Source organism: Nyctibius grandis, chromosome 4, assembly GCF_013368605.1.
Source record: "Nyctibius grandis isolate bNycGra1 chromosome 4, bNycGra1.pri, whole genome shotgun sequence".
In the NCBI taxonomy this organism is placed as follows: domain Eukaryota; kingdom Metazoa; phylum Chordata; class Aves; order Nyctibiiformes; family Nyctibiidae; genus Nyctibius; species Nyctibius grandis.
Window position 1 is genome coordinate 76,453,235 of NC_090661.1, and position 144,179 is coordinate 76,597,413.

A 144,179-nucleotide genomic window follows, 5' to 3' on the forward strand; every position below is an offset into this window, starting at 1 on the left:
CATACAGGCACATTTGCTGCCATAGGGTTATATGGGAGATGCCATGGTCCAAGCATTATTTTTATTATTTCAGGGAAGAGCATTAAAAAATTCTGTGAGAAAATGTAGGCTTACAGCTACATGATTTTGCAGGCAACCACGTGAGTAAGAAGGCAGGTCAACTTTTTTTTATTATTAAATTGCTAGACAGACCCAACAGCTATTTTTCAGTATTACGACTTCAAATTTTAGTTTCTTCAGGACTCTTCTGCAGGTCAAGAGTAGCTGGAAGGCATAAGAACTCTAGCAGTTTATCAGCATGGACTCTTATCCCTCAACTGTTACACTGGATGAGTTTAAGAGAGACTTGTGTTCCCTGCCCTAGTGATACAGTACATTTTCAGAGAATCGGAGCCAAGAGAAGGCCAGATGATGATTTCAACAAGAGAAAACAAGAATGAGTTATTTTCTCTCTCAATCTGGAATTACTTTAGTGGAACTCATCCCCAGTCTATGTTCTGGAAGCTAAATTATAAAACAAGTTCAAAAAAATACTTTCATGAATTTAAGTGCAATTAAACAAGATGAAACTTCTAGCAAAGAAAATCCCTAACGAACTGATTACTAGAAAGTATACCAGGTAAAGGACACATACTGTCTTTTACCGTTTCTTAATCATCTATTACCAGAGACATTATATTGAGCTAAATGGACCTCTATTGTAAGAAGGAAGAATCAGCAATAAAGTAGACACACAAGGCGAGGCATTTGACTGGAGTAAGTTTTTCAAGCCCTGCAACAAATTGGATCATACTGACTTCACACTGCTCAGAATCCAAACAGTAATAAATGATACCAAATGTAGCATTTGGTATTGCAAGATAGGGTCTATACTTCTAGAAAAACATAGAAAATATTTCCTACACATATGAAAGGCTATAAAATGAGGAAAAAATCAGATAAGGTATTGTCTTTTTAGGGGGGGCATAATCAGTCACTGAAAAATAGAGATGTGTGGGATTCTTCCTCTCGCACTCCCTGAGGACTTTATAGGTCAAAACTTATGCTGGGAATTGATACAGCAATGGTCCAAGGGATCCGAAGAGCTCACACCTCATGGCTCTCTCCCCGCTGCACAGGCCAGATGAAACCTCTATAGTGCAGCGTGTTTTCTGTATTATTGTTTCTGCCCTCGTTAGGATGACCAAAAACAAACTCCCACAGCAAGTTTTGTTCCTATGCCTCTACTCAGTAGCTTATGCACAGATTTATACGTGAATTAACAATCTAGCCCTTCAGCTCAGGAAAAAAGCCTTTTGTACTTCAATCTCCAGAGATTTCTAAATTCAAACCCTGCAGGTAATCAGTGAGAAAGCAAAATTAGAGCTTTCCAGACCAGAACCTGAGTCCATTTTCCCCCACTTCTACAGTGTATTACTAAAGCTGATCAACAATATTCTGACAAAAACGCTGATTCAAGAGAATGAAAAATATTCCTTGAGAACATGTTTATTCTGCTAAAACCCTCCTCAGAAGCCAGGCAGGCAGGCACTCCCCGCTGCCCGACCAGCTGGCTAGCCTGGCTGGCTTCTTTCCAGCTTGCCTACCAGCCGGCCAGGCACCAGGCCAGTGCACCAGGCAGCCCCCAGATGGGGAAAAAGCATATTTGCAAAAAAAAAAAAAAAAAAAAAACAACACACCACTGAAACAAATTGTTCTGTTTTGCCTGAAGTTCCACCATGTCGACATTCTGTTCCAGCATGGGATGAAACAAAATGTCAACAACCCAGAATCTTCCACAAAACAAAAATACCCCTTTCTGGTCAATTTTAGTCACAATCTGCATGTGTGCTGTTATTATTGCCTCTCCACAAAAATAACTGTCTTACAGTGTCTGCTTCAATTCCACTTCAGAAGCACAGACTTAAAGAAAACGAGTATTGAGGAATTAGTCCCATGTTGATTAAATTAATCAAGTTTTTATAAATAACATACATAATAAAAATCTGAGTATCTGAGAAAAGGGTTCAGTATTTTAAGACTGTTACAGTTAAATACTGCCTTCTGCAAGACTTTTATAAAAATAGCTCTTTAGTCAGCTACTTGGTCAATTCTGCTGCTTATAGGACTAATTTCACAACACTACAGACTGTAACCAGAGGGATATTTTACAAGGACTTTGTCATCATGCATATAGTGTTATTCTACTGCTCTATTCCCTGGAGAAATAATAAAGCACCTAGATTTCTAATTACTACTATACCAACCTAATGAGTGACCAGTAATGTAGCCTGTTCCCTGCTATTTGTAAAAGGAGCTCCTCCAACTGAAGAGATCCAGTCACCTTTTCATCTTTCTATATATCCTAATCGTATTAGAAATGTAGTTGCAAATATCATTATAATTAGAGGATAAAGTACTAGAAGTTAAATGCATTACCTCGAGCCAACACATTTTGAGTCTTGATAAGGATGAAGTCAGACTTCAGTAGATAATTCATTCTCACAGGCTCCTAATTTATTTCAAGTTGCTCTATCAGCAGTTGGAGCCTTCTACCCACTCCCACTAGATCTAGTTTAAGATCAAAGCCAATTCAACTGTCAGGTTGCTCAGGTGATTTTTTTTTTTTTTTTGGTAAGAAAATTGCATTCTACATGTACTTCATTCATATAAAATCATTTATTCAGCAAAATGTGGCAGGAGAACTGGACAGAAATGGAAACCAGTGATTAATGTTACTTTTTTAAAACAGGTCAAAGGAAATCCTCCTTGTTGTAGATATATCTATTGCAGTAGTTTTCAGTCTGTTTTCATTAATAAAAAAGGCAACAAATTCAGTCATCTATTTTTCTTAAAGACATTGATCTCCTATCAATTTTATGCCTGTGTTGCCCTTAGCACATGATTTTGAAAAGGCCAAACACATAAGTACTTTCAACTACAAAGCCTTTCCAAGAGACATCAATACATACAGCCTCAGTTTCTTACTCAAAAAATATTGAAGTTTCCCCATATAGATTTTTAACCTGATGAATCCAGCCATTTTTCTAAAGATGGCATCTTGTTTAAAGCACAAAACCAAAGTAGTTGTTCTTAAATAACTGCTTTTAATTCTTTAAGCCGAAGAATTTTTCTTCTCAAAGGACAATAACAGCCTTTAATTATGTTCTACTTCCCCTCCCTTTAATTCATCCTCTCTTCAAAACAACTCAAGACACTTCTGGTTCCTCTGAAGGAAATTCCTGTATGCACTGAATTCATGCATTCCAATTTAAAAAAAAAAAATCTCACATTAACTAATGGACACATTAAGGAAAGAGAAAACAGTGAATCCATCAAACAACAAAAATAAATGATGAAGTATTAATCCTCAGCTGAAGAATTTCTAGGCCAAGACTCATGACTCATCTTTTTCAATGAAATAGTTTGTGAAGTAGAAATGATATTTTACTACAGTTCTTATAACACCTTACATTATATTCTACTATAAGTTAACTACTTCACCCATCAGTTTCCCAGCGTTATTTCTTACATTCATTGCAACCACTTTAGGTCCTTCTGTTTTCAGGAAGCAGAACGAAGGAGGGCAGATGACCGATTTAGAACAAATCAATAAAAGAAATGGTAACCAACTGTCAGGACTGGATGTTATTCCCCAGAGTTTATAAGGGATTAAAAAAACCAAATTGTCAAATCATTAACTGTGACATGCAGAATGCCATTTAAATCAACTATAAGATTAATAGGGTGGAAAGCAGTAAGAGTGGCATGAGTTTAGAAAAACAGTTGCAAGGAATGCAGGAAATTGAAGTACAGAAATCTGATCTCTGCATGAGTAAACTGTAGGATTATAGTAAAGCACAGAATTACTAAACATAGATATGATAGAAAAGGAGAGAGTCTAAGACTTCTGTGGATGCAAGTAATGCTCAACCTCTCTCTCTCCTTTAAACATTTTTAAGGAGCTTGCAAGAAGGTGAATAAAGGAGATATTGTTAACAATGCATTTCGATTTCTACAAACCCTTCAATAACATTTATCATCTAAGCTATCTTGGGATATGAGAGAAGGTTATCTGATGAAGTCTGAAGGGCAGAATAAAGACTGCTTTCACAATAGAGAGCCATAATCATTAGAGGTTACCTTGCTGCAACCTGTGGTATTCAATATATTCATAAATTATATAGAAATAGCAGAATGGTAAGGAGTTTTTGGATTATTTGAAGCACTCAAAGTTAAAACAGACTGTAGAGAGTTGCAGAAAAATCTTATCCTGTACGACTTGGGATAAAGAGGCACATCAAATTCAGTGTCTGTAAATGCAGAAAAACATACATGAGGAAAAGATGGCCTCATTATGAATAATGGTGGGGTCTAAATTAACTCCTTCTGCCCAGAAAAGACTGGGTAATTTGGAATAGCTGCACAAAACACAATCTCAAATAGACGAAGGATTAAAAGAGTAGAAAACAAAACATTACAATATCTGTCTTAATCCCAGTCCACCTGTATCTTGAAAACACTTTTGAATTCTAGCTCCTCACCTAAAAAAAGAATAAAAGTGAACCGGAAAAAGATTGATGCAAGTTATCAAAGCTTCTGTAAAGGAAATATTAAATGAATTGGCAGAAGAATTGCAAAGGAGAGATATAATAAAAATCCATCTAATCATGACAAGCATGGGAAAGGCAAATAGTGAAGGATCACTTGTTTCTCTTACTACAGAAACTCAAAGGCCATTAGCTTTGAGCTTTTTGGTAGACATTTTAAACCAAAGGGAAGCATCTTCCTCTTACACCAGCAAAACTGTGGAACTTAATGGCACAGTGTGCTGTGGAGATAAAAAGTATGAATTATCTTAAATAGGTAATTAAACAAATTCATGGAATAAAAGTCCATCAAAACATATTAAATACATTGATGTAAATACTAGGTATGTTTCTAAAGGCTAAGTTGCCAGAAACTGAGGGAAAAGTATGTTACAGTATCTGTTTCATTCTTGCATTCTTTCAGTGCCTGCTACTGGCCACTATCAGAGTAGATATACAGCTAGTTGAACTGCAAGTACTGTCTTTCTGATAGTCATCTGCCATCTTTATGACAGACTTGATTTGGATTATCTAATTATTCCTCTCTCCTCCCTACCTCAAACTCTGCCATAGTTATTATATATTAATTTCTTTTTCCAGATAGAATTTCTCTCTGCCTATTTATGTCTGCACAAGAGCTATGTGCTGTCTGAGAAGTGGACCAAGCCTTTGCCCTCATACTCTTGGATTAAATGAGTTATTTAATGAGCACATTTAGATCTGGACCCTTCAGGACATGATCTTATGGTCAGCCATTGTCACTGAAAAGAAATACCAGAAAGCACTCAAAATATTTTCCATACTGGCTCACGACAGTTTTCCATCCCATTCTGTTTAGAAACCCTGAGTCAGCACCTGGAGTACCTTGGGCTCTATGAAGATGACACAGAAGCTGAAGATCAGATCCTTGAAAGTCTGAATGGGATTCTCCTGGCTCTTACTGAAGATAGCTAAGTATCACTCCAGACCACTATTTAACCATTTGCCCAATCTGAAAACATTCACCAGAGGTTTTTGTCTATTGTGATAATCTGAATTACAAGAAGTGATTGCTGCTGGAACTATAGCTACCCTCAGCCTGGTTTGTTGTTTTCCTTTCTCTTTGTATACTTGCAAATCTACCTGTGACCAGATAAAGCTACAGGTCACTAAAACACCTGAAGCTGCAGAGAAATTCCAAATTCAATATGCTATGCACTACAAACTCCTAGGATTAAATTGGGGTGACCCTATCAAGTCAGGAATTTAAAAAGTAGTTCCTAATCTCCTTATAATAAAGTCTTTAAGATCTCTGCACATTCTCCTGAAATGATGTGAACCTGCATTTATTTGAATCTCCTGGCAGATGGTGATTTACTACCTTAAGGATAATTAGCCATATTTTTTGACAAAAAAAGGCTAAGGGAATTAACTGTTCTAATTGCTAATCTAATGAAAGATGTTGTGCCTACCTACAAAATTAATTGCTGGGCCATACTTCAGGAATAGAATCTTAATCCCTGAATTCTCATGCCTTATGCAAGCATCCTTCTATAGTCAGAGAAGATTAAACTGCTTTCCTCTTTGCTTTGCCACCTATGCTTCAATTCAGCATGAATCAGAATAATCAGCTGGAACTACACTTGCTGCAATTCAGGTAGATGACTGTTCCCATATATTTAGACAGAGACAGCCTTTAAGCACCCTTGTTAAATCAAAACCTTGGATGCCACAGATATCCACTTAGAACTCTAGGAAACAAAGCAACATTTAAATAAAGCAGTTGCAAACCTACTGCAGGTACTATTAACACTCTTATCATTACAGACCAGAGATCCTTCAGCATACTCAGAGAGAGTGGGATCTTCCTAACTTTGGCAAAAATCCTGAAGGGCAATCCACGATGTGCAGTGAAAGCAGCCCAGGTGCTTTCAGAGATAGCCAAGAACGGTATGTTGTACTAAAGTGTTACTACAAGGCATATTACAGCACATTAGCTGTATGTTTCCACTCTTGAGTTTTGTTTCACAGCTACCAGCTATTGGTCTTGCCATTGCAATTGTTCTATTTCAACACGGCAAAAAAACACAAGTCCTTCTCCTTTACCTACACAGAGGAAATGAAGAAACCATGTATTGAAGCAGATTTGGTTCTAACTTTGATACCTTTGCTGGAGAGCACAGACCAAGAAATGTTGCTTCATGCTGGGAGGGCCATTGGCCGTATCTGTTATGATAATCGTAAGTATTGGCTTGAGAGAATTCTATTTTCCTTAGCTGTAAGGCATTATCTTATAAGGCATTGTAACCTGTAACTCAATTTTTTTTTTGAGACCTGAGCACACAATGCATTTCAGCCTCCAGTTTGATATACAACTCACACAGCTCACAGACACCAAGCTGAATGCACCCCAGACACCTCCTAAACTTTGGTTTCTCCCTATATTTTTGACTTCAACGTGACACATCTTTGTCAGAACTGCTCTGCGACTACAAGAGTAGCAGAGCCTCACACATATCTTAATTTTGCAGAACTGCCTTGGGCCCAAATCCTGAATGGCTTTATCTTCTTCCAAAGTAATAACAGCACCTACAAAGCAAAGCACTTGTTTAAAAAGTGTGTAAGAAAAAACATACTCTAAAAAATACTGAGATATTTATCTATGCAAGGAATAGTCTTCTCTGAGGACCATTCCTTGCATATAGAAGATCTTTGTGCTCCAGATTTTTCCATAAAGCCAGTACACTAGCTTGCCTGCTGGTCTCACAAATTAAACCCTGTTCATTTACTTGCCCCAACAGTTTAAGATTTTTCTTTTACCTTTAATTCCCAGACTGACCAAAAATATTTATTGCATATTGGAGGTAATATGGAACTTTGCACCTAGTATCTTCTATCCATTTCCCTGTGCCTTCAACCTACCTTCTCTTATCTTTCCAGTGTGGACCTGTGTAGCTTTATCTAGACAGCTATGGGTTTGCCTTCCTGCACTGTTCCTATGAAATCCAACCATGATAAGTACCTGGTATAGATTCTACTAGCACTCTGCAAATTAGATGCATTTGCAAAGAAATGCCACGTAATAGTTTAAAAAAAAAACTTCCCCATATCATTACATGCAAGGCTCATGCAACTACTGTAAACCAGCATTACTACAGCATATGGCCATATTGCAAATCTGCTTCACTTCTGTCAGAACACAGGCTCAGCATAGATTTGATAATATGACTGTGACTATAAGATATATGCTTTAAGAATTTCTATTACTAACACAGCAATAAATACATCATAGAAAAATTAACTTCAGTGATTCCCTGATTGAATTACAATTGTATATGCTACAATAGTATCCAGACACTTTCTGGTGTCTGTCATACATGCCGCCATCCAAGTTGCAGTCTAGCTCTCAGCAAGACACAACTGCAAAAGCACTATCATTGTACTGTTAAGAAACCATCACTGTCCAACTTTGTATTTCATAGTTCTTGGCATTCTCAAAATCATTTTAGATATTAAGCTTTCATTCATTACAAGACAAACCACAAAAAGAAAAGTTATCAGTGTTTTCCTCAGCAATTCTGCATGTGGATGGAGACAACTAGTCTCCAGGACCAAATTAATTTTTACTTACTGTACTTTGTTGACCTCCCTTAAGTCACATGAATTTACGCCTGCTTGAGAACCTTAGAGGCCTATAAAAATTCCAAAGATACCTTGAATTCAAGCACTCCAAGACTCCCTACGTGCTGAGCAACCAACATTCAAAAAACTGGAAGAGGATGATTCCCCTAGATCAACTTTAAAGCAGTCTCTCAGTGATATCTCATAATAGCCTAGGTACTGGTAAAGTGTCTTGTTTTACAAATAATTTTTTTTTTTTTTAAGAAACAAAAAAGAATCATTATTCTAACATGCAAAAAGCAGGCACATGGACATTTGCTATATGATTCAGAACACTGCTGATCACTGAAAACAATCGCCACTAGACTATGCTTTATTTTGAGTTTCCTGTCCCTTTCACCTCCCTGCCCTTCAGAACAAAAGCCACAGGATAATAAGGCTGAGATTCCCATTTTATGAGATAAATAAGCCAACTATCTGTTCCTCACTCAATTGTCGGATACATAGCATGAGATACAGTCCATCAGAACTTGCTTTAGGAGCTGTGCTAGTAGTAGAGATGCTCACACAATTGCCCTTATATATTTTTACAGTGGCTTAATTCCTCAAGTCAAAGCAGAACCACGAGGTTTAGCAAAACTGTCCTGAACCTGCACTTCCCAGACACACACATTAGCTTGAACCCACAGCACAAAAGCCGTACAAATTCTAACATTGTGAGAAAGAACCAGATTATCTGGCTGCACAGCATCTCAGCTGAACCTTTTTTACTGATTTAATTGGTCCCTATTTAATCACCTTTAACTTCTATGCTTACTATTACCAGGGGATCTTCAGGAAGAGCTGGTGAAGGTAGGAGTAATCACATCACTAGTCCGAATACTAACCGATTATGCAGAGAGCGAACCACTTATCCATGTTGATCTGTTGGCCTTATGCAATCTTGCAGACCTTGGTAAGTGAATGTTTTTGTATCTTGGAGGAAAATATCATCTTCACACTGTCACTGCCTTTCCATGTACATGCACAACATCCACAGGTTTGGCGGGGGGTGTGTGTGTGTGTGTGCGCGTGTGTGTTTTTGTTTGGTTTCGGGGGGGTTTGTTTTTGTTGGGTTATTTGGGGAGGGTGGGATTTTTGGTTTTGGGTTTTTTTGTTTGTTTGGGGTTTTGTTTTTAAACACTACTGATATCTAATCAGGACTGGCCACAGTATCTGTGGAGAAGTAACTACTCTTTCCTGGAAGTACCAGCAACTGATCCATTTACACAATTTTCAAGCCAAAGGCCCTACTTTACAAAAGTTATAAGTAGTGACAGAAGAAAAAGACTAAGCAGAAAAATATTACCACACTTTGTATATGGTCTGACTCTACAATTTGATCTACTGCTTCCTGCATTTAGGCAGAGAGGCAGGCAAGGGGGTATGCTATCACACTGTCACATCATCCTCTAGTGAGGTCTACCCTTTATAGATCTCTTATATTACTTAATACTATATTCCATTCTATGTCAGACAGCAGCAAGCTTTAAGAAAATTTGATCTTTGTTAACGTACATCTTGTAGATGTTTAGGATCTCAGCTAGACTAGAACCACCTAATCAAGGCAGAAAATATACTACTACAGCAAACTGGCATGTGCCAATTTGATAAATTAAATAATCACACTACAGATGGATTTATAAGAGTCAGTGGTATTAAGCCAGGATTAATTTGGCAGGTATTATAAGGTCATAGCTACAAGAATCACACAAAAATAGTGTTAAAGAAAGAAGTAGGGGGGAGAAGGGATGGAGTAAAGTTTTGCTGTCTCAGTGCTGTCCAAATGAACAGAAATGTCTATAAAAACAGAAAAAGCATTCAAAAACAAAGTAGTGTCTAATCACTTCAGATTATAGGGAGATATGCTTTTACCATTTAATCAAAGAAACATTCAAAATCCTGATTTTATCATATACACAGATACAGCCAAGGAAGCTCTAAGCAAGACAAAGGTTGCTGAACAGCTGGTGAAACAACTGAGAAGAGCAGAGAACCATGAGAGGTTAGAAATTGTCTTTGAGGCCCTGCAAGCACTTGCAGAAAATGGTAAGGCCCCTTTCAGCTTGAGGGAATGAAAGGAGACAGGGTACTGGTACTTAGCTTAAGCTCTGGGTTCTGAGTTTGCCTTGGGATCCTATTAATGGAACCAGCAATCTCTTCAGTGGAAATAAGCCATAAGAACATATGAAATCCTGGCCTGAGCAAGACTTTGAAGCTTAATAGGTGAGGCAACAAAAAAAGGAGGGAGGGAAAGCAGCATTCCACTCTATTTTGGTGGATCCATAAGATAGCAGATACACACCATGGAGAATATGAGTTTGAAACAGGAAAGCAGACTAGACAGATTGTTTTTTATTAAAAAATGACAACCAAATATCATAGACGTCTACTCTAAGCAGTGGTGTAACAAGCACTGGACAAGAATCCACTAAGAGTGTCTAGATAGCTGATACAGATTTTAAAGAAATGAAAACTCATGACTGGCAATACAATAGATGTCAAAGATCAATGCAGAAGCATTGCTCGTTCTGCCTTTGTGTCATCCTAGCACCAGAATGTCTGTTTCAAACAAAACCAAAAAAGTGACTGCACCTGAAAAAGGACTGGCTAAAGATCAAGAATTTAGCTTCCTAGTTTGAACCACTTCAACATGGACTCAAGAAGCTTTTAGTGTGCTTTTACTGTGATCTCTACAGATGCTCTGAAAGTGCAGTTGGTGGAGGCAGGCGTGCAAGACGTGCTGTCCGAGATCCTGCTGAGGCTCCAGGGTAGTTCACAAGCTGAAGATACATGCATTGTGAAGGCTGCATCTGATCTCATTGTCTCTCTGCTTCTTGGAGGTAAAAAAGGGAATACTGACAGTCCAGATACATAAAGAAACAACATCAAAAAGTCCCCTTAGCAGTGGAGTTGCCATCTGCTCTGTTGCTTTCATTTCCTTAGCAGGGACACATCTGCAACCTGTTTCATAATCCTTAGGGGAATTCTTCTCAGACACCACACCTTCACTTTTTATAGAAGCCTAGTGCTCACATTGCCATGCTTCCGTTCAAGTGTATACATATGTTGCCTTGAGTTATCTAATACCACTGTGACTGCTCCTGCACAGAACAAATGCAAGCAGAAGAACTTCAGGCCATAGTAGCTGTACCTGTGGTTGTCAGTTCACATCCAGCTTCTATACCTTTACTTTCAAAGCTGGCCTAAGAGCCAGTTTTAAATGTAAAGCTAATCATCAGATTAAGTTAACATGGCATTGAACTACTCATGTTTCCTCATTGACTATTCCAAATCTGTGTACATACTTCAAGCATTTGGATCAACAAATGAAATGTAAGAACTTTCTTGTAATATAAGTTCTGCATCTATTAGGAACAGACTACACACATTGCTGACCTAGATATTTCACTAAGTCTTTAAGTTGATTTTGTGAACAACACAAAAACGATAAAGGCCTAACAGCAACTTAGCTTAGGTGGCCCTGCTATATTGTATTTTGGGCAATACAGATTAAAGAATAAAACATAAAAAACTGGACACCACCCCCAAAGCAACCAAGAATTCAAAGGTCTTAAATTATTAACTATGATGACAATCTTTAAGTCATCACTGATTTGAACCTCCCCATGGACAGACAGAACAGTTCACTCTAGAGCTAATTATAAACAGACATGAGATATTCTATTTATCATGCCACAGATACATGCAGAATTTTTTTGCTAAGGGATGTGGCATCATCTCCCAGAATGTTGGTACTTGCATCACATCCAAACACATGCAGCTACAGAGACAGGAGCAACTGCTATTGCTAATTTTACAAAAAAAAGTAATTGTAAGGTTGGTCATTCTCTTACCCTTCAAAGACAGAAAGCCACTGTTTGTGAGTGTGTGAGTGGAGAGAAAAGCAACACTATTATATTGCATTGCTCCCTGGCTCTGAAGCAGTAACATTCTACTTGCATATCTTTTAAGTTACAGATGCTAATGATATTGAAGTAGCTTGGGAAAATTGTGAAAAATGGGGCGGTCAGGTATGCAAGCTTTTGCACTTTTTTTTTCCTGAATCACACATTATTAGAGGGGAGACTCTGGAAATGTTTCATAGCAAATACATTTGTTAGAAATATAAAAACATACAGTTATTGATGTTTCAGGTTTTAAGACACTTTCAGGAAGGCAGGTTACTCAGACACATCAGGGGAAAAAAGAAATTTCAAGCCATTTCATCTTTCACATTTTCCTATTAGAGACAGCAATGAGCCTTAATACTATGCAGAGAGAAACTCAAACTTTTATAAACAGACTCTTGGAAGGCATGCTGTGCTGAATCAGTCAGCAGAAGATACCCCACCACATTTTCTGTCCTTTCTCACTGATAGCTACTGTACTGGGTTCAAACTCAATTAACAAAAAGGATCTTTTTCAACATTGCTCAACTTTCTGCATTAATACGTGCTTAATTATCATAAAAGATTCCCTCACATCTGTCTGAATGCTTAGCTGGTCAGTCTTATGGGTTTTTTTTAAAAGCAAGCTATCATACACACATCTCCACCTCCCCCCATATCCTTTCTAGACTCCCTTTCTTCCTTGTCTTACACCTTGCTCTGAATCAGCCATTGTGCATCACAGTTTTACAAAGGCCACAGAAATGTCCTCTGTGCCTTTAAACTGGCTATCTTCAATTTATTCAATTGAATGGCTTGCTTTGTCACTCACTCTTCTGCCTCCTTCTTCCCCACAACCCCATTAGATTTTTCGTGTGGAAAAAGTGAACAATCCCTTTCAGGCCTCAGTATGTGCCACTGATGTATGCACAGCCTTTAATCTAAGAGAAAAAAAACCCTATGGAAATCTGATTTCAGCATCAAATGACTTCTGAGGCAGTGAAAAGATGACAGACAGCTTTTGCAGCTATGAAAGTGGCTGTTCCTATCAGACTTTAACTATGAGCCATTAAATTGAAGGTTCTGCTGCTATCCAAGCAAAAATACATAGGAGAGAGAACCAATTTGGAGCTCTGTGACAATCAAAGCAAGGCAATCACTAACGGGCTCTGCCTATCCGCACTTTACTACAAGAGAAAAAAATGCTCTGCCATTCTTCGGTTTGAAAGGTGGGGAAAATAGAGAAATTAAGTTCAATTAAGGTCAGTCTATATGAAGATCAAAGTATCTTGTCTGCAGAATTTTGTCAAACCAAAAGAGATGGTCTGTTCCTAGAGAACCTACTCCTAAAGAGGACTGGACAATTTTCCTCATATACACTGCTCTCCAAAGATTAGGACCAGGCAAGAGAACATTTGAAGAATCACAAGCAAAAACATCAGCTTTAGAGAATGCATGCATAACTTGATATCAAAGGATTTTTGCATGAGTAGAATTCAAGTTATTTCAGACTGGCAGTTCTCATTAAAATACCCACTTACATTTTATAAGCATTTGACAAATTCTTATTTAACATATGTAGTAATACAGGGGAAAAATACGCTACTAACTGAAATGCTAAGAGAGTAAAGAAATAGTAGGCATTGGTTCAAAAGACAACATGGAGGAGTTTCTGCTACTTTGGGATGGAAATAATATTCAAACCAGCAAAGGTGTTAAAATTATTAGAGCCATTTTTAAATGGTATACACACAAAAATTAGAAGCCTGTACATCTTAGGCATGCAGTTAGTACCATGAGAAGCACCTAAAGGTTGTGTGTTTGTATGAAGTCTATATATTTCCACAGGCAATTGCTTACCCCAGGTGAAGTTGTGGTCTTCCTCTATAGTGTTCACACTGTTTTGCCACGTTTTAAAAATATTATTCACACGTAACAGCACAGCAATAAGGAAATGTTGACTGGTGTCAGGAACATGCTTCTCTTGTGGTATAATAAACTGCATAAAATAAAATACAGAAAAATGTTTGCCAAATGGCATCTTCAAATCACTTCCTTCAGGAAGGATGCAGACCATAATATGGAGGGTTTTCTTTTGTTCTTTAGGAGAATACTTTCTCATTTCCTATCAAGGTAAGCTAAGGAGTTTCTGATAACAAAAGGGCTGTCACCTCCGCAGAGCAAGTTCTCAAAGAGAGAGGGAGACATACAGGCATGTACTGACAAAATATTGCAGAGCACGTACTGGGCAAAATGGTAGTCCTTTAGAATGTACAAATCTGCTCTTTCACCAGCATTAAACACATGAGAAATCTCTAGGTCAACTCATATTTTCCTAGCTTCATATGAGCACTACACAATTAGACTTCTCATTTCAGAAAGTGAGTTTCTCAAAACAGGAAGAAAAACCTAGGCCTGATTCTTTCCATGATTAGTCAATGACAAATTATTTGATCAACTACAAGGAGTAACAGCAGTACAAAACTAGTAATCAGACTCACCATTGCTGGATAAGATCCCTAGTCTCACAGTAGTCTCTTGAATCAGTAGAACAGCAAAATTGGAGTATTAAAGCTATCCTGTGGAGAAATGGAAAATGCCACCAGTATTCCAACCACATATATAGTGGAAAATAAAGCAGGATTGAGGAAGAAATTGACTGGAGAACACATGGGTTTGAATTTGACAGTGACTGTCCCTAGAAAGCACTCTCAAGCTAAACTTTACTAGAGGGTGTCTCATCATCAGTTCACAGGTGGCCGATGTCCACTTATCTCTAGAGTTGAAGGTTGTAAAAAACAATGCAAAAGCTACAGTTTAACTCTTACCAAGACATGAAAACAGTCACAGCAAAAAATTCCACGAATTCTCAATTTGCATGATTAATTTCTGCCATTGTGTTTCTTATCTCTCTCAACTGCTTGGTTTTGCCTCTTTCTTCAGACGGCAACTGTGTACGAATGGTACAGCTGGGAGTCATACATCAGCTTCTGGATCTTTTGGAAAAACATGTAGAGAGTGGGGATGTGTCTGTTCAACATGCTGCACTCAGTGCACTTCGAAACCTTGCTATACCAGGTACAGAGTTTGAAGACAATTGACTTACTGTGATTCTTTGTAAAGATGGGTCATTTAACAGAGATCTGTGCAGCTCTGTCCAAGTCACCAATTCCAGTCCCTTGTATTTTGAGGGGCAGTTGACCTTTTTTCCCCCCTGCAAAGACATATATATTCAAATAATTCATCAGGACTTCTCATCTACATAAAGGGTCTAAATATAAGAAAGTGTGATCTCATTGCCAGCTGCTGAAACACAGAATCACAGAATGTTAGGGATTGGAAGGGACCTCGAAAGATCATCTAGTCCAATCCCCCTGTCGGAGCAGGATTGCCTAGACCATATCACACAGGAACGCGTCCAGGCGGTTTTGTATTAACAGCATACAGCAGCTCAAGACAAAAATGCAGAACAGGGTTTATAGTTTAAAATACAGAGTATGGGGTGGAACTATCATATCACAGGTAGCAGGGATTTAATAAATTTGCTCCTCTTCTATAAAGCAAATATCCATTGCAAATTTGGCCTTTGTAACGCACTTAAAAACTACAATATTTAAAGGGGACTTATCAGAAAGATGGGGACAGACTTTTTAGCGGGGCCTGTTGCAATAGGACAAGGGGTAACGGTTTTAAACTAAGAGGGTAGATTTAGACGAGATATAAGGAAGAAATTTTTTATTATGAGGGTGGTGAAACACTGGAACAGGTTGCTCAGAGGTGGTAGATGCCTCATCCCTGGAAACATTCAAGGCTAGGTTGGACAAGGCTCTGAGCCACCTGATCTAGTTGAAGATGTCCCTGCTCATTGCAGGGTGGTTGGACTAAATGACCTTTAAAGGTCCCTTCCAACCCAAACTATTCTATGATTCTACTCTTGTGATCTTTTGTTAATACACATTAGAAAATTGTGCTGCTTCTCATCTCAAATTTACTGCTTTCATGTGAAAGTGCAATTCGGGCCAAAAATGTTTTGCCAGAGACTTAAAAGTACTGCATCCTGCAACACAGTCCTTACACTGCTATACAGTACTCCACAGAAGAGCATGACATCAATGTTATTTTCTGAAAATAAGAGAACTTGAAGATATCTGCCAATTTCATTATGTAAGCTAGCCAGCATGCTTAGTTTAACAGTTGTCTACATAATCATTGCTTTGAACAAGTGAGAGCCCCAGAATATACTAGTTGCTACTTCGCCTCCACTACTTCCTTTTAAGGCCTGATACACTCATGTCTTCTTGAAGATAGCTCTCTTCAGAACTTCACCTATTTCTTTCAACTTATTTTTCATATACTCTCAAGCAATTTATTTAGTTTGGCTTATGGTATTATCACATTCTGGATCATAATAGTCAGCCATGTCTGTCTTTTTAGTATTTTCGTAAACACATTTCACACCATAAGCCTCTCACTGCTTCTGTGTATATTTTATTTCTCTGTGAATAGATTTTCCACCACCACTCACATCAGCAGAGGCCTGTGCAAATTGCTTTTTAGTGCTAATGGGAGTATGCAGTATTTCAGCCAAGTTACAACCTAACACAGAGCTGTTAGAAGATAATCATAGAACCATGAAAAATCATGGAAAGCCATCTAGCTGAAATTAGGAGAGTAATTTAGTAGGCAAAATGTAACTATCTCTATCAGAATGAAAAGGTGGATTTTTTTCTATTAGCCTAGGGGTGTCCCATGCTTAGTTCTCATTGACTTCACTCCCACAATATGCACAATAGGATTTAATTATTATAAGCAAAGATACCAATTAATCTCATTAGAAAGACAACCATTTTGGTGTAGTTTCCCTTGACAACAAGCAGAGATGATAATCTAACTCACAACAGAAACCGTTACTCAACAAATACCAAGGCCCACTTTTTGCAATGCCAAGCCCAGGCATTCCTTGGGAGCTCGTTAACAAAGTAATGAACATAGCTGATCTTGCAAAGATTACAGGATCTAAAACTCCAGAAAAACGTGGTTGCAACTTACAACTTCACCCATGTATTACTGCCTGCCACACATAGTACCAATAGATCTTAATGTTCTTTGCAGTTGTACTTTAAAAGGCTCAACTCTGAATTATAAAATATCAATGTATCAATACAGTCTATTTTGGTTATCTATTCTGTTCAAGTCTATCGCAAACCATTTTAGATCTTTCCAGGTGTGTAGGCAATGCATAGCACTTAAAATGCTATTCCTACACTGTGTTTTTCCTCACCAATTTTTAAAAAATATCCGAATATGGATGCTGTAAGACATTCCCTCACAATAATACATCGCTTCCAGAAATACAAACTCTATCACTTTCAACAACATACAGTCTGCTACCTGGGGCGGGGGGGGAGGGGGGGGGGAGACTGAGTGCAAATCCAAATAAATCATAAAATAAAAATTAAATATGGGCCAACACTTGCAAATGGGCATAGGGGAAGCCTTCAACTAATTCAAGTAGTGACCTTAGAAGAGAACAGATGCTTATAAAAAAAAACACAATTGAAAAAAAGTCATCATGCTCTAGTGACTGGAGTCAGTCTGTGCCACTGAAAAAAAAACATTAAGAGCAAGTTACTTAAGTGCCTGCTTCTCAATTTGCCCAGTAGAAGGAGGAAGAGCAGAACAGTTGTTACCCTAATTTCACTTTCCTGTCGTTTCTTCCCCCCCCTCAAAAAAAAGGTATGCAGAAGAAAGGAGAAAAATTGCTGGAGGAAGCAGCTTTTGGTAGCACAGTTAAACAGCATTTAAGACTTCTTCCAGACAAGCTTCTCATTATTACCAGGGATTACTGCACTAATGACTGGAGCAAAGACACAAGAATTAGGCAGCGAAAGCACAGAAACAAAGACATGAACAACAGGGGATCAGTGAGCTGAAATACAAAAAGAAAATTCATCCTCAAGAAATATGGCTATGTAAATCACTTCTGCCATGCCGTTAAGATGAGCAAGCATAGGAAAGGCTTGTCATGTGAGCGGGCAAGTGGATGGATAATCTATTACAACTAGAAAAAGGAAGAGAAACAACAGTGCTGTATTTATCCTCTTATGTACTTCATTCCAGGCAGGGCTGAGATCAAAAGTAACCAAAACATCATAATAGCAATTCCTAGTAAGTCCTTAGCTCAAGAGAGAAGCCAAAACGCTCAGGTAGTCCTGACGTCAACTTCTGAGTGCTCTAACAAGTTAGATCTTTTGCCAAGAGCATAATGGAGCATAAAATTCAGAACAACAGTTATGTCATATCTATATTTTCTGATGCTTGTGTAGTTACTGAGCTTCACATCAACGCCTTTTTTTTTTTTTTCCATTTTCTAGTTGTTAACAAGGTTCAAATGCTGGAGGAAGGTGTGGCAGAACGGATTCAGGCACTTCTAAGGTCAGAGATGCCTCCTGTGCAGTTTAAACTTCTTGGAACACTACGCATGTTAGCAGATGGTCAAGGTAGGGAATTGCTAATGTTTACCAATGTCAGCTCTACACCCCCCCTCCTCTCCCCCTGCAACACAACGCATGTGCAAGGAGACTACAGGCTAAGTGTCCTGCTAACCTCATTCCACTGAATCTGGAGAGGTTCCAACAGAGATGATTGTCAGAGACTGCATGCCTTCCATACTGACCCAGTCAGCCTCAGAGGTAGATGAGAAACAAACCAAATGGAAGAATCTGCAATAGTCCGTGAGAAATAGCAAAGGCCTAAAAGGAAGGTGTTTTCTACCATAGATACATCAGCAAGGCATGAGCATGATGCAAAAGACTCAAACTAAGGATTTACAGTGCCAAATCACAGGAAAGCAAATCAATAGAAGAACTGTAGAATATAAAAGGATCAAAAAGAGCTGGGGTGGAAAGAGGCAGGAGAAATTAGTTTCTACCAGTCACCCAGTCTCTATACAAATTCATTAGTTATATGGAAGGGGAAAACCCTCTCCTCTCCCCTCCTACATTCCATGTTGCACTCATTTACACCACTGCAGACACCAGTCTGATATGGCAGCTACTTGCACCCTTTTTCAAATGAATATGCATGATATAAAATTTAGATCTAGCACTCATTAATTTGCACTGATTCTAGTCCAGTAAAAAGCTGCTTTAACTTATATTTCACCATGGTAGGAAGTGCATATTGCAAGATATACAGAAACCCAGCCTCATCTTCCTCTCAGGCTTTGAAGGAAGTCACTAAAAGGGCATTTCTCTGAAGTTATAGCTGAATTGTGAGAAGGGAGATTATTTAGCTTTTAAAATTAAGACATCAGAATAACATAGATCTAAATTACCAAACACTAATTTTTTTTTTTTTTTTTTTTTTTTTTACTTAATGCTATTTATCAGACCTATTATGAAGTCAGAATTTGGCACAAAATGATACAACTTCTGAATCTGAAACAATACAGATATCAAAGTGTAGAGTAGAAAAAAGATGTAGAAGATTATTCAGTGTTTAGCCATTTCTGCCTATGAGCACACAGTTCTCCCACCTTTAATTACTTTCTATTCTGTTTACTCATGAGCTAACACTGCCCTTAATTAACTCAGCCTGAAACTCTTACGAATACACATCTACTAAGAAGTCCACGCTAAATTAGTTAATTGCATTATCTAGTATAAATTAATTACTCTGACAATCACTGGGCATGCTGAGGCCTACAGACTAGAAAAGGCAGGTTTCTTTTTAACTGTAGAAAACTGCAGTCAGATCTGTCAGCTTCATTACACTAAAGAGTTAACATTAACTCCTAGGTTTTCCACTGTTTTGCTTCAGAGGAGCAGAAGAATTTGTGCACTTCAACAGCCAAAGGACTTTCAGCTCAACTGAAAGTTCAATCATACACACAATTTATTCCAATTTGGCATTTTGTAAGTTAAAAGGTCCTCCTGTTCCCATTAAGAATAACTAATTGGGTTTTATCTCAAAGAGCTCTATTGCTGGTAGATATCAGGAAGTCCCTGTCAGACTGGGTCAAGACACCTCCTTTGAACAAACCTCTTAAACTGGTTCCATTCCCACCCTCTTACCTCTTTCAGCTTTCTGTGCTAAACTGGATTACCGTGATCTCCTCAGAATAACATGTAACATCTGACCTAGAAACACAAGCCTTTCTGTTACAGGAGGTGATATGCAGGTGGTTGTGCAATGACAAGTAACTCTTATCTCAAAACAAACATGTTCAACTAGGCTAGAAGGTCCCAGATTCCTTGTGGAATTTTGACCTGTGGATTGTTTCTTAGTGTATTAGACAAACAAAAAGAGGAAGTGTCCATCCTTCCTCATCTCCCTCCCCAAAACAGAAAGAGTATAGGTTGACTTACAGTTTCTGCAAAATATCCGAAGTAATTATGTGGTTTATCGACACCGACCTTCTGGTGCGTACTCTGTTTGACCCCTTACAAAATACCTCAAAACAAATGCAACACACAAAGGGACAGGTAAAGAACCAGCAGCAGGGTGATTCCCGTATCAGCCAAACCTATCACTCCTCTTCCGAATGTTAACATCAGCTATTCCTCAAGTCTTTGCTTCAGCAAAGCTCCAAGAGACAAACTTCTCAATATCTTAAAACCATGCACACTTTTCCCCAGATTTTTCCCTTTCTGAATTTGCTTCCAAAAGGAGCAAGGATCTTCCTGGTTACCCTGTTTCAGGTCTGGAACTACTTTAAAAGACTGGAAAAAGCTCTCAGACCCTTTATAGACCTTCTTAGGGAATGTACACTTCCCATGAAGGCCTTCACATCTTTTCTTCTTCAGAGCACACAATGCACATTTCACACTCGTGTGCTCTGGTCCTCCAGCATCGAAGGGTGAGGGGCAGGCATGGGACAGGACTCAAGATGACCACCTTAATTAACTACATGAGACTCAAATTTGAATTAAATCTTATAACCACAGTATATTTTTTCAAATAGAATTCTACACAAAGAGTGAGCATCTGTCCTGTGACTACTTGTTGCCTTTCAACTGCTACATCTGGTGCCCAGTTGGAAGTGCTGTGCATTTATATCCTCAGCTCATGATCAACTGGAACATGTGGAAACAGTGGTTTGGCAGTTTACAAAACAGCTCTTCTGTGCTCAAAGCCAAATGGGTGAGCACTCAATTCCTACAAAAAGGCAGCTTAAGTTGTGCACATTACTACTTTCTTATCTTCCTCCTGGTGCCCCTCACTTAGAAGAAAATTCCAGTTGGACCAAGATGTAGAATTTCAAAGTCTTAAGCACTGAACAGAATCAACTAACTGAAATTACTGAAGCAGTATTTACCAGGATGCTCTCAGGGATGAACCCCTGCTTAACATATTTGGTTAAAATAAAGTATCTCACAGTCCTCAGCACCCTTGTATCTGCATTTTTCCTTTGCTTAGGAAATCACTTTCCACCAGTTAGTCACTTTTGATCCACAGCACTTTAAAGGTGCATTATTAAACTGCAGTAAGACTTGTGTGGAACCATGTGTTAGACTGATGCAATATTGACAGAGCATGAGTAAAGTTCCTTTTGCTGCTGAACTTCTAAGAGCTTTGGGAGTAGTCTCCCTTAGCAGCAACCACCCTTAAACCACAGCATATCATTAGAGCTCCACTTCTTAGGAAAAGTTATCTAGTGAGGTTTTTTCCAAATGTCAACCACACTGATTAATACTTCTAGCAAGTCTTAAGATACGGTTCCTGAAACACAAGGGAAGGAAAATTAAAAGGCTCCTCCAAACTCTGCGGGAAGTTTTGATGATGCCCAATACACAGTTCAACACACATTCTTAAGACACGCAGTTACAGACATGCTGTAATTCTGCACTACGACTTGGCTTCCCACATGCTACCAACAGTAATTATCCCCATTACTGAGAGCACCGAAACAGCAAGAACAGACTCTGAAGAGCCCGTTGATTACATCTGTGCAGGGCTCAAAGAGCAAGTGCAAGAAACCAAATGGGAAAGGGACAGTCTTCATGGAGATTTCAATATAGCAACAGAATATTTGCTTTCAAAGATATGAAGCTGCTCATTTTAAGCCCTGCTCCAGTAGCCTCTCAAAAAAGGACAGGTCTATCAGAACAGCTTACTTTGTTCTTTACCTCCCACAGTTGCCCTAGCACAACTGACATTCCTCAGATAAAGATTTCCAAGATCCCTTAAAAGACCAATTCTTTAGTTACAGCTCTTAAAGGATACCAAGCTCAATCCTGTGGCCCTGGCTACTTCTACATTCATATTTCTGTGACAGAAAGACTCAGAAGTCCGATTTTGAATGTCTCCTGATGATGCTTTTCTTTTCAGCTGATGCAGCTGAAATCTTGGGCCAAGACCCCATGCTGCTCAACAGACTTGTACAGTGGTGCAATGCTAACGACCACACTGGCGTTCGTCGAGAAGCAAATCGGCTGCTAGCATCGATCTTGCGTCACAACAGATCCCAAGTACGAGAGCTATTGGTCTGATATGTTTCTACTTTATCCTTCTCAAATATTTTTAAAGCTTGCCAATATAGCTATGGGTTAAGCGTTAAAACAGCACATACAGCTTTATCATTAAAAACATGAACGTTCACATTAAAACCCCCCTCTACTCTGCCTCAGTACCAATAAGGGGGAGGTAAGCAGGAAAGCAGTGCTCTCCATAGCCAGAGATGCTGCACAGAAACGAGCAACATGGTTACTGACTGTCACTTGTCAACTTTTATCCTGTTTGAGTAAGGCTTAACAAATGGTAAGTAGGTAAAACCAATATTCATGGAAACAGAAAAGCTTCAAATTTCAAATTAAAATGGCAAAGATAACCCAGACCTGTCCAGAACATGAGTCCTCAAGGAGCTCCAGAGAGCCCGCTTATCTTCCTAGTGATGGATGAATCTGGCATGATCTGTATCTGCTGGCATGCTAGGACAGGTTTCCGTTTCTTGTAAATCATGCTATTATACACAGGCATCCCAACCGTGCTTTACTTTGAAGTAGTGATTAAAAAAGTAGATACTATCTGCATAGGCTTCAATAAACTGATCTTTGCTAGTTTGAAGGCTTGAAGTTAAAAATTAGAATAAGGTCAAACTAAAACTCTTGAGACAAAATATATCTGTTTTTACCTTATAGATATGGATGTACATAATTGAAAGTACTGATATTCCAAGTAAATTAGACCAACCCTAAGCAGACATGTATGATCAGTACCAAAAGAAATGTTTTCTCTAGTCTTCAAATGTCATCAGTTTGCATTGCAGCAGGCAAATCATTTCCATCTATTCAGAGGCTGAAGAGTGTGATCTCATTTCTCTCATCATTCTACTTTATTCATGAGTCAGATTTCCATCGTGATATGTACCTTTGCTTTAACAGGAAGTGGTCAAAGCCATCCAGGAGGCACAAGGAGTGAAGCATCTGGTTTCCATGACAACAAGCGAACACACTGCCATGCAGAACGAGGCTCTGAATGCCTTGGCAGTAGCATCTGAAATCGATTTAGGTATTTTTCTCCTAAAAGCATTTATCTGTGCAAGATCCTAAATTATTAAGAAACATTGTCCTGCTGTTAATTCTACATAACTTGTAAGAAAAAGCATGTTTCTTGTCTAGATTTAGCTCTTCAGCATGAAATAAAGCCATCCAGAAGATAACAAAAGCAACAGGCTTCAGGAATTGTCTGAAGATTTTTTGTTTAGGGTAGAGTCAAGTGATCAGGTTGTGTGGACAGGCACAATCTGTTGAGTAGCATGGTATGACGCTAGAAATCCACACAAAGAAACAGAAGGAAAGTAAAGGTGATACAGACTAGAGAAAAAGATGAGAAAGTCTAAATGAAGACAAAATTAGGGGACAAATTATGGACATGAATGGTCAATGAAGACTATAAATGGAGGACAATCTTCAGAAGACAGACATTTGGATGCAGGAGAGAATAAGGCAGAAGCATAGACAAAAGGGCCTTGTAGAAGCTGCAAATGAAACAAGTGAGAAAACTATAAAGGCTCTAACTACTTGTACTGAGCTAATCTTCAGAGAGTGAGTATGATTTTTTTCCAGATTTTTCCTGTATGACTGATCACATTTGAAAATGGGTCTCGACTTATTAGAATAAAGACAGTCACCACAGAAATCCACATACATCAAAAGATAAATTGAAAAGAAATAGTCAACTTGAAATTTGGAATTTTCTACACCAACAAGCAAGACAGTAAAGAGCCTATTTTACTGCTTAGTCTGCCATTAAGACTGTCAAATTCAATTGGGCACCTAATGTGAATCAACATTTCTAGCACTGATCATTGCAAAATTTAATCTATTATGAGGTTATTTTATACAATCTATAGTATACAGGTTCTGCCTTACAGAATAAGGCCACTAAAGGAACAATGTATAGAAAATACAGAAATTCTCCAGTACAGAAAACAGATGCCCAAGACATCCCTGTACAGCCAAATTAAAATGAAGTCAGTCAGGAATTTTATTTTTAAAAAGCAAGCATGTTCACTTTTTAGCTTCTTTGCAGGTAACGGCTCAGGTATTTGTTTACTTATTTTTCAGAAACCCTTGAAGAATCTTTTAAGGAATCACAGCTTGTTCAATGCTTACACAAACTTCTACAAGATGATAATACAAGTCCTGAGGTGAAATATAATTCAATGGGTCTTTTGTGCAGTCTTCTTAATTCAGGTAACTTAAAATGAAGTTGTCTGTGATGAAAGGATGGATATTTGTCACAAAAACACAAGTGTTTTCTGTTACTGAAGTGTGCTGCTTGCAATGTTGCAGTCAGTGAGCAGTAAAAGATATTAAAGAGGTTCATTCTTTATTGATCACCAAAAAATCCAGTCAAGTAGCTTCTTTATGAAAAGCTGATTAAATCATCAGTTGAATAAAAAAGAAAGGCTTTATTCCAGTGAGCCAGCGGCATAATCAAGTCCTGAAATAGCAAAATTAGAGCTTTGGAATAAAGGCGTCTTTGTCCCAATTCACCATGCACAAATGTCTGGCAGTCCCATGTCCTGTATATACCACAGCATTTTTGCATTCAAAGAAATAAAGAGTCTGTATCATCTTGCCCAGGCAGGCATACATTTGTCCTGCCTATGCTGTAAGCAAACCAGAAGCTGAGATGAAACACCAATTTTAGTAATGCTGCCTTTGCACAGCAACTTTTAGTAGAATGTACGAAGGATACAATTTCAGTTTCTCTCACTCCACGGTTAAGGGAAGACTTAATGTTTCGAGCAAGATCAGACTCATCCTGGATGCGTGGCACTAACTGAAAACAACCGCCTTGAAACCAGGAATCCAAAGATCTCGTGCCAGTTTTGCATGTCTTAATACATAAAACATGTAAATTGAAAATAATGATTGTGCTCAGGCATGGATCCACCCCAAGGGGAGCTGCCATGTCAAATCCTGGAGCCACCTTATATTGGCAGACAAACTGGATTTTGCAGTATACTCTATTTTTTTTCCTGTAGTCACACAGATACTGAAACAGGGATACGCATTTGCATGCTTCAGTGCTATTAGAGAGTATTGACACAATGTGATCCATAAGACTTTTTTCCAGAGGTGTATATACTTAGCACTTTATAGACTAACTGTAACACTAAGAGCTGAGTCTTACTAATATGAAAGGCTAACAAAAAGCATATATGCAAAGAAATGCTGGAACTTGTCCTGTATTACATTTTCAACAAAGTACTTTTCTTCAGTCAATTCCTGGAAGTCAAACAGGAGAAAAAAAGTCTTAACCTGTTCAATACTTTCAATGGCTGAAAGGGTATCTATTAAGAGAAATGTATTTAAATTAAAGCAGCTCATTTTAAACAGCAAGTACTCCAAACATCTTACAACAATTGTTAGGAGCTACTATGCCATGGCACGTCACTAAAAGTCACCATTTCATCTCCCATTCAGGTGATCTTAGACAAGAAATAGAAGAGGACAAGATTAAAGAAACCCTCGAACAACTCTGCAGTCACAGCAATGCAAATGTGGTCAAGGAAGCTGTCACAACATTACAGGTTTTGAGAGGAGAGACACCCCACTAGCCTCCCTTCTTCCCCATAGCAACCCTGCACTGCTCCTGAGGCAAACGCAATAAAACACCAGCTTTGCCAATCCTACCTTGCATTTGTCATGCTGCTGCATAACCAATACTTCTAAAGCCCAGGTACAGCTCCTGCTTTTAACGCTGTACATACAAAAAAAAAATACTCATTTGCTCATCTATTTGGTCTACACATACTTGCATCACTGCTGCGCTTCACTGAGCTACTAACACACAGCGGTAGGAGTAAGGCCTGTCAAGCAAGTGGTCTTAGAAAACATCACATGAGAAGCATCAGGCAATTACCACTGCTGTAATACATTTTTGAGCTGTCTGGTTTTGTTAAATCAGGATATCACTTGCAATAACTTCCTACATCAATGGGACTTTAAAATCATTACCAAAAAATCTCAAACTTATGTCATGCAACCTAAAACAATGGGGTTTTAGATTAGATGGGAGCTGTAGCTTAAACAATGCAAAGGGCTAATTGGCACCAATTCAACCTCTGCACATTGTGAATCAACCTCTGAGGCCAGCTGTTAACTGAACATGTCAAAATCATGACAAAACTGTACCTTTAAACCAACTCCCCGTTTAATTTCCCATTTTAAAGCTCATCTCTGAGTTTTTACCTGCTAGTGTCAGAAGCTATATTCCTGAGGCCACAGTCTTGTCCTAATTTCAGAGTTGCTGCTATTGTAACCTGCAATGAGACTCAGTAGAAGCAAAGTTTACAGGAAACTGCAGTCAGTGTCCATACAGTGCTCAGACAAGATACAAATTAAAGATAGTTAGAAATGACAAGTGGGCATGCGTCAAGATTTGGAGGCAGCTGGCGTTTTCTCAAATTATCTCCAGTAAGAGAACCTGGGTTTAACTTTGGATAATGAAAAGTTCTAGTAAAACAAATGTCTCTGACCATTTCTGCAGAAACCTTTCATATTTAAAAATGGTCACTTGATAAGAAAGGTAATAACAGGATCTATTGCACAACTTGTTCTTACGGGAACTTTCTGAAGCAGTTGCAAATAGGTTGCAGAGTCACATTGCCAAGACCTAGGAGATCAAATTCAAAACCCTGTAGTGGTAGATACAGAAGTAGGGAACAGTGACTTTTTTTAGCCAGCAGTAAAAGTTATTGACAAAAAAACAGAAAAGTCATGAACTTTAAAAAAAAAAATTGTTATAAAGCAGGGAACATTTAAAAGCCAACAAGGCCTCCTGTTCTCAAACAATTTGAGTATAACTGGCTTATGTCTTTGAACAAACATTACAACTTTGTTTCTACAAAAGCTTTCCCACTTGCAAAACTCGTTAACACTTTAGCCCACTACATTCGCCACCAAATATCACTTTTAGGAGTACTCTTGAGAATTTCATAAAACCACCCCAGACAAGACATTTGGTGAGAACAGACAAGCAGGTTTTGACCACATAGTAAAGAGAAAGAAAACAAGAGCTGAACCATGTGCAGTTTCCTCTAACTTAAAGCACATGGTGATATGAGCATCCTACACATTTCCAATGTCAAAATGAGAAACAGCTTTAGATAATCTCAACTTCAGAATAAGATCTGAGGTTGTGGCTAAACCAGGCATTAGTACAAGATATATCAGGATCTATTACAATTACCTACACCGCAAATAACCACATTCAAGTTAAGTCATTCTTATCAGAAATGATTCAGCTTTAACATTCTAGAGTATCTAACTCCAGACACTGCATTATTCTAATATAGCCATTATCTATTGGTTAAAGGTTTCTCTGATCTTATTAAAAATAAAATCAGGTTTTAATGCATTAAAGAAATGTTAAAATGGTCAAAGAGGCAGACACAAACCTCACCTTCAAACTTGGAAGTTACTTCCCTTCTGCACTCTTAAGAGTAGTTTCAGGAACATTGCTCACACATGACAAACCACAGACTGTGCAAATCACCAGAGCAATAACTGTGGATAATGGCAGTCCAAGTGCAAACAGCAGTTTTAACTTTTTGAGTGTCCACAGATTTAATAATTTCTCTACATCATTCCACAGCTCTTCACTTGTTCACGGCTTTCCATTAACAATGGAGACAAAAGCACCAGTGTTATCTATTATTCATTAGCCCAGACTGAAAATAACAAGCATTAGTTTCAGCAAAATATACACACGAACACCAGCAGACCTTTACCATTTCTGTAGTTATCCACAAACTGAAGCCTCAGTAGCCAGTCTAAACTTACAGGGGGAAATACTAGTGACTGGAAGCAAAGAATCTTAGAAATCAAACTCCAAGAGTACAAAACATTAAATTTTATTTAATCAAATTTAAGGCTTGAGAAAAAAAATATACTGAAAGTCACCCAGCAAAGCCATTTCAGAAGAGACAGAACCTCCCCTTCCACTGACTAAACAATGTTCAAGCTGCATGATAACTCACAGGTGGTAGGCAGAAGGAAGAGGAAAGAATGGAATGAGGAGACAAAACCCAAAGCAATTCTACATATAAGCCAATTGCCACATCAACTTCATTGGACTGGAGGTACAAGTCTATCCACCTGTCACTGTACGAGGGTCACCAAAACTAAAGACCCCTTGGGAAGAAACATTCAGGTTTTCAGGAGGTGATGGAAGATCCCTTGGCCACTGCACTTTTTTCAGTGCTTATATTCATCCTCCTCTTCACATACAAGGAAACTATGTCCAAATGCAGATATATTAATAGTAACAAAAGGGCAGTTGCACTGTCAAACATACTGACAAATAAATACATTGCTTCACAGAAATAAATTGTGCTCATTTCTGAGAAATAAAAGTGAACACACTGAAAAGTTTCCTTCTCTCAGTCTACTTATTCAAGTCTGATCTCATATTTGACATCTTCATTAGAAACCTTGTTTCCATTGTAGTGTTTGTGGAGTTGTTCCAAATGCAATCACTGAAATCACAACATCAACGATTTATCAAACTTCTCTTCATGAGATCATTGAATTGCTTCTCCATTGAGGCTTTAGAGGCAGGCTCACACCCAACTGCTTTTGCTGACTTTTAAACCATAACCTAAATCTTTAGTCATGAAGTCACTGCAGGTCCACAGAGAAGGTGCTAAATATAACTAAGCAGAAAGTGGTAAGAAAGTATTCCCATTCCAAGTCTGAAATTACACAAGCCATGTGTACCACCAATGAGGGTGCACTTTAAAATGTCTAGGGGTAAACCAGCCTAGAGTCCCAGCATTTTAAAAGTGATACTAAATAAGCAGAGAAGTTTATCCACAGTGAAAACAAATCACTGCATGAATTTAAAGATCCTCAAATAGGTTGAACTTGCTCCCTTGAATTCAGTTCCAAATCACTGGACCATTGATACAAAGCTGGTGATAATATGGCCAAAGCCAATAAGAACAAACCGTGGAAAGACAACACTTCAATTAAATTCTGTTTTGCATACAAACAGTACTTCAAAAAGAAACCAAGTATTAATTTATCTTCAGGCAACTTGGCAAGATTTGCAGACACGGGAATCCTGATCCATGACACTGGCTCTTGTTGGCAGCTAATTTCAGTGCATGAAATCCACAGATATCTTTGACACCATGATGATTTTTCACCAACTGCTGAAATTACTTCCCAGCATTAGGAGCTCTCTGTGGGAAAAAGTGGCAAAAGGGAAATGTTCTCCCTAGATGCAATTTTCAATGCAATGTTTTACGAATAAAAAGTTACAAATAGAAAGCATCCTTCTCCAATTTTACATACATCAAATTATTACATATAACCTTAACAAAGTAAGTTGGTTGATGAGGTGGTGTAAATTTTCAAGCACCAGAGTTTAAAGCAACGGCTGCTGGACCCTGCTTTACTGCTTGAAAAGTAGCAGTAACAGCAGGAAATTTTTGGCTGCTCCTAACAGACTAGATTCAACAAAAGTAATACAGACCTCAAATCCAAGGCTCTACAGAAGAAATTCTCTTGCTGTCCCCTCAATGATCTACTGCTATTGTTTCCTTGTATATCAAAGCTAAAACAAAAAAAAACCACAAACAAAAAAACCCAAACAAAATCACAGTGCACTTCTAGTGATTTTACTCTCAGGTTTTTCAGATGAGTAATAGCAGACTGTTCTCCGCTACTGTAAGGAAATCAGCCATCCTTAGACAAGCTTCCTTTTCCTGTTGTGTCTCAATCACTGGCCAGAAAAAGAACTATGAAAGCTGAACTGAAGTACACAAGAAGCACAGCATTGTCTGTGAAGTGCTTCATAGATTAAAAGCTAGAAGGATGTTTGGACAATCAAAGATTCTTACTGTTGATCAGCTTTTGCCAGTGAAATGTTCGTTAACACATGCATAATAGAAAAAAGGACATTAGAGAGAGATTTAAAAATTTGGCTTCCTAAGAAAGCCATATACTTATGAAATACAAGTACTAATTCCTTCAGGCAGGCTACATGTAGTAAAATATCATTATAAAAATATATACTTTTCTAAAATTTACACTATATTAGGCACTGTAAATAAACCTGCTCTCCCTGAAAAAATGGGTGTCACTGGAAGCAGTAAACAATGGTAGTTATACAGCCCACAATAAAACTGACAGCTACAGCTACTTCCAAGAACTTTTCAGTCACATACTTTTATCTTAAAGCTAAAAATACTATACCAGTCTTTTAGAGAAGACTGGAACTCTTACTGAACTACAGATCCATCTACAGAACCCCCAAGAAGGGAGGATGGGAAGAAGAGTTCAGTTTTCTTCTGATAAAAACAAAAAATTTACTTCAGCAGGAGTAGTTCAGTTTGATGCAGAAAATTACTGTGAAGAAACCATTCTGCTTCACCATACTGTGACTGGTATTTGAACCATGTACCAGAACACAAGCAGAACTGATAATTCAAATAGCTTTACAGAAGATTTAAAAATTCAGCAACTCTTAATCTGTCACTAAATGTGTATTTCCTCATTAAAAAACAGATTTCAGGAGGTACCAATACCGAATTTAAATGTTTTTCATCAGTCCTGATATTAGCAGTTAGGACTTGAAGATCAATATAGCAGCTGAGAGAGAAACTACAGGAAAGGCAAAAAACTAATCAATAGCTACCATAGCATGCTTGCTACCTACTGAAACAAGTTGCATTTTGAAATTTCTGCAGACAGCACTTTTAAAAACTATTACTGATCAATAAAAAGCTAAAAATTTTAAGAGTTTTTTCTTCTATAAATAAAAATATTTACATTTTTCTTTCAGACAGGAAACTGCATCAGGGATTCACACCCCCTTGCCTGAAATGGAGACTTCTAACATATAATGCTACAGATAGTCTTATTTTTCCCCTCTTGAGAAGACGCTTGCATTTTCAAAATGGCGTGGGTTACTCAAGCCCTGATGCTGAACACAAGTTCCTGCTCCTGAGACATCTACGTTATTCCCAAACATAAATATCTCTACTTCTGCACAACTGAAAATCAATTAAAGAACGAGAGAATTTGTGACTGTTGTTTTTCCAATTTCCAATATCATGGCGATTGTGGTTGCTGGGTATCTTGCCAAAATATGACTGCATGAGTCTACTGTAGAGATTAAAACAATTTCAAGATTCTGAAGAAATCAGCATGCCTTCTGAAAAGGTTACATTTTGAGACTGACGACAGTTGGGAGTGAAAACAGAACAACCTTCACAGTAATCCTTCAAGGAAAGATTTTACAGCAGTTTCATGTCTCCTTGCTACAATCTTTAAAATCTGTTCTGCCAATGTCTTGGGAAATTCCATTTCTTCCTCGGAGATCAATGCTGGTGCACTGAGTTGTCTCGTTAGAAAAAAAGGTAGACAGGTGCGTGTCTGGAGATTTTTTTTGTGCCAGCTTCTAACAAAAAGCATGAGCTGGGTAAAATCCACATAAGGCTTTTAATAACAGGAATATTTCATGGTCTGTGCATTTCTTCCACCTTGGTGTCCAACCAATAACCATAAAATATGCTTTTTTGCAACACGTGTCTGCTGTTATATTCAGAAGGCATTACCTGCCTTTACAGCTTCAATATCAGAAATCAATGTCCTGGCTAGGAAAATCCCAAAAATCTAAAAAGACAAAAAAAAGAAACCATTTGTGAGATTAAACACTTGTAAGGTACCTGTCTGCAATAAGTCTCTAAAAATTAGAGCCTATTACCATTAGTCCTTATTGCAGAATGAGAATCTACTTCTTAGTATTCCTATTACACTTTACTGAAGACAGTGCAACTATTCTTGTGAATAAAGATATGCATTCATGAAGTGTTTGCAGGTTCACATGCCATTTCATAACCAGGATCACCTGTCAAAGCATGGCTATTGCTAAAGAGTAACAAAGGCATCAGAATCTTGCAGGAAATAAAACTTACGAGAAAAAGATGCTTTCATGTAACACTTCAGGACCATTCAAAATAATAAGCTGCTAGATGCCCTAGAGCTGGAAGAAATCCACTCTACCCAAGTTTACTTGAGTCTTGTAACACTCACACTTACCTGTTGCTAAAGTTACAAATCAGGCATTTTCATTCATTGCACAACTTCAGATAATCCATTCAATTTTCTGATTTTTTTTTTAATACACACAGAACATACAATTACCTGTACTAAAATTAAATTCTTGACACAAACAGTAGTGAGAAAAGTCCCAGATTATTCTGAGACATTTTAATTTGAAATTTTAACATTCACTCAAGTTCTCAGGGAAATCTTCCTTTACAAATTGAAGATAAAATCATAACTCAGCACATTTCCTGAAACATTCTTAGTAAAAGAACAAAAGACTGGGGTGAAGTTTTGCAAAACCCAAAAGATTTGTTTTAGAAGTACGCAGGTTATGTCTAACTCTCAGTCCCACCATGAAATAGTTTAATGCACAAGATCCAAATTGAAAATACAAGTGACTGTGAAAGTGGTTTCACAGAGACTCAGGACATGAATAAGAAAAACAACATCAAGTTATCGTCAGTCAACACGCTGCCAAAATATTAGACTTCATATCTTGAACATCTTCCTAACTGAAGGTGTTCTCAGGACAGCATCTCTCAAAGCCACGGAAGCACTGTCATTAGATGGTGATAAAATACCAAAACCCAAGCAACAGAGTGCAGCACTGCCATGGCTGGGAAAAGGTATTCTGCCAGCACTCTATGCTCAACTGCTTTCAGTTAAATGGAAAATACATTCTGTAGCAGATTTACAAATTTGTTATTTCCTACTGAAGAGGAGCAGTACCACAGAGCAAAGAAGTTTAGTTAAGTGTTAACAACTGCCACAACAAAAGCAGGATCCACCCTGAAAGAAGTAATCTGATAAAAGAACCAAAATTCTTGGTAAATTGTTTCTTTGATACACCAAGCACTGACAAGGTACTGGAAGAAGTCACAGCAACTCCTTCATCTGGTTCTGCTGATACCAGATTTGCAAGCTGTTCACCAATTTCCCTGCTCTTCCATTCTTAACTTTTTTAAGCAGTATGCTACATGTCACTTACACCCAGCTGCCTGGTATGCTCAGCATGAAGGTCAGAATTGTATTTAGGTCATTTCACATTTCTGATAGAAAGCTGTAGTTCAGATCTACTGCAGTAGATGACCAGAAGATCTCCCCTCCCTCATGGCATATTGAATTCTAAGATATATATTATTTTATCATATTATTTTATATAATAATAATATATTAGCATATTGCTATATTAATATACAACAATATACATCACAATCATCATATACTGTATGAATTATAATTGCATTTTTATAATGACCTTCCTTGCTTTGAGGAACATAATTTCAACAGAATAAATAAGTTGATATCAGATATTTTCACTCTAAGTCTCCAACCCCATAGTTATTTTTTTGCCATATTATTCTCATACCTAAAAAAATCCACAGTGTCAAAATATTTACCTCTCCATAACTACTTTTACCTTCAGCAGGTCTGTATCTGCAAACTCAAAACTTTTTTCAAAGTAGCATAACAAAAGCAACTAACCTGGAGCAGTGAGATAGCTATGAAAACACCTGCCACAATGTAGATATTTCGGGGTAACCACGCTTCAAGAGCAAGAATACATCCTTTGACAAAAATCTGATCATCCCATTGACTCTTGCTCTGAATGTAGAGACGAAGAATATTACTTTTCTGCTCAAGTTTATTATAAGATCAATCACATGATATAGCTAAATTAATGATTTGTCACTTATGCAATAATGTTTTTAACCAGACTCCAGAAATATATATGCCCAGATTTAAATCAGGGAATGTTGGACATTGATGTTAGTATCTTCCAGCAAATCCTGTTATTAAAATACTTTAGAATTAGCAGATAATAGAATTCAGAGTTAGACTATTAGAACTAATAATTGAAATGCACTTTTGAAATGCAAGTCCTACCTCTTTTTGAAACATACCTTTCCCTGTTCCATCAGTTGTTTTCTCCACCCTCCCACAGTACAAGTTTACTTTAAACAAAGGACAATCACTACCACACTCTATTTGTAATACAATGTAGCACAGTCTATTAGTTCCCAGAATTTTAAGCTGACGTATCTATCAGCAGTTCCACCATTTTTATAGTTTTGCCTATGCAGGCACAGAACACGACAGAAAGATCCCAGCTCCTTACCTTCTTTCTGATATCATAGCCACACTGGGTATTCACAACTTTTTGCTGCAAAGCAAAAAAGATTTATTTTAAATCAATTGAATTCTACTCACTTCTGTTCACAGGAAGCTTTTCTGTCTTTTAGATTCACAGATAAACAAATCAGGACTGTCGGAGCCAACCATTTGAAGCAGCATTTTTAGTAAAAATGAGCAAAGCACTAGCAGAACACCAGAAAAGTAGTGACAAAACAGAGGTGTGTACTAGCAGGAAAACATCCTCCACCAGAAATCCCAGCTTCTTCTATCACTTGGCTTTCAACTAGCAAGGACTTTTTAACATGAAGCATAGCAAGTGTACTGTCAGCATACAGATAAGACATCTGCATTTCCAAGATCAGTTTAATGTTAGCTATTTCACATAACACCTAAACACTGAGGTAACAATAAAGGTACCAGGCTGATTTATTTACACCTGCAGTGGAGAAACATGCCTTACAACTCCATCATTTCAAGTGGTATACAACTTGCTATCCCAACCAGTTAAAACAAGTAACAGTTGCAAGCTACTTGAGCCCCCTCAGTTGATAGTTCAGTCTCACACATAAACCAGCTCCAAGATATACCCAGTATTGAAGACAAGACACTCCAGTTGCAGATCCCAAGTAGGAAGACCATAAACACCTTCCAGATCACAACCCCACACAACCCAATGACAGTATTTATCTCCAAAGATGTAAAGACATTCCTTTTAAGGCACTTGTTTTCTGTGAGACTTATGAAAACTTATGCATTACACAAACATAGCATAATTCACACAATGCATAGTGAGTTATATTGAAATATTAGGAGTAAAATCTCATTAATAAGATTTAAACATACTTATGTCTCCTTAAATACAACACCAGCAACAGAAAAAGTTACAGTGGAATAGTACTGCTCCAAATTAAAGTAGAAAATAATTACTGGGGAATCTGAACATTGAATATTTCCCTGACAAAGTCTTTCCTTGGGTGATTTCTGAGACAACCAAAAGCTTTAGTATAACCTACCAATGGCTATCTGCTCCATATGAGGATTGCTGGACTGACTTTGAACTGTAACTATTCCAAATAACACTATAAAGCATTACGTTTTAGTTCCTACCTCCACATTTTGGCTTCCACTGAAAGGGTCAGATTCCTAAAGTTTAGTAAACAGATCTAACCAATAAACACCTAAATCTTGCCAAAAACAAGAGAACTGACTCAAATGCTTTAAACTGGGTTTGTGCATGAGCACTTCAGTAGTTGCCGATAAACAATCGGCAAATGGAGTTGCTCCTACTTGTCTGGCAGAGGGGTGGTGCAACATTAATTCTAACTGGGGCAAACATGCTGCTTAGACAGTGCTCTCAGGTCCTTACAAGCTAGGTAAGAGAGGCCAGGAATTCAGGGAAACAATGCACTGGGAATAAAAAAATATCAGCCAGCAATACTTGCAGACTCAAGCCATACAAAAATAGCTTGAGTTCCTGGTGACAATAAATTTTCAGCTGTATAACAGGTTGCCACATTTGGGCTCTAAAAAGGATGGAACAGAAACATGAAAAGAGTTTGTCTGCGCAAAGTAATTTTTGATCATTTAGAAGACCTTTTCAAGCTCTAGTCATCACACCATATTCAGGAAGTACTTCCTTTCACAACTCTCAAACAACATCAGAGCAACACAAAGCCAGGAAACAACTTACAGCAGGATCAGGTATACAACAGGAAAAAGGAACACCACACTTCTCACGACTTTTGCTTTCACTGCTGCAGTTAAAGTATATGTTAAAGTCCCAGTCATCTGGACCTTGAGCACCACAGCAATGGTTCTGCAACAGATAAACAAACACTTAGTATTTGGGGGTATTTTAGAGACCATTTATCTACTGAACAAACTCTCTGGAATGGTATTTGTTCATCATCTTCACATTCTCTATGGCTGTGCAGAATCAATAGCAACATCAGAGTAAAAAATGAGTAATCAATACTGTGGCTCTAAGAAATCAAAGCAATACATTTGGCATACTGCTCCTGGAAATAGGTATCAGTGTGACACACAAATTCATAAAAATTATCACTTTAGATGTAGTTGCTAGATGCAATCAGCATACATCCATAAGTGGTGCAACAAAACAGTCCATACAAATGCTTTGTACCCCATTATTTCCAAGTCAACCAAAACCAGAAAAACTACGAAAAAGATCTTTTACATTTGTGACTCCACCCTTAAATCTACATGAGTCAAAAAGTTTTCTTCTCCTTGTTTACTGTAAAAAGTGGATCCAAACATTTGTAAACATACTTCCCTTCTTTTAAATGAGAAGGTTTTCATAACCAAATGAATTAACTGGTAAAGTCTCACTAGCTCAAACGTCAGTCAACTCTAGAAGTATTTCACATAAGTTTCTTGACCTAAACAGTGTAATGTAATTACTGTAATTGCAGGTTGGGGAAATCCCAACATTCCAAGGAATGTTCAATTCCTGGAACTAATGAATGCTAGTTTCTTATTAAGTTATGTTTTGCAGTTTACTGGCCTGGATATTTAAGGATGCAAATCTTTCTCTATAATTTGAGTAGTTGAAATGTTATACCATCACATGGATTTTCCTGATACCTCATGAAGCTCCATCCTCTTGGGATATCTCTAGCATCTCTCCTCTGCCCACTGCCTGTCTTCACAAAACTTGTATTCACCTGTCTGCAAGACCGCCAAAACTTGAAGCCAGTAAATGGCTTCAGAAGTTATCAAGTTGTGACAGACAGATGTGAACAGAGAGTAGAATTGTTTGCATGTGTTTTTCAGAGGAAATATGACTAAAAAGAGCTGAACAGAATGGTGAGAATAGAAAAAAACACCAAGAAAAAATTATTTTAAGTCACTAACACATTTCCTGTGAGGAAAGGAAAAAAGATTCATTTTTGTCTTTCTAGTCTCTCCTCACTCACACATCTACACCTTTGTAAAAAGCCATACAACCACTAAACGTGCTAAGCTACCTTAGTAAGGTACAGACTATGAGGTCACTTACAGGCCTGAAAGAAATATAATTAGCCAGAGCAAGGAGCTGCCTACAAAAAGCTCTCTGGGTCCCCAGGCACACACGGAGAACAGAGCAAGACAGCCTAAGGAGCATGACTCCTTAGAAGATGGGCTTCAGTGAAGCATTTGAACACACTGCTGCACCTTCTTGTTCAACCCTTGCAGAACTACACTTGCTAATCCGCATTGCATACTTCCCCTCCTTCCCCAGTACTTTCAGGTATGGATCAATGACAGGCCGATTTGAAGATTTTTCTGGTCTTTCCTTTTTCAGGTTTCTTACCTTGTTAATCTGGCTAGTGAACTCCTTTTAGTAAGCTCAACCTTTTATTTTCATTGAAAAGTAATTAACTGGAGTTCAACTGTAAATCAACTTAGCGTATTAGCCTTGCTGACTGCACTGAAACCAGATAAACAGAAAGAGCAACAGAGTGGACAACACGAGACAATTACTGGTGTTGGTCACAGCCAGCAGGAGCCCTACCTTACAAAAAGGTGCCCTTAGCACTGAAAGCTAAAGCAAAACAGCACTGAAATCCATCTAGGCACGTTAGTTAGTGGATGCTTCAATATCAATGCACATAACGGTGAATGAACAGGATAGGTAAGCTGCTGGTAATACACAGCTGGCTAAACTGGTATCCACTCTAAAACATGGTTTGCTATCAAACTGAGCTGTGAGCACAGATTTCTAAACGTAATCTTCTAGAAGAAGGAAGACAGACAAAAACAACCTTGTTTCATAAAAGGGCAAAATATACAAAGGAGACAACCATTTTACTTCTTCATGAAGTACTCATACATGTACTCTGTTTCTTTCCATATATTTTTTTTTTTAACCGCACACAAATAAATAAAAATCAGAGGAGTCACCCTCACTGGTTGTTTCCTGAGCATAGTTACAAAAGCAGCTGATTGAATGAAAGCCACCAGGCCCTTACTAGCACAGGCCTTGTCATCTTCTGGTGTACATCACTGTCTTCTAGTAACTGAAGATTTTAGGACCACAGGAGCGTAAAATTGTTCAACCTTCCCTGACAACTGCCTGACTAGAGACTAGCCTTTCCCAGTTAATAAAAATCTTCTTTTGCTTCAAGATGAGATACATCTCAGAAGATAAAAGGCCCTGTGCTGCATCCCTGTACAAGACTGCAGTGCCTTTTTAAATAAGAGTGCAGACTATCAGTTTCACTGCATTATTTTTTCAGGATAAAGTTTTTTTGTTGCTCACTTCTCACTTAAACTGGTGCAACACTGATCAGAACACGGGAGCAAGTCAAGAAGGTCAAAAGGCAGACGGATGCTTGGCAGAGCTTCCATGTTTGCAGGTAGAACAGCACTGTATCTCAGAATATCTTGCATCCCTAATGCTTTCAATGCAGAAAGAGCAAAACAGCACATCTGTAACACAGCACTATTAGCTACAGAATACGATAAATCTGTAACTGGAAAACTGTAACTTTGGAAAACTTCCAAATCTACATATTCTCCTAGAATGCATAAAAGAAGTGACAGGATATGAACTTACAATTTTCTGTAGTGAATCAATGAGGTTCTGGAGGTCAATGTCGTCTCGGTAAGACTTAATGTTATTCTCAAAGAATTCCTTGACCCTGTCTCTCACCCAGTCCTGGAACAGGAAAGCCAGAACTGCCACTGCCAGCTCCAGCAGGAATATAAACACAATTGTTCCACAGAACTGTTAAAAAAAAGTCCCAAATTAGAAAACATCCATTCATTTTAAATGCATCCCCGCTCCACCAGAAATAGACACAGAATTAGGTTAAAATTCTCATTCAGTACAGACACTGTGAGAACACGTCCTGTTAAATGAGAATACAATGTAACTCTACCTCTCGGAGGTTTCTTTATCTTTTTTTTGTCCAGCTTAACTGTTTTCAGATCTAAAGCAAAGCAGCAGCCTCAGTATAAACAACAACCATTTAAGAGATTTCACATCAGTCACTGAAGTCCGCAAGTTTTGCCCACCAAACACTTAGAAGAAATATTTAAGTTTTTAAGGGATTTTGTTCTCCCTAAGCCACTATACTATCTCCTCTCAGTAACTCCTAACTGACTAAATATGTTCCAGAACATCATGTTTTGTGATATTACATACATAATATGTTAGATTCTGGTATACATACTATAACATCACTGTATGACAGAATAAATGAAAAAGGGAAGAAACGTCTTCCAGAAAGGGGAAAACACACATAGATTTTGACCCACACTGCTTTTAATACCATTACTCAGAGGCTTGTCAGGGGACTAAGGTTACCACATACATTGTAACAAACGAAATTCTATTAATTAATTATCTGGGTTTGCTACTAGTTCTTTACTCATCATTCCCAGCTTTCACACACATAATAATCCACTCATATAATGATGTTACTTACAAACTTCAGAAGGCAGATGTTTTCTCTCAGTGCTCCTACACAACCAGCAAATCCCAAAGTAAACATCACTATTCCCACCACTAAGACAAGCACAACTGGGTCCAGACCATGAAGACCAGTCACCTTTGTCAGATCAGACAATACACCCTGAAAGAGAAAAACAGGATAACAGAAAAAGGTGACCACTACAAGCACGTTTTTCACTTAACATTCTTTCTGAATGTCCATGATTTCCACGATTCCAGATGAATTGGTTATAAACCCTTAAGCTTGCCAACAGCAACCCACACAGAAAAGTCTTGTTGTAAAACAGTTATTGACGATACCAATTTTCTTCACCCTAGCAGAGGAAGTATTAATGCAAAGTTATAGCTATTAATTATTTTAATAAGTAAATCCAGGGCAGTCAACTTCTCAGATTACATTCTCCTAGGTCTATTTGCCAAACAAACTTCCACAAGATGGTGCCAAAAGCTCAATACTATCACTGAATATTCATTTAGTTTCAAGGCAATAATGCTTTATATTAAATTGAAATGCATCAATCAGAAGGACACTCAAATTTCAAAGTCTTTATGAAGTTAAGAAAAGAATTTTTCCAATCCTAACGTTCAGGTGGCAGAAAGGGAGAGACATTCTAACTACAAAGCAGGTTATGGGTGATATTTTAAGGGAGGGAAACAAAATCTTGTTTTGGTTTTCAACGGAAGCAGATTTTTCCTCTCAGTGTTTTAGTTATACCCCTTCTAGTGCTGAATAGTCTTAGGAATGCTCCTCCAAAACTTTGCAAAAATACAGAAGTATAGTCTAATATTCCCCTTTCACCTCAGATAAAATTCTTACACCATAAGAAGTTATCTATTCCCTATAAGATACTTGCAATTTGCCTAGTTTAGCAGCAATATCTTCTTCATTAACTATCCAGAGACACCACTTATCTTGACAATAATCTCACCTATAAAGCTTGTCTGCCTAAATCTTAGGACAGAATTTCTAAGTCTATGTAAACATAATGCTAACACAGTGAAGCCCTTATTTCTAGACTAGATTTTAAAGAAATTAAGTTTATACACCAGCTACCATTAAAATTCCATCAAATACATATAACACAAGCTCCTCATGTAATGTGCAAAACAAAGATACAACACAGAAGACAGAAGGGACAAACAGCTGAAACTCAAAGTTAACAAGAACAATTTGTAGGGACATCCAGGCAGCTTTGCAATAGTCTAAGTGTTCATCATACACTCATCAGCAATACATAGAACATTTTAATAAGGAAATACTTCCCCTTTAAAACAGAGATAAAAATCAACACAGCACAACATCCCATCATTACATGTTTATTATCTTTTGGTTTTTTTCTTTATGAAGTATATTCAAGCTAACTACTTTTAATATAACAGAAAGATATCAGATAGACTTGTAAAGTAATTCATATAAGCAGTCTAATTCTGTCAAGGGAATGTAAATTCTCATCTTGAGACTTGGGTATTTGTGCTATAGTTAGGTGCAAAGAATATACATCTGAAGAGAGTACTTTGGAAAAATCTGTATCACTTCGTATTTAAATGCTTACTTAACAAAAATAGTCTTCAAAATACAGCATTAGAAGAAAATGCACACATGGAGAAACTTCATCAGCTGATGAAAAGACACTGATCAGTAAGTACTGTAGCGATGGGAGTTCTTCACCTTTCATAATGCATTCCATCATAGATCTTGTTAGAACTGTTAATTCGGCAACAGCAAGACAACAGAATTGGTTTTACTAGTTGAAGGGATGAAAAGAAAAAAAAAATTTACTGTAGAATTCAGAATTGCCTTGCAATAGCTAGTGACTAACAGTTGAAACTGCCTGTTAAAAAGTGGTCACCGCTTATAGATTTCCCAGCATTCAGAAAGTCTTGGGAAGCCAAGACTTTTCTGGTTAGTGTCACTAGTGACACATTTCCATTCTTACAAACTGTAAGACCTCACAGCTAACTGTTGATCTTGGTCTACTGGGTTAACTATGAGAGTTCCACCTAATTAAACCTTGGCTCTGACCCCAAAACCAAGGAAGGCATGCCAAGATTAGCTAGGCTAATTCAGTGTCTTTGTAGAAAAAATACACTACAAAACCAAACACTGTGTGATCAGGATGTTGAAACTTTCACACATATTTCCAGCCATCTCCTTCCCACACCCAAACTGAAGCTTTTTTTCAGACAATCTCACTTGCTCGAGCAACATCTTTTGGAAGAAAACTTCCTCTGATCAAAGCATGTTATGAAGAACAGTTGGCAGGAACTGGGCTCTATTATTCACCCTCAGATGTTGCTGTCACAGAAACTGTCACAACAGTTTCTTCATGTTCACATTTGATATTTACAACATTCTCTTTTGAAAAGAAGGTTGTGGGGGTTTTTTTTGCCTAACAAAAGATGCTAAGTGAAAAAACCTGAAGGAAGGAAGGAAGTAAACATGAGAATTAATTCAAGGTACTACCTCATTCCACGTTACTCATCTCTCTAAGGATGCTTCTGCCTGTGCCATCTGCAGGATGGTAAAAGCTCTTTGAAGCACTGGCTGCCCTTTACAACAGCACCTAGATTTCCTACAGGTATACAGAAATCTGACACCTCAAGTCAGTGTCCAAAAATCCAAGAATAAAACTCAGCCTTCAAGTGTTCCTTTCAGTCACTCAGAACAGCGAATTAAGAGTTCAACTGTACATGCTTAACTTGTTTTCCACTTTCTTTTAATGTTTCTAAGCGTTACATCACCATCTCAGCTGACATGTGTTGGCAACAGAGGGCAAATATGGATTGTCTTTAAAAAAAAAAAATCTCTAATACAGCCCATTAACAAATGCCAAACCAGTTACTGTTTTGAAATACTAGGGAAACTACAAAATACATCTGACAGAGTTTATTTCTTATAATAAAGTTCCATAAACTGAATGTTGATTGTCATAATATCACACTGCCACTGATGATAACTTAAGTTGCATGCACATACCTTTAGACAGTTTACATACCTCTGTGTACAAACGCAAAGACCAGCAGACTAAAGAATAGGTACACTTAATCATAGAATACGTTAAGGCTGGAAGAGACCTGCCTGACACAGGGGAGCCCAAAACTGGACACAGTACTCCAGATGCAGCCTCAAGTGTGATCAGAAGCAGCTGCTCCCTCAACCACTGGCCACACTGGTGCTAATATAGCCCAGTACACTGTTGGCCTTGACATGAGGGCACACCTGATATTCAACTTACTGATCAACAGGAGCTCAAGGTTTTTTCCTCACAAAGCTGCTCTCTAGGCAGCCAACCCCCCAGCCCATACCACTGCATGGGGTTACTCCATCTCAGGCAGAGGATTTTGCATTTCTTTATTTAAATAAATTTTCATAAGGTTCCTGTCAACCCATTTCTCCGTGCTTTTGAAGTCCCTCTAAGTAAGTCTTGCTTTGAAGTAGATCGACTGCTCCCTCTCCATTATTAGCCATGAACTTGCTGGAATGAAGTTAGGCTGACTAGCCTCTAGTTTCCCAGATCTTCCTTTGTGACTTTCTTGAAATGGTTTTACCAATAAAAACTCTTTTCCTGATGAGAAGGATCAATGTTATTCTATCTTGCTTTTATTAACAATTTATTATAATTCACTTTCTCTTAGTGTTTTTTGCAATATCTCTTGGGTAACAGATATTAACATCTATCCAGATTTTATTGTGTAGATTTTTAAAATTTTATGCAATTTAACTTTTACGTGACTGTTCAAAGTAACAAAATCCAGTTATAAGATCATAAGTATAGACCAATTAGATATACCAGTTAAAGAGACTGGATTTGACTCAAACAGGTAACACAAATCAGGACAGGTAACATTTTTACATATAGTATTTTCAGCATTTCTCACAAACCAGCATTCTCATTTCAATATATTATCAAAGAGATGCACAGGATTTATATATCCAGAAAAAAAAAAAAGACTGCTGAGGAATCAATCTGAAGTGTAGTCCTAGTGGAAAAAAAAGACAAGAAAACACAGAGAAGTTATAGGGACCCAATTTACTTCATGCTGCACTAAGAGACAGCATGTTCAAAACTCTTCCACCACCTGTAGTTCATCTTTGGGTTTACCACTGCAGTACAGCTTCCAAAATGTTTTTCTCTTACTTCACCTCTATTGTTCACTAAAATGTTTATCCGTAAACAGACAGATACATACAGGCACTATGGCTGAAGAATAGCACTAGTATGAAAGACTGTCCACATAGCACGGAACAACAGACATGAAAAATAATGTTCAGATTTCATAAGCCATTCAGAAGTTCAAAACCACAGGAAAAGCTCTGAAGCACTTATTTGCAAGACAGATCAGAGAGCAGAAATAGTTCAGGCAAAATTTAAGGAATAAAACCAAAAAGAGTCTGTCTTTGCCTTCTAGTAACTTCAGTGCACCATGAAGTCCATCTGGCAAACGGAGGTAGTTGTGAGCTAGTCATTTCCAACCACACAGATCCTATGTGCTTCTTTATAGAACAGAAGATAATGTCTGAACGTGAGAGAATACAAATTCAAGACAAATTTAACACCCTCCCTAAAGGGTTGGAAAGAAAATCCTTTTATAACAACAGAATAGGAGGTAGATGGATTTGTGTGTGGAGACAGGCTGCTTACTATATATATCAATGATATCACTAATCCAGTTGTGAGAATGTGTGCATGCACATAGGGAGCGGGGAGAAGGAGAATAAATACCTCAGCATTAAGATCATCATAAAACTTTCACTTCCAAGAAGTGGAGGAATCCCAGAACCTCTCTGTGTGTGGGTAGCTGCTGTGTATAAGTGCTCTGATTAAGGAAATGTTACACTACAATGGTAATTAAAGTGTTCCTACTCAGCAGCACAACTGAACAGTTAGGGCACCTGTCCTCCACTGTTAACTTGTCACTTTTTCCTACTGCTTGCAGTCACATTAAAGCCATGCTTTTACATTCATAACAATGGGGTGAACCATTCATTTCCATACCTATACCACCTCTTCTCTTGTAACAGGAGAACTCTGTAGATACATGCCCACACAGACTTCCTCTGATTGAGGAAGTTATTTAGCTGAAAGAAACCTTTGCCAAAATTAAGAGTGTTATTCAGCTAGATCATGTTCCCCAATTTTGTTCCTCTACAAGGAGACACAATCACTTAAGCAACTCCATGGGGAGTAAAGTGGAAGACAACAGATGGCCTGAAGATTGGAATACTTCAGAGAGATGGTCCCAAAGATGCACGTTGTTTGGTTTGGGGTTTTTTTAAATAGAGAGAGATATCTTTTACATGCCTCCCAAATGTTTCTTGTTTTTATTAAAAAGAGATGGGTAGATAAGTGTATTTTAGAAAACATGCTTTCAAAAGAGAACCAGTTTATAAACACTATTAATAAAGATAAAATTCTCCCTAGCATCCTGCTCTTACAAATTTACAAAAAAGGTCTAAAGATCAAGGGCCACAGCTTAACACCTGATCAGGGACAAGAATGAAACTCCAACTAAACTCAGTTTAGAACATTTGAACATGGTCCTGAGCTCAGATGCTACATTTAACCTTTGCTGCTTCCTGAGGAAGTAGTTTTAGTAGGGCAGGAGAAGGCAGTCACCAAACAAAGTAAGACCAGTCATTTCCAGCCTTACCTTTTCACTCCATGCCCACAGACCAGCCGCAAGGAAGGCCACCCCAGCTAGCTAAAACAAAAAGAAAAAAAATGAATTAGATATACTAATCACACATTCTCAAACACTTAGCCAGTAGCACTGTTGCTCAAGTAAAATAAATATTGTCTGTAATCTCAGACAATAGTAATGGGACATTCCTCCCCATGAGTCAGTCTCTTGCAAAAAGGATTTAGAGTGCTTTTATTCCATAGCATTCTTGCATTTTATAAACTACTTTAAAAAAAGTATTTCAATTTGATTATTCATGATTACTCAAGAAGCACACAGCACTAAATTAACAATTCCACACAGTAGCATGCAAGTGGGAGTCATCCTTGTCCCAATGGCTTGCTCTAAACCTTTTGCCTCCACACTAATGAAGATTTCAGAGTATTTAATGCATTTTGAGGTCATTCCCTGTTTAGTCATTTTATATAGTAGCAGCCCCAAACAGTAGCCATGCTTGACTATTCATAACTTCTCACTGTCAAGGCTCATTATATTAGACTCTTCTCTAATTAGATAGTTTGTCTTCTGAATCCTTACCTTGTTTAAGCCCTTTTGAATTAAGCTAAGGTCCATCCACTTAACTTTCAATAAGCAACAAATCTAATTGACAACATACAAACCCCTACACCAATTCAAGTTTGTATAATAAACATTTCTGAATTATATTCATCCAAATGAAGAGATCCTTATTCTAGCCTTTTATTCCCTTTCTCCATTCTCAGGCAGTTTGTCTTTAATATCCAATTTCAACAAACTAAAATGTCCTGTCTACAAACTGAGGGCAGCTCCCCCTCATTACTTAAAATAGCATTCTACCCTGCTATGTTCATATAACCTTAAAAGACACTGAGGTGCTGGAGCGCGTCCAAGGAAGAACAAGGAAGCTCGTGCAGGGTCTGGAGCACAAGTCCTACCAGGAGAAGCTAAGGGAACAGGGGTTGTTTAGTCTGGAGAAAAGGAGGCTGAGGGGACACTATCACTCTCTACAACTAGTTGAAAGGAGGTTGTAGCGAGGTGGGTGTTGGTCTCTTCTCCAAAGTAAGAAGTGACAGGATGAGCGGAAACAGCCTCAAGCTGCACCAGGGGAGGTTTAGATTAGATATTAGGAAAAATTTCTTCACTGAAAGGGTTATCAAACACTCGAACAGGCTGCCCAGGGAAGTGGTGGAGTCACCATCCCTGGAGGTATTTAAAAGATGTGTAGATTGGGTGCTTAGGGACATGGTTTAGTGGTGGACTTGGCCGTTTAGGTGTACAGTTGGACTTGATGATCGTAAAGGTCTTTTCCAACCTAAATAATTCTATGATTCTATATATAGGACTGAGGTTGCACCCCCACCCCAGCCTTACACACATTGACAAGTAAAACCCAACAACTGAAAAAAAACACCATGAAAAAGGGGCCCTTTCCTCTAGGAAATGCAGCACCTCCCATGAACTAAACAGGCATCACAGGCAACTCCCCACAGCACAGGCAAGAAGCAAAAATAAGACCCTCTTACAGTCACACAAGAAAATATATGTGTAGATTTTAAGTACTGCTGGGGTTCACTGCCTGCTGACCCTAAACTGCATGCATTGAGGGCAAATGAAGTTGTTCTGAGTTTACTCTGCTGGGGGTGTGGGAGAAAGGAAAGCCAAAAAGGGTTGAAAGTGTCATCTGTGTCATTCTGTAAAAGTTACTCAAACTATGTTAGACACTTCTGTCTAGGCATGAAGTATTATATGCCATATTTTAGGGCTTAAGCACACATTAACCAATCAAATCCCCTACTAATACATGGAGTTACAACTGGGCAAAACAGTGCTAAATAAGTTAAATTTCCAGATGTTACTTAATAAGCAACTGCACAATGACTACCCGTCTCAGACTCTGAATAAGCTAAGAACATTTAAAGTGATGATTTGGATCAAAGCACAACTTTAAAAATACTATTAAAAACCACATACATATAAAACAGAATATTGACCCAGATTACCCCTAAATCTTAACCCAGTGATTTTCAGATGAAGAAGCAAAATAGAAAAAAAATTTGAATAATCAAACTTGTATATCATTAAGTTACACAGTGCATGCAATTGATGCCTCCTTCACCCCTTCTAATTCCAAATACTCCAGGAACACTGGGAGACAGGTGAATACAGCTGGTATAATTTGCAGTAATCAGGGTAAATTACACAGTAAACACAGCTGGATCTTTGGGAACTTTTTCCTCAAGAAATGAGGAAAAAAAGAATTGGGAAGACACACATCTTCCATACTATATACAAACTAATGTTAATGTAACACTAATACTGTGCTTTTGAACAGACAAATAGGGTCCTCTTCAGACTGGCTGCCTTTCTTTATAATTACCATCTTAATTAAATTGTAATAGGTTCTTGATTAAGTTCACTAGCATACTTCACTCTCACCTCTGAACACGAACATTGCTCTCATGTTTTTATAAAGTGTTCAGTTTCACAAAACTACACTATTTTTGTAAAGTTATTTCCATGAGCACAAATGCAAGCTATCTACAAGTAAAATGAAGTTTACCAGCAGAAAAATAATCTCAGAATCAATGTGGATAAATCTAAAACTTGATTCAGCTAAGACACATTGATTCATAATTCTCACTAGAAGCAGCTAAACCACATACATCAGGTTTCTTTAGCAAAAAAGAGTGACATATGATTTACTTGCAGAAGAAACAAAGCCATCAGCCACTACGTTTACAGATGCAATTATCAAGACAATCAATTTGCAAGGAAGTAAAATTGCAGTTATTTAATCAAATGAGATTTCTTTGCTTTAAATACCATGTGCAATATACTTTAAAGTATCTCATTGAAAACTATTGTAAAACACACCATGGTGATAAAACTACCTCAGAAGTTAGCACGATTGAGCATACTCAATACGGAGTTCTACAGCGAATCAGCACCAGGAAAATACCCTCTCTTTACCACTCTTGCACAGAGGCATTCAAACAATTGCTATGAGGTAGACCAGGGAACTGATCCAGCTTGAACCGAAAGAAAAGTTTTAAACTTCATCAGCTCACTGAACTAACTAGCCACAGGAATAGAACAGGTAATTGAGAAGTAGCAATGCTAATCAAAAGTGTTTCGAGAGCGAGAAAGCCAGCTATTTCAGAAGAGGCATTTTGAAATTCACCTTTCACCAGAATCTAGATGACATGTAAGCAAGAACAAACTGGACTACCCAACTCACTTCTATGCCGTAGAGTCATTTAAGCCATATACTGCATGAAAGGTTAGGTGGAAACAGACAAGGCAGCTCAACAGTACCCCTTTGAACAGGAAACTAAAACTAGTAACCAGCATTTGGTCATTTCCTGCTTTAGAACTGAAAAATCCACATTATTAACATACTGCATCGAGCTGTAAGTTCTTCTCAGGAGACGTACGATACTGACGCCAACTCACAGACACTATGCACAAGCCACTTAGCTTAAGCATTATCCGTTCCCCACTGCACTTCGAATTCCTTTGACTATGCTATTAGAATCACCCCGCTAACCAAGAACACAGGTCTAATTTGTTTCTTGAAGCTAGGTTGCAGCTAAACATAATTCTTGCAAGACAACCCCTGCACACAAACTGATTTTGCATCAGCCTGCCTCAAGGTCTGATTAGAAGCAATACGAATGCGTTCCTATTGTGCTCAGATTTTGAAAGCACAAAACGTTACTTTTACAGAGAACACTTTTTCCACCCCCTGGACAATCCTGTTTCACATTGTAGCTCCACCCCTGCTGGAGTAATCAGCAGCTTACAGCCCTTCCTTCCTACCCTTGTCTCTTCCCAGACTTTTCCTCTCAGACTCAGGAAACCACCTGGTGGTGGATTCTTTCCCCTTCCTGGCACAGCTTTGCCATTTTAGATATTCCTGAAAAACAACATATACTGCAAAAGCCAAGAAAATCTTCTGCTAGCCTGGGTCTTCTCTTACTTTTCAAAAATGAGCTTAGAATTCTTTTCCAGAGCTTAAGAGAATTTTTGCCCTTCATCATCATGATCAGGGCAAAAATGCCACATCTATAGCATGAGTGAAAAGTTATTTTTTTTCTCAAAAAAACATTAAAAGCCACACACAAAGCTACAGAGCATTAGAAGATGATATCAAGATGACAGCAGCTAAAAGCTATTTTACCCTCTCCTCTCAATTCATCTGAGAGACAGTGAGCTCACATGCAACCTAAAAGGCTCTAGCAGAGCACACATGCATTCCTTCACTTCACTGAAGTAGCCATGCCCTAGCTCAGGTGCAATTCTTGGACTAACCCAAAAAATCCTTCAACCGGAGACAAAGCAGCAAGCACCAGGGACACGTGATTGAGGTACCTCCTTTTATTCCCTCGGCCTTCTCAAGTGCAGGCTAGAAGGCATAGAGCAGTGCTGAACTCCAAGACAGAACACCCCTGTGTTCCCCCTGGGGTCAGTTGTCCACCCTCTGCCACCTCCTTCCGCTGCGGTTTTCACAGAAGGACTCAATTGCAACATGACTAAGTACCAGAACTAAGCTCTTTACCTTATATTATTGTAGTCTTTTAATTTCATTATGACAAATAAAGCTATTTAGGAAAAAAAGAAAAGCTTTAAAACTCAAAAAGAGGTCCAGCCTTGCTGTAAGAGGGTAATTTCACTTAACTTCTGAGCACACCCTGCAGGACTATCTTAATGGTTGCAACACTGCCTCATTACTACTCATTAAAACAAATGTACTTGGAGAAGTTAAATCTTATTAGCATGCTTAAAAAGCAAGATGAAAATAGAGTAATCCCACATTAAAATCATGCCTAGGAAGACAGAGCCTTCCTATGACCTCCATTCCCTTTTCTTACAAGTGAAAGCCAAACACAAAGAATAGAGAAGTGATTTTGCAGGCCAGTCATACACAACTCAAAGCCAGCAGAACTGAACCTTCTATTGCCAAGTTACCCCCAAAAAAACTTCCAAAGAATGAAGACTTACAGATTTCTAAAGGCTGAATGAACTGTGAGCTTGCCATTATTAAAATAGTCATTTGTCCTCTTTGAGTTCAATATTTTGCTCCACCCCAATCTACGTGAACTCTATTTGAATCAGGACACAAACTGAAGTAACCATCCACTAAAAAGTTTAAATATTCTCTAAACTACTCACTAAGTCAACATATGCTTTAATTTTAAAATTTATACAGTCGCTGATATTATCTTTAGAGCTACAACAGGGAAGTCAACATGCATCTTTAGTAAGCATGACAGAAGAAAAAACGGAACACTCTATTTGCATGCAAATTACCTGGCTTATGAATAAACTGCATCATGAGTTGAGACATAGGCAAAACGCTGTCTGTAACCTAGCTAAATACCATCCCTCATACCCATTATACAGCAGCCACCCTCACTGACACAAACATTTGCAAAACAAGCTCTCACAAGCACCTGTCCTTCAAGCCAAGAAAAGTGAATCAAGACTAACATTCTCTCCTTAAATGTTGCTCTTTTGAGTCATAATTACATTTCCCTTCTGATTTTGTAATCTTTCAGTCCTTTTCAGCCACATAGAAAATTGACTTTGTTCTACACACAATGGATTTGTCCAATTAGAGACTGCTGGACTAGTCATCCCAGCCAGCCGGATGCCATAGGCTCCTGAATAACTGTGTCAGCTAAATGATTCATGCATTGCCTATAGAAGTGTCTACCCTCCCACTCAACATTTACATAGCTTGTTCTACAACTAAAGATACCAAACTCTTATTAAGAGCTGTAGTTAACACATAATTCACTAGGTCAGCCTGATAATAACTTCTCAGCAGAAGCCTCAGATCATTTGTTGAGCAAGCTACCAAGATTGCTAGTACCTGTTCAGAAAACCAATTCCTCCAGCCAACAGACTAGCTGAAACACAAGCTGTATTTCAAATTCTCCCCAATTTTTCTGCATCTCTTCTTTAAAAAGGATTCTTTAAGGAAGAGAAAAATCCTTAGATCATCATCATTAATTCCAAGAGAATACAGTAAAAAAAAGAAATTTGGAAAAAAGTGAAATAATTATTCTGCAGGGAATAAAAAAGAAAATAGAAAGAGATAAAATTAATTCCTGTGAAAAAGCACAGGCAAATTCTTGATAGTCTTCCAAGCAAAGACAAAAAATTTCAATTTTTCAAAGGTTGTTTACCCACACAAAACAGTAATAGACCCCACTTCATGAGACTCTCACTAGAAAGAAAGCAGAGGCCTAGAACAATCCTAACATATTCATGAACAAAAGAGTGTCAATTCCTCACCTATCCCCCACACTACCTGCTGAAGAGCATCCACCCAGCTACACAGTGATTTCTCTGAAAACCAGAACAGCTTGACAAGTATTACTTCTCATTGCACTACACTACACTTCAGGTACATGGGAGCTGTATTATACAGAAGAAAAATAACTACAGAGCTGGTGGCCTTTGAGCACATACTTTTTGACACAAGGCGATGACGGGAATCCTCAATTGCCACGGGGAAAAAATCATCACTAAAGAACATTCACACTATGGTAATATTGTGGCCAATTAACCCTTACTGGAAAAAGTTTCTACACAAGCCACACTAATCTTTTCTGTCCTGTTATCCACACAAGGATAAACTCCCCTGTGGCTTAATGCTACAGTATCATGTACTACATTGCACTAGTAAACAAGAGGTGGTAAAAGTAGCAAAAAGTTCTGTGGTTTTCAACAGCAATACCCAGACATTGCAGTCTCAGTATTAGCTGGCCTTCTAACATTTTTATTAAGCTGAAGATAGCAGAAAATTGATGAGTAAGAAGCTCATAAGACTCCCAGCTCTTGTATTTGAGCAATGATTTCCTACCCTATGGGTCTTGCTTTCAACAGAAAACTGAGCCATACGACCTCCAAGAGTTCCACCAAACCTAGACTTTTCTATGATTCTAAATTAATTCAGAGTTTTGTCCATCATACCTGCAGCTTTCAAAAAAGCTTATTTTCTACCTTAAATGCTGCCAAAGCAGCGAAAATGTGCAGAAACGCCAACCTATTCTACCAGAACTTTACACAGGTTAATCAAGCAAAATACCAAGTTGTTATTGACAAGTACGAACAAGATTCTGCAGTCTGCAATTTATGTTCAGACACTAAACCCCTTTTTTTACTGAAGATAAACACAGATTTGGGTAATAATTCTGTGTCTCTTAAATTTTAGGTAGTAAAAAGTTGACATGGTTTAAGGAATCACAGAAAACAAATAGAATTAATATAGTCTAGTATGTCTACTGATCTCAGACAAGTCATGACCAGGAGAATCAATTTTTACTCTTAAACAAGTTGCGTCAGCCACATACCATACTTTCACTCTTACTATCCGATCCTTTCTGCTTTGAAAAAAATCTAAACATCTTTAGAAGCAGCTATCCATACTGACAAACATTTCAGCTCTGAATCAGAACATTAATCCAAGCTGCCAGCACTGGGCAAATCACTCTCTCTGCACTTCTCTATGACAACCCATGCCTTTCCATGACTGCAGTTTCTGTGACTTCAGGTACAAACTCCTAACATTTGACCTGCAAGTTCTGAAAAGAATTATCAAGTTTATCTGAACTGCATCCTTATCTTCACCTCCCCCTCACAGACATGTTAACTATTTCTAATGCAACACTATGCACTAACCTTTGAATCGCCTTCTTCTCCAAGGCAGTTAGGTGCTTCAGTGATCTTGACCATCATACACATCTAAAACCACATATCTGGTTTTGCACCCTTTTCGCATTCACAATTCTGAACATTATAGACATGCTAGTCCCTAGCTGAAGTATTTCAAGACAGTATCAGGCAATTTTGCTGCCCTCAGAGCATGACTTTTAAGATCCTGACTATGTTGTAATGCCAGCTGTTGACACATCTCTGGAGCAGTTCCTTTCTTCTGCATAGTGTATTTACAGCTACACCACCCCAACACAGAGATCAAAGATGATCTGAAAGGAGATATTAGAAGAGACTTCTCTTAACAGGGAAGCAACTTAACATACCACTTAAGTGCACTTAAGAAAGGTAGCTTTAACTTTTGTCCAAACAACCAGCATTTAATGGCCTCCATCATTCAAAAGACAGAGGCCTTGTCAGTAACAGTAGAGACTATACTGTTTTCTTTTGACAAATCCTTTAAGCAGATCTTTCCTTTCTCCATTAAAAAAATAAAATCAAGAAAACCAGTTTTATCTGCTTCACTCCTTTACCTTCACTCAGAAGGTAAGATAGGAGGAAGGGACAGATTGTGAGGAATCATTATCCTTATTTTCAGTAATAATTACTTTCTCACATGGGACAAGCTTCTTCAACTCCAGAACACCTGGGACATACCTGAAAGCAGGAAGCTGATGTATGGTAAATATTTCAGCCTGTTCTCTTGAAGAAATATGCAGGAAGTTAATAAAAACTGAGGTATGCCTAAACTATTTCAGTCTCTACATTTTGTACTCACCCAGAAGACAATGTTGTAGCTGAAGAGCAGGTATTTGTACCAACAGCTGACTTCTGCATTAGAATATCGGTAATAGTGCATCTTCTATAGCACAGCGTCTGCACAGAAGAGAAAGGATGATTAGAATTAGGCAGTGGAATATTTTAAGAATAAAGGATTTTTTCCAGATATCTTTTGCTCTGTTGAGAAAGGGACTACAGTAACCCATACCATATGCCATTCATAGGTATGTTCAAAGGCAGCTCCTAAACACCCTTTAAGTATTTGTTGCTTAATAATCTTATCTTCTTTTAAGCACCCTTATGTGGTAATGGAGTGACCCCCAAAAAGGAAACTAGCTATACAGTTAGCCTAAGAAGATCTGCATCAGCAAGTTGACATTCATCCACTTTCTCACTCCTTCAAAACCATTTTACTTAGACGGCTGCTTGGACTTACGCAAAAGTCTAAACACAGACCCTGTGGATTGCACACGCAACTCAGCTAGCAAGAGGTTAGAAGTGGTTACCCTGAAAACCTCAGTGCCTACAGACTGCTAAATACAATAGGCAGTTGTACTCCTGTCTCTTCCATACTTTAATGTTTCTTTACCAAATCAGTACCCCGTAAGAGGTTTTATTCTCAAGAACAAAAGCCCCACCATTAAACAGCTGATCTGCTCTGCAGAGTTCAGTTTTCTTGCTTCCTTACATACACTAGAGATAAAGTTCAACTGCAACTGTTGCTCAAATATTTCAGAGAACTACAGCTTTTCAGAGTATCATAACTAAACTGCCTCTGCAGAAATGCCACACATAGAAAAAAAACAGAGGACAAGCTGTTAAGTCAAGAGTTGGAGTGGTGAAGACAAAGCACTCACACAGCCCTCTCATTCTAGAGAACTGACCACACAAGTGCTGCCTATGATTGACAAGCAGCAGTTCCACATTTTAACCTGCCACTTGCTTGAGGTAAATGTTCTCCTCCCATAGGATGTCAGTGAAAGGCTTGCAACAGGGAAGCAAGCACTGAGAATTTTCCAACACCTTGTAACTAAGAAAAAGGCTTCAAGGACTATGCTTACCTGGACATTCACAGCATGCAAAAACCAAGTCTACCCAGCAAAGTCTGAAACCAAGCACCATGGAACAGAGAACTGAAGATCTCCACCACATCCACAGCTATAAGAAGGGAAACTAATTTTTTGTTTTAGAAGGCAATCTGTACCTGAGTGTAAGAAACAATTACAGAAAGAAGGAACAGAACCAAATACTTATCAGCTTTGAGACTCACATTCAATACAATAAACAGCTTGCTTTAGCTTTTAAGTGAAATACTAATTATTTTCCAGGACTATGGAGTACTATCTCAACATATTTCAAACCTTACCTTAAACTTTTTCCCCTGAGACTAAAACCACACACAAACAGATCAAGGACACACAACAGCCAACTCCAGCCCAAGAGAACACGGACAGAGACCCCAACAGACACTTATTTTCCTTCCATGGGTCTCCCCATGCCAGGTTTGGCTTCCATCTGGAAGCAGACTGGAGTCCCTCCTTGGTCCAGACACATCCCCCATCCCTCTTCAACCCCAGTCAGGAAGTTTTCTTTTCTTTGCTGCCCAACCAAATGGAAATAGTTTTCAGAAATGCAGAGACCATGTAGAAAATCTAAGGAGGGTACATGTTGGCAGAATACTCCATAGCTTTAAGCAGTTATGGAAAAAACAATTGGAAAATGACGTGACTTTGCATACCAAAGCAAGATTGCAAGACTTGTGAAGAGAGAATAATTTCTGCTTTTTTCAAGCTAAGATGGCCTGCATGTGCATAAGAGGAATTTTCAGACCCTACTGAAAGTTGGAAGGTATTACACAAGTCATACTGATCCACTTGACAAAGCAGATCAATTTGTATATAATAAAGCCAGACATCACTTAAGTAGCCTTCACACATATGCTACCCACGCAGGTTGCTTAAGATACGTTACCCAAAGGTGACTCCAGATTAGCACATCTGGACAGGCACAGTAGCAACAGAAAAATCATTAATAGAAGGAATTACTCCTCCTGATTCCATACAAGATGGAGTAAAACTGAGTTAAGTCAGAACTAAAACCTTTCTTCCTCAATATCCCCAATAAACGGACTGAGCACAGAATGAACTACTTAGTGAGTTTCAGATAAATGGCAGAGCCTGGAGATTAAAGAATATATCGCACGTTCTTGCAGAAACAATACCTGCAAAATTTGTCAGGCTAGAGAGCATGAACATTCACCATTAACACCTGAGCTTGATATTTCCACCGCTTAGATGATTGTTTCCATATGATTTTAACCAAATACTAAAAACAGAGCTTTTTGCATTTCCAAAACCTCACCTTATAACTAGGTTCTAATGCTCACAGTTCATTTATAGCAAAAAACACTTAGCCTCTGTTAAAACAAAGAAAATCATACTTTATGGCAGTACAGGCAGTAACTGGAAAGGACTTCCCTAGATATGACCCAGTCATATACATAAGCCAAGTTTTGCAACATACATTCCTAAGATGTAGACAGTTTTGTTTCCTCATGCCCTGGTTCAGCTTTAGTTACTGACCTTTTCAACCGATCCAGCTTCACAGACAACATTTAGGAATCCTACTATTATGAGGCATAGTGAAGAAAACTTGTTTAACCACTACTCTCCTGACATGCTTTTCTAAGCCTGCAGCTGAGAGAATACAAGAGAAGGAATGAACACTTTGTTTTTCCAACTTCTTCATTTCAGTCTCTGGCTCCAAATGGCAATTTATATTTCAACAATCAATAGTCATACACTTGTCCAAGTCAGTAAGTCTGATGGGTCTGGGGAAGAGACGGAAAAGAGAGGACACTAGGAGACAACAGCAGAACCCCACTAATCTGAGCAGAGTCCAAGACTTCATTTGCATCAGTGTAAACCTGTATTAGAGCAATATACTGGCTGACAGTGCAAACATTCTCCGGATGCAGGCACACCGAGGCCTCCATCACCATTCTACCTCCCTGCCCTTGAAAATCAGGATCCTGGCAAAAGACAGGAGAGGCAACTGTAAAATGAACACACTACTACTAAGAAATATTGCTTTTGCTGCTGCTATCACTACAAAAGATGAGGCAGCAGGTGGCATTTAGCTAGCACATCATTAAATTCTATAAAAATGTGGTTCTACTAGACAAAGAGGCTTAAAATATAGTCTGAGGCAGAATGGCAAGCATACCATTTCAGGACCTAAAACATAAACATAGTCTGAAGTCTTACCTTTTGTTGCCCTCCCTGGCATTCGGACTTACATCTCACTATTGAAGTCCCAACTTCAGTGAATCTACTCACAGGAAGAAGAGCATCAAAAGTACCCTTCTTACTGATAAGCACCATTCCCCGCCTACCTCATCGTTTTGACCACCAGCTTGTAAGACATTTCTCCCCACTTCCCCATACAACTGGCAAGGTGCCCCAGTCAATACCAATCACAGTACTTTCACAGAATGAAAAAGCAAACTGCTTTTTTTTTAATATGCTGCTTTCTTTTTTAGTGATCTGAAGTGACAGGGGGTCTCGTACTACCAGTACTGGTTCCTTGTTGCAAGAAGCTGTTCTATAACAGCAAGCAGATTTGGCTCTCTTTGCTTATCCTCATCAGGAGTCTTTTGGTTCTTCTTGATAGACCACCAAACACCATATGGAGCAGTATAATCAGTACTGGTGTGGGAGTGACATTCTGACATAAGAAATCTAAAGCATAGGTGTGTCTGACTTTTTCCCCTAACTCCACAAATAAACAGACCAAGCAATCCATTCAAGGCCACACAGCCACCTTCCCCATGTTTATACTAAAAGCAGTCATGTTTCCTAACATAGGAGGCATCTGTTACCAATCTAGAAATCTGCTACATCAGTATTTCATTTAATTCACATCACAGGCTACATAACCATGGTTAGGCAATACTGCAAAACACTTGGAAGATTACAGCAGTATGTGGGCAGCATAGACTAGTAACTTTCTCTACTGTGTTTCAGACAAAGCAAGTCACATTATGTCAGCTGACAGTTATCACCCACTCATGACAACAGGAATTTCTAAAAATTAAATACAGAGCACTGCTGCTTTGGTAGAATATATAATTTTGTCTTGGTGTTTACAGCTTTAGTGAGGGGAAAAAAATGTAGTCATTCATCAAGAGGCTACTGTCATTTCCAAAGCATTTCTACACCCACTCTTACCTTCAAAATGCTACAGCAGTGATATTCATAGTCTATATATTTTAACTCCCATAAAACAGAAGCTGTGATATATTAAACAATTTGGATATGCAGGGAAATCCTCTCAGATAACATGTTAAATCCAGAACAAGAACAACTGGAGCAGTAATGCACGGCTCCAGATCTAGGTCTAGAAATTCTTTTGACCCTCAGGAGGTGTTAATTTTACAAGACAGACCTAAGTCACACTGAAGTTCCAGGTTCAGCCAGTACTGCTACCGTATGCAGTCCTGATCCCCTTCCCTGCCCCCTCAGAAAATCCACAACCATTAATCATCCTACTCAGTGGAGTGAACAATCATACAGCAAATCATGTAGCAAATCTTGAGATCACTCCTGTGATCTTGTATCACGTGCCAGGAAGAAAAGAGTTTTAAGCCTTCCTATTTACCTCCCCAGAGCTCATACAAATGCCAGTGTGGGTGCAGTCAGGAAAACAAGAATGGGAGGCCAGAAGCAGTGCTAGCTTCTGCGAGTGCTCGTGGAAATGCAGCACCCCTGCAACGCCAGCACCACAGGCTACACCACACTTGAAGCTAACACACTGAAACAGATAAAGCTGGGGGAACAAGGGCAGAACTGAGGCAAGAGAAAACAGAAAAATTCATTGTAAGCTGTTGGCTGCTCCCCCATCATTCATCAATACAAAGCATCAAGTCTATATGAAGCTGGTGAAACAAATCAACAAAGCCAAAAGAAGAACGCACTGAGGAGCAAGAAGAATTCTTTAAATACAGCAAGACATGCACTTTGGCCTATCATTTGTTTTGATATGACTACTTAATTCCATTACTCCATCAATACCAAATCTATATCAAAAAGCATCGGTTCATTCATTCAAGACACGGTGCCATTAAAAATAATTGTCAGATTCTTTGGAAGTGCTCAATCAATAGAGGTTTTTTTGTGAAGTTGAAAGAAAGATTTATCCCTGACCAGGGACAGTTCAGAGATTTTCTCAGCGCCTTCTGAAAATGGAGCAACTAAGAGGCACCTACAGACTGCCCTCGCCACATCCCAGAGAGAAGCTGACCACCGAGGGAGTCTTAATGTTCAGTACAATAACTGGGTGGTGGGCATCAAATCTTCACGTGTAAGGACTGAGCTGGTGCAACACAAAGGCAAGAATAACTGTCGGGATCTGGAGCTCTTAGAGGCTAATCTGTTCCTGGAAACAGAGATAGTAACCCTTTAGATGATTCAGGAACTCCCTGCAAGCATGTGTCATCTTTATTTTTGTAATTTTGTCTCCAAGGAACTCTAGGGCCTCACAAAGAAAATACAAGCTTCTCTTAAGGAATACAAGTGTAGTGTATTTACTCCTGCCGCAGTCCCGAAGAGCAGAAAAATATTTGCTCATTCTTAGAGGAAACCTAAGAATTATTCAACAAAAGGGTATTTTTTAACCTGAAAGACTCATTATGTAAGACAGATATTGCGAACAGGTTATCCTGTTTTACCAGAAAAATAACGGCAGACAACAGATCTCTGAACTCAATGGAAAACATGACCAAAGCCAGACAGATTTCTTAAGACATCATCTTTTCAGGCTCTTATTTTTGTAGTGTGCTGAAGACTCAAAGTCCTTAAAGTATTTGAAGAATCCTCCAAGCACAAGTTGCTCCAATACAAACTCTACAAAACAATCCCTCAGAGCAGATCCAATCCCCTATAAATGCAAAGAGTTTCAGGTTTCAGTGACCAGGCTTTATTTACTACAGCACAAATTACAACTTAAGAAAACTTGTAAGGAACGTACACCAGTGTTCCCAAACCCAAAACAAGGAAACAGCGATTCAGGAGAGCTCCACTCAAGCTCTACAGACAACTCACACTAAGGTTATGCATGTGCTTTTGGCCAAGCCACTACTTTTATGCGAATGAGATGCATCTGAAATATCACGTATAAGTACTCTGAATTTAGACTAACATTCAGAATGTAGATACCTTAAATTCTGAAAAATAATCTACATAGGCATCAAGAAGCATCATCTTTTAACCTCTTCTGAACTGCCCACTTGACTAATATCACCAATACTTTGGCATAAAAGCTCTACACTGCACAAATGAAATTCAAGGAGCTATTCAAGCTGTCATTCATGGGATATTTTCACCTCCACTTGATTTCTTAAACTGGCAGAAATACACTAAAGACTTGAAAAAGGCAAGCAGAATTGCTCCCACAGCAATTAAAAAGCAGTGACAGAGGACAATAGCAGTTGTACCAATTTCACTTTTCACCATTCTTCATACAGAAGCTACCAAAAGATATAGTTGGCTGGCCTCCCTTTCACATGTTAAAGTCTTTATTCCTACTTAGCTACAAAAGCTACTAATAATGTGAAAAAAAAAAAATCCACAAAACAAAAGCAGCTCCAAACCTCCCATATTTTCATTTATACAAACAGGTCAGAATGAAAACCAATGACGCTGTAGAATGCGAGTATTGACCATGTGAATTCAAACTGCGAATATTTTTAGTTATTGACACTGAGGAGAGTTACAACTCTACTCAACTATCCACTGAATTTTACTAGGTTTATGTTACTTCTGCTCAACTGACCTCAGATTCACAGAAGTAATAAGTGAACAGACAGACTTTCCACTTCAACGTACAGCAGTGCTAGACAAAGGCACCAACTAAAAGGCATGGATCTCTTACCTAGGTCAAGGGAAGTCTGCTCAAAGTAGCTGACAGCAAATAAAGTGTATGCTCCGTATTCTGACTTAAAGCAAGAGTAGCACAGGAAGCAGAAAGAAAAGGAAATGTCACAAGTAAACTGAGTCTGAAAGCCAGCTATTTTCCAAACATGATCGGAAGAGTGAAAGACAGTAGAAAAGAGAAGGATCTTTTTGTAATAACCCATGCTCATGAGAGTTAAAACTCAGTTGGATTACACCAGGATAAGTGAAACCAACACTAGACACCATCACTACAGTTCAATGGATGGCTCATTAACATCTTGGGAAAGTTTGGAAAAAATCTTTCATGCCTATGAAAATTTTCTTTAACAAAGCTATTGACCAGTTTCACCTGAATAGGAGCTTGCCTGTGTTGCAACTTATTCAGCATACGCAACAAACCACAAGCTATGTTTTCCTTTTACTTTGCAGAAAGTTCAGGTATTGTGAAACACATAGAAGGGTGTCAGTAATTCTGACCAGGAGTTTATTCACTCCAGGGAGCAAAGCCTGTTAGAACAAGTAGCCAAAATAATCTTAACTGATCAAAACTCCTCAGCTGCTTTCTACTACCGCTCATGAGAGCGGACACATACCCACTCCCTACAACATCAACAGTAGCAGGGAAAAACTCAAGGTCTCAAATTAAAGCAAGCATGTAATTTGACTTTTTTTCCTTCCAACAGAAGGTTTTGGAACCCTTACAAAGTAAAAATTTTATTTGAGGAGCCAGAACTTCCAGTTTGAGGAATGATTTTATTTCTATTTAGTGATCCAAATGTAACATAACCTATTCCATATACATTGCCTGTTCTCTCCCATACCTCCATACAGACCAAGATATTTCAAGAACAAAATGGGTCCTTCATTTGCTCTAACACTTTATATTACAAAAATAAGTCACAATTTAAAGAAAAGACAGGAAGCCACCAACTTTCTTTGCTGACAAATCCACTTGTTCTTCAGAGAACATCCTAAACTTTTAGGCATATTGTGGCTTTCCTCCATTTCCAGGAATCCCACTTGTTCAAGTCTCCAGTTTAAGCCAAAAAGGATATTCATTCGTTTTCTTTTTTCACAAGAGAGAAAAACAGGAGACTGATTACAGTAACATACACTAAAGAAATGAACATATAATTTTTTTGGTTTTGTTTTTGTTTTGTTGAGGTTTTTTTCTCTTAAAAACATTCCTTCCTTTGGGTATAACATGCAATCTGTCCACATCCACCCTGTATTTCTTAGCCTTTACACTGAATGTTCCTATATATGTATTTGTATAATATATAAATATATATTATGTATAAAGTGAATATATATTTTAACAATTTAAACCAGATCAACATATATCTAAGTTAAAAAAGAATTCCAGCATTGACATCTGTTCTCTGGCAATCAGCATGCTAAGAAATGAATACATGTATCTGTACAATACTAGTTACATTCATCACTTGGTTAAACAACGCTGTCTCCATGTCATGGAGACATGATGTAGAGTTGAATCCACAAAAACCTCAAATTTTTCTCCCCTCCCACTCCAAGTAACAGGTCCCATGCTTTTAAACACCAGAGGACCACTCATTCCAAATGAGGCACCCTCCCAGCACCACAGATGCTACTTATTGGGGGATGGGATGTTAATGTGTGTTGGGTTTGGGGACAATGCTTTCAAAGCTTGCTTTCTTTTGCTGCCCTCCACCTCATGCACCAATTACATTCACAACACACACAGGAGAACCTTATTTACATGCCAACCAGGATGATCACCAGCTCACAGGCCACAAGAGAAAACAGATCTTTGTGGTCACATAGACAACTCAAATACACTTGTTCGACTTTGAAAAACCAACTTGCAGGTAAACCTCTAACACAACACCGGAAAACATGAGAGATGCGACAAAATGGCATTCACCAAACACCTCATGATCCTAACCACTGTCAGCTCTTCAGCAGACTAGATGTTTCAGCCGAAAGACACAGAAATAAGCTAATGCTTCAGGAGACGCAACATGTAGGTTCACAGAGCACCCTGCACATGCTACCACAACACAAGGAAAAAGAATAAAAAAGACAAAGACCAAAGCTGCTCCAGGCCACCAAGCCCACGCTTGAACAGCTCCAGCCCTTCCCCCAAGAGCCAGTGCTCAGACGGGTGGTGAGAAACCCTCAACTGTCTCACTGGAAGACTCTGCATCTGCCCCAGGGGAAGGAGGATAAACAGGCTTTCCACCTCTCAGGAGTATGCCAAGAACAACATGGTGTCACTAAGAGCTCAGGGCAGCAAAGGCTGTGAAGTGACACCGTCAGAGCTCCTTCCAATGCAGACGTCAGTCTCTGTAATAGCTAAAAGCAAATGCACCAGCAGAATTACAAGGTGCAGAGGTTAGAGACAAACACTTCCTAATCTGTGCCTTTAATAAAAGAAATAAAACAAATACCTCCAGAGAAAAAAAAAAATGTGAGAACACAGGAAACTGCCATCTTAACAGGCTGACAGCATGACTGGTTACACAAGCAGCACAGCTTGGGAAAAAAAAAAACAGATCTGAACAACACCTTCCCTTCTCACTTGTCCCAGCTGGACAAGGTCTTTCAGTTGAACTTCCTTCTGCTTTGCAGATGCAGACCACTGCTACGACCACTTTTGTCAAAATACCCTTTACAACCTCAGCACGCTGTACACTTTGCAAAGCAAGCTACCTTGTTCTCTTCTGAGAGTCATCTCACTACTTGCCCATCCATTAGCTTCAAGTCAGACAACTTTTCAGGTGACCCTTCCTCCTCCACCGGCTTGCCACGCAGACAAACTGAAGTAACTGAATACTCAGGGCATGGTAGAAAGCTTTGCTGTATTGTACCCTTTATTATATATAGCTATACCACTGCATTCACATTCCCCCCAGCTTTAAGTACTTCCCTGGGCACCAGTCAATAACAAATTGTTGAGGGGAAAGAAATGTGCCTCAAGAGAATCAGCTCCATATCCTGGCCGTCAGAAGCCTGCTGTCACAGAGACCAAAGTCCAACATCTCAGGTATCTTCCTTCACATGTAAGTTGCTTAAGGCTATTCCCTTTGTTTTCTATTCCAGGAGTTTCGAGATGTCAAGGTACAGGTTTCAGCACCTTTTTTACACCCCAAAGCAAGAGCAGACAGCTCTCGCCAAGCAGAACAAATCACATTCTTTTTGAAATATTAAAATTCACAGCATTCAGCCGCCTCTGAATACTGTGCTTCATACTGCTTCCTGCAACTGCGACTAGAGCAACTGGAAGCTGCCTTGTTAGCTCCAAGTCCATCAATTATTTAGAGAAAACACCTTTCCAGACAGACTTCAAGTATCAATTATTTAGTCTTTGAGCAGGAAACAAAAACCTTTAAAACAGGAAAAAAGATTTCTGGAAAGGGCTGTTGGGCCACATGAACAAATTTGGTTTCGTACGATATCAACCTGACTGAAACAGAATGAACAAGCCAAAACAAAACAACCCAAAATAAAACAAGCCAAAAGCTCATACACACACACAAGCTGAGAAAGTGTCTGAGCCTCTTGGTGCCAAAGGAAGAGCTCCAACTACATCAGGGGGCTTCAGCACAGGTCTTCACATGGAAGACCTTTATCCATTTGTTATAAACACCTGCTCTTTAGACTGGGAGTGTAAAACAGAAAAGCTCCTTTGTAATACCTGGACAACATTCAACAACGCTTACTGCAAAGATCAAGAGGAAGCAAAGCCCTATGTTTATTACACCCTTGCCTTTCACATTCAAGTTCAGATTAAAGAAGAAGACAGCCCTAAGATTTTCAGCTTTTGCACAGACTTCTAAAGACAAGGACACAGAAGCAGCTCTCAGAAGAAACACATGTAAGCAGGCACTATGGATAAGAACAGAAATTCTATTACATGTATCATGTATGAGCTTTACTACAAGGAAAGGGATAAAACGCTGTTGCTTTGCTCCCAAAAAGGAAGAGAGACAGGAAACACTGAAGCAAAACAGGTGCTGGTCCACCCATCCAAACAGGGGCTGAGGAACACTTTGAACCAGAAAGGAAAATAAACTGACTTTTAAATGCCGCTAAGAGCCCTGGGTTTGGATGCAGTTCCTCTTGCGGTCAGCATATTTTATTTTTATTTGCTGAAAGTATTCTGCATAAGTTATAACAGAATTCAAGTGTGAATAGTCGAGCAGAATGATACTTCTCCTCTCTCAAAGGCCTTCAATTCCAAGATTGATGTCAGATTGGTAAAGAAGGTCAGCAAAAGCCTGGCCATTCAAGTCAGTGGTTTCAACTGCAAAAATCGCAATCCCTTATCCTGTAAATATCTGAGGATCATCATTTTCTGCAGGTTAAATCCTTTGCTGTAATCCTCACCTGACATGCCTAAAATATAAGAATTTACCAAACAATGATTTTTCAGCTCACTGACCAAACTGAAAACAGGCTTTGTTCAGTCATCCAGAATAAGGAGAAGCTGTTTTACAATGCAAAAAATTAAAATATAAGACATTCAGCTATACTGAAGTAATTGAACTGTGGCCATTTTCAAAATGAAGTCACCTGAACCTAGATGCTTCAGCTTTTTCCCCCTCTTTTTGATTGCTAGATTAAAATCAGAGCTCAGCCTTTTTGGGGAGACCCAAGCTATTAAACTTTAAAACCCACACATATCTAACCTTGAGCTTTATTCTGATCACCTCTGACATTGTTCTTAACCTTTCCTTTATCAGATGCTTTTGGCTGAGCATGAGCCAAAGGGTCAAGGAGAAGGATCCTGTTCCTGTCCCAGCTGTGCTAGGGGCTGGAAGGCTGCATCAGTACCCTCACACAAGCTACCAACACCACAGCTCTAGAAGTGCCATAGATTTTAAGACTGCGTGATACTTGTGAGGAAGACACATGACCATCCTTTGGACATAGAAACAGAAGCCACCTGAAAAAGGACCATTTCTTAATTCCCTCTTAGCAAAAGCCTCTAACATTTACTCTGAAGTAATGAAAATTCTTGTTTGAGGGTTTGATTTACTTTATTCTAGGTACTTCAGTGAAAGAGCTTAAAGCAACAGGAGAACCATAGCACATTCATGGATTTTGTGAATTTCATCCTGTTAGCTTTGGAAACACACCACAGATGCCAAAGTCCATCCTACCAGAAACAGGAAGTTCTGACCCAGGCAGCCACAGTGCAAAGCAGCACGGCACAAAAAGCCCACAAGTAAAAACACTGATTCACATGCAAGTGAGGCTTAAGTATCTCCTTTGTCTGGTGTCTGAAACCCACCTATTTTATCATACCCCACCCAAGTGGAGATTTTTTTTGTAAAAGCAGAAAATTACATAAAGGGAGGATCTGTAGGAGCAGTTTTGACAATAACTCTATGAACTCCGCTTCCCCACACACACACACTTCAATGAGATTTCTAATCTAACACAGTGAGATTAGAACAAGAGTTTCATTTATTTGTGCTCAGCAGTGCTCAAACTGTCCCACACCTAATACACAATGCGAAAATTGACAGAAGACTATAAGAATTAACTGTAGGAGTTTGTCAGCAGAAAAATCCTCCCCCCCCTTTTTTTTTTCCAAACATTCCTTTCCAGGTAATGGCCGACTGGTAGCTACACACCAAAGCTTCATAAACTAAATGTAACTACCCTCTAAGAAAATCAGAGGTCAGCCTCAAGACAAAACAATCTATAAAGGATCAAAAAGTATACTCCTCTGTTATTGATTAGACGTTAGCCTACAATTTAAACTTCTTCATCCAGATTATCCACACATTTGCATCCAGACATGACCAAATTCATAACACACCATGTCAACAATTTTCTTGCTACATTTAAGAGCAAAAAGTTGTATCTTCACTACCGAAGAAAGTGCCCCAATTGCCTAGCATTTCAGGGCTCAGAGCAAGGGCTTTTTACGATCTGTATTCAGTTTAATGAACACTGTTCAGTTTTGAGCCCCTTACTACAAGACATTGAGGTGCTGGAGCAAGTCCAAAGAAGGGCAATGCAGCTGGTCAAGGGTCTAGAGCACAAGTCTTATAAGGAGCAGCTGAGGGAAGTGGAATTGTTTAGCCTGGAGAAAAGAAGGCTCAGAGGAGAACTTGTCACTCTCTACAACTACCTGAAAGGAGGTTGTAGTGAGGCAGGTGTCGGTCTCTTCTCCCAAGAAAGAAGTGATAGGACAAGAGGAAATTGCCTCAAGTTGCACCAGGGGAGGTTTAGATTGGATATCTGGAAAAATTTCTTCACCAAAAGGGTTATCAAACATTGGAACAGGCTGCCCAGGGAAGTGGTGGAGTCACCATCCCTGGAGGTATTTAAAAGACGTGTACATGTGGTGCTTAGGGACATAGTTTAGTGGTGGACTTGGCAGTGCTGGGTTTACAGTTGGACTCAATCTTAAAGGTCCTTTCCAGCCTAAACGATTCTATGATCCTTTCATTAAGTACTACAAGACCTAAACGTAGCAAAAGGTAGCCCAGAACATACCCCATTTCAGCCCTGTCAGGTATGTTATGTATACAAAGGCCTGTGTAGACATTGCTCCTAACACAGTGCTCACAAAATATTTTCTTTCTTTTCTGCTTCTGCCACCCCCTGCCCTGCAAGGGGGCAGGAAGGAAAGGAAAGAGGCTTTAAACAGGAAAACAGCGTAAGATTACTTATTCTACAATGCACTAAATGTCAGGCAAAGCCTATGCCCAGAGACAAGAATAAGACTCAATTAAGACTCAAGTGAGGTTTCTTCTAATTTGGTCTTCTTACCTGGGGATTGGAGATAACGCTTCCACACAAAGGAAGCTAACTGAATAAGCTTACACTAAAAAATCACCCACAGCACACACTAGACAGAGAAGAGCAACTTTCAATGATTTTTATTTAGTTCTAGACCTCATCTTTAGCAAGGCCTTGTCCATCTGTTAGTGAGATCAACAAAAGTAAAGCACAATGCCAGCCATGTAACTTACTTGCACATTATTTTTCAACACTATTATAAACGCATTCCCAAACTTTTGGGAAGCTATTTCTAAAAACTGCTGTTTCAGTGGCATTATAGTTTTAAACATGAAAATCTTCCAAGGACAGGCAACATCACTATGTTCTTCCCTTCCCACCCCACGAGAACACAGCTAAAATGACATACATCGCACACTGAAAGTACATTCTTCCAATGTCATTAGCCAGAGGATTAAGAACACTATTCCAACAACACAGCTGTCCTGGATTTGTTTAAAACAAAAAAAAAACACAACACAAAAGCTGTGAAGTTGCTTCCCCCACAGTTCATTCCTACTTCACACCAATGACTAGACTTGAATTCCCACCCTGTACTTCCATTCTCTAAGAGCTGGTTTCCTTCCATTTTTTCCAGAGCAGTGTTGGAAAAATCTTATGCTCCCACTTATCTTAAAATATCTTTCCCTGAACCACTACCTTTGAAGATCTACAAAGGAAGGGAAAATGCAACACAATTAACTTATCTTATTTTTACAACTTTCTTTTTATTCAGAAAGGCTCAAAATTAAACCACTAAGTCTACATTGAGTACGTGAGGTAAAGTCAGACGTATGCTTAATAGCCTTATGCAGATATTCTGAAAGTGTAAAATTGTGGTTTGTTCTACACAAAAAAAGCCACTACTGAAGTTAGTCATAACTAATACTACCAAGCTTTTTCCAGCTTTGCTTAAACTCTCTCCCTAAAGTGTACAAGGCCCATTTTCTTCCTTAAAAAGAAAAAAAATGTTTACAAAGGGAAAAAAAAAACCAACACTTTCCCCACGTTAACTGTGCATAATGCATTTTCCTTGAACTCTCCTCACAGGGTTTGCATGCAGCAGCTTCTCGGCAGCGCTTTGTAGCAGTCACAGACCAGAAATAAAACATTCACCTGAAACTACAAAGACAACCAGGCAGAAGGTAAATGACCAAACGGGAACCAGTGACGTGTTAATTATTCAAGCACCCATCCCGGGACCCCACGGCAGCCGAAACAGGCCCCACCGTTGAGCGAGGTGACACCTGAGGTCAACGAGGTGACGCCTCGCCCAACGGCGGGGCCTGTTCGGCGGGAAGCTGACAGGGTGTCAGAGAGGTCCCTCGCTAACTCAGCTTGCAAGTAATTAAAGTTGAAATTAGGAAAAAACAAAAAGTTACAGGCCTGAATCCTCGCATACACGGAGCAGTTACTCCTGCTAACTGCAATGCCTGGATTGAGGGCAGGGGCTGGCAGAAGCCGGTGCACAACGGCAGAGTAAGGAGCAGGCAAACACCGCCCTGCAGCTGCAGCACTTAAAAAGAAAATATTTTTCTCCCTTGTGGCACCTCACTCACCGAAACAACTTCGCGTGAGCTCCCAGAGGAAGCTTCGCCCGGCCTCTCCGGCTTCCTTTAATGGACAAGGACAATGGCAGAGGCTCGCCCTAACCCCGCGTTTTCGGGAAACTTACGAGTCTGAGGGCTGCTGCCCGCCCCGAGGGAGGGCAGCCGGGCAGCGTTTGCTCCCCGCCCAGTTCAATGGCTGCCAGCTCCCAGGGGATGTTGCAAGGGAGAGCCGTGCTGGGGGGGGGATATCAAAATACCGGTGCTTAAAGACGGGGGAGGGAGAAAGGAGCATTCCGTACGGGAGGACGCGGCGCGGCCCCCGGGGCCGACGGCTGAGAGGGATGTCCGGGCCAGCGGCGGGTCTGGCAGGGACTCACCGAGGGCAGCAGCCGGCTCGCTTAGTTTCGCCAAGTTGGGCGGAGGGCGAGGCGGCGGGCGGCGTACTCAGGCGTCCCTCCGCTGCCTCGGCTAGTCCATGGACACGGCGCGGCGGCGCTCCCCGACCTTCCCCGCGTCAGCGCGGCCGGCCACCAGCGCCAGGGGTGCCTCTCCGGGAAGCCGAGCCGAGCCGACCCGTACCGCACCGCCGCTACCGTACTCGCCGCTGGGGCCGAGGGAGCGCGGAAATACACGCCCGTCCCCCGGCCACGCCCGCTCCCCTCACGCAGCCGTGCTCCACACAAAGGGGGCGCGCAGGAGGCCCAGCTCTCCCTCCCGATCCCCAGGATCCCGCGGGCCTCCGGGCGGCTTCGCCCGCTGTGACCCCCACAGGCGTCCCCCGAGCTGCCGGGGGAGCCCCGGTGCCCCGCGATGACCCCCGAAGGCGCGCGCAGGCTGCGAGCGCCAGCGGCCCCCGCCCCGCCCCAGCGGCGGGAACGGCCGCCCTTCCCCGCGGGCGACCCCCCGCAGCCTCCTGAGGCGGCCTGGCCGGCGGAAGGCCGTGAGCGCTTAGTGAGACTCTCGGCTTTTCGATTTCAGACTAGTATTTTGGGGGAGATGGCCACGTCCCCCGCCCTGCGGAAGAGGCTCAGAACGCCGGCCTGCCCCGCGCCCCGCCCCGGGCTGAGGGAGCTCGGCTGAGGACCGCGCCCCCGGCCCGGCCCGCAGCGGCGTTTCGTTCCCTCAGGGGCTTTCGGAGCGAGAACCACCATGCCAGGGACAGCGCTTTTAGAGTAATACCGAAGACACAATCGAGCTTTACCTGGAAAGCTAGAAGGTAAAGGAAAAAAATAAAACTACCTCGAAGAGTATTTTCAGTCTTCAGGCGTCCCAGGGCTTTTAAATATCTCTTTCGAGGTGCTAGGAAGAGAGGAGGTGGAGCTGACTCCTTTTTAAATCCATGTGGTGAGCAAGTGATAGCTCACACCTGAGGTAGTCACCACCTGGCAGGTGGGGAAATGCCCTCCGCTTCCCTGCCTAGCTGAGCTCCTAACCTCCATGCACTGCTCCTGTTCCCTTCTCTGTGCCTTATGATCTCTCGTGACACAGGGAAACACTTCTGTCACCTTTATTCTCTTCCTCATATATAGAGCAAAACCCTTCTTCAGTGCCTCACTAACTATGAAAATACATTTGTGTGAAGGAAGGCAGGGAAGAGGTGGTTCAATGCCAGAGGCTTTACTACAGGCAGCCTCATATTCTCTACGCTTCTGTCACCTGCTCCAGGGCTTGGACTTTGGGGACTTCCTTATTCCCCCTAAATCAGGAACAAGCACTGCTCACAAAGACGGCAGCACACCAAATGCTTGCAAAAGGGTGAAGGGAACTGTTAAGCAATTAATCAGGGTGTGCTGCTCTTGTGTGATAATTCTCTACGAGGTCAAAGCTGACAACCAATGACCATGCTAGAATTAATATGGCGTAATTGGACGGTTCCCCTCACCTACACCCATCTGAAGTCAGAGAAAGCAGATAGACACCAGTGCATCACCCACACGCTGGTCATGTTATCAAGATTCCTTCTCATCCCCTACGTGCAGTTGTTCAAAGAAATGTTAGGAAAAAAAAGGGGGGTGTGCAGGCCTCCATGAGCTTGCTCGAGGCTTCTTAGAAACGAAAGCAAAATTGAATTGACTGGTAAAGCTGAAAGAAGGTGCTAGAAGAATAATCACCTGAACTTTAGGGAGGATCTAAGTGAGGAAGGGGAGCTAGGAAAGGTCATTGGATTATCAGGTGATAAAAAGAAGTAGAAGAGATCCTTTCTGCATCTCAGAAGTACTTATGTCATCTTACGGAGCATTGAGTCACATCTCCACAAAGTCCAGAGTCAAGACAAAGCTCCAGTGTGCTGCTTCTGTAAGAGATGGGAAGATGGAGAGTGCAATAGTAACTGCTAAGATTCAGCAGGGGAAATGGGAAATCTCAGGGAAGTTCAGCAGCTTTAGGTTGGGTAATTGTCAGTAAAATAAGGTTCTCTTGCAATTTAAAAGAGTCTTGTAAAATGGTTAGTGTTAGCAGTTCGAGGAGTAGTTGAATCGACTGTTCACTATTAGCATGGAGATAGTTCGAATAACCTCTCTATGCCCCATTTATTTCCCTTTGACATTATCTCTGTTCTGTGTGCTTCACTGTATTGCCAAGAAAATTAGGGTAAAAATCTCATCCATCACAGAAGTGCTAGGGCAAATTGGAAGACTTTTAAAAAAAGACAGTCACTTCAGCAGTAAAAGGGTGTAATAATACTCCAGGAATGAAAATGGAAAATCTGGGGTTTTAGTGAACTTGTGCAGGCCAATGCTCATGTATGGTTTGTCAATGCTGTTCCCTTTGACCACTACAAAACATTTCCTGAAATTAATGAATGATCCATTGTGATGAGTAGCTGGTGGAAAATGGCATGACCAGAGCTATTCACCAATTCCACTGTATCTGTTCAGCGTTATCATTATTGTTAAACACAACTTTTCAGTAGAAGAAATTTCTGTTTATGTAGAGAGGTTTCTGGAAATCGGAGTTAAAGTTGGAATTATCATGTGGTTTTGATAATTATGAGGTTAAGAGAGATAAGGATGGATGGGGGGAAAAAAGTCCACAGAAGCCACTGAGAGACTTTAAACAACTTCAAATACTAAGAAATCAGTAGCTGGACCTAAAAGAGAAAATAGAAATATTTTAGGGAAAAAACCTTTGTAACGTTTTAAAGATCAATTAGAAGAAGAATAAATTTGGATGAAACTATTCAGATATCAAAATTAGAGTGGATTAGACTGAATCAGTGATTTAACTTCATTTGTCATTTCTCCACGGTATTTTCTCCATCTCCCCAGCTCAAGTTGCCTCAAGTTGCACCAGGGGAGGTTTAGATTAGATATTAGGAAAAATTCCTTCACCAAAAGGGTTGTCAAGCATTGGAACAGGCTGCCCAAGGAAGTGGTGAAGTCACCATCCCTGGAGGTATTTAAAAGATGTGTAGATGTGGTGCTTGGTTTAGTGGTGGACTTGGCAGTGCTAGGTTAACAGTTGGACTCGATGATCTTAAAGGTCTTTTCCAATCAAACGATTCTGTGATTCTATTCTATGATTCTATTGTATGATTCTCCCTCTGCTGTTACCAAGTGGCCATGGCACTTGTCTACTCTCCTACATCAGCATCAGCCTCTGACAGAAGTCTGTGGGATAAAGGAAGCCACTCGCACACTGACAGTATCTGAAAGTAATATTACTAAAACATAAGACATCAGTAAGGATTTCAGTGAGTGTGTTAATTTATTCCCTCCACACTCATCTATATACTACAGACTGTGTCATTCAACACAGTATATCCTTCCTTTAAGTTTCTTATTTTAAAAAGGAAAACGTCCACCCAAGTAAAAAGATAGCAGGAGTAGATGTCTTTTCTAACAGCTTTCTTCTAGCCTAATCGGAATCTACAGTGCTCTGTTCCGGGCATCTTTGTTATGCAAATCTTTTACTGCAAGAAAAAACCCTTGGGTTTACTGCTGAGCTTCATTTTGGCTGGGGTAGCAGTGACATCCAGCGGTTCAGGAGACAAAGAAATTTGCTCACTTTTCTTTCCACCAAAGTGCATCACAGGAAAGGCATCAGAAAATGGCAGGGATCCCCTGGCGTTCCCTTCTCTTTGGGGATACTTGCAAATGGCACCAATTGGAGGCAGTTTGACAGCCGTGGGAATGGATAAGCCACACAGGGAAACAAAAACGCAGAACAGGAAATAAACAGAAAACACCCTCCGAGGCAGACCATCTTTGTAATGGCTTTAAAAGGACACAACAGATAGGAAATGTAATCAGTATTTTTAAAAGTTCAAGTAAAAAGAACCTTCCTATATTACACCTACCCCATTGACTTCACAGCATTTTCCTTCTTAAAAATTTTTTTATTAACCCTGTATTTGTACGGAAAAAAATGAACGGGCTTACAAACAAGGGGAAGTTGATTGCAGATAAATTACTACAGGGGAGTTTTGTTTCTCAAGCCCAGAATAAACAAACTTTCAATTATCAGAGTTTCCAGTAACTAGCTGAGTGTTGAACAGCGATACGATACTCGATGCACTGAGAAGTTATTTATATTTTGTGTACATGTGTTAGAAGCAAAATCGAAGCATTAAATGCATATAAGGAACTGGGCCAGCAGAGGTAGCTGTTGGTACAACAAAATCAACAACTATGAAAAACTTTTTTTCAATGAACATTCTACATTTAAAGAAGAAAACATTTTTTTAAACCAGATAGTCAGACTTTGCAGTCTCCAGCATGGGAAATTCACTTAGAATTCATCTGTTCCTCCTTTGCTATTTTGCTGTCATTTGTATTTCTTCAAGACTGCCTCTTTCCAATTCCTATTAACTGTTTCTAGCTCCTAGGTACCGCATATTTTCTGTCCTCTCCATTTGTATTTTGTCAACATCAAGTTCAGAAAGGACAAGTCAACTCCAAATAATCCCAAGGTTGGCTTAAAAAAAAATCAGATTTATCAATAATAATTCTTCAGAACATTTTCAAATATCACTTGGACCTTTTGTGGTTCCATTTTGACTCTATCTCTGAAAGACAGGATTAGAAAACTTTGAAATGTGGGTAAGCTTACGTAACTTTCAAATCAAGTATGCTGTCCTGCTGTGTACAGAGACTATCACTGTTAACAGCAGGAAAACACACTCCCAGAGATAGGTCTGATGTGGTTACCGTACATATGCCTTTGCTGAAGCTGACAGAGCAGAGAACTTTCAGTCTCCAAGAGTATTTTAATAAACACCCTCAAAAGGACTTTGTGGGTCTTTCTAAAAATGTTTCTACACTAAAAGAACATTTAATCATTGCAGCATTAGTGATTTGTAAGTTTAACAGCCATTATACTTCAGCAAAACATTCTAAATGCTGGACATGATGGCTTCCTGCGTCCGTTTCTAAGATCACAAAACACGGTCCCTTTGGGTGGGCTAACAGCACGGCTGCAAACCCGTGGCATCCTTATCATCTAGGACTTTCTGCACTGAAAGAAACGGCAACCAGCTCTGTCAGAGTGGGTGGAATTCAATTGCGTGTGCACAGAACTGTGAGTAGATGCTCTCCAGATTCAGCAGGTTCTAAAGGCACTTCATCTTAAATTTCTTGGAATTTATCTGGCTCCCATCCCATTCTCCAAGGACTGTTTATGCCTTTCACATTTCATGTTTATGTGAAATGCATAAACAGCCCTTGGAACAAGGCCTGAAATCCAGATCTAAGATCAGTACCTTCTTTGCCTGTCTCTGTGCAAGATCTGTCCTCTGCAAATGGCAAAGATTTCCAGTTCCCACTGGAAAGAAAACTCAGAACTCAATAGGAGCCATGATCCAGAATTCTCCTCCTATTCTAAGTGAGATCTTTGTTATTAGTAGCATCTTGCAACTGTAAGAAACAGTAGCTCCCACTCATTTCTTTTAGGATCTGTGTTTCCTACCACTTGCACTCCAAAGTAACAATAGCCTACTGAAGACAAGTGGCCACTTACACAATGCTTTGAACTTCGCAGGTTTGTGGAGGAAAAGGTTTAGTTGCCTTGTGTCAGACAAGCACTCATGATACAGGTACTTCCTTTCAGTGGCAAAACCCAGGACAAAAAGCCCTTAGGCATGATCCTTTATTTCATAGAGCAAACTCTTGGCAGCTGTCTGGCTGCTCTGGATGCCATTCAGAGGAGCACACCTCCAGTCATTTTATGTCTTCGAGCACCCAACAGCTTTTTGACACCATCTTATGGGCATACTTACCTAGGCAGCTCAAAACATGGAAGGAGACAATACATGATTCTCTGCACCTGTCCAGGAATCTTAGGAGGGCCTTTGTAGACAAAGTCCGTATCATGTAGTCAATTTGCTGTAGACTTTGCTGCTCTACACTCCAAACTCCTCTTCCTTCCTCCATCCCCCAAAACAGTCAAACACAAATTGCAGCTGATAGTAGCATACACGAGTCCAATTTCCATTTAGTTTTCAAATGAAACATCTTGGTGAACATATGAATCACTCAAAATCCTCACTGCTAGTGTTGTTTCAAGGGAACAGTGAAGAACAGACTCTGAAGAGTACATACATATTTTTAGTTAAAACTATTTCTGCCTGGACATAAATATTAAAAATAAAGGTCAGGATTTCATCCACAATGATGCAATTTTAAAGCCCGCATAACTGATTTAACACAGACCAAGGCCAGGCCTCAGTGTTGTGAAGTTTCAGAGATTTTGGCATTTAGGTTTCTTACTGTCAGCATCATGTGTGACCATTTTTTTGCACACAGCTCAACAATACAGATGGATAGGCACTTAGAAAAACAGGCATATTACTAAAGTTTCAGAGGTGCGAAGTATCCCTGCAACTCAGTACCAATGATACATGAAGGTTTCATTAATTTTAAGGTCAGAAGCAAGCAGAACGACAGTTCAGACTCACCTGCTGCCAGGACAAAAGAATCCTTCCCTTTAATTCTTCTGCTAGATTAATATGTTCCAGCCTGCACGTTTTTCCAAAGTTACCTAGCCTTTTATATACACCAGCTAACGAGGGACACCCAACACTTGATAATCGTCTCTAAGTGCAATGCTGAAATTTTGTTTAGACTTTGAAACATCAGCACATTTGGAAAATTCACGCTGTCCTGTTCATACTTCAGTCTAGGTACGTATATTTGGCTACGTATGGTACTGGCTCTCATGAATCATATTGTGCAACACTACATGTATTTTTAGAAGTAACAGTCCAGCGGTTCTACCACAGAACTGAAGCCAGGATGGAAACTCTACCTGATCTGCTCTCTGATATTGTTCCCTTTCTATTTTTTTTTTTTACGATCTTAAACACAAGAAGGAACTTGCCCTCATGCCACAGTTATCTTGTGGAGTAAACATTAGATGTCTTCAGTCTTCCTTGCAGGGAGTTACACAGTGAGCTGGAAGACCTAGAGCCAGTAGTATTTAGTCTTCTACAAATGCAGATGTGTTTCCATGTTAACGAAAAAGCAAAAAGCAAAAGCATTTCATTTACATTAAGTTTTATTATCCTTCACCATCAGCTCCCCGAGGTAGACAGGTTTTCAACCGACTGTCTCTGACTGAAAACATCTAGGCTAGGTCAGATTTTAGACCCAGCCTTTCATTAATACAGTCAGACACAAAAGATCAGTTGAAATCCTGACCACCTGAAAGGCTGAAAAGCAACAAAAAAAATTCAGGAGGGCTTTCATCATTTACTATGTTTGAATAGAGAATCTCTCCCCTGTATTGATCACTAAATAGTTAAGAAGCAATTAAACTGCACGTTCAAGAAACAGACACATTCTACATTTCAAGCTGTGATCAGAAACATGTGCAATTATTTTTCCACTTCGGAAGGTTGTGGTTTTATCTTCTCCGCAGCTTCAAGGACAGATGGAAGGCTGACTTTGTCTCCGAATTCTTTCTCACGATGCTCCAGTAAAACACCCTAGTCAAAGACAAAAGACAGAAATTCATACACTAGCCTCCCCGTGGGAGATCAACTGACCAACTGAACAATTCCAGAAAAGAAACACTTGGTCTCTCAGGAGACATAAAAGCCTCCTAGATGGCCTGCAGTACCTGTCTTCCTGCCCCAATCACATATACTCCTCCCAGGGTGAATCCTTCTCCTTCCAGGTTTCCACTATATCCACTTCTCCAAGCACGGAAGAAATTTTGCCAAACCCCAAAGCGGAAGAAGCCTGACATCATCATTTTTCGTCTGCGTGGACCGTAGAAGCTTTTCTGCAGGGAAACAGAAAATATCTCAGCAAAGTGAACAGGGCTTTTCCTCCCAAATGAAATTCAGGAAACCAGCCAACCCTGTGTCCAAGAAAGGTGACAACACAGAAAAGCTGACCAGGCAGAGCTAAAAAGAAACTGCACTGAACTAACCTGTAACACACTGCATGACCACTTACCTCCACACAGCCAACTAGTGGTACTGCCACATTCATGTGGATTTTAAGCTGATCCACAGGTATTTAAGCCCCATATACAACTAGAGCCACATTACTGACAACAAGGGTACTTTGTGATAAACACCTTTTTTCTTATTTTTGACGTATAGCAATAAAAATGCCGATAAAGAGATAACAGTGGTGCCAGTTCCTGAAACTTTATCAGCCATCTGCTTTTTTTTTTTTTTAAATCAGCCTGATTCTTTCACACAGGCAGAGTGGGGAGGGAAAACAAAGGTATCTTCTAGCTGATTTTCAGTATTATGTATTCTTTTTCCTTCAGAAGCCAAATGATTTCTAAATGCATCTTCTGGGCTAAGGAGTAAGCAGGGCTGTGGTTTTGTAGGACGAGAGGCTGGCAATACAGCATGTGCCAGTGTACTGAGACAAGCCACATCACTGCAATTTGGTGAATGGAAGTACATCATGAATTAATTACGTCTGTCACCTTCAGGCCTTCATTCATACATCATAAATATCAGCAAGTCACACAGCCAATGGAAGAAAGGAATAAATATTAATAGGCCATATTGTTTACCTGTTAAAGGGGAGGAATAATCCTGCAACAGCATGTTATCAGTGCATAGCTACAGAGCAGTTTGTAAACTGAGCAGGAGATTATATATATATATATATATCTATATATCTATATATATAAAAAAGCAGAGCTAATTAACTTAAACTACAGTTCTACTAAATCCTTTTTCATTCAGACCTCATTCTATCTATATTATTTACACAAGCTCTTCAAAGAGGACATTCATAAGCTTGTTTTTAAACAAAAGGAGAACACCAACTTCACTATACCTTTTCATCCAGAAAGATTTCTCCTTTGAAATAATGCTGAAAATCCTCCACTTCGGTCCCTATCTTCTCTTTCACAACAGCATAGAGAGGGACACCCAGCTTGGACAGCTGAGGTTTCAGAGAGGAGAGCTCAGAAGCCTCCTAAGAAAGGAAAAAAAACCCAGACATTTCAGGCAGTACATGCAGGTTGGAAAGCTTCACCTTGAATTTCAAGAGCATTAGAAACGTGTAAATTCTAGCTTGAGGCACAAAACAGAAAGAGACCTGTAAATCAGACATTTACCTACATTTCCCAGTGAAAATAATCAGGGAATTTCTTCATACACCTTCAGTATCCCAGAAGCAATACTGCTTTTTCTGGTATGCAAGAATCTCACCACTTATCTGCTGGGTTTTTTGTTCTGCTGAAGGAATTCCAGCACCCACTGTTTGTACAAAGACCTCTGAGGTTTCCAACAGATCAGAGTGCACATTGCAAATATGTTTCTTCTCATCTCAAATGAAGAAAGGTCATTTTTACTGGACAAAACTCTCACAAAGGACTCCACACTTTAAAAAATGGACACAGTTTACATGAACACCCTCAGCCACGTAACTGAAACACCTAACTCAAAGGCTTGCAGGACATCTAGAATTTACTGAGTATCAAGTAGCAGACAGATAGGGGTGAACAGACAGGAGAAAAGACATTAGAGAAAGACATCAGTAGGTGAAAGGGTAAGGGCAGCTTTCCAGTTCACTACACGCTGTCTTTTTCAGAGGAAATGAAAAAGGATGAATCAGCATCACAAGCAAACACCAAGTAGCGAGCGTGAGAGTTAAATGATCATAGCTTATGCTTGTTAGATCTCTCCCCTCTTGTCAGTTCTTAAAGATATGGTAATTATTTTCTGTTTTCCATCAACAAATTGCCTTATGATCTTCCTAAAAAGGGGGTTAATAACAATTTTATCTGGGCTTTTTTATATAGTTTAAAACTCTCATAACCAACGAAACAAAAAAAAGATTTGTATTGCGACCTAACGTGTCTGAGAACTGGTATTCCAGGATAGTGCAGTGGGGTCCCCTGTAAGACCAGAAATCACGTCTCTGGAGAGATGGCGATACAATCAAACCTTGATTAGCCTTTTGGAGAAAGGCACTTCAGCAGTTTGGTGGGGTTTATTTTGTGTCTGCTTGCTTGGCTTTTGGGACGGGAAAGAGCAGGAATGATGTAAGAGCATAGTTAAGTTTTAACATTCTCAAGAGATTAGACTTCAAGCAGCTTCTTAGGACTAGACCTGATTTGTTTTTCTTTAATGCTATTTAAAAATTATACAATAAGCGAAAGCAAAGAAGTCTATTTTTGTGGGCAAATTATAGCACGTAACAGCCGTACAGCCTTACCACGGGGCTGTGACCATTTCATCTAGTCTGTGAAACTGTTTTCTTGTTTTTGTAAAAAGCAGACAAGCACACCCTAGCAGAATACTTCCTCTCTCCACCAAGGCAGAGACAACCCAAAAGAACAATTCCCATTTCAGTTTGTCCCTCTGACAGTTCAACTATGGCTCTTCTGCTACTTCTGCTTGAGTTGATACCTACAATATTTAGCAAGCCCATGGCACTTCCACAATGACTGGAGCACTGGATCACTACATGGCCGGATCCAGACTATGAGATCTAGAAGTGTAGTCCTGTTAAACATAGTCTATCTTAAGTAATAAAAAAGGAAACTGATGATTTAGCACGCAGATGATAAAGATAAAAGACTCCATATTTCTTAAGTCTACAGGCCTCAATTCTCAAGGATCCAAAGGCATCATTCCAGTAGGATTTGTGACATCCTTCGCAGTGGATAATGGAAGCATGTCCTCACCACTGATATCAGATCTGTGATCTGTGAGGTAGAATGGCCACTTTTCAACCCCACCACTGTGTCCAGGAGAGTATATATTCCTTCTTGGTGCTGTCAACAAGGACAAAGTTCAACACCCTTTCCGAGGTGCAAGATAGTGGGAACCAAGCATATTTTTTCTCTTGCGAAAAAATTAAAACCTACTGCCTGCAGGTTAACAGATATGGCAAGTCACCTGTATTGAACCATTCCACCAGCTCAGAGTCAGTGACAGTGGGGAAAGCAGCAGCTTTCATACTATGGAGAAACATTAACGTACAAAAAAAAAGGGCAACTGAACTGTACTTAGGAGAAAAGCAAGAGTCAACTCACAAAAATGCTTGGAGTATTCAACAATCAAAAACAACTTCAGTTTTAGACAATTTAAAAGCTTTCAAAACAATTCTTTGCCCTAATTAGCTGATTAGTAGTGTAACCGCCTCTGTTAAAAATCTAAAGTTTTGAACCAAAAATAAGAATTAGAAAATTAAATTTCTCCCTCCTCATTTTTTTCCTGAAAGAAAAAAAAACACAGTTCTTCGAATTGGGCTCTTTATTTCTACTTAGGAAGTTAGCATTTAAAAAAAAAAAATCATTAATGAATTCCTGTCTGACTGTATGCAAACGGCACAGTCAGGCACATAGTGCACTCTCCTTCTGCCTATGCTACACCTGTTCAGAGAGCAAAGTACTTTAATCTTTAACCTACCATGAAGTCTACACATACTTAAGCAGTTACTACTGATGGGAGCAGATCCCTTAATTAAGTGGCTGCAATATTAATTACTCCATGTTATAGAGTAGTGAGTAACAACATAATAGCTATTTTTCCCCATAGCTATGAGAAAAATAATGGCCAAGGTGCAAGTTATGGCTGTTTCCAGGCACACAGCACATTCAAATCGTATTTTAAGTGTCTCCTCCCACCTCCACCCAAAGAGCCTAATGCCAACTTAAGGATCAAATTTTCTTTCCCAGCCCACCTTGTTATGGAACAGTAACTCCTTGTCTTCAGACTCCTTATGTTCCTGCCTCACGTTCAGCAACCCGAACAGCGAGGGACTCCCCATTATGCACCTTTCTTTTTTGCTGATGAGCTTTATCTGATGGCTTTCTGCCAGTCCAGTCTTGGGCTGCTTTTGACCAAAGACTACCTGGCTCACAGAGATTTACTTTGGACATATGGAATACAACTAGCTCGTAAGACTCATTACCAAATGGATTTTGTGTAATATCCCTTTCTAATTACCATGGGCTAGGTCCCTGGCAGATGTAAAAATCATGTAACCATCGCCTTCAGAAGGAAAATGCTCAGGACCTAAACTATACAAACCAGCTGCAAAAGAAAACTGAGTATATGCTGTTAGCTGGCAACCAGTTTGGGCTAGGAAACAAGACCTTTCAGATACTTCAGATGTATTTGATGACTGTCCTATTCATCCCCTCCCTTTATTTAAAGGGAATCTATGCAAGAAGAGCTCAACTATTCCTAATTAATCCCCAAGCCCAGCAAGTACCTCTCTGCACAAAAATCATCCAGGTCTTCGCACAGCCATGATCACTGCACCATTCTTCTTCCATAGTTCACCTGCGTTGAATGTTCTTTGTTCTGTTTATACAGGAGAAACAGCATCAACAATAATATCAGCCATTCTTGTTTATAATGATTAATGCTTTAAGGACCAACACAAAGCACTGCAGAGAATTCCACATTCAAATACAGTTCTATCAGAAAACATTTCTATATGCATAAAAAGGTGTTATTGCTTTATCGATTTTTAGAAGTGTGTCATGTTTCATCCAGAAATATAAATTTTGGTTGCTTTTCCTTCACCAGAATTATCTATTATCAAGGACACCCAACTATGTGTTATAACTAGGAAAGACTAGGAAAAGCTCTTCCAAACCTGGCCTTACAAAGGTTCTTATAGAAGCCCAATTATCAAAGAATGTGGGCTGAAACATCCAGAATCTTACCTGTTCCCAAAGTTTTTAGCTCTATCTCCTCTAAAAACTCCAGCGTAGCCTTTTCTGGCTTGGACAAAAATAAGTCAGTGTTAGCAAGGACGATCCCTGTCACAGCTGCACCAATAGCTCCAAGACCAAGAGACCACATGCCCATGGTGAAGATCCCAAAGTCAGGCAGGAAGGACATTTCTGGAAAGAGAAAGAAAAAAGCAGTTCTAACACTGGACATCGATGATGCCAGACAAGGAGGAACTGGATTAAAGCAAGAACTAAAAGCTCACACAGATATTTCTGGTTTGACTGGACATGATTGTATATTTATTAATGTACTGAACTGGGTTTTAGAAGATCTAGGTTACACTCCATTTCTGCGCCTGACCCACATCAAAACTATTAACAAGATATTCTTACCTTTTCCTGCTACCGGACTGACAAAACACTCATGATTAAAGTGCTCAGATGCAATGGGGAGAAAGATGATGGAAGTATATGTGTGTAATAAAGAGCCTCTAACAAGATGACCTCTATGTTAGCCAGTAACTTAAATTAGTACAGTAAGGCAGTGGTTTCTTTCAAAAAAGTAGTTTTGTAGATTAAATGGGGTTTTTCTCCCCCACTAATCTATATTAAACAGCGAATTTTACAAATATACCACAGAAGACTTAAAAAAAAAATATATATATATGGTTTATCATAACTGGTAACCCTTCCTGTTCCTTACAGTTCCGCACCAGAACCAAAGCAGGCACCAAGCCAAAACTAGGGCTTATCAGTCATGCCTGCAGACAGAAATATGTAGACTTGCAACCATTTTATTAGACACAGTGATCCCACATTATAAACATGCCCTGGACAGCACCGTCTATATGCTTACCAATTTCCACTCTTGCTAAAGCAGAAATGATATCAGGAACAAACAAATTCACACCCATCAGCTAGAACAGATAATATCGCAATGGAAGCCATTACATATGCTTGCTCGAGTCTGAAAGTACAGACGCTGCTTGTTGTTCCTGGTGACTCTAGTTCAGTGGCAACTTTATTTAATCACCATCCATCCACAAACCCCACCACAACCCAGTCCTGACCCTTGCACATGTTCCACAAGCCTGGAAAGAGCTGACAGTCACCTTCCAGTGAGGCAGTATCAGTTACGAGGATGCAGGAAAGCACACTTAGCCCTGCCTCATGGACAAAATTCAAGATCCAGCTCTGAGCAATAACTGGTACAAGAGTCATTGGAGTTTTGGCAGTATAAGAAGTCACTGAACACTTACATCACAACCGTTATGTGTTACAAAGGGCTGTAGATTTGCAGACACCTAACTTTGGTATTACACAATATCTAGCATCAAGTTTTTTTCCAGAATCATCTGCAAAACCCTATTCCCTGATACACTGTTTTGGTAAATATTGCCATCTGCATATACTTTTGTATGGAAGAGGTCTTTTTCCCCCCTCATAAATATAGGAAAATATTACTGTTTTGAACTGTGACTGGCAATAAACCAGAGACACACATAATCTTTATCCCCACAGTTAGCTGTTACCAGAATTTAGAAAGCAAGAACTAGGAGCAGCTCCTTGCTGTTGTGTCAGAGCCAAGGTGCCCAGAATTTTCTGGGAGAAAATCCCTTCATCCTTAAAAACAGCTCCAGAATGCTACTGACAAACAAATACAACCCACTGCCTACTTGCAGAAATAGATAGAAAACATTCTGAAAAAAAGATGGCTTTGTTCTTTTAACAGCATACTTGGTTTCAAGGAAGACAGTATCACCGTATCTAGAAACATGAATAATCCATGATCCCAAGCAGGAAACAAGGCCAGTTTACACAAACATAACGCAGATAAGAGAACAGATTCTACCCCATTTCACCACTTATTTCTAACCAAGGGAAACCTTCCTTGACCATATCTGCTTTCTCTACATACTTTTTTCAAACAAAGTCATACTGCAATGACATTTTTTTTGGTATCTGCCTCTAACTCATATCAGAGACCATGCTGACCCCAGCCTTTGGAATGACCAAAATATATCTCAGAATGTATTGCTGTAATGGAGCAATACCCTTGTGTTAAAGACTTAAAATCTCTGTGGCATACACAAAAGGCTACAGCCCTGCTCCCTTCCCAGCGTTTGATTATCCAGCTATTCTTTGGACTTGAATCTTGTCTGGTCAAGAACTGTTTTACACTTAATTCTTAGTTATAAGAGGAGAAGGGGGGGGTAAAAAACAACTATTAATCCCTTGTGCATGTCATTTGTGTACAAAAATGTTGCCAAATTTGTGGCAACTGATTAATGAGTAGTTTCCACACAGCTTTTTATTTTTATTAGCATTTTTATTATTGTTAGCAGTATTAGCATCGCTAAAAGCCAATTTCCACTTAGTTGTGGTTGACAGGAGATCATTAAGCTTAGTCAACGCACCTCTTCAGTTTAATTGGACTCTTTGGTCTCCACGCAGATCAAAAAAAACTATTCAAATATGCTAATCTTTTTCAATTTCAATAAATCTAGGAATGGAAAAAGCAGCTCTACATGGTGGTACTAAAATTCCTCCCCTGCTAAGCAAACACCATAGTGAGCCACTTTGAAAAATAACTATGGGAAACTGTAGCCAGGATTATTAAAACTTTTGCTAACAAGACAGGCTGAGCCCTGACACATCTATGTCATTGAACCCCCAGTGAAAAGACTAAATGGAAAACAGCTGAGCATTTGCAACTAAGCAGCTCCATTTCTGTTTAGCTGCTGTTTATTAAGGAAACGTGAAGCTCAAAATAACTTCACAGCCCTCAACCCCACCTTAAAATACAAATGCTACCGCCTTGTGATCAAACTCTATGAGTTTTTAAACATCAAACAACAATCCACAACAAGAAGATACAACAACGCATCCCGTAAACCATAATCCACAAGGAGAAGATACAAACAGAGCATCCCATAAGCCCTTCACATTTTGGTGCATGCACTCACCAGAACCCATGCAGCCTGCACGAGCATCAGCCACCACCAGCTCCCCTGGATACCAGCGCAGGCACGAGAGGAGACAAACTGCGCTGCCACGGGTGGCGAGTGGGCAGGAGCAGGCAGGAGTCCAGCTCTGGAGCCTTCGCCTTGCGGACAGGACCTGGCTCTCAGCGCCTTCGCCACGGTCACGCTGCGGCTGCGGCGGTTACGAAAGAACAGCTGGCCAATCCACAGCAAGACTGTTTTAAAGGTATTTTAATCATTCAACTCTTTTTTTTTTTTTTAAACTGAACACATGGTTGCCCTCTTTATGGGGTGGGTGGGTACAGAGAACGGGAATTACAGAAAGCTTTTCTGAAGCTGGGAACACAGCATTAAACCAAGATCTGCAGGCTACACTCTGCATTTCTGTAAACTGTGCATTTTTATAAGTAACATTTTCCCTATGTTTCAGCCTATTCTACTTCTAACTCCCCACACACGCACGCTGCATGCCAAAACAATACAAACAACCCTGGAAACAATTAAAAAGCCATCACAATACACAATGTTAGAAAAAATCTTCAATATAGAGGCTGTACTGGTGAATTAACCCAGCGTTTCCATGCTAGGTTACCTCCTTTAGTGGCAACATCCCTTTGCTAGAGAGCATCATTCTCCCTGGAACTATCAGCTCTGCAAGCTCCCAACTCCGCTAAAACCTCCAGAAGGGAACTAGCGCTTCTCTTTACGGAGAGCAGAGGCCAAAGAAAAAAGGAAAAACATCTTTTTGTGTGTCTTTGTGGTGACCACAAGAGATCTCCAAGATAACAGTGAGTTATTTTATGGTCAGTCAGTACTCAGCTCACCAGAATTTAAACAAGCTTAGTCTTAATCCTGTCCTAAGTGCCAGTTGATGATCTTTACTCTGTGTCAGGAAGACCAGTTAAAACATGGTTTTCTAGATGTCTCATTTCCCTCCCACCCACAACCAGAGAAAAAATTGTCATTAAGAGGATAGCTATCCTTAAACATTTATTTTAGCAGTGTAAACAGGACCCATTGCAGCTGTGTCAAAAAGACCTCGAAAATCTGTGCTTTCAAGTTGTCAGTAAAACTCAGGGTAGCACGCAGATTTACTTACACACTTTTCCTAAGAAGACAGCTGAGCAAAAGTGGAAACACTCAGTGGACACTCTCACAAGCTGGACTGCAGTAGCACATATACCTTAGTCTAAAATGGCTTTGACCACTGTTTATTCTTCCCTTCTCTCCCACTCCCAACTTTCCCAAGACATTCTGCATCGAGCCTAAAAATCTTTCAGAGGTTTGTCGCAACTTGCATATCCCAAACATAAGCTGAGCTGGTTATTTTTTACGAGACATTCGCCCCAGAAATGAGTCATATGATTACAAATATCTTTGTAATCTAACTCCTAGGAAGAAAATTTACAATTCACAATAATCTGGTAACATGCTCATCAAGATTTCATGAGCTTTTAAATACCATTAAGGATTACAAAATACAGCATCCTGACCAACCTTCAAAATTAGCCCTGCTTTAAGTGGGGATTTGACTGGAGAAACTTCAGAGGTCCCCTCCAACCTATGTTGTCCTTTAAATGCCAAAATCTACGCACAAAGAAGCCTCCTAACATTTCTGATGGCATGAATGTAAGTAATTTTCACAACACGAGGCATTTTTTCTTTTCTTTTCACCATTGTCAAGATCCTGTAACAAACCACTCCTTGTGTCGAGAATAACAGTCATCTTTTTAGGTTTCTTTCCAGTCTCCGCATGTTTCATTACTGAACTCAGTACAACACTGCGCTTGGCTCTAGCTGAAGAGAAAGCTGCTGTGCCAAGCAAGCAAACCATACTCCTTCCTTTGAAAGGAAGTTAGTTGCTAGACCAAATAATCTCCCCCTTTCTGAGAACGTTTTAAAGAAACCCAACATCTCAACAACCCTTTTCTTTTGAGCAAGGGAGAGCAAAGAGCTCTGGCACACCACTTTGGAAATCTTCCAGCTCTCTAGGTGTATCCAGAGGGTACAGGCAGCTAGATACCATGTATGAGAAAATTCAAATCTCTGCTCCATCAGCAAAATGGAAATACCACAGAGATGGGAAGAAGTATTAGAACACAGAACTACAAAAAGTACTTATGTGAAGATACTACAGGCTAAACTCACTGCTGGGTCTGCTGGGGATCCAGAGCAGGAAAGCTGCACCCTGTGGCAGTCTGCAGAGGTGGAGAAAGAAGGGGAATACCCAAGTAATAATGCAAATCAGCATTCACCAAAAACACAGCGACCCGATAGGCAGCAAGTGGTCCCTCCTGTTCCAAACCAGCCATAACTCCTGCACAGTCAAGCTTAAATTAGGAATTATTTTTCCACCTTTTTCAATTAATGGGCCTTGCTTGTATTTTAAATTTCAAATTCCTCACATTACACAATTCCTAACAGCAAAATTATTCATTACTAAAAGCAAAAATACAAGATAATCAATGTAAGTTTCAACTCCAATCCATAGGGCAGGGGCAGCTCTGTGTATAAACTGGGCTGTAACACATTAGTCTCGGTAGATACACCCAGCTGAGAACAATTTCCCCACAATATAGTTTACCCTTCCTATGGACCAGGTCTGCTGGGGAAATTGCGCCTGTGGTTCTAGCAGAGAAGGCTGGGAGGACCCCGCACAGGTACTTCAAGCAGCCTGAAGGTGCATTCAGTGGTTTTCTTTAGTTTGAGTAGCGTGATCGCACCTGAGACCAAACCAACGCCTTAGGAACGACACGAGAAACGAAGCACGGAGCCTGTTTGTCCTTCGCTGATCTCGCTGTCCCGACTTACACCCAGGCTAAGTTACATAAGCAAGCAGGGATCAATCAGATGTTAAATCCCAAGGACAGGCATAAGCAGCATTTCAGAGCTCAAAACGCCGCGGTAAGCAGCCGAGCGCGGACGGCGAGAGCAGCAGCCCGAAGGCCACCGCGGCCGCTAAGCGGGGGTGGGAGCAACGCAGCGCCCCCCGCCCCTGTGGGCGCAGCCCGCGGCGGTGCCGCCGCTCGCACGGCCCCAGCCCCTCACGTCTCCACTCAGCCGTCGCTGCGCGCCTCTTCCCGCCGCGTTAGCGGGGCCGGCCCCGCAGGCACGCGCTGCGGCCGGGACATAGACGACGAGCGGGGACGGGGAGACGAGCCGGCCGCCGGGCAGGCCGGGCCGGGGCCGCAGGCCGGCGGGGAGGCGGCGCGGGCCCGGCGGCGCTGCGGGGACAGCCTGACCCCCGCAGCCGGCACAGCGGCGCTTCCCGCGCCCCTCCCCTCTGGGTGCCCCCGTGCGCGCCCCCTCCCGCCGCCCCGCGCCCGCACTCACGCTGCCGCGCCACCGCTCCCGGCCCCGCGGCCGCCGCAAGGCACGTGCGGGCGGCAGCGCGCAGGCACCGCCCCCGCTGCCCACCGCGCAGGCACCGCGCCCAGCCGCGCAGCGCGGACCGGCGGCGCCTTCCCGAGTGCGGCGGCGCTGGGTGCCCTCCGGAGCGGCGTCCCCAGGGCTCTGCGCCGTGCAGAACCGCGGGGTTCCACAGAGCTGCTGCGCCGAGGGGGCTTACCCCGGCCGTTGGGGGCTGGAACGAACAACCACCGTCTGTTCCCTCCCGGGACCCATCTTCCCCTCACCTGGATTTTTTTAGCTTCTGGCTAAGCAAAGAAAGAAACGAAATATGTGTAAGATGTAGTGCTTAAACATATTTAAGGCAAAAAAAAAAAACGTAACGACTTCAACCCAAGAATGTAGTGAGCTTATCATTCAAGTAGTCTGATTAATGGGGCACTTAAAATGCTTACATATATATTACATTCAAGAACATACTTGCTCAGATAAGCCAGCCAATAAACATGTCACAACATCACTTAACGAACACGCTCTTCAGTTGCTCATGGTCATTAGGCACCGCTCCAATCAGAAACTCAGAGGACTCGTCTTCACTACCTTGGGACTATTTGCTGAGGTCTCCTGTTAACCTGGCACTTACAATACCGAAAACCAAACAAAAAAAGGTAGTAGCAATGACAGCACAGTCTGGTCAGTAACACAAGCAGCAGCTCAGGAGAATGAACGTAACCTCTGTGATGGTATGAGAGAGTCTACATTCCAAACAACTGAAAGCCACTGTTTTCCAGTATGTCCCAAACTTATCTAGACCAAATGGCCTTTTCTTATCTCTCTCAACTGGGAGTCACCAGCCACTCTGGTAAGACCTGCTTAGTTCACCCCTTGTTTGCAGTTTCTGTTTACCTTCAGTGCAGAGCTTGTTTTTTTGAGGAATCTCACCACAAAACAAGGTCTCTGATAATGGGAAGCAACAACAGCATCACAGTTCTGATCTAGCACCGATCAAACTGGAGGCAACATGCCACGTGTGCTACGATGCACCAGAAAACATCACCTGGAAGCCTGCCGAGCACCCCGGCAGACAGACCCCTTTGAGCAGAAGACCACACCGCTTCCCAGAGGCTGGCTGCTCCCTTGTCACGCTGTCCTGCTCCTACAGGAGAGCACAGTGGCCCTGCGCTGCTGGACAGCAACACCAAAGAGCGATTTTGCAAGACAGAGCCCAATTGCATTGTGTTGCTTAGTACATGTCAGAATGGCATGGTCTCAGACAGTTGCAGGGAAAAGATTTTGTGTCTTTTTGGCTGAAATTGTGGTAGCTATGCTTTTATCTATACATGTGCTTTTAGAAATCAAATGGATTATAAAAAGCACTAGACTCACTCAGACTTACCAGCAATTAAAAAATAACCTAAGGAAACTTCATGGCAGAAACAGCACTACTGGACTACCTGAAAGAGCTGGGGAACCTGGGAGGACTATAGGGTTTGGGACTGCTTTTTTTCCTTGGAAATACATGAAACTAAATAATATCTCTACTTTTTCTCCTTAACCAGCATGGTAAGGCTCTCTGTCAACACCAAAGAGAATATGCTGAAGTGGCTCACTGTTTTTGAAATGCAATCAGCATTAGAATACATGTATCTTTGCCACTGTGACACAGCAATCTTCAGAAAAACATTATGACAAAAAAAAAGATTGACAAATTTTGTCAGTCATCATCATGTAATTAAAAATCTAAATTCTGCAGACTGTCAACATTCCTTTCTTCTGAATTTTATCATCGTTGTGGGCCCAGTTGTCAACATTTGGCAATGGTAGAATTGCAGCTCCATTATTTTTGTTGCCATGGTAAGCACACAAAACAAAAAAAACACCTTTTTCTTAATGATACTTCTGCTTGTTACACCTCTAACAATCTGGCAGCTGGCCTTCACAATTCAAAGGTAGCCAGTATCCCTGAGGGGAAAAAAGCAAGCTATCACAAGATGAAAACATCTTTTTATTTATTCTTTGCTCTGAGTAGGAGTCTATGACAAGGCATCAGGCAAGAACAATAAGCAGTTAATCACAGAAGTGACTCTGACTTCATTTGTCCCTACTGTAAAAAGGAAAAAGGCAGAAAAATCTGAGCCCGCACATCTGGATTCTGTGCAAGAATATCTTCCTACTTTACAAAGCAGTGAAATCCCTTGAATGCACGCACACTTCTAGTAGACACAGAACTCAAAAGAAAAATAGTCCTGAAAATACTGGAATGTAACCTTCTCTGCCCAGGTCTCCAGAAAGGCTTGCTTTCCACGAAAAGCTACTGTGTTGCGTAAGTGGAGTTGCAGCAACAATTACTTTGTCCTTATTAGACTACCCTTGCCTGCTTTGCTTTAGAAAGGTAGTGAGATTTTGGCAGGAAAGCTGAATGGGAATTTGAGTTCTTTGGTTTTCTGTTTTTCCCTCTTGATAAAATCATATTATGATTGATCTACAGTAGTTTACCTTTTCCATACACCTATTCAGATGTTATTCACACATTTTTCCTGTTAAAAAAAAGGGAATAATAAAGTCTCTAACACACACGAAAAGAACATTTCAGAGAGCAACAGGCACCAACATTTAATCTTCTAGTTCTCAGGTTTTGAATAATGCTCTTAAAAAGCACATTGAGTCCTTCTCTTCCTGCTTTCATAATTCAGTTGTATAGCAGTTAAACCGAGTGAAGAGTATCATTCTGCGAACTGCTTCTGTATCAGTTAATTAAATTTCCCTAACATACCTGTGCATAAGTCACCCAGCATGCACTGTATCAATATCTATGCTAAAACACGATCTCTAGCATTACAAAACTTTCAATTCACGTACAGAATGACAAAGCTGTGTGTTATTTCAGAAGTTAATTTCTAATTCTTGTTGAATCATGCTTCTATAGATCAGCTTTAGACCAAGGGCATTGTTAGACAAATGGCTTGTATTAAACAAACGGCTTAAATTAAACAAACTGTCTTTTCTATCAGGAAAGAGGAGATCTCAAAAGCAACGAGGAAACAGACAGTGGTGGGCTAAGGCAGGATCTAAGCCCTATGTCTGTAGAAGGATTTCCAGACTAATTAAGATTTTCGATATTGAGCCAGTAAGATTGGACACAGATATACAAATACACAGCTTGAACTTTTCACCCACGTGCTTTTAAAGGCGTATCCACACAGATGCAGACTGATGTACGTTTCAGCTAGACCACGCAAAAGCCATCTCTCTTTTGGAGGCTGTACGGCGATATGTACTTATGTGGTGGCGTTTTCAACCTCATCCCGATTCTTGGGAAATAAAAGCACCAGTCTGTCCGCAGACAGCCCTGACACAGGATCTTAGGTTTATCATACATAAGATCAGGGTGCAATAGGCACTGAAGAAACCAAAGGACCTACAGGTCTTTTGAAATCAGTTTCACCTGCATGAGCGGTGCACAGTGGAACACCAAGAAGAGATTGATGCAACATCCTCCATCTGGACAAAAGCAGGAAGAAAGAATTAGTAAGTCTTTTTAATGGGTATACAGATCCTAATACAAATCTCTTTTGGCAATAGCTTAATAAACACTGAATCACAGAAAAGCCTACCATTTACAATAACGCAATAGATAATCAAAGCATTTGGAAAGAGCAGATGAGGTCATTAGTCCATCTGTCCTTCAATCTTGTAACAATCTCCATGGCCTGTAGTTTTTCTTTGTCCTGTTTACTGCAGTGCTACCTATAATGCTATTCTATTCCAATTTTTTAGTTTTTCTCATACTAGGTAGGACACTGAGGCCTAGTAAAAAGTTATTTTTAATGACAATTCAAGCCACTAGAACAGTGATCAAGTTTCTGGCTCTGTAAGCAAAAACATGCTCTTGAACATCTCAAAATACCCATATTGATAGCACCAGAAAGGCAGTAACTGCACTGCTGCGAGATCAAGACATCTGAGGAAAACAGTCATTCTGCAGCAGACCTGGTTAACTGCCCATGACTACTACATAGTTTCTATTAAAATCCAGGCACCCAACATGTTTCTTAGGCTATTTCTCTTTCAAGTTGTTGGGGCAAAACTGATATGTTTAATTCCTTACTATAGACTTCAATAGTAGTTATGCATCTTGCAATCTATACAAGTCATTAGTAAGGACAAGGCTGCTCTTGTTACTAATACAACTAAATAAAGTGTCCTAGATTATACTCAAGACAGCTAGTTTCTATATTCTGTCAAATAACGTACCTCATCAACTTGGTTGTATGTAGCTAGAAAAACTGGTGTAAATATTTTTTGTATAAGTATGTAAAGCTTGGAGATGACCAGTTTGTAAGGCTTAAAATAACCTATTGATTTACTGGCTGATTTAGCTGTTACTCAGAATTATTTGTCCAAGCACTAAGGAAGAGAACTGGGCTTTCTCTAACAAATTTATGCTTCTCCAGTAGTAGATGAGCTGCTCTTAATATTTAAAATCTGAGAGAAAAATTCCATTACCTGTTCTGCTAAAAGAACACCCGGGTTAGAAAAAAAAAAATAACCCTGTTATTAAAAATGTTGATGCTAGTTTGACAGAACTTGGCTAGGAATCAAATACACATGCCAGCAAACCTCAGTTGCAACTTCTGGTGGTAGGTGGTAATGAGTAGTTTGGCACAGTAAACTTTTAATCTAGCAGAGCTACAGCCACACTCTAACCATAGCCTTAGAGTTAAGCTCTTAATCCTCTTACTACATTGAACTATTTCTCTGTGCAACTTTCTTCTGCTGGAACAAAATAAAAATGTTTTACTATCACACTTAGTTTCAACACTGCATATATGTGCTTTCTGTTAGCATTTATTCTTGGTCTTTATACAACACATCAACCTAGGAAGGGCCACAAACTATGTATTTCATAGTTGCAATGTATGGTTTCCATTTAATTCTTTGTGAACTTTCTTTTTAAGGGGTTGTGCTCATCTCTGGGGATACAGGCTGCCGTCCATGTTAATATCTACAATCTTTACTTCTTAACTTCCATCACAACAACTTGAAAGAAAAGTGATATAACAAAGCACCCAATGCACAATCACTGAGTATCTGAAATGAACATCTCTAAATAATGACTGAAACTGGCAGGGGTGTACATCATGCAAATACATGCAACAGAAAGACATTCTACTAAGCAAGGTACATTTCAAGTCCACAGCATCACTTCTGCAAGTTCCATTTCCTGAAACATACGTGTTTATGTGCCTTTAATGGGAATGTGAATGACTTCCTGTAACATTTCCAGCAGAATGCACAATTAACTCATGATCAGTCTTTCTTCCTAGAACCAAGTTATATTCTATGTCACTGTTTGGTGATACTGGTTTAGTCACTGAGCCAGAACTAAAAGTTCACCAAGACATACAGATTTATTTTGTTCATTAGATAAAACTTGTCAAAGCTAGTCATTGGTTTAAGGAATGTATACAGTTTTCTCCAAGTAGAAAAACTCAAAACCCAATACTGCCACCTTTCAGTAATGCATTTGCTTTCAAGCATTTTTCCCTACATCCACTGTGCTCCCATCCAGTCATTTTTGCTACTGCATAAACAGTCAAACTTAAACATAGTACATACATAAAGTGATTGTGTAGGGGGTAAAACTCAAGTACTTTGTGGATACACCATTTTGTTAAATTAAAAACAAGCATAATTTTAATGCATTTTGTTTCCTGCTCTTAAACCTGAGGTTGGGTGACAAGCAGTTGACAGTGGGACAGAATAATGGATGGTGTGAAATAGGGCACTGATGATGTTGAGAACTTTCAAGGTCACCATTTGCTATGCTGCACCACCAAAACATCATTTTTAAATCAGGGATTGTTCATGTACCTTGCAGGTTAGGCTTAAAACTCAGACTTTTGGGAGGGAAGGGAGGTTGCTTAGACAGGTAAAAGGAGGAGTGGTAAGTGTAATGGCATTTCAAGCCACAACTCTTCAGGAAATGATCCACATCATTCCCCATTCCTGTGGTTTTACTATTATGATCCAAGAATATTCACAGAAAACAAAAGTTAGCACACTGAGATGATTTGGCAAGTACTTTTCTGCTTATGCCAGCTATTGTTCTAATAACAGACAACCTGCAGGGGCTCTGGTTAGCTGAAGTTGAAAAAACACTGGAAAAGAGCAGAGTTAGTGAATTCCTTATTAAATTACAGCTTTTCATGCGTAGTAAGAGATAGATTACAGGCCTAAAGGATTTATGGGATGTGAATGAAAGTCACTCCAGCTGGGAGAAGACAGGTAAAAAAAAAAAATTACTAAAGATCTACCAAGCCAGATAAACAATAAATGCTAAATATAGGGAGGCCAATGAAACCCAGAAAGAATTCTGAATTGTAGCTATTACACTCATGGAAACCATTAGAGTTCTGTTTTTATTGAATCAGGGGAAGCCCTAGGTAAGCATATTAAAGATGAGTCAGAGGAGTGGCTCTGAATTGAAGCAATTTCTAAATGAGAGAGATGCCAAAGAAAACCATATAATCAAATACCACAGGCTGAACTTTGGATGAAATACAGAATAAACAGAAGTAATTTGTTTTCCACTTGGAATTAAGATGGTATTCAGGCTTACTTTAATTAGCAATATTTAAAAGAAATTAGAAAGAATGACTATCAAACTATTCAGCTTATTAAGAACTACAAAACATCATAGATCTAAATAACTGCTTAAACAGCTCCCATGCAGTTCATTGGATATATACAGCCAAACTTTTCTCCCACAGGAAGCAGGCATCAGTAATCCCCCTTCCATTAATCCAGGGTTCTTGTTCTCTCTTGAAAGAGCAGTAGCAAACTATTCACACATTAAAATAGACTGACAGTTTATCCTTCCTAGGACAGCATTTCTTCTATATGCATGTGCAGAACTACTATACAATGAAGCCTAATACAGCTTTTTTCAGAAATGCTGATTTTGTTAAACCTGAAGCAAAGCTGTACAGAAACTTCATGCTGTAACTAAACAAAATAAATCTAAAAGGTCTAGAATTAACAAATATGTGGCTATTGCTTCAGCAGTCTTCACTTATCTCTAGTTAAAAAGCACTTATGAAAATTACAAGTGACTTCAAATAGCAGTGCTAAGTATATTTTTTGCCTCCAGTGAGCCATCAAGCTTCCCGAATGTTTGTACTAAAGTTATGTCCTAATCACTACTTCCTTAAGACTACTAGCTGAGTTATCTTCTAGGGAAAATGGTAGTCACTGTGACCATATATTGGGTCTTATCTGATCATTTGCCTTAACCACCCTATGATTATTCTGTGCTACACCCTGTAATTATTTTCTGCCATTCTCCACCTACGCTTCTACTCCCAAATTTTGTAAAATGTTAAATAATCACTTCTTGTCACTGTATAAACAGAGCACCTGACCAGAATGAATGACCTGCAGGATACTTTCTGCTACCCCAAGTAAACATGTATTGTTTGAAGTTTTAGTATTAATAACGACTAAAAAAGCAAATATATGCTGTTTACAAATTGACCAGTTTCCTTACAGAAGGCTTAAGTAGTTACACCTCAAAACTCACAGCTAATAAAAGCTTTTAAAGACTGTCTCCACATCACTCAGAAAATTCATGACCATAAACAGGGTTTCATAATCACAAAAGTGAGTAAAAACAAACTTCCTAAACAAGCTAAATGGACAAAGAAGGGAACTGAAAAACAACAAAAGTCTAGTATTTAATTTTAAAAAAGACTTTTAATATAAATCTGAATACAAAAATAACCAAAACACCCTACAGTCATCTCAAATCCTCAAGATCTTCTCTTATCAATTCCCTGACAATTTGGCAAGCGCTTGTTTTCTCTGTTCTGCAGTCATATACTCACAGGCTTCCAAAATATTTACTATAATTAAAGTCTGTTGAACTGTTTTCGCTTTTATCCATATTCTTCCATTCATTCCCAGCACCAGCTCAAACGGGTACAATTGTGACAACTCCTGAATTATTTCACATTTGGGAGCCAATAGTCTGTAAACAAGATTAAAAAAAGTCAGAGGAAGAAGTGCTCACATTTGATAGACACCGCTTTATTATCAATCAATAACTAAACCGCAGTACTGGTGTTAGGAGAGCTATTAAAGCAACACGAAAAGGTAAGATGATCAAGTTGCATAGGCATCCAAAATAGCAATACAGTATCAGATTTTTAATTCTCCAATATAAAATATATGCACCTAAAAAAATTAACAGCAGTCATGAATTTGGTTGTTTCTAATTAGATTCATAAGTAACACTTGACAAATTTAAAGTGAATTGATACTTTTATAACAATTCTATGATTTCATAAATTCTAAAACTACACTATTTGACAAAGTGACATTTTTAAAGTGCTGCTATTTATAAATTTGACACCAGAGTTAAAGATTTGTCTTTCAAAACACAACTTCCCTTCTCCTTCAGGAAACAACATTAACAGCAGTAAACAGAATATTTTGTTTTTATTAGGCAACAACATACTGAAAAATAAAAGCGTCAAGAATATCGCAACACATAGGATTAAATCAAGCTTCAACAGGCTTTCTCAAAGAAGAAACAAACATATCAGGATTTAGCAGTTTACTTGTAATACACATTTCTTTACTTGCATACAGACAAAATTCGGAAGACAAACAGAATGGCTGCAAAAACGTTTGCATCAGTTCACAGTGACTTCTGATGGGACATTAAACCAGACAAATCATTACTTTAAAAACCACAGGTATGAAACAGCTGCCCTGCATCTCCAGATTGTTTTTCCAAAGAAAAACAAAAAAACAAACAAAAAAATCCCATCCAAAAGCAACAACAAAGCTTGACTACCATTTATCCATATAATCTGGTATTCTTTGATAGTCACAAAACCCTTTTATTTACATCAGTGTAACTAGCTCTAAAGTTCACTATACATTTAATAGCTTATAAAACAGTTCCTGGATTAGCATGTCAGTTTTAAATGGAAGTCCCACAAATTTTTTCTCTGTATCCTTATTTCACGGCAATGTATTTTTCTTTGAAAGTCAGAAAACAATGTGTGTTGATGTGGAAAAAACCCTTTAATAATCTGTCAGCTGAATTTACATCTCCTCACTACCCCATTAAGCAGAAAAAGGACAGTAAGCATTTCCAATTTTTAAACTCCAAGGCACTAGGTACATATCTGAAACCCCAACTTCAATGTTTGATTTCCCCAGGACAACAGTTTTATTTTCCACACTGCCTTGGCAACCATATCACTTTTTCTAACCAGGTCATACAACACCATATAGAAAAGCATCTAAATCTCTTAAAGGGGAAAATAAATGCTCCTTCTAGGTCAGTATCCATACTCTATTCAGTAAAACTGGTATAAATGCACTAAAACAACTACACACTCCAATTACCAAATTGTCCACACTCAGAGAAAATCTTTCTGTGAATCCTACCCACCATATTACATATTAGAGTCATTACTTACTTTTCTTAGTACTTACTTTCTTATTAGACCTAAGGAAACTTTAAAGAGGAAGCCATCTTGTCCAATTATTCCCATTCCACTTGATCTTCCATTGCCGTCTATACAGACCATCTCTGGTTCCATGTCTTTATTTGCTACAAGGAATCGACCATAAATAAGATCTCCCACCTAAAAAAGCAGTGTCAAAAAGCAAAGATAGTAAAGAAGATCATACTGCACATTTGTAAGAAATAGTCAGTTGATAAAGATCCTACCACCAACAAACAAGAGCATTACCTGCACATTTGGTCTGTTCCTCTTCGTGGTGCCTTCAAAGGCCAAGTAGGACAGAGACGCCTGCTCGCTCCCGCCGACGTCCAGCTTAAACACGTCTCCCGCCTTGGCCGTCACTATTCCTATTACGTAGTCGCCCTTGACCGGAACATACTGCGAACGGGGTTGGCGGACAAACAGGTGAGGCGAGCGCAGCCAAGCCGGCGGCTTCCCTCGGCCCGCACCCGATCCGTCCGCGCCCTTACCCGCTTCTGCTGCGAGTCCACCCAGTAGGCGCCGCCCGCCGCCGCGCCGCCCGCCTGGCGGTGCCGCAGCAGGCCGCACTTGGTCACCAGCAGCCCGGCCGCGCACCGCCGCAGGCCCGGCCCGCAGAGCAGCCGGCCCCCCGCGCCGGCGCCCAGCCGCAGCCGCTCCTCGTCGGTGCGGGCGGGGAGGAGCAGCACGTCCCCGGGCAGCACCACTTGCCCCACACAGGCCTCGGCCTCGGCGCGCCCCGCCGCCATGGCTGCGCACGCGCAGAAGCGCCGCCGGGCGCCGCGCATGCGCGGTGGCGCCGAGGCGGGCGGCCGTGCTGAGGGCGCAGCGGCTGTCCCGCGGCGGCGGGGCACCTCTACCGGCCTGTTCCCGAGGGCAGCCGCCGCCCCGGCGTGGGCTTCCCCGCGGGTAAAGGCGGCTGCGCCTTTGCCGCCCTGTGGAACGTGTTCGCGGAGCGCCAGCGACATCCTCTGGCCAGAGCAGTAATACCTGCTGCCGGCCTGCCGTTCCCACCGAGTACGTGTTACACGAGAAACACTGAAGCCGGTTTCTTACCTGTCAAAAGCCACTTATCAGCGGTGTGCTTCGTTACTCCGATGCGGTCCTCCATCCTGGAAAGAATTGCTTCTGCAACCTTTCATTTCTGTTAGGGAAAGACCAAGATAATGTTAGTGCAATTGAGCTTTAGAATTAATCAGACACTGAATTATTTCAGCTGCAATTATTTGCAGGGGTTTTTAATACCCTATTAAAAGTTGCCAGTAAAACAAACAGCTGGCCAAATCGGAGGTGAATGTCAGCCAAGAAGTTTGTCAACGAAAAGATCCGTCTGCTTTGATGCTGAAAGCCTCGCCTCAAGCACACGGCATCACCGCTTTATTTCAAAAGGTACCCTATACCTAGCTACAAAATCCTCACTCAGTGTTAGCTCAGGTTCCTTAAGCTAAAATTCCAAGAACATTTTCTTTCTTAAATTGCTTTCCAGTCTTTATCTGCATGTGTACACGTACACACACACAGAATGATTTAGTCTGTAAATTGCCAGTTTACTGCATCAGGACTGACTGAAGATGGGAACGGCTAAGGGAGCTGGGGTTGTTTAGCCTGGAGAAGAGGAGGCTCAGAGGTGACCTTATTGCAGTCTACAACTACCTGAAGGGAGGCTGTAGCAGAGTGGGAGTCAGCCTCTTCTCCCAGGCAACTGGGACAAGAAGATACAGCCTCAAGCTTCGCCAGGGGAGGTTCAGGTTGGACATTAGGAAGCATTTCTTCTCAGAAAGGGTCATTAGACATTGGAATGGGCTGCCCAGGGAGGTGGTGGAGTCACCATCTCTGGATGTGTTTAAGAAAAGACTGGACATGGCACTTAGTGCCATGGTCTGGTTGACAGGGTGTGTCAGGGCAATAGTTGGACTCTATGATCCCAGAGGTCTCTTCCAACCTCATTGATTCTGTGATTTTGTTTTTCGGTTTCATGGAACCCTCTTCTGTTAGGAGAGGAAACGCTTCACGGAGAGACGGCGTTAAACACATTTAACATGGGTTTGTCCCTAGGAAGACCCGTTTGGGCTGCCGGCAGTGGCTCACCCCCGCTCCGGTGGCGGATGCGGCTGCCGGGCGCTGCCCCGGGCCTCGCCTCCCCACCGGCCGGCCGCTGGCACCGCCCACCCGGCACCGCCCCGCCGTGCCCTTCCTCCAATCGCGTGCCGCCGGCCGGGCACGCAGAGGCCGCGGTGCGCTCGCGAGCGGTGTTGCTCAGCAACCCAGCGCGGTCTGGGTCGGCGCGCGCCTCGCCTCAGCCTCCCTTCGCGGCGCGCCGTTGTGGCCGCCGCGGCGCTGGAGCGGGCGGAGGGGCGCCCGGCAGGCGCTGGGCCGGAGGCAGGCGGCCGGTAGGAGCGGGTGGGTGAGAGGGGTAGGGGTGCCGTCCCGGGGCTGCGCTCGGGGCTCCGGGAGCTGGTGCCAGGGAGCAGCAGGAGCGGGGCTGCTCTCTGAGGGAAGGCGAGCTGGGGGAGCCGAGGGCGGCCGCAGCCCAGGCCGGGTAATTACCTCAGCGGCAGCGCTCAGCCCCGCGGCGCCAGAGGCAGGATGGTGACAGCACCGGCTCCTAGTGACAGTCCACGGAGCACCGGGCGGGCCGGGTAACGCGCCAGGTCCATGCAGGAAATCCGAACAGCACCACAGGAGCGGGGCTAAGGAGCAGGCCCGCCCAGCGTGTAGCTCAGGGGAGGGGGAAAGGCCCCAGCCTGGGTTTAAATGGAGCCCGGGGGAGAGGGCGTGGGTGGAGGCTCCAGGTGAAAACGGTCAGGACAATTAAGGCCCACAGGTGCCCTCAGAGCCCTGACAGCTCGCTCCGGACCCGCTGCCCCAGGGGCCGGCGGGAACGCGGAGAGGTTTTACATCCGTGACATTTCACACGGGGCAGTGTGACATGCCCCGCCTGCCCACCGCCGGTGCGCAGGGGGACCTGCTGCTCTACGGGCGCCGTTCCGGGCCGGGGATCCGCTGCCTCCCACGGGCCGGGGCTGCGGGAGACGGATTCAGTCCCGTCGACAGCAAACGAAGGGTGTTTCAGCACTGCAGAAATCGAGTTTCAGATGTGTTACGTGTTTACTGGCCCAGTAAAACCTTGTGTGTGCACAGAGATTTATTCCTTTCATAACTGTATAGAGTGATTGCTTCAGGCCCTGATCTTGCATACGTACCCTAAAGATAGCTTTGTTAGTTCAAACTGAAATCTATCCTTAATCATTCACAGAACGACTTTGCTGTTCTTCTGATATCTGTATAGAAGTTTTCTATGTCCTGTCGTGGTTTTGAGGTTTTTTCCTATTGTGCTGACCTGGATTTACTAGCATATTTCCCAGCAGTTTCTGAATCATATGTGCCTAAACAGTGAAGGGGGTTTTGAGCTTTTTCTCTGCAGTGCTTGATATGACTGATCTATCACTGGAGCTTTTAAGAACTAAACCAATATTATATTTAAATAACTTTCTTCTATTAATTGCCAGGTTAATAAAAAGAGTAATGTCATATTCAGTATATGGTGCCTGAGGCAATAATTCTTAAAAACCCTAATTTAATTCTGACATTGATGGCTAATGTCTGTCAGTTTGTTGTTAGCAGATGTGAATGGAGTCCCAGTATTTGAAGAGATGCCTGGGAAGTTGCTTGAAAGAGGGACTGGCGGCGGTTGTAGAGCATCGGCCAGCAGATCCAATAGAGTATCTGGCTCATTGGATCTACAATTACAGAAGAATCTTAGATGAAGAAAAAAAGGTGGATCCATCTTGGGCAAAAAAATTCATGACAATATAATTGATGCCCTTTAATATCTATTTTTTTAATTGATTCTGTGTTACTTCTGAAATAGAGAATGTTGGAGAGGATTGAGCTGGAACAAGAACGGGAGGCAGCCCTGGCAGAACTCGAAATGTTAAGAAAAATGAAGGAAGAAGAGCTAATGATCCAGCGGAAACTTGAAGAACAACATCAGGTTAATAATACTTAATAATAGATAATTATAAATAGTATGTGATGCTGTGACATCTTCTGTTGCTCTGTATGCTTCTAATTTCTGTATAATGATTTTGATAGAAGGTAGCATAAACCAAGTATTTTAATCTCACTTTTCTAAATAATAACTGAAATTATTAGTCAGCACATGAGAAGGAAAACTTACCTGATACGCGGTAAAATGTTATAAAAAAATGAAGGAGCCTAAGGTAAAAAGCAACCAGCTTAAGACTTACATGAGAAGTAACTTAAAACAAGTAGACTATCTTCTGTAGTTAATTATGAACAAGAGCTGGTGCAAATAAAGCTAGAAATTGTAAAAATTTTTGTCAGGCCTGCTGGGAGGCCTGGGAGTAATAACTGGTCATTGTCTCAAGCTACTTTCATGTATTATTAGTAAGGCAAAAAAAGGTGATAAGAATGTATACAGAATTATAGAGTCCTGAAAATGGTTGGGAATCAGTGAATGAAGATTGTCTGTCTAAGCAGTATGTATAGCCTGATCCAGTGAGGTGCCTTTTTCTTTCCTTAGCTACCTGAGCATTTTGTTGGCATAAAACACTTTGAATCCTATACTATGTGGACTTGAAATAGGAGAAATAAAGATAACATTTGTGTTTCTAGCTATCCTTTATAAAGGAGTCACATGAATTTGACCACACGCGTAACAACTACTGTTGCTATGGTAATGTTGACGTTGTCTGACTGGATTTTTTTACGTGTCTGACTTTCATGATGTTAAAATCAAAAGTTTAATTTTAAATTAGTAGTAACTGCTCACAAAATGCAAACAGTATTCTCTAGGCCCTAGTGTTGTTGAATGTGAATGCTTAGATTGTTCAGTTTCTGAAGTTTTGATGCAATGGGACTTAGGCTCACAAATAGTAAACACTTTGTATTAGATATTTCCAATTGGATATTTTAATGGTTTATGATGAAGATGATTAATGTTAATGTCATTGCTTACCAGTCTTTTCTGTAGATTTGATTCTATGTGGATTCATCTGTTTGTGCTAGATACCACGGGAAGTATCAAAGAGCTTAATCCAAAGTATAGGAGATAATGAATATAGACTGTTAAGATCACAAGGAATGAGACAGTATTTTAAGTGTGTACACTAACTTCAGTTGTCTATTTCTTGTTCCTCTTGGTAGTAAAGCCTTTCTATTCATGCAAGTCTAAAACCTATGAAAATGTTGAGTTAGATGATACTGAAACATAACATTGCAGTTATGTTTTATGCTTCCTTTTTTATTCTATTTAAGATTTCAATCATTAAATACATTGTAAGCAATGGGGTAGGGAAGATGAATGTAGGTTTTTTTCCTTCTAATTTGTCCTTTCTTAAACTGCCGGCAGGGTCAGTTGGAACAAGAACGTGAGAAGTTGGAACTGCAGAATGAAGAAGATGAAATGCTGTTGCAGCAGAAAGATCAAGAGGTTTAAGCCAAAGCTTAGTCAGTGGTTTAAAGATACTGTTGATCTGCTGTCTTTTCCAGATGCAGGCGTTAAATACAAAACACAAGGCAGAAGCCCATGGGTGTTGAACTAACACATAATTTTTTTAAAAATTGTGAAAATGGGGGAAGAATGTCTAATGCCTTGCTTCCAGTCTGGGTTTTATAGTTGAATTTTGGTCTGTTCTATTAGGTTTATTTCATTTATATTCAGAACAGAGCATAATTTATTGCAAAATTTAGTGTAAGGTCAGCTTAGTTGATGCTCTTACATTCCTCGATGGTATTTATGAGAAAGTGTTATAACTTAAGCATGTCTAATTTACGTGTCTAGGCAATAATATTTTACTGTGTGTCAGCTCAAAGTCCATTTGCTGTACCTGGAAAAGGAGCTGTGGTTTGGAATTGGGATGCCTCGTGATTCTGAAATCCTCCCAGTGCACAAGAATATACTAACAGAAGAATGCGTATACAGATATCCATGTAAATGTATGGTCTTTTAATGCTACTTCAGTAAGAACATACACTCATAATTGGCATTTTTTTCTCAATTAAGCTTTTAAATATGAATATCTCTTAAATTTATGTGGAGCACGTCATATTTTAGATATAGGTACGTTTTTAGAGCACTCTTAAAATACTGACAGAGCATAATTGTAGAAAGATGACAGTATGACAGTGACAGGCAAAACGAATATGCAGAAATTTAAACCAAAATTCCTGTTATTTAAAAAAAATTGATAAAAATAGTCTTAAGAAGCATACAAAGACCATATTCCCATACTAACACATTTGTATAGCACACATCTAAAGTATTGTCTTTATATTAATACATAATGTCATTTTCACACATCTGAAATACTCTCTAAAGATAATTGTTCTGACATGGAATACTTTTAACTGAAAACTGGTTTTCATTACCATAGGAAAATGAAAAGACGATAGCTGAACTTACAGATAGACCTGGAGTGCCTAATTTGACCAGAGTTGAGGAGCTAGATGAAAATGGACAGTTTGAGGTAAGTGTTTAGAAAGAACAGGGAGATTATAAATAATTGATTCTTACAGATTTGCTTTTCTGTGCTGACATATCAAAGGTTAAAACTGTTGCAGTTAAGACTCTGCTCGTTCTCTCCTGTGGTTTTAAGGGATGGTATTTTGGCCACAACCTCCAAACTGCCCATAGACTGTTCTCTGGTACAAGTTAAGCCATTCTGAAAGACTGTGTGGTGTTGGCTGACTAAATCCTCAAGATTTAAAACGCCCTTTTCTATTCAGATGTGTTAGAAATGAAAGTATGAATATTCTCAGAGAGGAGGCAGCCTGCCTTTGCCATGTGAACAGATAGTCATATACATACAACATGTACTAAATCACAAAAGATGACTCGTTTTTGAGTGATTGAAGTTATTTGTATTTCTCTGGTTGGTGTGAAATGTATTTTTTGTGCAGCAGAATGCACTCCTGTGCAGAGATATCTGAGCAAACTTTTAACATAAAAGACCAGATACTAAGGACACACAGTGCTTACTAAGGCTAGGACCTGCTGAGAATCAGGTTATCCTGATCAGCTTTTTTTTTTTTTTTTTATTCCTTTTATACTTGACAGTCCAGGGAAATGAGAGGCCATGAATTAGCCTTCATTTATTATAAGGCATGGCAGTACATTTAACAGATACTGCCAACTCCTGCAAAATCACTCAGCTTTCTGAGTATTCACTGGTCATAAAGATATTGATACCTGTCTGACTTTTTCCAGTTAGAGTATTCCAAGTGGTATGACTTCAAATTTTTATATACTAGTTTTAGTGCATCATTATCAGAACCCTTTTTCCTTTATTAGTCTTAATAATTTGCTCACTTAATTTCTGGTATCAGTAGTGTAATGCTAGCTCAGAATTTATATAGTGATATTAATATGCTTTATGCTTAAAGTTACTTTAATAACAGCCTGTTTTATAAGTGTTCTCTAAATATATTTATGGACATACTTATGTTATTCTTAGGGTCAGATTATCACAGTTTTTTTTTTTCACTAAGGTAAATCAGATGAGTTCTCAGGGTCTCATATAGCCCCAATTTTTATAGTTTTCTGATAATTACATGTTAAAAAGTATTTTTGAGGCTTCAGGTATATTTTATGTGTTCTTAAGTAAGTGAATTGCAAAACCAGAAGTGAAAATGAGTAGTAAACTTACCTGCTTCTACTTATATGTGCCATCTTCCAAGTTTTCATGCCAAAAGTCATTTGAAGTTGGATTACATTGGCATTTGGTGATGTTATTTCAGGCTTTACAGTACTATGTTCGTGGAATTAAACTACAAATTAAGAACAGATCAGTAAAATTAAAATATATAGACTTGTACTGTTGAAACTGTTCTGTTCTCAGAATCATAATACTTCATCCAGACTCGCTGGATTTTATAAAAAAAGTCTGGTGATAAACTTCATCGTATTTCACTGAATGGAAGAATACATAATTATATTGTTGGATACTGACTTGTCTGTCATGTGGGTTTTTTCTTTTTCTTTTTTCCTCTTTTTTTCTTTTTACAAAGTTCAGTTAATGCTGGCAACTGATAGAATTTCTTTTTTATTTTTAGAGTAGAACAGATCTCATGGCAGAGTCAGAACAAGAAAGTTCCCAACTGATCTGAAAGCAGTAAATACATTTTCTACTCATTACTTGCTGATCCTGAAGTGTAATGTCTTAATTTATGTATTTTATATATAGAACTGATTTATGTAACTATTGTTTCAGTGTCTTTGCTTTTTGGGTGTTTGTATACAAAGTCTGTTAATTCTGGCATGTGATGCTTCCTTTTTTTGTTCTTAAACCATTGTAACTAGCACACCTGACTCAGAGGAAGAAAACTGCAATTAAAATGGAAGCAGTAAATACATTTTCTACTTATTGCCCAATACTCCTTGAAGTGTAACAGTGTAATAATTATATATATAATTAATGTGTCAAGATTATTTTGGAGTAAAGGCTACAATATGATAATTTGAATCAATATGGAAAGAATAAAAGATTATTGAAAAAGGATTTTACAAGAATTTGAATGGTTTCTGATAGAAAGAGGGAATGCTTTATAGATTAGAAGATGGAGAGAGAGTTCTGCACATCAGACTAGATGCAAAAATCAAATCAGAAGATTTTTCCAATTTACCTGGAAGAGATAAATTGAACTCTATGTGACTCAGTAGGCAGATGTACTAAAAGATCTTGTCTGTCTTAGAAATCATGAGGTGCTTTTTGTAACACTGGATGTTTGCTCTAGGCTTTATAATAGGCTTTATAATAACCTGATATTATGTGAGCTGCAAGTGTCTGCATATCAATTTTGATTAGTCAAGTCTTAAAATAATCTTTCCTGCATTTGTCTTGAATTTGCAAATCAATAAAATACATCTGCATTTTCTTTACTAAATATCACAATTAGTTCTCAAAGCTTCACTTCTAAAAAATTTGAAAAATATTTAGCTTGATCCATATTTATCTATAAAACTAAGTTTTATAATCCTTAAAAATTGCATTAATTTTTATAAGAACAAATTTCTGTAGTTACTGATATCTTGGTACAGGTTGTCAAGAATGTTCCATGTCTGTTCATTATACATGGAAAAGACACCAGCATTAAGAAATCCTACTCTTCTTGGCTAAAATGTGCCCTTGCATCTCAGTATCTTCCAATAATACAGGTTAGTTGGACAATTAACATTAAGTCATTGCCAGGATCATATAATGAAAATACTCTTCATTACAAATTCAGAGCATTCACTGCATTCTTCAGTTTGTGGATGAAAGAGATTTTTCTGATAATTTCACTTTAATTTGTTTATATTATAGCTAGCTTTAAGGGTTTTGCTATCTGGTAAACTGTTAAAAATGTCTTTATACCCAGTAGTCAAAGGTCAATCATGTAATAAATATTTTTCTGCTCTAAATAACTTGTTCTGTTCATGTAGCTCATACTAGGCATAATCCTATCAATTTTTATAAAGGTAAGCACTATTCATTTCTAGTATAGTAATATATTATTTTTCCCTTAAAAAAGTACTATTAAAAAAATCCTGTTGCCCTCTTTATTGCCATATTGCTTTTTGGATGATGTTAATTGGCATGTCTTAGATTAACATCTTCAAAATCAAAAGAGAAAAACGTCACTTTCTGGGTATAAATAATTAGAAATGTTTGTGTAACTTTTTTAGTAATGAAAAATGGAACTACTTTTGTGACTAGGTGGTCAGGCTTTGCTGTCTACATTTATTCTGCATTGGTGTAAGTTTGCAATTTCTATGACAGTCAAGAACCTTTTCTGTGGAAAAAATATGCCCTTATGGTTGGTCTTCCAGTAAACTGTTTTTGTCACAGTTTTTGATTATATTTATTAGTAACAGTTAAAATAGTATCATTTTAAGGCCGCATTTTAAGATACTACAGTTCTAATTATACCTAGTAACACTGTATGCACAGCAGCTTCTTATGCTAATCTCCAAGGGATGGAGTAACTGGAAAAGTAGATGGAGTTTCTCTTTTGAGCCAGCATGTATAACTGAATCTTGTTATTTAGATTTAAATTTTCAAAAATTGATAAGTAACTTGTGTCCATTTGCATTTTGTGTCCAATCATGTTGACTATGACATTTTCAGCCTTCATACAGCCTTCATATTTAATTAGGAAATATGTTCAAGTTATAAGAAAGTATTTTAAAACATGCTAGTAAAGAATTGTAATTCGACTTCCAACATGTGGCTTTCATTTTCTTTCTTTTCATAACATTTGTATCCTTCTTTGGTTTTGTTACATGTGTGTCCACTAGAGTGCATCCTAAATAAACACACTGGTGCCTCTGTCAGTTACAACCCATGAAAACTACAACTTCTGTTTGTCATGCTGTTTCACCTTATTTTTAACTGTGAGTTTTTCTTTGTGATCCTGCAGTTCATATTCCCCATTCTCTTTCTAGATAGGAATTGAATTTTTGAATGGAAACTTTTATCAGAAAACTGCTTAGCAAAGGTAAAAATAAAATGATAGATTGCAATTTACCTATTTCTTTGCTGTTATATTATGTACGGAAGATGTAAGTTGTTCAAATGTTATTTATAGAAATTCCCATTTTTTCAGGATTTGATGTGCATAGACCTAGTGCATTGTATGGCTTTATAGGAATTCTTATGTTGGACATGGGACTAGAGGGTAAACTGTTCTTGGCTCAGTGCTTTCTTAAGGTGCAAAGCAGCCTGTAGGGAACTTGGAAATGTAGTTCAAAAAAAAGATGACTTCTGCTTAGGTGTCTAAGCCTGAAGGGAAATTAAGGCAAATTAAAATCATCTTTGCCTTCTCCTTCTGAACTTTAATCTGCTTTGGAGTATAGCAAGCTAGAGCTTGGAACAGGAGGAGAACAGAGGAGAAGATACTACTTTGTTTTTACTGCATGTGATGTGATTCCAGAAGTGTTAAACCGATTTAACCTCTGCATAAAATCTAAAGTTGTATATTGAAAAAAAGTAAATATGCAATTATTTAATTTAACTTAAGCTAGAACTTTCATTCCCTTTGAATATATTTTTGTGGAATGAAGAAGATGGAATTCAGAGGCAGATGATGGAAAGTGTTGCTGAAAATAAGATGCTAAATACTGACAGAAGATTTATGAAATTGTCATTTTTCCTTTCTTCAGAATAGGATCAGACTTATTTAGGCAGCTGTCAGATCCCATGCACAGATCCTCCAAAGAACGTGCTGATAGTAACGTGCCCATTCACAGCTGTTCTCATTCCAGCAATACTGAAGCATAAGGATGAAAACAGATACGAAGCCCAGAATAGGACAAAATGAATCAGATTAACTATCAGTCTGCTCACAAGGGTGGAAACTCAGCTCTGCAATGTGAGTGAGCAGCTTTGCTCGTAGAAGGAGATACACGTGTTGCAGCAAGCACATTTTAATGTTGTCTTTTGACAGAATAGGCTTTATTAAGTCTGCACTCCATTTTCTTATGATGGATGATTTTCCTTCATAGTCTAAAGGAACTAACTTGTCTTTTTTGTAAGCAAAAGCTTTATACAGTAATTTGCTAATGGTAGTGAGAATCGGATGAATTAGTCTGGATTAAAAGTAAAACTGAATTCCTCTGAACTTTGCTAATACAGTTTACTCATATTTGAAGTCAGCTATTAATTGCTTTACTTCTGTGAAGTTTTTCCTGTACTTAGGTTAGATAAAGAACAGTGTTGTCTATTGACTACAGCTAGAAAAGAGAGTCTAATCCTATTATTTTTTGATAAGGACTGATCTACTTTTTAATATCTTACCAGTACACTTTGATTTTTTTTTTTACTTTTGTTTTTTTTCTGGCATTTCCATTATAAACCCTCATACAGTTTTTGTGCTTTATACTTGTGTATTTGTTTCAATTCCTATGATGGAAGAGGTTATTCTATTATAAACATTTATATAGGTATTATTGAGCTAGTAGTAGTGGAAGAAAGGCAAGGTAGAGGAACACGTCATTTAATTGAGATGTCACAGTGTAGCAAACCTTTTTAACAGGCAGGAAACTGATTCAGAGAATTTGAGAGCTCTCAGATGTACAGCCAACTTAAGTGCTGTAGGTCTTCCCTGTTAACTGTCACCTCATATAATCATTATCATAAACTAAAATCAGTGTTTAACTTCAATCAGAAGTCAGAATTGTTGTTGTTTATACTACATTTTATTTGAAATAGGTTGCCTAGAAGATGCTACATCATGAGAAATTACGTTTACTAGGGCCTGTGTGAAGACGCTCAGTGCTTCCATTTTATCTTTAGCTGTGCACCCAAAATCAATGGCAATTCTGAAGAACATTGAGACGACCATTTCCTTAGACTATATGGACATGAGTTAATTGAGGGAGAAGTAAAAAACTAAGTGATTAAGTTAAACCATTTTATTGTTAATACCAAGCATGTTTGTATTATCACCTGAAAGTAAATCCACAGGCAAATGGTCGAGTAATGTAATAAGTAGAGAAGGCTGCCCTTTGCTGCTTCTTGGTTAATCTTATTTGAGTTGTTATTTATTACAAAGGCTGTCCTGATGTCTCTACTGACACAGAAATACATACTTCACTAAAAATCAAAGCTCTTCCCCGTCATTTTGCATCTGGCATAATATAAAATTTCGGTGTACTTTAAATGACGATGTGAAGCTTGGGTTTGATTTAGAAAAAAACATTAATATTTAGGAATATCATACCAAAGTTATCTGAATAATCTTACCCTCTCTAAGGAGTATTTAGAAGGTTTAGGAATCTTTTAACAAACTCTCCAAGGAGATTTTGCCACTTTCTGCATGTAGTCATTCATGGATCTCAAAAGAAGTTGCTATTATAAAGGATTTTTTTTTTCCATAATCTTGGAAAAGTAAGTAATCTTGGAAAAATATGTGGTTTTAGTTTGATGCAAGAACCCATTGGTGTTTGAGTTCAGCAAATTGTATTCTGGGCAAAAGAAATTGTTTTACTCAGTGGTTCCTCTATAATTTAGACGTAGTCTAGCAGATTCCAGATAAAGAAATTAGCTTTTTTCTGGGGGAGAGAAAGAAGTATGTCTGAACTTGATCAGTATCTTGGTTAGTCTGTTTTTCTTACTGAACTGAATCATATTTTTACCTCCATAATGGAGCTGATTGTTGTTGTTTTGTTTAAAAAAAAAATTTGAAGCAAAACATTTTTTGGTGCACTGAGGAAGTTGTCTTTCAAGGATCTCAATTTTGTTCTTATTGAAGTTGCTGAAAAAGTTGTGGTTGAAATCAAGAGAGGATTGAGCTCTCTACTAACATGAGCATGAGTTCTACTTTTGAGAAGCCGTCTCCTATTTATTAAACTTTTAATATACTTAATATTAAAACATGAGAGAATTGACTCAAACTACACGTAGGGAAAGATAACTGCAGAAGAAGATAGAGATTAATTGTTGCAGTGAGGGTGGGAGAGAGGAAACATTCAGATAATAAACAATTCCCATTGCAGCAAAGGGGCACTGCAGCTCCCCTTTGCTCAGTTTCAAGTCACATTCCTGGGAGTGTGTTGGGCTTCTCCAATCATTCTGCTTCATTTCTACTCCACCTCCTGAATGTATTTTCTTCCAGAAGTGACTGGCTACATGCAGACACACCTGTATTTGGTTCATTATTATCTTAAGCAATTGCGGTTTTGCCACTGATGTGTTTAGTAGATAAGTTTAAAAAATGCTATTTATTTAGCTGATAATTGTAACCCTGGAAACAGGCAGGATCTGTTGTTTGTTTCATTGTAAACCTAGCTGCACTGAAAAGTTACCCTTAGGCACTGACAGCTGAAAATTTCTAGGGCTGGGACTGCTGTGAAGTTCTGAGGCAGCTGTTCCTCAACATTTTTTTAGTGGGCATATGTATCTATCTAAGTGGAGCCTTTAGAAAAAGTGCACCACTATTTTGTTTCTTGCTCGAGCTTGAGTTAAGTGTTGTATTTGATTGTATTTTAAAATTAGTCAGGTTTCTCGGCGAGAACTATGATCAGTCGTCGCTCTGAAACACTATGATCTTATCTCAATAGATCATGTTTTTATAGACACAAATCTTTTAATATCTTTAGGATGAATGTTTTCACCACTGCTCAGATATAAGCCACAGTTAACTCAAAAACATATTCCCCTTAGCCTTCTTATGTGACTTTTCTAGTTTTTTTTTTAAACTATCACTTGAAAACTCAGCATAGTTACATGATGTATGGATCTGTCTTAGAATTTGCCCAAGCTTTGCTTGGCAAAAAAATCAGGAGAATTCAGCCAGACCTATATATTTCTATATACTTGACCTGACTCTTGACATGGAGTAGAGTACTGTAAAGGCATGTTTCCTTTTTTTTGTTGCACTTTCTTTGAATGTTTCTCCAGCAGCTACACCTGTCTCAATATTCTGTGACTACAGTAAAGTTGCCACTTGTACATCTGGTAAGCTCATGCAGCTGGGAGCGATACACCAACATTCTTTTTCACACTTCTTTAAATCAAAGGACCATCTAACCTTTAAAAAAAGATCCATTGACTCTTCTGTACTTTGCTTTGTTTGGTAGGATAAGTAAATTCCTAGTATTAAGTAAAATTAAATTGTATTGTTTCAATGTTGTAACAATGTAAAAATGAAACCTTCAGCTTTGAATAGGTTCAAATACGTGTGAATTCAAAATCTGGAAATGAATATTGTATTCTAGTTTTTTGTCCATGTAGAGAATATTTTAATTTCTAAGGAGATCAGGTCTGTGCTTACTGAACTTACTGGCAGGACTCCTCCCACTTCAGTCCTGGCAAAACATTCATGCCAGCTGCGTGGGAATGTCTGAATGTGTCTTAAAAATAATTACACATTGCAATCACTTTGCTGACCTTGCTTCTAAAGAGTTACAGAATTTCAGTCACATATTTTATGGTACTGCAGAGGTGGAAAGGTAACAAAATAGAACTCATCACTGAAAACCTCCAAATGCCTTGTTCTCTGACTCTTGCTGTTGGGATGCTAAGCCATTGGTAGCAACTGGGAAGTGGTTAATGATAAACTGCAATGTAGACTTACAGTTAGTTTTCTCATTAGCCAAGATTTCTAAAGATGCAGAAAAGAGGATGTCTTAGAGGAGTTGGTTTATGATGGGTGCCAATTTCAATACTAATTTTCAAAAGCAGAAAATGTGTTCTTCTTTCACTTCACTGTCTATACCTTCTAACATGTACAGGTCAAATGATTTTTCTTCTAAGAGCTGATAGGAATAGTTGATAGGTTTTGGTTATGGCAGGTCTGCTCTGTTCTCTATTTTCTGGTTGACTTAGCTAACTGTTGAGAGGCCAAAGGCAACACTGGTGTTTAATTATAGGTAACATGGATTGTTGACTTAAGAAAGGAGCAGTAGCAGGAACCTTGTAAGCCATCAACCTCAGAAACAGGAAACAGACCTCTGCCTAGGAAACAGAATCAATGATTTGTATGAATTTAGGAAATTAAGACACTCCTTAAATCCATTAGTGGGAGAAGCTGGAAGAGGGGAAAAATGAAAAGAACCCAGGGATAAGAAAATATTGGAGCGGAAGAAGTGAGAGATATGCCCTAAGAGCAGCTCTTGCATGTATTTAGTTATGAGCTACTACCTGTGGGTACCCTGTGTACCCGTGTAGGGTAGGGCTTAGGATGGTAAAGCGAATAGTTGGTAGTTCTGTCCTTCTCTTTCCCTGCCTAATAGAGCTGCAGGCTTCAGTTTCCCTTTGCAGGACTAAAACTTGGTCTGTTTCTTTGAGAAGATCTAGTGCTGCTGGTCCATTTCCTGGAGTACTCTGATTTTTGTGATGAGCATAACTTGAATACTCTGCATTGCAGAAATGAAAAAATTACCAATCTTAATCCTTAAGAACCAATTTTTGAATTTTATAGTCTTAATTCACATTGCAAACACTGACACCAGATCATATTCAAGAGGGTTTTTTTTGTTAGTTTTAGTCCTTTTTGCATGTTTCAGTACAACAGATAAGATGTGACATTCTTAGTCCTGACATTTTCGTGTTGCTAAGGGTCAAGACGAGATCATTACACCTCATGAGCCCCACTTTAGTTCTTAGCTAGACCTAGTACCATTTGGCAGAAGGGCAAAAATTTGCCCTCACAGAAAAGACAAACTTGTTACACGTCTATTTCTAGCAGAAGCGCCTGCGTTGGTTTAGCATTCTTTGGTTGTTCTTCTGTTTCAGGGCAAAGGACTTGGAAAAAAATGAGTATCATTATGAAACTGTGAGATTACGACTATGTCTATTGGTGAGATTGAAATTTTCCATTCCATATTCTATCTATGAATGGGAATCTGTAGAAATGTTTGTGTGCTCTGGTTACTGTATGCATTTTTGTCTAGTACCATTCATGTACTTGTGTTGGTTGATACTACATACCCTTCATCCATTATATAAGAATATTTTTGGCTGTGGTTTTTTTCAGATTTGTTTATGAGAAACTGCTAAATAACTAATTGCAGTGAAATCTTTCAGACATAGATGAAAGATAATGATGTTTGCTGTTTGCTAATATATTTGCCCAGGTGAAGTATGTGAAATTGCTACTTTAATGGCACCCTTCCCTGGCTGAACCAACTGTGGTAACAAGGTCAGGTTGGGGGATTTCTGAAAGATGTTACCAATGAGATTATTTATTTAGCAGTTTCCTGCAGACCTCTGAGCACCAGTATTGTATTTGAGCTCTGTAGCAATGATGGTGGGAGCATTTCTGAAAAGGCTGTGTATAACCCATGGATAGGAATCATGATTAAAAATGTTGCTGGATGTATGGGGTATCTTTTTCTCCAGATAGCCATACAAGCCTAATTCTGGAGCTCACAGCATTGTGCAGTCACTTTCAGTCATGCAAAATGAATGTTAAATTCTGCTAGCATTAATTACTAGATTAGTACTGAGTGTGTAAGTAGATGTGCTTGCCTGTATCAAGCAGTTCACATATGTAAATATTTTCATTGCAAGCATAAAAGAGGTACATCTGCAAATATTGGCTATTGTTTCACATACACTATGTGTATAGGGTAGACTTATATGAAGGTTTTTGATCACTAAATGTTTCAGAAAAGTAATTACAGTCCTATACCACATGAAAGAAAAGTCTCTTCTGGCGTTATATATCTAGACAAAGTCAAAAGTGTCTGAATTTAACCTAATGTTCCTGGTCAGGAAGCCAGAATTTACGAATTCCACAACTGTTCTTGCAGATAGGTTGCTGAAAGCTGACTTCATGTACTAGAGTCAATATTTGTTTCAAAGTCCAAAGACCACCTGTACTGTAAACAGCTATGAAACACTGCGGCAAAAACTCTTGGGTAATGGCTGTTTAAATGCATCAGTCTGTCTCCTAAGGTACTGAGGAAATCCTAATGGCTTACATATATACACTAATAATGTCACAAGACATGTGAAAGCAGATCATGCATATCCCAGGCCGCTGGAAGACAGCTGAAGTTCCCTAGCCAAATTGTTTTTGAGATATAGATCTATGGCTGTAATGGGACAGGTGATGAGACCTGTCATAAACAGCAAGGAGTCCTAAGTATTCCCCCCAAAAGGAACTGTGGCTGTGTGTGTATGTGATGTGTGGTCACACCCCATGTAACTGAAATTAAGGGTTGTGCTTTGTTACATGTCAGATGACAATTTTTCCCTAGCCAAACAACTGACCGTAGCAACTGGAAAAAACATCCAGGGAAAATACATAGATGGCTTTCTCTATGGTTAAAGGGAGACAATTTCTAATTGAAGACTTTTCCATTCCTGTCCAAGGCATAACTTTAACAATGAACGGGTTAATTTATTAAATTTAGCATAATAGCTTATGAGCAAAATGCTAAATCTGTAAGTTATACACTGTTAAGTTTGCAAACTGAAAAAACTTTTTGCTGCGTGAGGCGAAGATGGAATAGGGCTCCATTCTTTCTCATCTGCCCCCTCATCATTTATGGAGGACCCACAGAGCTTGTCATTCTGTTGTAATAGGGTTCCACGTAAGGACGTAACACAAACAAATGCTTGTACATTGCTCTGTAGAGCTTATAACTTAAACATGAAAAACTGCCAAAGACTAAAGGGAGAACTAATTATATACCAGTATGGTTTAATGCTGTTTAAATGAAGCAATAAAAAACAATCAGTGTAAGGGAAACCTTAAACTTTAATGAATCTTGCTATTTTTCCACCATTTCTGGTACAACAATGCTAATTTATGAAGACTGATTAGAAAACAGAGACTTTTTTATTTATCATTATTATGCAGGAAACTGAGCTGTCTGTCTATGAGGTGTTAAAAATGCCTGTATTTGTAAACAGGTGTTTAGTTTACAGAGCCTTGAGGAGTGATCTCGGGGTTGAGACATAAACAGCTAGGACTTTTATTAAGTGAATAAAGAGAAAATTAAGCTGTATTCAATTCCGCCTAGTGTCCCAGTTCTGAGGAAATAATGCTCCCTGAGAAATTGGTACCAAGACTACAGCTGACTTTAATGAAAGCAGAATTTAGCCCCCAAAGTAGCTTTTATTATTTCTTAAGAAGCAACTCAAAGTTGCTACTTCACATATAAGGCCCTAGCACATCTTACTTAATGACATGGCCATAAGCAACCTGTTCAAGTTGGTCCTGCTTTGAGCAGAGGGTTGGACTAGAGACTGTCCAGCATCAAACATTATATGATTCAATGATGCGTCAGAATAGAGAATTTGAGGTCAAATAGATGCAAAGAGGACAAGCACATGGGAGAGGAGCAAAATTAATTATTTTCTTTGATGTTAGTAATGGAAGAACCTGGAAAGACTTCTTAGGGGGAGTGGAAGGGAAAGCATATGGGAGACACAGCAGAGGATCTGTCTGAAGCTGAAGTGACTGTGGAGTAAGTTACATAGAACGCACACTAAGACATTGCTGTGAGTGGAATTGGTATTCACTCAAACAGTTACAAGAACACTCAAGAATGAAAGAGCTGAATTGCTTATGGTAGTGTACAGAGGTTGCAGGAGCTCCCATACTCCAGAGAAGGAGAAAAGTGATACAAAATAACAAATGCTGGGTAATAAACACCCATCTCAGAATACGTACTACCTCCTTTCCTTCTACAATCACAATCTGGTTTTTCTTCCCCACAGTATTTGTTTTGTCCTGAATGTTTATGGGCCAGTGAAACTCTACATCTGCACATCTGAGAGGCCTTGAGCCACTCTCATTTTCAGGTAATAATAGAGATGAGAGTTCCGAAGCAAGTGGGAGTTCTGTGTTGAATTCCTGATGTTCAAGCTCTGTTGCTCTGACAAGGCTTGTCATTAAAAGAAATAAACCCAGCTAAACAAATCTTCCCTATGTTAACTTTAAAAACAAATCAAAACATCCACCTCCCCCAAATCAAAATGTACAGGCTAAATCAAGTCTTTTCACTAACAAACCAAAAAGCCCTCAAAGACATCCCTGTAAGGTTTTCATAATTTAGTGCTTATTTCCAATAGGAAAAAAGATGAACTGCAGTAAATTCTTGAAAACATACTATTTGTATTATATGAACTACTCCTAGTAAACAGCACAAATAAAACTAGTATTAAAGTTGTTTTTGTAAACAGCTGGAAAACTGCTTTATTTCCACAGGCATAAATTAGGAGTAAATTCCTTGCATGATTTTGTAAAGTGAGAATAAAACAGCAAGATTGAGAGACTTAAACTGTTAGACTGTTAAACTGTTACCTTTAGTAAAATAATATCTTATGTGATGATAAAGCTAAGAGAACAAACCAGAAGTGTTGAGGAAAACACTTTCCTATGTGCTATTTGTATGCATGAAGCATTTCTGTTTATTATTTAAGTTAAGCATGAGTTTGGGTTTTTTAATGATAATGGAATTGTAGTTTTAAGTTACTGTGAAGCATGTGCTCTCTACAAATCAAGTCATTGTCCTTTGCATTTGAAAGTTGTGGTGAGAGAGACAAATTACATAGCTCAAGCATGGTTTTCCCATGACTGATTCTAGTCCTGTAGAAGTTCTTCAGAGTTCTTGATATGATTTCCTCCTCACTCAAAAGAAGTCACCTAAAAGTTACCACGGTGGTGAAACAGTATGAGTGAATGAGTCTAAACCTGTACTACTTCCAGTGAAAACATGACTCTTCTGCAGCTGAAGTGAGGATGACCAGGTCTTAAGGATACCTACTTTCTTCCTCCCCCTTCTGCTATGATAGTTAGAAGTCTTTTGTCTGTAAGCTATTCGCTCAAACTTGTTTTCTTATTTCTACTGATATCATCTATGTAGGCTCTGTTCTCAGTAGTTTATAATAGAAGTGGGACAGCAGTAGAGACAGGTAGGGAGATGGAAAGGAGTAAGTAAAAGGAAGAAAAAAGAACAAAGGGATTTCCAAAATCCCTTTGGTGCTTTAACCAAAAGGATATAAGCAAGACAAAATGAGGGAAGGGGAGTAAAGGAGAAAAGCAGATAAGGGTAGGAAAGGAGAAGGTGAGCAAGTAAAACAGTCTGATGAGAATATGTCATGAGAAGCCTAGGGTCAAGACAATTTATCAGTCATATCTGTCTAGAGAATCAGCAGCATCAATAGCAATCATTCATAAAATTCTTTTCTCAGTTAAATCTTGTTCATTATTTTCAGGGCTTTCTCAAGGCTGCAGTAAAACCATGCCTTCTGACAGCTGTTAAACGTTACATGAACTAGAAGGGGGGTTGTTTTGCGGAACTGCTATGAGTACAAGTAGCAAAACTATGGGATGGTGCTAAATATAAAGACTTTTACAGTTAATAGAAAGAGTCACATTGCTACTCCAGTGGTTGGGATTGATGTTATAGTCAATGTGAATAAATACTTACAGCAATACAGGAGGACGGTGTAATTTTTACATCATGATTTTCCTGTCTTTAGCCTCATTTCAAAGCACAGGAGTCATACTGATTGAGAGGATTTTGCCATTAGGTATCTTCTGAGTAAAGATCATAGAATATAGTCAAAAGATACTTAATACAATGATGGGCAATTAAAGAGATTTGCAGAGAAACTGTTTTTTCTTAGGGCTCAGTCCCACAAAGCTGTTGAGTATGGCAATAAAGTTAAGAGAAAATTTGGAAGCATGTTACATTGATTGATGAGCCATTATCAATAAAATGGAATAGGGAAAAATGCTGATATCAATCACTATTTTACTATCATTCTCCTCTTTTTTTTTTTTTTGCATAGGCAGAAGATCTGTGCCAAAAAGACATGATGGTAGAGCACTATCTTACCTTTTTACAAATATTTAACAAATCAAATTGTCTGGGAAGAGAAGCCAAATTAAACATTACCTAACCCTACAGCAGTTTAGAGTTGGTCACAGATGTCCTAGAAGAGAACATGCTGAGATACTTCATGGCCATAAAGCAAATGTGTTGCTCTTGATAGTAAAACCACACCTGGAAGCAGTTCAAACTGGAGGTTTTAAACAAGTTATGTGAAATGCAGCTGTGCAGCATTTCTAGAATACTATTAGCAGAGAGACTATTTTAATGAAGGGAGACCCTCCAAAGGTCTCAAGGACCAATGCATTTAACTAGCCAGAATTGAGTCCAAAAAGAGGAACTGTAAAGGCAAAATAAACAATGGGCCTGCAAACTCATTACTTACGTATGTCAAATAACTTGCACTCTTCAGCATTTTAAGAGCTTGTGTTTTTTTATTTTTATATGGAATAACAGGATTACATGAGAGGCCTGTTTCTGCATTCTGCTTAAATGTTACCTTAAAAAAAAAGAATGACGTTCCCAAATGACAATTTCTGTCCTTCAGTGGCATTGAAAACTGAGAAAAAGCAAAACCCGGAGCAAGAGAGAATAGAACTCACAGACTGACAATATTCAATCTTGTGTGCTTTTGCTGGAGGATTGTTTGTAGAATTAGAATGAAAACTCTTACAAGTACAAAGAGTTTTTGTCAGAGGTGTTTCATCCATTCCCATCGTGTCTTTCTGTGCTTCCATGGAGAGTAAAAACATTTGCATTTAAGAATGAATGCTTATCATTGGTGTTATTGTACTTTAAAAGTTAATATATTTTTTGAATGTTACCCATTAGCTAGGGTTAATATAATCAGTTACTTTTCATCTTCTATTTTTTTTACAAATTCTATTTTTCTAGGTGGTGTTAATGCGTAATTTATTCAGGCTGGGACAGAATCTTCATGTCAGTGGGGTGATGAGAGTTTACTCCAGAGAAAGCTATGCCTCATAATGTGTATCTGATGTGTGAATTCTGCATTTTTAAGAGCAACCAGTGTTTTTCCTTCCATGAAATGAGTTCTGTACAACAGAAAACCAAGAGAATGTCTTTGAAATGAATGATTCTGTGTCAATGATAATTAGAGAGAGGACAATGCTACAGCAGATTACTGGTGAACATTCACAGGCATTGGTTCTTGTTCTCAGGAATGTAGGCAGAAAGTGAAAATTCTAATGAATTCTTACGTAAATATGTAGCAATGCAGAAATTTGAATCCAAGGGGCCATCTAAAGTGATCTTTTAAAACCAAGGTTTTGAAGTAAACTAAGTCAGTTTTTAAACTGAAGAGTGATAAGGATTCCATTGCTGTTAAAATTGCACAGGCTATGGAACAAGCAGTATGTTACTCATTCCAATCCAAGTATCAGGCACTTTACTGTAACATCTAAATGAATGATTAAGAGAGCATGATTCAGTGTTCATTGAAGTAAAGGGAAATTTTTATTTTGGTAGACCAATGATTTGGTCTGAGATTGAGACTAGAATGGTATCAGTAAAGGAATTAAGAATAATTACACTTTTTTATAATTGTGCAGTAGGGCTGGGCATTTTCTGAATCTGCCCCATGGGTATGTTTACTTTTTTTTTGTACACTAACTTAATGGCACATATACCCACAAAACACCATCTGTCTTCATACCTGTCATACCATCAGCATATTCCAGACATGAGCCATCTGACTGTAGGAGAAATTTGCAGTAGCAGAACTGAGTGCTGAGTACTCAGATGTGGTAGTTAATGTATTTTTAAGGGTTATGGAATATAATATGAGAATATGATACAAAAAGAGAAGATGGATCTGAATTAATAGATGAGAGGACAGAGGAAAAGAAAAGCAAAGGCTGAAGGGAGAGGTCTGCATAAATGAGAAACACTCGTCATGCTAGATCTTATCAGATGTTTCGTCTCTCAAATGTGCATGAAGAATGAATGAAAATTGAAAAAAAATATTTCAGAATTCTACTTTTCAAGAGATAAAAAAGTAAAAGGAAAATACAGCTATATGATGCAGAAGAAACTTCTTTCAGTCTCTGGCTTGGAAAGACATGCATTTACAGATTTTTTATCTATCCCTGTAAAACCACAACACACAGTTGGAAGCACAACATAGATTCTAGAATTAGGGGAGAGACAAACTGAAGAAACAGCTGACCTGAACTGTCACCAGTACTCCTGGATTACTTCATGCTCAGTTGAGTTGCTAAGATAACCAGTCTTGCATGGGTTGAATCCAGAATGTTTCCAAGAAGCGAGTTAATTAGTGAAATATCCTAAAGTTAACTAACTCCCCTGCTAAGAAATGGGTTCTTCCATTTTCCTCACATGATTATCTAGGCACTTTCACTTTTCCATATATAGGAGCAGCTCAGGGACTGACAGTTCAGGCTAGGTAGGGATACAGACTTCAGGCACATGCATACTCCTTGCATGCATACACAGATGCAAGCACATGCTGGTTTCACACACTGAAATTCAAGTCAGTGTAAGAGGTAATAAGTGAAGACAGCGATAGTCCTGCTGATAAAGAACCTTTTCCTTTAAGAGAAGGCACTAAAGGTAGAACTCTTCAACCACTGCTTATAATAATCCATCAGGAAAAGCATCACAATCATGAATGGGCCAGTGGATGGTTTATGTGATTACACGCTGGATGATGAAGGGACTTTCATGTTCACATCAGAGTCAGTGGGAGAAGGACATCCAGGTAAGAAACCAGCTCTGGCAAATGTGTAAAAAGAATATTTTCATTTAAAATGTTTTAAAAGCCTGAAGAAGAATTCATCTGCTATTAATCCTATTATAGAAGTTATTTGTAACAGGGCGCTTTTTACTTTATTTCTGTTGGACCTTGTCCATGTAGACTATAGAACCACTATAACTAGGGTGCTTCTAACAGGAGTTTACGTGCCTTTGCAGGGTGTGTGTTACACTGAGGAGGGCAGTGGGGTTTATGGTTGCTGCTTCTTCCTTTTTATCTGAATTTCAGTATTACTGTGGAGGCACTACGGTATCTCTGATAGACTCAAGTTTCACATATGGATAAGAAGGCATAACTTGCTTCTCAAGTTCCATATCTTAATGGGCCCTATGAAACTGTCCTGCATGTATGCTACGCTATAAGAAAACTGTCATCCACAACAGGAATATCTCTAAGCAGGCTATTTTAAAGCCTTTAAAAATCAATGGTCCCAGCAGCTGTACATGGCAAAGGTGCTTATTGTTTTTCCTCCCATTCCATCATCTGATGCAATATATGGAATTGCTTAAGCAAATAGTGGACAGTTATTTGCTAAACTTTATGTATGGTCAGCAGAGGTTAGTTCAACTTTATTGAAAACAAAAGTTCACCTGCCATAAACATGTACCTTATGTCAACAGCAAGTGTTCCCCCAAATGAGGCCAGGGGACAACAGACTGTCTGATGTCCTGAAAAGTGTATTTATTTTAGAAGCCAATTTGGCGTCCTGTACCTTTTGCTGTAATAAGGCTTTTTTAGGTCTGTACTCTTGTTATGTGAGTAAATCATAAACGGGTGGAATGACACAGCAGAGAATAAAAGATCAGCAGCAAGAATTTTACGTCTAGAATTCTATACTCTTCTATAATAATAACTTATTACAGCAGACCAAATCCATGGCTGATGCAATTGAGTACATCTCTGTCAATGTCAAGGCAGCTACATCAGGTTAAGCCAGTTGGGGTTCTTTCTGATGTAACACAATCAGAAAATGACAACCACATTCGGACCTTAGGACATAGGTCCATCTCAAATTTATGTATAATTACGTCCAGCGTCTGTAGCGCAATGTAGATTCAAAAGAAAAAATAACATTATACAATATGGTAATTTTAAATTGATGATGGTATTTCCAAAGATGACAGGTCACAGTTTATGCTACTCTAATCATTATTTTTAATCCCCCTGGGGCAATAATAGGTAAGCCTCAGAACAGGAAGAATTCACCTGAGTCCCCAGGTATAGCTTTGTTCCTTAGTTTCCTTCCTTTACCAATTCTCTTTTTGTCTTATTTCTTGCTTTAGAATTTGGCATATTTTTTAGTTCTTATTGACATTCCCTTCTTTATTTCCAAAAATGCTGTTGGCCCTCAGAAGGCCTTCTTTTAAGTTCCATGACCATTATTTTCCTCCTGTTCTGAAATGCTCGGCAGGTCTTTGAGAAATAGTGCTACCACTTGTTAGATTTGTGTACAAACTCTCATCTGGCAGAGGCTGCCAGATCTGTGGGTACTGTGAGATGTGAAGGGGCAACGCAAGAAGCTTCTTGTAGAGGGAGTGGAAAGCTGAAATTTACTCAAACATTTTCAAGCCTGTGATGCTTATACTTTCTTAAACCGCCTAGGTCTTCATGTAGGGTACTGAAAACCCAAACACCTATGACAAAGGAAATGTACAGGTTTTCCAGATCCAGGGAGGACAGATTGACAGTAAGTAACTCTGGGTGGTCCTGCAAATTCTTGCTCCTGAACACAGCACAGCAATAGGTCTTAATAGTCTCAGTGATAGCTCTAGTTTCTGACAGCAAGTTGATCGCTCTTACATCCTGGATGTCTCCCCTTTCCCTGTCTGTGGTTTTATACGAGGTGTAGACATGCCATTAGGTTTTTATCACCCAGGAAAATCTTAGCTATTTCTTAAAATGGGGCCCAGTGTCTGAGGCTGTAGTTGGGCTTTTGACATTACCAGTAGCACTAGAATTTTATTGTGAGTTTTCAGTTCCTCTGTTTGATACCAAGCGGATAATTGGCGTGTTCTTGATTATTTCTCTTCTGTATGTGATAGTATAATTTTGCTAGAGGATATTATGTGAAGTAAAGATCCTGAACTAGATCTTTGTCTGGTGGAAATTGGAATTGTTCTAATTATATTAGCTGAGGATTGAATGCCTTAATGGAGACATCCTTCTTAATAAACAAAGCAGGAGAAATTACATGCTTATTTATTTGGGTGTACAGAGAACTGAGTTATACCTGTGCAATGCCTAAGAGTTGTGTGTCACGAAGAAGCCCAAATTCCATAGAAGCAAGTAATAGCTGGCAATAATTAACATACAGGTATTACCTATGCTCCCCAAAGACTTTATACAAGACTCTGTTTATCCCCTCTTCTCAGTCCAAATTCTTCAAAATCACTTGGGTATAAAATTTGGGACTTCCTTCCAGAAGGTCTTTAATCCTGGCATTTAGTGGGGTAAATTCCAAACTCTCTGAAGACTTACATGTGACTTCTTCATTTCAATATAATAAAAGCACATAGATAGCAGCATGGGGAAGAGAAAGATTTTTGTTTTTGCATAGCTGGTTTCTGTCACTGCTCCATTTTGCTTTGTCCAGTAGTCTCCATCCATGCTGCACAGTGGTTTCACTGTGCTTTGAAAGGCATTGTGTGTTTCTCTGACCCACAATGTCTTACAGGTACCAAACCACTTAGGATTAATTCCTTCCCCTATCTGGTGTGACTTCAGGTGGAATTGCCTGCAAACAGAATGCCATTCAGTTTTCCAGTAAGTATCAATGACTCTCTTTAAAAATATAAGAGAAAACATCTGCTAAAAGCACCCTCAGATTTTCAACTGTATTAAAAATGTATGTTTATCTTCTGGATTATTCATAGAAAAAAAATCACAAAAGAAAAAAATAACAAACAGAAAATGCAGATCTTTCCAGTAAGTTGATGCTTGCGTGTCTTATCTCTATCTAACATTATATATACTTAACAATATCTAACATTGTATATACTTAACAATACACATAATACTTCAGTAAACTGTGTATTGAACAAAGAAAACAGATGTAAAAGGTATTTAAACAATGTAATGTTAGTATTGAAGTACCACTGCAGTTATCAATTAGTACTCCTCAAGAGTCTTTTAATTAGGAAAAATGTAATACAGCACAATTCAGCTATTCAAAGTCTTTCTAGTGAAACTTTTTTTGGTGGAAAGCTTATTTTTTTATGAAGTGCTCATGATGAGTATCTGCGTTTCTTGACTGTTTTAATTTTTTACCAGAAAACTGAGAATTGCTCAGTTTGTCATATTTTGATTATATAATTTCACATTCTAGTTTATTTTTTTCTGTTTATATAAATAACATATTAAAAATACTGAATTTTATTTTGATTATCACAGGTTTTTAAGCAAATCAACCTTACCTTTTGAAATGTTCAATGTTTATTATATTTGCTACACCATCAAAGCCAGACGTGTGGTTGTACCTGTTTGTTGTGCTTCAAAGGGCAGAGCTTTTTTGAATTACATTTTCAGCTGTTACTGCTGTTCATAAATGTGTGTGTGTGTGTGTGTGTGTGTGTATGTGTGGTGAATCCGTGAAACTGAATTCTTGGGGAGGTCCTGAGAACTTGCAGATGTCACGGCTTCTGTTAGGCTCTTACATAGTCTAGATTCATGTAGCAAACTTATGTCCAACTATCTGGAAAACTGTGAAGCTCCTTCTAATTAATGGAGATAACTTTGGTTGTTGAATGCTTCCTCTACTTCATAATTTGACAGCGGGGCACTTGAGTAGGGTTTATCATCAGCTCCCCTAGACTCACTCATTCCTTTTATAGTTAGCAAGAGCTGTTTTACGGCTAATTGGCATCTCTGCCATAAGGCTGGGTCTGTGGGACGATTGGATTTCATGAAAAGAATTCATGGTTATCTAATACTTTCCTGCTCAGTCAAGAAATCCTCAGCCTAGACATCCCTTTTTCAATATTTATCCAACTGGATGGTAGTTCACTACATGAAGCTATGCATGAACTCAATTCTTACCTATTACATCATTCTTTTGGATGATAATGCCTTACCAGAGGTGGTCTATTATGCTTTCCCTGTTTCCAAAAAAGAAGGAACAAAATAGTGAAGAAAATAAGGGACAAACATATCCTGTCACATTTAGCAGCTAAGAAGAGAAATGGGATGGTCAAGATGAGAAATTTAAATAACAGTATGAAGAGTGCACAAAGCCTGCTAAGCATTGCTAAAAATAGAACGGCTGGTTTTATTTTACACCAGAGACCTTTACCAATAGACATGCCTTTAATTTAATGCATTAATCAGCCAATCATCTAGCTAGATTTCTCTTTCCAGTCTTGATAGATATATCTGTATGTGTATTTGGATCTAGTTGCACTAGAACTGCTGGTTGTTGCACCAATAATCAGATATGACATGAATTGTCAAACTGATTGTCTCAGCCTATTTTAATCTAAAGATATGCTATCATCATAGTAGATTAAATTATTCAAATTTATTATTTTAATTAATTAAATTCTCACATAGATTTTAAAGACCAGAAGGGACCTCTGATATATAATCTAGTCTGACCTTCATACATAGGTAATAATATTACATGCAGGAATTCTTCAAACTTGCTAGTAAATGATGGTTAAATTTCATTCATACCTTTTAAAAGATACACAGTTTTCATCCAGAGATTTGAAGGAACAAGGAATCCTGCATATCCTCTAGATGAATGGTTTCAGTGGCTCTCACCCTTTGAAGATTTTCCTTTTTGAATCCTTATCTGTCTCTCTTTGATTTCCAGCTATCAACTAGTTACATTATTGTCCATCAGACAAAAACTTTTCTCTCAGCATATTATTTTTAGGTTCTTATAAGCACTGGGATCACAGTCTCTAAGGATTTCCTCTGGTAGGTTGCCTTTCCTTCAGCCTTTCAAAACTATATTGAACTTGATGATAGATTTCATCCTGTAAGGCAGACTTTTCTGATTTTGGGGCATTCTTCTCAGTCTGTCCTAAACCTTCCCACAGCTTCTTAATGTCATCTTTGGAATACCACCACCAAAATCTAGTATTTCCATAGCGGTCTCACTAATGCTATTATATGGAGATAACTTCATTTCTATGGACATCTGTTCATCTGGCTTTCTATCACGATCTTTTCAGAGTAACAGTCTTGTAAGACAAACTGTCCCCTTCCGTAAATGTGGACTGTGCTTTTTGTTCATGAATGTTTGCTGTGTTATTTCTCTGAGAGGGACACAAAAGAGCTACTTTTCTATCTGCCAATATCCGTGAAATACTGTAGATACTAATGATGCAGTTTATGGAAAAAAAACAAAACAAAACAACAAAACATGAAAACATCCTGCTAAATCTTCACTTATTGATTTCACTGCCTCCTATGGCTAATGCTCCCTTGAGACATTTCATGAAAGTTTTAGTTCATAAATTAATTTCAACCACAGCATGCAAAAGCAACATAGGATTCTTTGTGCCAGATAGGTGCCACGAGGAGAAATGAGGATGAAGTATGGGATTATCTGTACTTTCTTGAATGTTTTGGAAAGAATGCATATAATATCCCTGCATGTGCCGTACGGGAACTTAGACAAACATAGGACACTGGCATCTAATGCAGCTGAGACATGCTTCATGTGGAGCAAGGACAGGGATAAAAGGTTTTTCCTGGCATAGAAACTCTGGGTGGTGAAAAAAAGACTACAAAGGAGTCCCAATCGCTAGCAGACCTGCACTAAAAAGGTCATCCTATCCCAGCTGCTCTGTTGTACCATCCAGGTAATCAAAAAATACGTTTTTTCATCAATAATTTTTGCTTTTATGCTTGAAAATATGGCTGTATTTCCTTAGAAAAATGGAAACTTTGAAGAGAGCAAGCAGAGGTACATTTTACTCAAATCCTGCCACCTTTGTCCCCAGTCTTGCTAAACAAGGTTCATATGGACTTCTAACTAAATTGCAAGAATGGTGTCTGATTCCTGTTTGGTAATAATTGTCCCAGATTTTGTAATCCATGTACAGTTCTTGCAAGGATGAAAGTTCCAATGCAGCCTACATTTGCTAACTGTCTTTTGTGTTCGTTCTTTTTGTGTTGAAGTGGTTAATATGGGAGATAAGAGTGTCAGAATCACATTAGTCCTCTAGTCTTTGATTTGTCCCTCTTAGCTAAATGTACACCTTCCTCATGAAAATAAATTAGACTTTATTTTGACTTGAGGTTAAATGTCTTAAAAGTCTCTAATGACATACTCTTACAAAACATTGCTTTCCAACAGATTGTGTTGCAAATGGCAAGGCAGGAGATTAATTTATTTTACCACAGAGCATGGCAACATCTAAACATAGTATGCAATACTAGACATTTTTAAAGAACAATATATGAGAAAAATTACCATTTTCATGTGGAAGGCATTGTTATGGGTGCTGCCCTTTTGTGTTCATTAGATTAGCTACATTATTTGATTAAGATTAATTATTCATTAAAAGGTAAGAAAAGAAATAAAGAAAAAGAGAAAAGATTATGATGATAAACCTGAGCTGAAACCTTTGTATTTGGGATGTAACTGAAGATATACTCAAGATATACCTCAGGCAAACTTCAGTTGGTAACCCCTTCTTGCTTCTGTGTGTGCTGCTCACTCCCCTGCCTTAGGTGTGTTGCAGTGATTATTAGGAGGTGGCATTGCGGGATGGTAGGAAGCAGTGAGAGGAAGCAAACCCAAAACAGGCACTTGACTCTGAGATGTGCATTGTCTGTATTAATTTAAAAACTTTCTCAGGCTTTACCAGCAGTGTTGGTCAGGTACATTCTAACTTTCTCTTGGGGAGATGGAAGTTGATGGTGGAATATTACCTTCTTGTTAGAATACTACTGATGTGGAGTGCACGCTGTATTGGCTTGTGGTGTTAGAGAAGAAGAAGGCTGGAGTAAATTCCCTTAGCCTGTCAGGTAATTCTGTGCATAATATACTTGTTTTACACTTGAGTGCAGAAAACTACAAGTAAAGTTGTAGTCAGTATTAGTTTACACCAGTAAGTGAATACCCCATTGTATCTACTTGCTTTGCTTGCAGGATATTTCAAATGTCTTTCTATTTAGCTAGCTTAAATACTACAGTAATAAGCAATAAAAGAATTCCTTGCTGAAACACCTGTCTATTCAAAGTGATGCAAACAGTCTATGTTTTGCATAGAGAGCTATGGTTTTGAATCACAACTTTGATGTCTTGCAGATAAAATCTGCGATCAAATCAGCGATGCTGTACTGGATGCCCATCTCAAACAGGACCCAAATGCCAAGGTTGCTTGTGGTAAGTTGTTTGCTGCTTTGCTTTCAGTCATCACCCAGTCACTGTTTTTTTTTTTTTTATGATGTTTGCAAAGACCTTGATGCTATCATTTGCGAACTCATTTTACTCTCAAAAAATTATGTAAGAATTACAGTCTTCAAGAGAAGGAGAGATGAGAAGAAACAGTAAAAGACAAGCCTAAGCAGGCTGTAGAAGGGTAGGATAGTTAATTTTGTGTATGGACTGAATTTTCCTGGGAGAAACAGATTGGGCTTCATTACAGAGGATTTTTGAAAGAGTATTTGAATGTTTTGTTGTAAAGTTCATATACTATATTTAATAAAGTAGTCATTTTTTCAGTCCAAGTCCCCATAACTGCTTGTTTTTTTGAAATCTCTTCAGAAAGAGTTGTACCATCAACCCTCAGGTCATTACCCCAGTTCATGCATTATATAACTATACCCCATCTTCAGAATCTTCCTTCTGGGACTGGAGGCAAGTTTTCAAAACAATTGATCACTGATGAGTTTTTTTTAGCCTCAATATGTATCTTAGAGTGATTAAGATTAAGTGGATTTAGACATCACAGCTTAATGCTACATTTCCCTAAAATCTGTGCATATCACTGAGTCATGCTCAGTGTTTTGACTTTCCCATTTGCAAATTACATAATAGTGTTTTCCTTACTTTCATACATGTGGCGAATATGAAAAGAATTTCTGCTTCTGAAGGAGTTAATATTGCTAAAAATATGGGTAGAAAGGATTTACACTGAATATACCCAGTAGATCTCTCAAAATCATCATCATCACAAATATAGCAATTTGTCTTAGTGGGCTGGGTTATTCTGCAGTTGTAATCCTGTTTTCATCTCTCTTTTCAGAGACAGTATGTAAGACAGGAATGGTGTTGCTCTGTGGGGAGATCACATCTCGTGCTATTGTGGATTATCAACGAGTTGTCCGAGATGCAATTAGACATATTGGCTATGATGATTCAGCTAAAGGTTGGTGTAAAAACTCATGAAATCCTTGAAAAACTAGCAATAGGCAACTGCAAAACAGGTCTGTCACCACTTCCATATATGGGCTTTAGCAAGCCTGGTGAAAAATGAATATCCTGTGGGAAAGCTGCTTACATGGTGCTACATGATACACTTTCTGGCTTTATCCCAGTAAATAGAAAAAACATCATATATTAGTTAAAACTGAAAGGGAGTAGGCAGAATATACTTTGAACTGTGGTATTAGGCCAGAATAGTTAACTGCAACTTAAGCCACAGAATCTACCACTCCTCCAAACCTGTGAGAACTCCAGTCTCAGTTATTCATTTGGCAAGCTGATTGATGCATCTTGGTGCAAGAGGGGAAAAAGAAACCTAGTTCATTTCATTGTACCATTATATATTTGTACTGTGGTAGCATGTAGACTTCCCATGTGTAAAGCAGGTTCTCACTGTGCAAGGTGATCTGTTAACTCTGAACAACTGCTCCTACACTGAGGAGTGTGCAGTCCAAATCTGGTTCGTGTAATGTGCAAATGATAAAAAAGACAAAATGCTTTATATACCAGACACATTTCACCTTCTGATTTACCATATATCTGTTTACACATTACAAATATTCCAAGTATACTGTTACAGTGAAGTGTATCTTCTAAGAGCTTTTGGTTAAAAAAAGTTGTTTCTTGCAGTCCTTTAATTGCTATTGAATTTACAGGGAGATTGTGGTGGGAGAATATTATAGCAGCACATCTGTAGGTTACTTCCACCATCATGTAACAGCAGTGCTTTCAGAAAATGCTGGCAAATCTAGTAGGTCATAAATCTCCTTTTTATCCTAACTGCCAAAAATGATAAGGGGACATGCCGTGACCGAGTAAAAACCAATTTCTATGCAGAAGTAAAACAAAAAGCTAAAACAAACAGTTGCACACAGAAATATAATTTTCTTCTCTACATAGCCTGCTTAAAAGAGGGTGAAGAGAATTCTTCAAATGGATCATATGCATATGAACATGTATATATGTTGTGTTGGCTGAACATGAGTTTGGTGAGCAGCTGCCAGTAGCTACAGTTCTAGGGAAGGTTGGATTTGGAGAGAAGCAAGTTACTATTAATATACCTAGGAACAGGTGAAGAATTTTGCCACAATCTTCTGTAAGTCTTTCAGTTTCTTTTTAAAACCTTCCCTTTGGTCTTTGAAAGTAATGCAAAGTAAATTCCTACTTCCAGATTTGCTGTGAGACTTGAAATCTGTTTTTTTTTCCTCTGTTTGTGGCTCTCACACAAACTCCCACGAGAGATTTAGGTACAGACACTGTTTTACATGTATTACAAATGATGCATCAGAGAGCAGAGCCTTCAATTGCTGAAAACATCAGCTCCTACGAAGTTACATAGAGGTTTTTAATACTATTTATTTGGGAGAGGCTTATTATTTACTTTTTTGACTAGTTTTCTGCAGTTAACAATTCATAATCTGAATTGGCTTGGCACAGAGTGCCAACGCAAGAGAAAACAAGAAGTAACAAGCAATAAAGGCAACCCTATATGCCCCACCCTCTCCCAAAAAAAGGTTGTAAGTGTTGTATTGACAAAAAAATTAACTAAAAATAGCCGTTGGATTGTGAGTTCTGAATGGATGTCCTTCAGAATGAGAATTTTGTCATATGGTATCCATCAGAATGTGAGTTCATTCTGATATCCTTCAGAATGAAAATTTTGTCATATGGTTCCGTGTTACTTTCCTTAATTCTGACAGAAAAAGCTAATTTGCTGCTATTCTTTTTTTCCAAATAGGCTTTGACTACAAGACATGTAATGTTTTAGTGGCACTGGAACAGCAGTCACCTGATATTGCCCAAGGTGTTCATCTGCACAGGGATGAAGAGGATGTTGGTGCTGGAGATCAGGTAGACATGACAACACATCTAAAACATCAAAGCTGTTTGAATGGAAAGTTTGCCCCATCTCATTGCCCTACTTTATAAATCAAAACCCATATGAAGATTTCTACACTTCCATCTTGGGCTGGCACAGACTAAAAAATATATTTTTATTAAAACAGTGGAAAGTTCTTTGAGGGCAGACTTTTGCCTGGTGTTTGTTATAGCACTCCATGCAAGTCAGGAGAGCTCTGGCAGTTTGTAGTAGCAGAGGGTGTGTCCTTTAGAACTTAGCAAAGGTTTTTTGTTTATTTATTTCATGTTTTTGTTGAGTAGTTTTAGATTCATTAGACCGTCTTGCAGCCACACTTGTCTTGTAAGATAGAATAAACGAAGGATATTTTCACTTTCACAGAGCTCTTGAGATTTTACACAGCAAAAAATTAGGTGATGTTTCAAGTGTCTGCAGCATTAGTACAATGAAGGCAAATACGCCAGAGTACTTTTCATTCTCACTTATTTCCCAGAGGCAGTTATTGTAATAGGTGTTCCACATAATTAAGGCTGCCCAAGCTGCATTTCTATGAGCTAAATATGTAGATAATTATGGTGTGTTCCCAAGAGAAAGATGCTAACATAAAAACTCCATAATCTGACTGATGCCAGTGTGAGTTTAACATTTACAGTAGTTGTCATTAGTAGTAATATCTAGTTTATAACAATGCTGTTGAGAACCACAAGTGCAGATATCAGAGTCCAGGAGCCAAGCTAATATTGTTCAAAAAACCCTTGAGGACTAAATTAAAATGCGCTTATGCTGTCATGGGGACATAATACTACATCAGGTGAAAAAACATCTGACTTTCTGTGACACTTTGGTGGCCTCCCTTTCCATTGTATCAAAGTCCATTCCTGTCTTTTTTCTTTTTTTTTTTATCACAACATACACTGCATGAGGATAAAGAAAATGCTACAAACTATATTTAACAAATTATAATCTGATGCAGGGAACGTGACTGAATAACAGCAGAAGCTGTGACTAGAAGCGTGTGGCACTGAAAATCTGAGGCAGGTGCCATAACTGTTGAATGGTACATCCTTCATGGAGTATTCACATCCCATTCCTCTGAAATGTCAGACGTGAGCTGCAGTATAAGTGTGTCTGTATTCATATATAAAAGCCTCTACAACCTATCCAGGCTAACAAGAGCACCTTTCCTATGACAGGATAGTCCTGAAATTGTTTTGCTCCAACACGTTGGTTTTTTTTTTCTATGAAAGAACCTGATTTTTTTCACAGAAACTTCTCCATTTTTGTCCAGGTTTCCAGCTCAACATGTAAGCCTTCAGGCTTTCAGTAAAAAATTCTAGGAATCTGGTTTGTTTCTCATTACACTGTAGCATGTTGAAGCCTGATCTGAGTTTAGGCTTCTTGCACTGTAATGTAAAACAGTAGAAAGCAAACCTGAGGGTACTGTTTACTCTTTGCTTCAGATGAAATCTCATTGCCTTTGGTTGTGGTGCTTGTAACAGTGATTGAAGTATCTCTTTTCCTCCTGTAGGGTTTAATGTTTGGTTATGCAACAGATGAGACAGAAGAATGTATGCCTCTAACAATTATTCTTGCTCATAAACTGAATGCCAGGTTAGCAGAGCTGAGGCGTAATGGAGAACTTCCTTGGCTGAGGCCTGACTCTAAGACACAGGTAAATACTGCTATGGATAGTCCAGATGATAGATAGTTGAAAATTAACACTTTTTCTTTCCAGAAATCTTAAATATTTTTAAAGACAGCAATTGATGGTGTTCAGAGTATCAGGATTCCTGCTACATAACCTACAAATAGCAGATAAAGCATTTCCACTGCTTATGATACTGTCTTCTTGACTGTTGGAAAATGCGTCCGAGTGCTAGGAGCACTTCACCACCAGCCAGTGAAGAAACATTTAATCCTTCAAATCTAAGTGGTCTGTGCTCATTCAAAAAGTGACAGGAGATCCAAAGGATTTATTTGTACTTAGAGATTCAGGCTGGCCTTTTTGAAGATGCACCGAGAACATGAATTTCTGAGGCTTGAGAGTTTCGCTGGAAAACCCAACCGAAAGACACATTTTGGACAACATAGAAAATCAGATTGTCCATACTGGGTATTTTTATTTTTTTTTTCTCAGCACTGCAAAAAGAAACAAAGAAAATAAGCTTCATTTCTCATACCTTGGCAACAATGTGAGCAGTGATCATTATAATGTCAGCATTGACATTTTGATACAATTTTTTCTCTTGGAATAGCATAGCATGACATTTCATGTAGACCAGTAATACATTTTATAGCAACTTTTTGTTTTTATTTCCTCCTTCTCCCTGTTCTGTTCAGGTCACGGTTCAGTATATCCAGGAGAACGGGGCAGTCATCCCAGTGCGTGTTCACACCATTGTGATATCTGTGCAGCATGATGAAACCATTTCGCTGGAGAATATGCGCAGAACCCTGAAGGATCGTGTGATTCAAGCTGTTGTCCCTGCAAAATACTTGGATGAGAAAACTATTTATCACCTTCAACCTAGTGGACGTTTTGTTATTGGAGGACCTCAGGTTTGTGTTGTATTATTTTGGTGCTTTTATCAGCTTGCCTTTGTCATTGGGTGTGTGTCTTAAAAGAAATGCTCAGCTTTTTGGCATGTCTGTCCCAAGATGTGAGAAGCAAGCTGTCTAGTGGAAGCTTTAACTGCAGTTGTGTGTGTGGGAGAAGCACCCAGGGTTTCATGTGTTGTGTTCCAAAGTAACCTTTGAAGGCATGGTTATATCATGTGTTGTGACTAGGCAGGCAAGTTGAGCTGAGTCTTATATTGCATGTGGGATGTACAGCCCAACCCTGGGTTTCCTCAAACTCTCTCGAGTCCAGCACTGAGACACACAATCCTTTCTCACGGGAAGCACGCCTTAAAGAGAGGTGGACAAAAGAAGGTTTACTTCTCTTACAGTGAACCTGGTTTTCAGATCTGTATAGCTCGCACTGTTCCACCTGACACCAGTGAGAGCTGGAGGTGTTCATCTTTTCAAAAATCAGTTCCTGATAGGCTTCTCCTGGTGAGAAAATAAATGTTGCTTTTGCTTTATCTAGGCAATGTAGGAGCTGGGTTTTATAATTTTATCCTGGACTCACAGAAGTCAGGCAGAACTTCCACTCTCTGTAGGATCAGGACTTTTGAGATTTAATTTTTAAAAACAAATTCACCATTCCCAATGTTTTAGTCTTCAGTTCCCTTCAGAACTATCACAGAAAAATTTCAAAGCTCCTTCCTGAAGTTAGGTCCAATTTTACAACAAATCCAAGTGGACATTGTTTTTCATTTGCCGTTCAAATTCATTCACTTACTGGAATTTGCCAGAATTATTTCTAAGGTGCTGTGTCTTTTTTTACATTAGTGGCATGGAACAGGTAGGAAGGTGTTGAGAACAATCATTTATAATAATGATTATACAAAAAAATGTATTTTTGTGTAGTTGAATTGGTTGTGTCAGTGTAATTTTGTGTATCATTGACACCCTAGACTCTGAACAAATGGAGAGGCAAACTTGAGCTGTAACTTGGAGAAAATGAACCAATGCAGCAACCACAGCTACATGCAGAAAGGCTACACATATGAAAATTTTTGGGTGTGCACTGAAATACACCCATTTAAAAATCTAAATCTTTTAGGTGTGCACTGAACTGCACCCATTTGGAAACGTAATGTAACTACATTTGGTAAACCAACCAGGAATACCTTTTCTACTCTTGTGTTAGAACTGATTGCTTATTTTTGCACATACAAACACAGGCACATTGCAGTGTATGTTTGCAGCTTTTTAAACCTGGGATAAGTTTACTTAGTATGGGTCAATCTGCTTGTGCGTCCATGGCCTTACGACTGCTATCATCACTTGTGTAATTCACAATGGCATTGGAGCAAACAGAAAATAAATATTTCTTTCCGTGTCTTTTATGTCTTTAACTTTCTGATTACTTTTTGTTAGAGTATTACTAAGTTTTATTTTTAACAACCCTAGCTGTGGAAGGCTGTCTTAATCTCCAGCTCAGTTCATCTAAGGAAGAGACATGTATTTCACTTGGGATTTTCACCTTATGTTTTCAAGCACGGTGGTACCTTGAATTCTGGCTATGCCAAAATTAGTAATTTTGCTGCGATCACCTTTTTCCCAACAGCAGCACCTGCTAGTACTGTGAGGACATTACAGTGCATCACAAAAGTGACTTCCACATGCTTTACAAATGTATTTGTGCTCTTTCAGCACCTTTGAAATGAGCAGTGGGGTTTTCCCTTCACTTGTCCATTTCTCTTCCTCTCACTCAGTTCTGCCGTCAAGGCATGATGGCGCACACGGTGTTCTCACTGCAACTGTCAAGTAGAAGAACCCCAGGAGGACAGGGTCCTTTAGACAAGCTCAGCTGGCTGCAGTTCATATTTACATCTCTCTGCTTTCTTAGCAGAATGGAACAAACAGTGCCAAAAGTTTTCTTCTGTGTATATGCACAGTCTTTCTAAGAAAAACTTTGACTCTCCACTTGTGTTTGCTGTGCAAACATTCCAGCAGTTGAATTTTACTGACATGATATTCTGTAGACAAAGAATTTCAACCTGCCTGCACAGGTGGAGACTGAATGTCAAATTTGACCATGTTTCCATTCACACCAGAAAGCTTAAGCATTTAGTGTATTGGATGTCAGACAATTAGTCAGGTATTGATCAGCTAACCAAGACGAAATGAAAATGTCAAGTACTTGTAAAGAACAATCAGGATAGCTGTGTAGGCACTAGAAGGTTATCTGCCCTTCCTTATTTAATAGTTTAGAATATTAATCTATAAGTATCTGTTCCTAGAAAGAAGTAATCCTTCTTTGTCATTTACCTATAACTGCCTACTACTCCATACCTGTTGTGTATAGTTTAAATTGACTATAAGTATTTTGGGATTGGAAATGTGTTTTTAGTACATATTTGTATGACAGTCTCTGTAATGATACTGCACTGGAAGTGGTGGGTGCCAGCCTCCATGTAATGGTGTATAAGATAGCACTGGCATACCTTAAGACATATACTATTTCATAGTCACACAACTTCAGATTTTGACCAAAAGACATGAAAGCCTGATTTTTTTTTTTTTTTTTTTTTAACAGTGTAAAATCTATCAGTGATGCCTATATGGCATGTAGTTTGTTAGCAATATCCTGTATTAAGTTTGGATGTGGTAGATGATAGACTTACGGGAATACTTACTTTTGAAACAGGCAGTGCATGTTCTAGCTATCTGGGTGTAAACCTGTTCGCTTGACTACCAAACACTATTAGTGAATGGTTTGTCTTATGAATCTGGCTTTAAAGAATGTTTATAGGCACTGTTGTAGCTCAGTGAGACGAGTTCATTCCTTCAGCTACCCCACAGCAAGCCATATGTGATGAACTTACTTACACATTGTTGTAAGTCTGCTGAAAGATGCATAGCCTTGTTTGACAGTTATAATGAAATGGATTGTAAAATGGACAAATTCTTTTACTGATTCAGGGTGATGCTGGTGTTACTGGTCGAAAGATCATTGTGGATACTTATGGTGGCTGGGGAGCCCATGGAGGTGGTGCCTTTTCTGGCAAAGACTATACGAAGGTGGACCGATCAGCTGCGTACGCAGCCCGTTGGGTGGCCAAGTCTCTTGTGAAAGCTGGTCTCTGTCGCCGTGTTCTGGTTCAGGTATGGTTTGCTATGAATGTTGCTTCTCTCAAACAGAATCTTCCTTTTCAACTTTACCTTGAATACACTTCGTACAAGACACTGTAGTAGAAGCACTCTTGATGATGACTTGGGGTTGAAGAAAGGAGGACCTTCATGTGCTTGATTCAAGACCACTGTAATGTCACTAATAGCCTATCAGCTTCTTGAAGCTGGAAGTTTTCATTTAGCTTTCATTTTATTGGCTGTTTTTCTGGACATTTATTGAGCCCTCAACCCTCTGACACAGTGTCATGGAAATGAGCATGGGGTGACTGGATAATGGGGAAGAAAGTTATCCAGTGATCTCAACATTTTCAAAGTTTTCTCTTTTTTTTTCTACAAATACAGATGATTGCACAACTGTGGGAAGTAAAGGAGAGGCCTTAGTTTTCCTAAGATGGTTCATGAGTGAATGCTTTCTTCTGTTGCATACTGCTGCCCACTGAGGTGCCGTGTTTATTTGCTATGGTGTCTTTTTTGCCATAGGTTTCTTATGCCATCGGGGTAGCTCATCCATTGTCCATTTCACTATTCACTTACGGAACTTCCCAAAAAACAGAGAAAGAGCTGCTGGACATTGTGCACAAAAACTTTGATCTTCGGCCTGGAGTCATTGTCAGGTAAAGAAACACACACAAAGGACAATATCTTGGTGATCACATACTAGAAATGATTTCTTGCAAAACCATTAGGTGGTACAATATAAGAGTCAGCCTCTTGAACTAGCATGGGATTATTCCATGCAGTACAAAAGAGACTTTCTCTCATTCTACCATTCAGTCAGTCTTCACAGTTGATGCTTTTTATGAATCTACCAGTGTGCCATATCTTTTAAGATAAAACAGATGTACTTTTCAAGTTTCATGTGAAGCATATACTTTGGCCTTATATGGTATGTGGAATTCAAATAAAATAAAGTAACATCTGTATTCCAAGAATTTTAAGTTATTTTGTTGTGAAAAAATATGTTTTGTTTTACAAAAGGAATTGAAGGTTATTTAATCTTTTCCATTAACATTAATAATGCTCAATAACAAGGATTTTTCCCTGTAGCCCTCAAGTATTCACATTTAAGTTTTGTTGTCACTTTTATGGTTTTCCATGGGACATATTTACTGGTGTGCTTGCATCTCCAGAATATGCTTGCTTGACTAAGGGCATGAAATAGATGATAACATCAGGATTTTAATGGTGGTTATCATGAAGTATATTAATGTGAATAATTTTCTCTCCTTTTTTGTTATACACACAGGGATTTGGACCTAAAAAAGCCCATTTACCAGAAGACTGCATGTTATGGTCACTTTGGAAGAAATGAATTCTCATGGGAGGTGCCTAAAAAACTTGTGTTTTGACACTAGCAGTCACCCTTTAAAAACCCAAAGAAAGAGAAGTCCACTAATGATGAGGATGCTTCCAAAAATCAAAGTTGACAGCTTTGCATTCACCAAAAGGAATTTTAAATTTTAAATGGAAAGAAAGAAAAGGATATTTTCTTGGAAATTGAATTTTTTAGCACTCAGTGTCTTTCATTATCTAAGACATAAAGGACAGAGTTTGTTTTTTTAATCAGCATAAGACAACAAAATACAGTTTACTTTTTATTGCTGCTCTGTGCATTCTTTCGATAAAGGCGAAGTATGACTTAGATACGCAAACCAATGACTGAACCTCAAACCTTTCATGGGCACAGGCGAAGATGACTTGCCCAACTCTGACTAAGGATCAGCAGATCTCTTGCTTCTAGTTAGACAACAGGAAAATCTGGGGTCCAATTTCCTTGCTGGAGTTAGCATTGCATACAGCTGGGGGTTGCTTTGATGGGCGAAGGCTGAATATCACTAACTGTGTGTCGGCCTCTTTTGTAGAAGATATTAACATGTATGTAATATTTAAAGCACCTTCACTGGGTATGTGCTGTTACTGTTGTGTTTCAATTATTACCTACGTTTTTGAAACAACATGAGTATTGTCCTATAAAACAACAATCATAGAATAAAAGCTTTTTCCTACCATGTATGTAAAGGTGCCTCTTTTTCTAGGTTTTGTTTGTTTTTTTTTTTTAATGTTGCGGTCATCACTGTTTAACTCAGCCTCTTACACTCTTGTAGGATTTTAGTTTACCAACATAATTGAATTTTATTAGATTTTGGAATTGTGATATAAATTTATCTTTCACTACATGTGTGATCACTGTTTAGTCCTTGTGATTAATAGAAACTTGGTGAAAAGTATTAGATTTTTATTTTTATCATCTCTTAGGTTTGTGCAATACAGTATTCTGTCATAATTTTTGCTCCCAAATGTCAGGTTTATTGCATGGCTTACTAGGTTTGATGTAATTTCGGGATAAAATAGAGTGCATAGAAATAACTGCAAAAGCATCAACAAATACATGTAGCATGAGGTGAAAAGTTGGACCACTACCCTGTCCAGCACTTTCTCACCGAAGAACTAGCCACTAGATGGCTGTGTGTCCCTCCACAGCTGTGGGAGCAAGTCTGTGCAGCAAGCATGTCCCTGTTTGTGCCAGTACTCAGCTACTAAGCGTGGGTACCATACTCTGTTACTCCTGCTGGAGATAGTGACAGCCTCTCCTTCTGACAGGTAAGATAACTGGTGTTCGTGGTGGATTGGCTATGATCTAGACTGACGACAAGGATGTTTCTGTGCTCCTGTGCTATATTGGCCTATAAAGTTACAAACTACTTTTTGCAAAGGACTGTGGATTAATCCCAGGTTTGTTTCAATTGGGAGAGTGTGAGGTCACATTTATCCCCTATGATCAGTTTTGTTTGTCATTAGGCAACAAGGATGAACTTAATCTGCAATACAAGGGTTAACTATGTATGGTCCCCAAGAGTCACTTAATCCTAACTTTATGGTTTAAGCAGCATCGTGTTAGATCTTCTACACTGGAGAAATGCTGCCACCTCATGTCTCTCTCCTAACTAAATTCCTTTGTACAGTGTCTCCCAAACAGATGTTGAGGTAGAAAGAGAGTGCCTGACTGTGATGATCATCAAAGAAAAGCTGCCATTCATTCTCTTCGTGTGTCACAAACACAACTTTTATCTGTTCAAGCCAGAAGTTTATCCACTATACTAATTATGCTAATGTGCTATATGTACTGTGTAAGTTGAGACAAACAAGTAGCAGGTTTATGTGCAGCTCCTGATCTCCTGAGGACTTAGAGTATTGATCAATGGCTCTTGCTGGACACCTGGATAGATTTTGGCAGGAAAAAACTTAAAATACAGATGCATCTTAAAGAATGTATAGGCAAAAATTTCCCAAGGACTATTTTCCCAGCTGTGTATTGCTCATCTTGCAAGGAAGAAGATTGTTGTGTGTGTCAGCCTGGCTCAAAAATGTAAACTGTTTGGAGCCAGGTCCTGTTGATCTGTCTAGAAACATAAACCTTGGCCTTCATTATTAAAGACTTGTTTTGCTAATGAACTTTTACCTATCAGTAATGTATACAAAGGCATTTTACTAATAATAAGGAAGTTGCCATTCATGCTGCCCCAGAACTGTTTTGTGGAAGTGTTACAGTCCTACCATACCTGTTTATCAAGATGTCCCTCAGATGGCATAAAAAGGCACAGCTTTGTTAATGCAATGGAGGCCTCACCATTGGCTTCACTGCTCCTGGATTTTCTGGTCGTAATGTGTTACACTACAACTAACAGAAGCAAGTGGATGAAAAAATAAATGAAAAGAAACCTGAAAAAGTGCTGTATACATAAATGTGTTGCATAACATAACATGAAAGCAGAATGTCCCTGTCTCAACAAAACCATCTGTGGACAAAATGAACAGTTCAGCTCTGATGGTGACAGTAACAACCACTACAGAGTTTGTTGGAGAGAAAGCGTGTGTGCACCGAGCTGGTTTGGTGGGCGGACTAGGTCAGCATGGAGGCTTGGCAGTGGCTGTGCGTGACAGGCTGTTGGGTGAAAGGCCGTGACTCTGAACCCTGCGGGTTACAGATGGGGTCAGTCACACCCCTAGCATGTAAGCATTATCTATATAATTGGATTAATCTGCTAGTAAATGTACAGGGTAGAAATGATTGAACTTTTGTGGCCATTTTGCTAGCTATTCAGCTTTTCCCATAAATGGATATAAGCATGTGAGGTTCCTAGCCCCATTTAAAAAAAAACCAACCCCAATACTACAAATAGAAATACCATGCAGTTGCTGATACAATATACACAGAGAGAACTGGTATGCAGTTAGTGATATGCACACAGAAAGTAGGTTCATGTTCTCAGGACTTCCCCCCCCCCCCCCATTTTCTGCTGCTGTTGCTACTTTGTTTAATCTGTGTTTAATAACCCAGAAGCTGGAAATTGGAAACCATAACTTGCCATCCTTACCAAGCAGCTAAACTCTGGATGCTGCAGGATACAGAGCACATCCCCTTGGTCCCAATCAGTTTAGCCATCACCTGATGTTCTGAGCTTTCTCTTGGAGCATGAGATACAGGGTTGAGCCCTGTAAGTAAGGCATACTTATGTCTTCTATATGAAAAAAAAATTTATATATATATTTATTTTTATCTATTTTTTATATATATATATGTGAGTGTGTGTGTGTGTTTGAGCAAGACAGACAGACTCAGACAGATGAAGGGGGGGGGAACAGAGAACATGACAGAGTGTGTGTGTACACAAAACATGTTTACAGTAAACGAGTTAATCTGAAAATTTCCTGGTGGGATTGGCAGCAGCAGGGAAGCCAGACTGCCTCACTCAATAATGAGAAACCTCCCCTTGCCCTCCCTAAACTGTGCTGGCAAACTCCTTACTGATTTCCCAGCAAGTTGGGCAATATGTGCATCTCCCCATCCAATGCTAATGCCTTATCGTGGCTCAGGACAAGGCACACTGTAAACAACCAGCGACCAACAGAGACGCAGCTTTGTGCCTGACCCCAGTGCCTCAGCTCTTAGGAGCCACAAGCAACAAGTAACTAGCCCCTGATCTCCTGTAGAAAAAAATGCTGCTCAGCTCCTGCCTGCTCTGGAAAACACTGGGTTTTGTAAGTTTAGCAGTGCTTCTTACAGGTAAGATATTGCCATTCTTTAATATGACTAACAATTATTTAAATAGTGGCTTAGAGAAATGAAGCATCCCACTTGAGAACCCAGTCCTGGGTGGCCACAAATTGGCAATCAGGTTGGGAACTTTTTAGAATAAATCAGTATTTGCACAGGTTATTCACATTTAGCCCTGATCACCTCAGGTATACAAGGTAGCACTAGCACTGCAGAATAGTGGCACAGTGCCCATAAACAAGTACTGTTATGCGATATTTGGGATTTGTTCGTGTGTCGGAAGGGATTATTAACCAGCTATGTACCTGCTTCTGTTTGTCTTTTAGATTTTGCTGAAACTGGAGCTTTTGCCAGTCAAAGTGACTGTAAAAGTGCCACCATAGATGA

The 144,179-nt window shown here is 39.2% G+C and overlaps 6 protein-coding genes across 12 annotated transcripts; 3 read left to right on the forward strand and 3 right to left on the reverse strand.

Annotated features, from left to right (window-relative positions):
* The first annotated feature begins 6,666 nt into the window (after positions 1-6,666).
* LOC137662657 (rap1 GTPase-GDP dissociation stimulator 1-like) lies at positions 6,667-26,168 on the forward strand. The gene is made up of 10 exons (XM_068399277.1): positions 6,667-6,787; positions 8,995-9,123; positions 10,131-10,256; positions 10,907-11,050; positions 15,041-15,175; positions 18,472-18,597; positions 22,430-22,569; positions 23,482-23,608; positions 24,667-24,795; positions 26,035-26,168. The coding sequence occupies exons 1-10, from the start codon at positions 6,667-6,669 to the stop codon at positions 26,166-26,168; spliced, it is 1,311 nt and encodes a 436-aa protein (XP_068255378.1).
* Positions 26,169-28,457: 2,289 nt separating this feature from the next.
* Positions 28,458-70,310, reverse strand: TSPAN14 (tetraspanin 14). Of its 4 annotated transcripts, none has more exons than XM_068398379.1 (9): positions 70,088-70,310; positions 54,426-54,523; positions 45,917-45,967; positions 40,239-40,385; positions 39,365-39,535; positions 36,497-36,622; positions 34,790-34,834; positions 34,156-34,275; positions 28,458-32,235 (listed from the first exon to the last, which is right to left on the reverse strand). In XM_068398379.1, exons 2-9 carry the CDS (start codon positions 54,504-54,506, stop codon positions 32,164-32,166), a joined length of 813 nt encoding a protein of 270 aa, XP_068254480.1. In that variant the 5' UTR covers positions 54,507-54,523; positions 70,088-70,310; the 3' UTR covers positions 28,458-32,163. The 4 variants fall into 4 exon arrangements, with proteins under 4 accessions (XP_068254480.1, XP_068254481.1, XP_068254482.1 ...); XM_068398380.1 differs by lacking the exon at positions 70,088-70,310 and adding an exon at positions 69,720-69,781; XM_068398381.1 differs by lacking the exon at positions 45,917-45,967.
* A 6,873-nt stretch (positions 70,311-77,183) lies between these two features.
* On the reverse strand, positions 77,184-89,207 carry PRXL2A (peroxiredoxin like 2A). Of its 2 annotated transcripts, none has more exons than XM_068398464.1 (6): positions 89,132-89,207; positions 82,806-82,985; positions 82,346-82,437; positions 78,953-79,093; positions 77,766-77,930; positions 77,184-77,631 (listed from the first exon to the last, which is right to left on the reverse strand). In XM_068398464.1, exons 2-6 carry the CDS (start codon positions 82,981-82,983, stop codon positions 77,521-77,523), a joined length of 687 nt encoding a protein of 228 aa, XP_068254565.1. In that variant the 5' UTR covers positions 82,984-82,985; positions 89,132-89,207; the 3' UTR covers positions 77,184-77,520. The 2 variants fall into 2 exon arrangements, with proteins under 2 accessions (XP_068254565.1, XP_068254564.1); XM_068398463.1 differs by lacking the exon at positions 89,132-89,207 and adding an exon at positions 85,781-85,993.
* Positions 89,208-96,881: 7,674 nt separating this feature from the next.
* EXOSC3 (exosome component 3) lies at positions 96,882-99,416 on the reverse strand. Its single transcript, XM_068398883.1, has 4 exons — positions 99,159-99,416; positions 98,917-99,066; positions 98,657-98,808; positions 96,882-97,175 (listed from the first exon to the last, which is right to left on the reverse strand). Exons 1-4 carry the CDS (start codon positions 99,414-99,416, stop codon positions 96,974-96,976), a joined length of 762 nt encoding a protein of 253 aa, XP_068254984.1. The 3' UTR covers positions 96,882-96,973.
* A 1,566-nt stretch (positions 99,417-100,982) lies between these two features.
* DYDC1 (DPY30 domain containing 1) lies at positions 100,983-107,455 on the forward strand. 3 transcript variants are annotated; one of them, XM_068399782.1, is made up of 6 exons: positions 100,983-101,067; positions 102,278-102,444; positions 102,539-102,661; positions 104,042-104,122; positions 105,066-105,158; positions 106,744-107,455. In XM_068399782.1, exons 2-6 carry the CDS (start codon positions 102,298-102,300, stop codon positions 106,795-106,797), a joined length of 498 nt encoding a protein of 165 aa, XP_068255883.1. In that variant the 5' UTR covers positions 100,983-101,067; positions 102,278-102,297; the 3' UTR covers positions 106,798-107,455. The 3 variants fall into 3 exon arrangements, with proteins under 3 accessions (XP_068255883.1, XP_068255882.1, XP_068255884.1); XM_068399781.1 differs by having other exon boundaries at positions 100,991-101,057; XM_068399783.1 differs by having other exon boundaries at positions 101,032-101,067; positions 102,292-102,444.
* A 14,963-nt stretch (positions 107,456-122,418) lies between these two features.
* MAT1A (methionine adenosyltransferase 1A) lies at positions 122,419-140,745 on the forward strand. The gene is made up of 9 exons (XM_068399303.1): positions 122,419-122,702; positions 130,018-130,095; positions 130,958-131,080; positions 132,875-132,987; positions 134,523-134,666; positions 135,335-135,553; positions 138,527-138,709; positions 139,217-139,350; positions 139,983-140,745. Exons 1-9 carry the CDS (start codon positions 122,609-122,611, stop codon positions 140,083-140,085), a joined length of 1,191 nt encoding a protein of 396 aa, XP_068255404.1. The 5' UTR covers positions 122,419-122,608; the 3' UTR covers positions 140,086-140,745.
* The last annotated feature ends 3,434 nt before the right edge of the window (positions 140,746-144,179 follow it).

Excerpts from the sequence above, each read along its gene's own strand:
- LOC137662657 (XM_068399277.1), top strand. The coding sequence starts at position 6,667 with ATGAAGAAACCATGTATTGAAGCAGATTTGGTTCTAACTTTGATACCT. Across the intron at positions 10,257-10,906 it reads GCAAGCACTTGCAGAAAATG|ATGCTCTGAAAGTGCAGTTG; the intron begins GTAAGGCCCCTT and ends TGATCTCTACAG. Across the intron at positions 24,796-26,034 it reads GTGCAGTCTTCTTAATTCAG|GTGATCTTAGACAAGAAATA; the intron begins GTAACTTAAAAT and ends TCTCCCATTCAG.
- TSPAN14 (XM_068398379.1), bottom strand. The coding sequence starts at position 54,506 with ATGCACTATTACCGATATTCTAATGCAGAAGTCAGCTGTTGGTACAAA. Across the intron at positions 40,386-45,916 it reads TGTGGGCATGGAGTGAAAAG|GGTGTATTGTCTGATCTGAC; the intron begins GTAAGGCTGGAA and ends TTTCTCTTTCAG. Across the intron at positions 39,536-40,238 it reads ACATCTGCCTTCTGAAGTTT|TTCTGTGGAACAATTGTGTT; the intron begins GTAAGTAACATC and ends TTTTTTTAACAG.
- EXOSC3 (XM_068398883.1), bottom strand. The coding sequence starts at position 99,416 with ATGGCGGCGGGGCGCGCCGAGGCCGAGGCCTGTGTGGGGCAAGTGGTG. Across the intron at positions 99,067-99,158 it reads TGGACTCGCAGCAGAAGCGG|TATGTTCCGGTCAAGGGCGA; the intron begins GTAAGGGCGCGG and ends CCCCGTTCGCAG. Across the intron at positions 97,176-98,656 it reads TCCTTAGGTCTAATAAGAAA|ACTATTGGCTCCCAAATGTG; the intron begins GTAAGTACTAAG and ends TCTTGTTTACAG.
- DYDC1 (XM_068399782.1), top strand. The coding sequence starts at position 102,298 with ATGGAGTCCCAGTATTTGAAGAGATGCCTGGGAAGTTGCTTGAAAGAG. Across the intron at positions 102,662-104,041 it reads AACTTGAAGAACAACATCAG|GGTCAGTTGGAACAAGAACG; the intron begins GTTAATAATACT and ends AACTGCCGGCAG. Across the intron at positions 104,123-105,065 it reads TGCAGCAGAAAGATCAAGAG|GAAAATGAAAAGACGATAGC; the intron begins GTTTAAGCCAAA and ends TCATTACCATAG.
- MAT1A (XM_068399303.1), top strand. The coding sequence starts at position 122,609 with ATGAATGGGCCAGTGGATGGTTTATGTGATTACACGCTGGATGATGAA. Across the intron at positions 130,096-130,957 it reads AAATGCCAAGGTTGCTTGTG|AGACAGTATGTAAGACAGGA; the intron begins GTAAGTTGTTTG and ends CTCTCTTTTCAG. Across the intron at positions 139,351-139,982 it reads CGGCCTGGAGTCATTGTCAG|GGATTTGGACCTAAAAAAGC; the intron begins GTAAAGAAACAC and ends TTATACACACAG.